The 128,593-nt window shown below is 48.1% G+C and overlaps 3 protein-coding genes and 1 non-coding gene across 7 annotated transcripts; 2 read left to right on the top strand and 2 right to left on the bottom strand.

Annotated features, from left to right (window-relative positions):
• The first annotated feature begins 9,764 nt into the window (after window positions 1–9,764).
• LOC121824594 (small nucleolar RNA SNORA70) lies at window positions 9,765–9,896 on the top strand. The gene has a single exon (XR_006066520.1). It is a non-coding gene; the product is annotated as a small nucleolar RNA SNORA70 (small nucleolar RNA).
• A 3,263-nt stretch (window positions 9,897–13,159) lies between these two features.
• Mcrs1 (microspherule protein 1) lies at window positions 13,160–22,482 on the top strand. Of its 4 annotated transcripts, none has more exons than XM_006974399.4 (15): window positions 13,160–13,267; window positions 14,833–14,952; window positions 15,416–15,554; window positions 15,893–16,031; window positions 16,571–16,729; window positions 16,886–16,995; window positions 18,218–18,326; window positions 18,585–18,723; window positions 20,532–20,607; window positions 20,884–20,912; window positions 21,015–21,107; window positions 21,274–21,356; window positions 21,493–21,580; window positions 21,838–21,965; window positions 22,074–22,482. In XM_006974399.4, the coding sequence occupies exons 2-15, from the start codon at window positions 14,943–14,945 to the stop codon at window positions 22,158–22,160; spliced, it is 1,389 nt and encodes a 462-aa protein (XP_006974461.1). In that variant the 5' UTR covers window positions 13,160–13,267; window positions 14,833–14,942; the 3' UTR covers window positions 22,161–22,482. The 4 variants fall into 4 exon arrangements, with proteins under 4 accessions (XP_006974461.1, XP_042120462.1, XP_076412855.1 ...); XM_042264528.2 differs by lacking the exon at window positions 13,160–13,267 and adding an exon at window positions 13,454–13,673; XM_076556740.1 differs by lacking the exon at window positions 13,160–13,267 and adding an exon at window positions 13,549–13,595.
• Kcnh3 (potassium voltage-gated channel subfamily H member 3) lies at window positions 22,473–39,438 on the bottom strand. The gene is made up of 15 exons (XM_015993131.2): window positions 39,309–39,438; window positions 37,780–38,013; window positions 37,305–37,439; window positions 36,337–36,470; window positions 35,667–35,910; window positions 35,141–35,298; window positions 34,844–35,051; window positions 31,656–31,952; window positions 31,244–31,443; window positions 30,584–30,833; window positions 27,112–27,329; window positions 25,105–25,436; window positions 24,330–24,436; window positions 23,489–23,565; window positions 22,473–23,403 (listed from the first exon to the last, which is right to left on the bottom strand). Exons 1-15 carry the CDS (start codon window positions 39,382–39,384, stop codon window positions 22,801–22,803), a joined length of 3,273 nt encoding a protein of 1,090 aa, XP_015848617.2. The 5' UTR covers window positions 39,385–39,438; the 3' UTR covers window positions 22,473–22,800.
• A 10,199-nt stretch (window positions 39,439–49,637) lies between these two features.
• Window positions 49,638–122,906, bottom strand: Spats2 (spermatogenesis associated serine rich 2). The gene is made up of 13 exons (XM_006974398.4): window positions 122,714–122,906; window positions 99,061–99,325; window positions 93,262–93,341; window positions 88,737–88,845; window positions 87,721–87,770; window positions 83,384–83,642; window positions 81,687–81,866; window positions 78,485–78,620; window positions 62,897–62,955; window positions 57,295–57,404; window positions 54,681–54,783; window positions 52,380–52,594; window positions 49,638–50,812 (listed from the first exon to the last, which is right to left on the bottom strand). The coding sequence occupies exons 2-13, from the start codon at window positions 99,083–99,085 to the stop codon at window positions 50,504–50,506; spliced, it is 1,635 nt and encodes a 544-aa protein (XP_006974460.1). The 5' UTR covers window positions 99,086–99,325; window positions 122,714–122,906; the 3' UTR covers window positions 49,638–50,503.
• Window positions 122,907–128,593: the final 5,687 nt, after the last annotated feature.

Genomic DNA, 128,593 nt, shown 5'->3' with positions numbered 1-128,593 from the left:
TAAATTTGTACATAGTTTATTTTCCATGTGTGCAGGTATACTGGATCAAAAATCATATGGTGCTGTAATTCCAACAAGCAATGATAAATTTGCACTTCAACCCATCATCAAATCTTTGAAATCGTTGCCAATTTATAGGTGAAAAATTATATTTAAATGTAATTTAAATTTTCTTGTGAGGGACTTTAGTGGTTTTTTTTTTTTTTAACTACGTCTAAGGATCATTTATCTTTTCTGTCAACAACCCATTTTCTTATACGTTTTCTGCTCTTTTTCATATTGACTTGAAAAGATTTTGTATACACAAAGCGAATTATCTCCTTTGTCTGTGGTATGGGCTGCAAACCTCCCCCTGGTTTTCCATTTGTCTTTGTTTATGGTGTGCTTTTGCTCTGCACAAATTATGGATTTTTCTGTTGACAGAATTTGTCTTTCTTATGCTTCGAGAAATCTTGTACCATCTTGAAAAATCCTCCCTCCACGATGATATTGTGAATTTGTAATTTTGCTCTTTTACATTTATTTAAACACAATTGATTCATATGGGTGTAATTTAGTGTGAGAGCTGAAGCAGGGAACCACATTATTTTTTTCCAGGTGGCTACACAGTTGTCTCAATAGTGTGCTAACTGTGTAATCTACCCAGTCCCTGCTGACAGACAATGCTGTCTTTATAACATACTAAATTCCTTTAATGTCTCAGATCTATTTCTGGTCCATTTGTTCTCTTGACGGAAACACTTAGCATGCACTGGCGTTCTCTGGAGTTCACTGTACTATTTGGGAGGGCTGCCTCCCTCTCATTAACCTTCCTTTTCAAAATGCTCATGGCTAGCTGGTTGTGGCTGCCGCCACCGTTTCGGTCGGTATAAATTTCCACGGGAACTTTATATTCAGGTTCCGTAGTCTATTGGTATTTTTATTAGACCATATTAAATTTATAGATTAGTTTATGGGGCGCTGACATCTTTATGACACTGGGCCTTTCTACTTGAAGATATACTGTGCCTTTCCATTTATCCAAGCTTCTTTCGGTGTCTCTTGCCAGCATTTTAAGTACCTACATCTAGCACGGTTATGATTCGATTGCTGTTTCATTTACTTTGTTGTTTCAATTGAATAGCACATATTTTATTTCCTTATGCTTCCTAATCAATCCATTTTAAAATGTCCATCCACTTATGCCTGTTTTGCTTAAAGCATCAAGCCTGGTGATCTGCGTTGGATTCCATGTGCATGCACAAGCACACACACACACACACACACACACACACACACACACACCACAAATAAATGTAAACCATGTCTTACTTGTATTTGCTCTTCAGTTGGTGTCCTTGGACTTTCCGAATAAGCCATGTCTTAGTTTGCTTTCTGTTGCTAGGATAAGGGTCATGATCAAAAACACATGGGGGAGGGTGTATTTGGACTACAGGTCCATCTTCAGGGGAAGTCGGGGCAGGAGCTCAAAGAAGAAACGTGGAGGCAGAAACGGAAGCAGGGGCCATGGAGGAACGCTGCTTACTGGCTTGCTTCTGGGGCTTGCTGAACCTGCTTTCTTTTTTTTTTTTTTTTTTTTTTTTTTTTTTTTTTTTTTTGATTTTTCGAGACAGGGTTTCTCTGTGTGGCTTTGCGCCTTTCCTGGAACTCACTTGGTAGCCCAGGCTGGCCTCGAACTCACAGAGATCCGCCTGGCTCTGCCTCCCGAGTGCTGGGATTAAAGGCGTGCGCCACCACCGCCCGGCCTAAACAGAGCTTTTTTTAAGCCACTATGGTGTGAGTCTGGAAGAGCAGAACAGTAATGACAGGCAGATAGTGAATGCCATGCCTCTGGGGTGTTTATCAGGGGCTGGCAGCACCATTCTTGCTACATTCTGGCAAATAACCTGCCTGCACTCTGCTCATGCCCTGAGAACATGAGTGAGACTGATGTAAAAAGTAACGGACTAATTTGAGGGTATAGGAAATGTCATGACAACATAGTGTTCAGGCTATATTCACAGTTACTACTCACTAATCTTATCCAACTTTACAGTAACAGAACCAGGCAAAAGGAAAGGTGCCCTGCAGGCAATACCCCACCCACTGAGACACCAACCTGTGAAAATTCATATTTGAGAGAGTCTAAATTAAGAATACCACTGGAAATATTCACTGTTTGAAAACAGCAGCTAGCGAGACACTGTTTTCCCAGGTGTTCCAGGTTTGGTCACTAGTGTGTAAAAAGCCACTATAACTGTGACAGAAAGGGGACAGACTCCATCTTGAAGCAACAGTAGACCTTGGTGACACCCACATGGTGTTAGTTCTATAAGCATTGCAGGACATTTCATCACACTCTGAACCCTGAGATTTTGTTATTTACTGAAAAAATATGTTTCTAGTTGTGGTGTGGCTTAGCCCTAGCACACACCTTTAATCTAAGAGCTTTCTGCTTATTGCAAACAGGATTAAATAAAGTCAAACATAGGCCAAGAGGTGGAGCAAGCAACCAGTTGACAGGAAAAAAATCATAGAGAGGAAGAGGGATAGAGTAAGGAGGACAGACAGAAAGACACACAGGCAGTAGAAGGGAGGGACATTCAGTTGGAGGAGTTTGTTTGAGCTGGCACAGGAGAAAGATCTCTTTCTGGGACGTCAGTAGAGGAAGAAGTTCAGCTGGGTGCTTTCTCTGCCTCTCTGAGCTAGCAGGTTTTCACCCCAGCACCTGGCTCCTGAGTCTTTCTTGGTAAAATCTGAACGATTGAGATTTAGTCAAAAACATTTGGTGGTCCAACATGTGGCACAACCACATGGACAGAGAAATCAAGCCATCTGTGGACAAACTGAGAAGACATCAGATTTGGTAAGACACCTGGGAAGTCCTCAAGGAGAGAGAGTTAAGTCATTTTAAAAGGAAAAATCTTTCCCACGTTAAGAATGGGAAATATCATAGCACAGGGTGTTAGGATCCTGTGTAATGCTACTTCAGATGGCTTGAAAATAGAAGCAGAAAATTAAAAGATAAATGACTTAACTGAGATTGATATAATACCAATTATAATTACTATCCATCTGGTAATTCATATTTTATCTTTAATAGTCATAGTGGTTTTTTTGTGACAAACACGAAAAGTGGATTGATAAGATACAAGCCTTAGAAAGACTTATACATAAAAAAAATACTCTGACACAGATAGAGGAATTTAGATAAGAACCTACCACACCACACATTGAAACTGAAGAGGAGCCGCCAAAGGTTATTAGAAAACCAACCTTAGTTTATCCAGTTACTAGACAAGAATGACCAGCAGATGATAGGCACTCCAAAAGTTATGTAGAAGTTAAGTGGAATCCTCTAGAAATATTAGATTTGAGGAGATTTAAGGAAGCAGTCATTTTATATGGTATGCATTCACCCTATGTGGAGCAAATATTAAATTCATGGGCAACTCAGAACAGAGGTATCCCCCAAGACTAGAAAGATTTGGCAACAGCAATGTTGGAAGCTGGTCCTCAGTAACAATGGTGAACATGGTGGAAAGAGGAAGCTAGGGCCACAGAACAACAAAATAAGGCTGGAGGTATTAATATTTCCCAAGATCAGTTTCAAAGGCAGCTTGAATTTAATGATCACATCTTGGTGCTATGTTGATTAGCAGCTTTAAATGCTTGGACCATGTTGAAGAATCAGGAAAGAGGTCTGAGTTATTTACTAAAATTATACAAGGCTCCAAAGAAGCCTTCACTGATTTTTTTTTTGCAAAGATTGACTTCAGCTGTAAGTAGATTAGTTTCATATCCAGAAGTCAGACAAATATTAATTGAATATATGGCTTTTGAAAATGCTAATTCAGAATGCAAAAGGGTGATTAGGCCTTTACAGGCAAGATCAGCATCAATAACTGAATGGATTAGAAATATGGCTGATATGGATCTCACACTTGTGATGATACTCTGATAAAAGTAAAAGTTTGAAGAAAACTTTTAATTTTCTAAAAGTTTTAAGAAAAATCAAAATGTCAGATGTCTTAATTGTGGTAATCAAGGTCATTTGAAAAGAGACTGTAAGCAAGACATTTCTAGAATCAATGTTTTTTCCAGAGATAATTCAGAAAGAAAGCCCTAGCCTTTTGGAGTATGTAGAAGGTGTAGCAAAGGCTGGAATTAGACTAATGAATGCAATTCAACAAGGAACAGGCAAGGTAACCCTTTGCCATAGGGAAATGCCCTGAGGTGCCTCCCACAGGCCCAATATCAAATTTGAATCAGTCATTCCTTGTTAGCATCAGAGAAAATCATCCACAGAGAAATTAAAAGACTTAATACCTGTTTTAAAAACAACACTGCTCTGAATGTAATCAAGGACAGAACAGCTAGCTTCAGTAGATAAAACAAAAAAAACTCAGGAGAGACAAGAAAACAAGTATTTTGTCCAACTGCTATAAATAATCAGAGACTAAAGCTAAAAATACAAATAAATGGCATTGCAATGGAAGGTTTAGTAGACACAGGAGAAGATGTTACAATATTTTCACCAAAATCTTGGCATCCAGATTGGCTATTTAGGAGGTAAATATTTAGCTTCTAGGGATTGGAACTTTATCTCAGGTAAAACAAAGTGCAAGATGGGTCAAGTATATAGGGCCAGAGGACAAATAGGAAAATTAAAGCCTTTTGTAGCTAATATAGCCATGAATTTATGGGGATGTGATTTGTTGCAGCAATGGAAAACACAGATTAACATTCCTTCAATCTCAGAAACAAACCATAATAAAGAATGCTTCTGAGAAAAAATATTAAAAGTTATTATCAAGAACAGTCACAGACCACTCAGGTTGTACATAAGCAGGACACAACAGCTGTTGGTCTTTCAAAGGTACCAAATGCCCTACCTTTAAAATGGTTAACTGGGGCTGGAGAGATGGCTCAGTGGTTAAGAGCATTGGCTGCTCTTCCAGAGGACCTGAGTTCAACTCCTAGCACCCACATGGTGGCTCACAGCCATCTGTAATGAGATCTAGTGCCCTCTTCTGGCCTCAGGCATGTATGCAGAGCACTTATACATAAAATATAAATAAATAAAATAAAATGGTTAACTGACAAACCTGTATGGGGGAAAATGACCTATGATATCAGAAGAATTACAGACACTGGGACAGCTGGTCCAGGAGCAGCTAAATGCTAAACATATTGAAGAACCAACCAGTCCTTGGAATTCTTGTCATTTAAAAGAAATCTGGAAGTGGAGAATGTTAACAGATTTAAGAGCCATAAGTAGGGCTGGAGAGATGGCTCAGAGGTTAAGAGCACTGACTGCTCTTCCAGAAGTCCTGAGTTCAATTCCCAGCAACCACATGGTGCCTCACAACCACCTGTAATGAGATCTGGTGCCCTCTTCTGGCCTGCAAGGACACATGCAGACAAATCACTGTATGTATAATAAATAAACAAATCTTTAGAAAAAAAAGAGCCATAAATAAGGAGATTCAGCCAATATGCTCTTTACAGTCTGGAATTCCTTTGTTGCCTTTATTACCTAAGGGATGGTCCATTATAGTGATTGATCTAAAAGACTGCTTTTTTTTTTTTAATGGGTTGTGGTCTGATTGTTCTTTATATCTAGAATCCACTTATGAGTGAGTACATACCATGACTGTCTTTCTGGGTTTGGGTTACCTCACTCAGGATGATTTTTTCTAGTTCCATCCATTTGCCTGCAAATTTCATGCTTTCATTGTTTTTCTCTGCTGAGTAGTACTCCATTGTGTATATGTACCACATTTTTTTCATCCATTCTTCCATTGATGGGCATCTAGGTTGTTTCCAGGTTCTGGCTATTACAAATAGTGCTGCCATGAACATAGCTGAGCATGTATCTTTATGGTATGAATCAGCGTTCCTTGGGTATATGCCTAAGAGTAGGATGGCTGGGTCTTGAGGTAGTTGGATTCCTAATTTTCTAAGAAACCGCCATACTGATTTCCACAGTGGTTGTACAAGTTTACATTCCCACCAACAGTGGAGGAGTGTTCCCTTTGAAAAGACTGCTTTTTTATTTTGTCTTTATAAGAACAGGATGAAGAAAAATTTGCCGTCCCAGTGCCTACTTGTAGTAGTGCTCAGCCTGTTAAAAGGTATCAGTGGAAAATTCTTCCACAAGGAATGTTAAACAGCCTTACCTTATGTCAGTATTTTGTACAACAGCCATTAAAAATAATTCATAAACAGTTTCCCCAATCTAAAATTTATCACTATATGGATGATATCTTACTGGCTGATTCAGACACAGATACCTCAGAAGAAAATGTTTGCCTTGTTGGGGATTATAAATTGCTCCTGAAAAACTGCAAAGAGGAGCTTCTATCAATTATCTAGTATATAAGATAGGCTTACAGAAGTTTTGACTATAGAAAGTACAAATTAAAGGAGATCAATTACAAACTCTTAATGATTTTCAAAAATTGCTAGAAGATATTAACTGGTTACAGCCCACAATTGGATTAATTACTCAAGAGTTAAGTATTTTATTTCAAACCCTACAGGTGATAAGGACTTAAATAGTCCAAGAAAATGTCCTACTTGTTCTCTGTATTATCAAACTCCACTACCTGCAGGAAGTAACCCAAAGGTACTCAAAAGAATGAAATTTGGCAAATGGATGTGTTTTATTTTGCAGAGTTTGGAAAATTAAAGTATATGTACCATATTACTGATACATATTCGGGATTTCAATGGGCAACTGAATTAAATTCTGAAAAGGCTGATTCTGTAATTACAAATTTATTACGTTATGGCCATTATGGTAGCGCCTGTACAAATTAAGCTTGACAATGCTCCAGCATGTCTCTAGTAAAATGAAACATTTTTTTTTTTTTGCATATTACAGGTATACCACAGAATCCTACAGGACAAGCAGTTATAGAAAGATCTAATCGCACTTTAAAAGATATGCTGTCTCAAAAAAAAAAAGATATGCTTAATAAATAGAAAGGGGGCTGGACAGTGGTGGCACACGCCTTTAATCCCAGCACTGGGAGGCAGAGGCAGGCAGATCTCTGTGAGTTCGAGGACAGGCTCCAAAGCTACACAAGAAAACCCTGTCTCAAAAAAAAAGAACCCTAAATAAATTAATATGAACAGAAAGGGGTAATAAAGACCACTAGAGATAGATTACACAGTGCTTTATTAACTTTAAATTTTTAAATGCTAATGAGAAAGGAACAACAGCTGCAGAAAGACATTGGATAATAGAAAAAAACTGTTGAATTAAATCATCCTGTATATTGTAAAGATGTGTTGACCTCTGAATGAATAGATGTTACATTGGGGAAGAGGTCTTGTCTTTGTTTTCACAGGAGAAGAAAAGCTGTGGATACCAACAAGACTGAAAAAGATTAGGTTCAAACAGGAAAGATCTTCTGAATAATGAGAAGCGATAGTTCATCAGACAGCTTGGTCATTCCGTCCAAACTAGCTTATAAAGACTAACAAATGCCTTTCATTTAATCAGGCATGAAAAAAAACAAAAATAAAAAATAATATTTCAAATGATAATTTACCAAAGACACACTTATCTTACTGGCATGAAATGAAAAATGAGTTTTCTTAAACCACATGTCTTAGTTCCATGTTAGAATGTAGATTGCCATATGGCCTGTGCCATCTTGGATGTAGAAGCTTTTGAGTTTTCTTCTTTTTTTTTTTGTTTTTCGAGACAGGGTTTCTCTGTGTAGTTTTGCGCCTTTCCTGGATCTCACTCTGTAGACCAGGCTGGCCTTGAACTCACAAAGATCCGCCTGCCTCTGCCTCGCAAGTGCTGGGATTAAAGTCGTGTGCCACCACCGCCTGGTGAGTTTTCTTCTTAAATAAAATAAATAAAATTAAAAAATAAAAATAAATAAAAAGGATATTTTTGCTGTTTGGTATTAAAATCACAGCTAAGAGATTTAAAATGTCTTAAATTCAAAGGGACACTATAGTTCAAACTTGTTTTCTATATCTCTAAGAGCTGGAGTGTTGTGGAACTAAGATAAAATATTTGAGCAGAAGCTAGGCGGTAGTGGTGCACACCTTTAATCCCAGCACTCTGAGGCAGCGACAGGTGGATCTCTGTGAGTTCGAGGCCAGCCTGGGCTACAGAGTGATTTCCAGGAAAGGCTCCAAAGCTATAGAGAAACCCTGTCTTCAAAAAAAAAAAAAAAAAAAAAATTTGAGCAGGGCAGTGGTAGTCCATGCCTTTATTCCCAGCAGAGACAGGGGAATCTCTATAAATTAGTTGGGTTCTAGAGTTATCGTGAACAAGGAGGTGGTGGTGGTGGCGGCGGCAGCTGCGAGCACCTTCATTCCCACCATCCAGGGACGAAACTCAGCTACAGCTCCTAACTGGTATGTTTGATCACACTGTGAACCCAGAGATTGCATTATTTACTGGGAAAACCTGTTTCTAGTTATGGTGTGGCTCAGCCCTAGCACACACCTTTAATCCAAGAGCTTTCTACTTACTGTAAACAGGATTAAAGTCAACCACAGGTCAAGAGTTGGAGCAAGCAGTAAGCAACCAGTTGACAGGAAAAAACAGAGAGATGCACAGGAAGTAGAGGGGAGGGACATTCAGTTTGAGGAGTTTTGTTTGAGCTGGCACAGGAGAAAGATCTCTTTCTGGGAGGAGGAAGATCAGCCGGGTGCTTTCTCTTCCTCTCTGAACTAGCAAGTTTTCACCCCAGCACCTGGCTCCAAGTCTTTATTGGTGAACTTGAACGACTGAGATTTAGTCAAAAACAATATATGAGCATGCATAATGCAAGAGTTATGGAGCCATGGGAGCTTATAGCAAGGAAGTCTTTAAGGCCAGGCAAGGTAAGGCAGGGTCAGGTTCCATAGAGAAAGGTCCTGAGAATCCACTTGATGATGATGTAAAAGGAATACTTAAATTGCAGTGGATGTTGGGAGGCCTAGGGCTGTGTGTGGGACATCTGTTGAGGAAAGCTGCAGGCAGAGAATGGATCAGGCCCAAGAGAAAAGCTGCACATGCTTCTGGTGGCAAAGCTGGAGGGCCAGGGCTGCTTAAGAGTTGGAACCCAGATCGTTCCATCTTGAATCCAGATTCCAGACATGGAGCTGTGAGAGTGTTTGCCTTGCTGGGTTTCGGTCTTGCTTTGGCCTCATCTTTCGCAGCAAGCACTTTACAGACTGAGTCACCTTTCCAGCCATCAGCCCGATCTTCCCTATATCCATAGCACTCTCTTTTGGAACGGAAATACTTACTCTGTGCCTTTGTATATTGTGGGTAACTTGTATTTTATTTTACCTAGGCTCACAGTTAAGAGACTGCCTGAGTCTCATAAAGACTCTGAGGCTTTATACTTTTTTCTTTTCTTTTTTTTTTGAGACAGGGTTTCTCTATGTAGCTTTGGCTGTCCTGGAACTCACTCTGTGTACCAGGCTGGCTTTGAACTCACAGAGATCTGCCTGAGACTTTATACTTTTGAATAATTTTGAAAGTGTTAAGATTTTGGGGGTCTTTTAAAAATGAACTGACTTCATTTTTGCATTAAGAAATGAACATGAAGCCAGGCATGGTGGCACATGCTTTTAATCCCAGCACATCAGAGACAAAGATAGGCAGATATCTGTGAGTTTGATACCAGCCTTGTCTACCAAGTAAGTTATAGAACAGCCACGGCTATGTAGAGAGACCGTCTCAAAAAACAACAACAAACAAAAAAATAAAATAAAAGAAACTTAAAGAAAAGAAAGGAAGAAAGACAAAGAAATGAACATAACTGCAGCTAGTTGAGCTGCCCAGGTCCCTTTCTTCACGGAGGCCTGTGTGCAATGGCTGCAAACAGCAGCCTCCTGGGTAACACTTTTAGCCTGCTGCCTATGTGGGCTGCACTAGGACACAGTGGCCAGGGTTCACACTGGCCAGGTCATCATGTCCATCTGCACTAGGTTTCAGAATAAGGAACATGTGATCAAGGCTCTGCATAGAGCCAAGTTCCCGGCCTCTAGAAGATCCACATCTTAATAATGCGGGGGTGGGGTGAATGGGGGTGGGTGGGGTGGTGCACGCTTTTGATCCCAGCACTTGGGGAGGCAGAGCCAGGCAGATCTCTGAGTTCAAGGCCAGCCTGGTCTACAGAGTGAGTTCCAGGAGAGGCATCAAAACTACACAGAGAAACCCTGTCTTGAAAAACAAAACAAAAAGTAAATAATGTGGGGCTTCACCAAGTCTAATGCAGATGAATTTGAAGACATGGTAGTTGAGAACCAGCTCATTCCCAATGGCTAGGGGGTCAAATGAATCCCCAATTGCGATCCCCTGGACAAGTGGCAGACCCTGTAGTCCTGATGGCTTTCACTGTGCTCTCCCATACCCCAAAACATGTTCCCTAATAAATCTCACATCCAATCAAAAAAAAAAAAAAAAAAAAAAAAAAGTGAACACGAGACTTTAGGGTATGTTATAGTTTATTTATTTATTTTTATGAGTGTTTGGGGGTTCAAGACAGGGTTTCTCTGTACAACAGATCAGGCTGTCCTGAACTCACTCTGTAGCCCAGGCTGGCCTCAAACACACAGAGATGCCCCTGCCTCTGCCTCCTGAGTGCTAGGATTAAAGACATGAGCCACCACCAGCAGCCTGGTCTACATAGTGAGTTCTAGAACAGCCAGGGCTACATAGAGAAACAGTGCCTCAAAACAAACAATAACAGCAACAGCAAAAACAAACCAAGAAAGAAAAGTGATGTGTTTGACAGAGCTCCAGTGGCACCACCGGCTAATAGACATTTCCTACACAAAGGTGATAAGCTGGGGTGTCAGGAGCGGGTTTGTGATAGCTACACTTGTCATTTTAGCCTCATTTAGAGACACCTAGAAGACAACAGTCTGGGTGTGTCTGTGAGGCTGTTTCTAGAGGTTTAACTGAGATGGGAAGACCTTCCCTAAATGCAGATGATACCATCCCCTGGTCTAGGGCATCAATCCTTCATCTCTCTGCACTATGGACACAACATTGTGGTGGTATTGTGTTCACCAAAATATTGTGCATGCTAATAAACTTATCTGGGGTCAGAGACAGAACAGACACAATATTAAACATAGAGGATAGGCAGTGGTAGCACACGCCTTTAATCCTAGTATTCCAGAGGCAGAAATCCATGTGTTCAAGAATACAGCCAACCGTGGTGACTCATCACACCTTTAATCCCAGAAAGCAAGCCTTTAATCCCAGGGAGTGATGGTAAAAAGCAGAAAGGTATATAAGGCGTGAGGACCAGAAACTAGAAGCATTTGGCTGGTTAAGCTTTTAGGCTCTGAGCAACAGTTCAGCTGAGACCCATTATGGATGAGGACTCAGAGGCTTCCAGTCTGAGGAAACAAGACCAGCTGAGGATCTGGTGAGGTGAGGTAGCTGTGGCTTGTTCTGGTTCTCTGATCTTCCAGCTTCACCCCAATACCTGGCTCCAGGTTTGATTTTATTAATAAGACCTTTAAGATTCATGCTACACAACATGAGCAGTCGCCCCACGCCACCATGCCTTCCCTGCCATGTTTTGCATCCCCCCCCCCCCCCGCCCCCGCCTCTCCCCTCACAAACGGCAAGGTAAAACAACCCCTCCCTTCCTTAAGCTGCTTTTAACAGGTATCTTATCTTAGCAAGAAGAAAGACAACTCATAAACACTGGACCATACCAATCCAGTTCTTCACCAGACCAATCCCTTATTAGGGCTGGTGATGTGGCTTGGTGATACACTGCTTGCCTGGCATGCCCCAGGTCTTCCATTCTTAGTTTAAAAAACTATAACCCATTAGAGAAGAGCACCCAACTAATTCTCGTCTAGGATAGATACTAAACTATACCATATTTAGCACGGTCCACCAGACTGTGTGTCCTATTTTGCTTCCTGTTGCCGAGACCAAAACACTACTACTAAAAGTAACTTGGGAAGATACGGGCTTATTTCATTTTCCAACTTTCAATTACCGAGGAAAGCCGGGGCAGGAATCTCAAGGCAGGCACTGAAGCAGACGCCATGGAGCAAACTCTGACAGGCTCTCCACAGCTTGCTCACCCTGCTTTCAGTTACAAAACAGGACCGCCTGCCCAGGCAGGGCCAGTACCTCCCATCGCAGGCTGAGCCCTCCTACCTCTTTCCAATCAAGATGCCCCACAGACCTGGCCAATCTGAGGGGGCCATTTTTCTCAACTGAGGGTCCCTCTCAGCAGATGACTCTGGCTAATGTCAAGTTGACAAAATCTAACCAGCACACTGTGTACCAGAAAACTTAGTGTTTCGGGGGAGATAAAACAGGTACACACTCATTAAATAAGCTAGTCCCAGTAAATTAAATGGAGACTTGAACCTGAGAGGTGGTCATAAACTGTCATGGGCAAGTCATCCACTTGACACTTGAATTCAGGACGACACACACGTTAGGCAAATGCTCTTCCGACGAGCTACGCCTGCATGTCGAAGCGGGCATGAAACAAATTATTATTATTATTATTAAAGTCCGGTTTCCCTCGCTTTCCTAGGCATCTCTCAGGGTCCCGAACTCCCGACGTTTCCCGGTCTCTGGAAACCAGTTCTTCCCAGTAGTTCTCTGAGGGAACACTGTCCTCTGAAAGTGACTCGGTTGGTGCCCTGGCACCCACGCCTGCCCTCACAGTCTAGGTGGAGCCCACGGACGTAACCGATCCTTCTCCCGGGGTGTTTCCTTGGGACCGCGGCCACCATCCTGCATCTCCCCCTTAGGCATGAACCCTCCTCATCTCCTGGACGCCACATCTCCCCTGCGACGGCAAGTCTCGTGCTTCCCGGAGGGCCTGGCAGAATACTTCTTCATCTGCAAACACCGGCCGACAAAACTACCAAGTCTCCCGGCCCTGGGAGACGCTGCAAGCTTGGAGCCAGTTAGGAAGCTCAGGCTCACCCTGCGGCCCCGGCCCTCCCCGCGTCGCCTGGGCTGGGTCTCCCCACCAGCCCCGTCCTCCCCGCGGCTCTTGCGAACCGGGAGGCGTCTCAGGTTCTTACGGTAAAATCCACTAACGCCTAATGCACGCCTCCCTAGGTGCCTTTTCCACTCGGGACAGTTCCACTTCCGGCTTCCGGCAGCGCCCCGCCCCCCTCTCACGCCCGTTTCCAGGGCGAACCGGAAAAGATCGCGCGGCCCCGCCCCCGCAACCCGGAAGTAGCTGGTTCTCACGGAAGCCGGCTTTGGCCCTGCGGCTGCTGCCGTCGCCGCGGAGACATTGTTGGAGCTGGCAGCCTAGGAATGGTGAGACCTCGCGGTTCGTCCCCTGGTGGTCCGAGTCGAGCTGGGGTGGGGTGGAGCTTCACAGTGTGCCGCGGGGCGCGACGCCCCCCCCCCGAACAAGATTTGGGGCCCCGCCCCGGGATCGCCCGGAACGATCTGCGCATGCGTGAGTCTGACCGGGCTAGCCGCTGGCCTGCGGCGGTGCGCATGCGCAAAGGTGACATGCTGGAAGTGGTGGCGGGGGGGGGGGAAGCATTGGCCGGGAGTTGGTCCCGGCTCGCTCCCTACAGCCGCTGCGGCTCAGAGCCGGAGCGCGAGCGCGTGGTGGCTGGCGTGTCGGTGCAGTACTGTGAGCTGCAGCGCTGACTTAAATGCCCACTCCTCCCCAGAGTCCCCGAAGCAGACCTGGGCCGCTCCCTCACCTCGGGTGGGCTCTCGCGGGCGGAGGAGGGGCGGAGGGGCGGGAAGGAGGGCAGAGACACGGCCCCAGTGGCTGGTGGGACTGGGCACCTTCGCCCTCCCCGGGGGGGGGCGGTGCCCGCGGCCCCCCCCAGCCGTCCGGTTTCACTCCGGAGCGGGGCGAGCAGCGATCGTCCTCACGGGCAGAGCCGGAACTTTGCGCTGCGAGCCCCCCCCCCCCCGTCCGGCCGTCCCCCCCGCCCCGCGTCCGAAGGGGCGGGGCCTGCAGACAGCCCACCAGGAAGTCTGCACCTGAGTTTGTTTCCCTTGGGTTGGAAGCGGCTCTTCCAAGGCGGTGGGGATGCATTCACACAGTTCCCACACCACTTTTTAATCTTTTGAAGGTACCACCCACTTAAGCAAATCTGCAAGTGGAAGTGGGGGGAGGGGTGCAGTGAGGCACGGGCTGCGGCCTGGGACCTGGCAGAGGGGTTGTGCTGCTGATGTGAGCGGGCAGCTGAAGGAAAAACGTGAGCCGAGAGTCCCTTGGCCCTTTCTACTTGACGGTCAGGATGTTTCCTTTGGGACCCGCTGGTGAAATGACAGGGGTCTAGACCTGAACCTAGAATGTCTTCTGTCTGCAGCCTTTATCATACTCTCCAAGGTCTCACTGACGTCCACACAGCTACTTTTATTTTTGTTTTTATTATTTGAATCAGGGTCTCACTTTGTAGCCCTGGCTTGCTGGGTAGGCCAGGTTGGCCTCAAACTCGAGAGAGATCCACCCGCCTCTGCCTCCCGGTCCTGGGATTAAAGGTGGGAGTCATCAGGCCAGGTAATAGCTGCTGCTGAAGCGTAACTGAAGGTGGCGCTTTACGCCCCTTTCCACCACAGCCGCCCTCCCTACCTTAGGAGCTAGGGAACAGGAGCAAGTCTAAGGAAGCGGAGAGTAGGTTTGGCCCTTAGAAACCTCAGCCTGGGCCGGGCGGTGGTGGCGCACGCCTTTAATCCCAGCACTCGGGAGGCAGAGCCAGGCGGATCTCCGTGAGTTCGAGGCCAGCCTGGGCTACCAAGTGAGCTCCAGGAAAGGCGCAAAGCTACGCAGAGAAACCCTGTCTCGAAAAACCAAAAAAAAAAAAAAAAAAAAAGAAACCTCAGCCTGAGAGAGCCTTATTTCCCCTTTGCAGACTCTCTTCTCGGCGTCTCAGCTCACTTGGTCAGAATCCTTGGATGAGCCTGTGGGACCTGTCCTCCTAGCCCTGTGGTTTGGAGCCAGCGGCTTTGGGACAGCGAGAGGATGGACAAAGGTAGTACGAGGCCAGGCCAGTCCCCAGATGCTCGGGCACCAAGCACCAAGGACCCCAGCCCGGGCCTTTCGCAAGTGTCTTTCGGTCCTGGCTGGGCATTGCCCCTCCCCCCGGGCCAGCACCACCCATGCAGCTCTTGGCAGAGCCACAGCTGACTGACTTTGTGCCGAGCTGCTGCACGGTGCAGTTTGATGGCAGAGGGAGCAGTTAGGGCCAGAGCCTGGTGTGTCGGCGTCACCAGTCTGGCCTGAGCACCACGTGCTCCACGACAGGACGCTTTGCAGCCCTGGGGGAGCTGCCCAGCATGGGAGGCCTGCGCCGGATACATCTGGATGGCCTGTGCCAGATACATCTGGATGGCCAAGGAACTCTCACCTTAAAACCTCAAGCCTCAAGGAGGCGGAAGGGACTGGCAAGGAGGAGGGCACTTGGGAAGTTTGAGTTCACACTTTCTTTTTTCTAGATTCCCAGGGGCTGCTAGATTCATCCCTGATGGCATCAGGCACCGCCAGCCGTTCAGAGGATGAAGAGTCCCTGGCGGGGCAGAAGCGAGCCTCCTCCCAGGCCCTGGGCACTATCCCTAAACGGAGAAGCTCTTCCAGGTAGTCTGGGTTCAGAGGGGCTGGGAAGGGGAAGGCATGTGGGATTAGGTACCACGTGCCTTCACCTTTGTTGGGAATGGCCATCTGAGCCTGACCTTTTCCTCTCCTTTCCCTGCTGGTCCCTCCACGTGGTACTGAGGACAGGGAGAGAGGTGACCAGCCTCTGTCAGGGCTACAGTCTCTAGTCTGTCATCTCAGGACTCGGGTTTGGTTATTCCCTGTCCACTGTGCCAGGCACTGGTGGGAAGTGGAGGCAGCTGGACAGCAGCTCCCACTGGGAAGCTGCTCTCTGGAGGTTGGGTGGGGACCGGCGGCTGACAGTGCAGGACCTCCGACAGGTTCATCAAAAGGAAAAAATTTGATGATGAGCTGGTAGAGAGCAGCCTGGCCAAATCCTCTACCCGGGTGAAGGGAGCCAGTGGAGTGGAATCAGGCCGCTGTTCGGGGAGCGAGCCCTCCTCTAGTGAGAAGAAGAAGGTAAGGAACTGGGTACGGCATGGGGCCGGGGAGTGCTGGAGTGTGTGCTTCCCCAGACAGATGAGGCTGGGGGGGGACCCAGCCGTCCCAGCCCCACTCTGGATCCCTCCCTCCTGTCTTGCCTGCTCCCTTTCCTGCAGCTCTCCCTCTGCCAGTGCATCCTGTATCACATTCGGTGTGGGAGGCAGGGAGCGTGTATCTATTCTGGGAGCAGACAGCTTGTTCCCAGCTTTGCAGGGTGTAAAAATAACCCCCAGGTGGCAATGCTCTGGCCCCAGACAGTGCACCAGCCAGAGTAGTTCCCTGGTATCCTCCCCACCCACCTCCATTCTCAGCCCGAGGGTACCACAGCAGAGAGAAGACCCCATCTGGTCAAGAGTTATGGAGAAGTGATCTGCTGGGGGTGGGGATTGGAGAGCTGAGCTCTCGGCGTGGCTGCTGCTCTGTCTCTGAAGCGGCTGTCGCGGTGTGTGCGCAGTCGGTCTGAGGCCGGCTTTCTGACCCCAGCTCTGAGTTCACTGTGGTCGTCCTGCACCCAGGTGTCCAAGGCCCCCAGCACCCCTGTGCCGCCCAGCCCCGCCCCAGCCCCTGGACTCGCCAAGCGTGTGAAGAAAAGCAAACAGCCGCTTCAGGTGACGAAGGACCTGGGCCGGTGGAAGCCCGCAGATGACCTCCTACTCATCAATGCCGTGCTGCAGGTAGTTCACCCACCGACCCCACCGTGGGCCTGGGGCTCCCTTCTCCCCTGCCCCCCGAATCCCAACCCCCATACTAGCTTAGGAGGATCCTGTGGCTTCCGAGGGAAGGACTCTTCCCAGTGCTGAGGCTGGGGCAAACCAGTCTCGGTCTTGCAGACCAATGACCTGACGTCCGTCCACCTGGGTGTGAAGTTCAGCTGCCGCTTCACCCTCCGCGAAGTTCAAGAGCGTTGGTACGCCCTGCTCTACGACCCTGTCATCTCCAAGTGAGTGGGCGGCTCCGGCAGAGGGAGGGGCTGGGGGCCACCCAAACTTGGAACTGGGTACAGGTCGGCCAGATTCTACCAGGGCTCAAAGGAGGGGCTTGGGAGGCAGGGCTGGGGGCCTTGTGTCCTCTGGGATAATTGGGGACCTGCCAGGTTTTACAGAGACGCTCCTTCCTTTGGTTCCTTCTAGAGAAACAGCAGAGTCTGAAGGTAGAGAAAGTGGCGTAGGAAACAATTGCCCACAAATGGCCAGGAGCCCCAAGTCCACCATTGTGTCACCCCTGGACTTTGCCACAATGGCCTCTCACAGTTCCTTATATGAAGAGGAACTGAGCCCCTAGTACTCAGGAGGCAGAGGCAGGTGGATCTCCGAGTTCCAGGACAGCCAGGGCTCCACAGAGAAACCCTGCCTTGGAAAACAAACAGACAGAGAGACAGACAGAGAGAGAAAGAGAGAACTGGAACAAGAGCCCCAAGACCCTTCTAGTGTCAGCAGAGTTTCAGATAAGCTCACACACATAAGCAGCAAACTCCTCCTCGGTCACTAATTCAGGGTCCTCAGTGCTGGGTTTGGTGCTGAACGCCCAGCTCTCCTCCTCCACAGCCCTGCCACCCGCCCACGTAAGCCGTAGCCATAGCCCAGAGACACCAGGAAACAGGTTGGCCTCGGCATGAGGAAGGGAGCGGTGGGCAGTGCTTAATGAGTGGCAGGCAGCTTAGCCGTGGGCCGAGGAGGGGCTGGAAGAGGCCTGCAGCTGATCCCAGGAGACCTCTCGGACCCAGGCCTCTTTCCTGTTGGCTTGTTTGGAGCCCAGGTCTTCCTGTGTATACCTGGCTGATTTGGAGCTTATCTGTAGCCCAGACTGGCCTTGAACTTTGAGCAATCCTCCTGCCTCCATCTCCTGCAGGCTGGAATTACAGGCATGTGCCACCACACTTGAGTCTTTAGAGACTATGACTTCCATTTAGTGAATTGCCTCTTCATTCATTGGGATATAGATGAAATCTTATTAAATAAGAAACACAGAGCCAATGCAGAGATGAAAGCCCAAGAGGTCAGAATAATAGCCCTGGTGCTGTGCTAAGCCTCAGGATATTTCTACCAAGGACCTCTAGGCTTAGGAGCTCTAAGTCCCAAAGGCTTCTTGGTTTGGGGAGCAGGAAACCCAGATTATTTGACTCCCTCCTTCCAGCTCTGCCCTTCATTTCTTTCCATGCGCAGGCTGGCTTGCCAGGCCATGAGGCAACTGCACCCAGAAGCCATTGCAGCCATTCAGAGCAAGGCCCTGTTCAGCAAGGCTGAGGAGCAGCTGCTGAGCAAAGTAGGATCGGTAAGGTTGAGGACTTGGACAGGGTACAAGCTGGACCACTTGGAAAACCACCAGCAGGGAGTCTTGCCTGCCCCGTCTGTGGTCTGCACACACATGCAGATGAACACATCTGTAGGGCCTTTGTGATGGGTCTTGGGAGAAACCATGCCTGGCCCCCTGGGTGACCCTTGCTTCTTCCAGTTCCTTTGGAGGGTTTGGGGACAGCAGTGGGGTGGGATGAGAAAACCCTGGCATGAAGAGCCTATTTCTCGTCTCCAGACCAGCCAGCCCACCTTGGAGACCTTCCAGGACTTGTTGCACAGACACCCTGATGCCTTCTACCTGGCGCGTACGGCCAAGTCTCTGCAGGCCCACTGGCAGCTCATGAAGCAGTATTACCTACTCGAGGATCAGACAGGTAACACCCCAGGAGCTGCAGCGTGAGCAGCCAGCTGCTGAGGTGTGAGAGCGTGTGTGAGGTGCTGAGGGCACAGTGTCCTCCTGTGTTAGAGCCACCGGTGCCTGCCAGTGTCCTCTTCACCTCAGCTTGCAGAAAAACAGCAGCACTGAACCTGCTCCTTAGAGAGCTGCAGGGCCTTTGGCATCATGGGAAGGAAGCCAGCTTGCTTGGCCTCCTGGGCCACAAGTCTAAACAGCAGCTATTACTACTTCTTGTTCTAGGGTCTTCTGTCTTTTCTTGACATCTTTTGCCATCACATAAACAAGATGTTAGCGTGTTATTTATAGGTAGCATTAAAACTGGAGCAAGCCGGGCATTGGTGGCGCACGCCTTTAATCCCAGCACTCAGGAGGCAGAGCCAGGCGGATCTCTGTGAGTTCGAGGCCAGCCTGGGCTACCAAGTGAGTTCCAGGAAAGGCGGAAAGCTACACAGAGAAACTCTGTCTCGAAAAACCAAAAAAAAAAAAAAAAAACTGGAGCACACCAGGAGTGTCGTCTCTGCTCACTCTTCCCCGTGTTGGGACCGACAAAAGGACTCCTTTAAAGTTGCCCTGTCAGCATCTGCACCCCGCTCCAGCGCCTTGCACCAGGGAGTCTGTGTTGTCGGGGGGCTTAGGCCGAGGACTCCCCAGGGACTTCATAGCTGGGCCCTCATCTTTCTTCTTCCCCAAGGACTGGAGTGTCTGCTGCCACCCCCTCATCCTCTAACTCCCTTCTCTGGGGTCAAGTGTAGGACAGCCGTCTGGGCAGGCTGCGGGAGGCTGCAGGAGGCTGGTGACCCAGGGGCTGGCAGAGGCACACTCTTCTTGCCCGAATCCACCGCCTGCGGCAGCGTGCACCGCTCCGCCATAGCTCCTCACATGGGAAAGTCAGTCCTTCACTGCATTGGTGCTCCTGCAGCTCTGGTTCCAAACCACAGCCTCCTGCAGGAGGATTGTAGACGGTCCGTCCGTCCGTCCGTCCACTGGCTTTCGTGGGCCCGGGGCCTTGCTGCCTGCCTTGCCCGTCACCGAATCCTCACGGAGAACATTTGCTACGTGACATTCACTTTTATTGTTTTAAACCCAGCTTGTCTTTTGTTTGTCAAGACAGGGTTTCTCTGTGTAGCTCTGGCTGTCCTGGAACTCACTCTGTAGACCAGGCTGGCCTTGAACTCAGAGATCCGCCTACCTCTGCCTCCTGAGTGCTGGGATTAAAGGCGTGCGCCACCACCGCCTGGCAAGATTTTTTTTTTTTTTTTTTGAGTCATGGTTTTCCACAGCCCAGGCTGACCTCCTGCCTCCATCTCCCAAGAACTGGGATTCTGGGTTTGTGCCACCAGACCCTGCTTCTTCTGTTGTCGTTTTGGAAATGGTTCTATTCACTGAAAGCTTATCTTAAGGTTATATAATTTTTTCCTCCAAGAGACTCTGTGTGGGAACTTGTTTCTCGTTGCTTAGAGCCGGGTGTCCCTAGGATCAGCCGCTTTCCTTAGCCGCAGGTTAGTCACACGTCTCGTCATGGGTTTCAGACTTCATGAGTGAGCCTGCCATGTCCCACAAGCCCATGCAGGTCAGCTATGGTTCCCTCGTCTTGAACCACCTCTGTCCCAAGTTAGGTGGCAGGGTGCCTGTGTCAAGTCAGAGCCCCCGACCTGGGACCGTTCCCTCTGGCTCTGGCTCCAGAAGGCTCTGTCTGTCCTGGCCCCTGGCTCTCAGCTCCCCCGGCTGTCGTGGGCCGCCGGGGGACCAGGAGTCCACATTCACACTCCTCTGTTGTTCGTTCAGTGCAGCCGCTGCCTAAGGGGGACCAAGTGCTAAACTTCTCTGACGCAGAGGACCTGATTGACGACAGTAAGCTCAAGTGAGTGCCTGGAGAGGGGTGGCTCCACTTTGACGGGCACACCGGGCTGCCCAGCAGACACAGCTTCAGTTGCAGCTGCTGGGCCCAGCCACCCTGCTGCACCCTCTCCTCTGGGGGCCGCTTCAGCTCACTGCCTTCCCCTTTCCCTACCCCAGTCCCAGGGCTAGGCCAGTGCGTAAACAACTCCTGAGCCCCTTGGCTGAAGGGCCTGGGGAGCCCTAGTGGGCCGGGCCCAGGGCCTGATAGTGGGCCTGATTCATCCTTTTCACCACTCAGGGACATGCGAGATGAAGTCCTGGAGCATGGTAAGTCTGCCCTGCTGGGGACAGTGGGATTGGGCGCTCTTGTGAACTGGAGGGACCAGTTGAAGGGGCTGGTGACGTCACTGTCTCTTCACCTCCCCTCAGAGCTGACGGTGGCTGACCGGCGCCAGAAACGGGAGATCCGGCAGCTGGAGCAGGAGCTGCATAAGTGGCAGGTGCTAGTGGACAGCATCACAGGTGAGGAGCCTGGGCCCCGGGAGGTGGCTCCTCCTTGGCATCCTCTGTCCCGGTGAGCCCTCTTCTTGCCTATCTGGGCATGCCGTTTGCTAAGCCCATTCCCTGTCTCCCCCGCCCCAGCTCAGGGCTGGGATTTTCTGCTTTGCTGACCCTGCTCTCCTCTCAGGCATGAGCTCTCCAGACTTCGACAGCCAGACTCTGGCAGTGTTGCGGGGCCGCATGGTGCGCTACCTGATGCGCTCTCGTGAGGTAAGACACCCTGCTGCCTAGGCTCCCTCCTCGGTTGTCCCTTCTCTGCCCAGTCCTTGTTTTCTCATCTCCCTGGCCTGTGTGGGGCTCCTGCCCTCCTTCCCTATGCCAGCCCTCACCTCCACCATTTTCCCAGATCACGCTGGGCAGAGCAACCAAGGACAACCAGATCGACGTGGACCTGTCTCTAGAAGGTCCAGCCTGGAAGATCTCCCGAAAGCAAGGTATACACCCTCCTGCCACTCCAGCAGAGAACAGTGGGGGACATCCAGCCTCTCACTGGCCTTTCCAGCCCTGGGCCGTGTGGTGTGCCTAGAGCACCCTCATGGACTAGTGAGGCAGGCTCACGGAGTTGGTGCTTTGAGAGCTCTACCCAGGGGTCTCAAACGCCTTGAGTCCTCATCCCAGGAGGCGGAGGGGCACTTAGCCCTCTCTTCGGTTGTCTCCATCTTGTCGTTCCTTTCCCTTTCTGTCTCTATAGGTGTCATCAAGCTGAAAAACAATGGTGACTTCTTCATTGCCAATGAGGGCCGGCGGCCCATCTATATTGATGGCCGGCCTGTGCTGTGTGGCTCCAAGTGGCGGCTTAGCAACAACTCTGTGGTGGAGGTGAGTTGGGGATGGAGAACGCCAGGGTGTGTCGCCTGGTGCGTGATAAACTAGTCCATGGATGTCCTTTGCCACCTCTGCACTGAGCTGTCCTTCTCTCCTGCCCAGATCGCCAGCCTGCGATTCGTCTTCCTCATCAACCAGGACCTCATCGCCCTCATCCGGGCTGAGGCTGCCAAAATCACACCACAGTGATTTTGCCCGGGTAGCAGAAACCAGGGCATTCTCTGGCCTCAGTTTCCCCTGTCATTCCAGCTCCCTTGAGCTGGGAACTCAGGCTCCTGGAGAACCCTTCCACCCAGAGGGGGTGGTGGAGGCCCAACTGCTGGCCCATTGATTTGAGCCTTTGAGGCAAGGTGGGATCACCATGGGGAGCCAGGAGAGGCTGGGACCCCTGTGCCTCCCCAGAGCCAGAGCCCCACCATTGCCACATCACTCCTGTGTCTCCTTGGATCAGCTTTAGACTCCTCCTTTTTGGTTTTCTTTTTGTAAATAAAAAGCACCACGTTCCAAAGTAGTTTCTTTTATTTTTTATGTTTTTTAATATAAAAAACATGAGGACAGGTGGAGACAGGCACATGCAAGGAATGGCAGACCCCTCCTTGTCCTCAGGCCTCTGCCCCCATCTGGTGGAGGGGAACAAGCAGGTCAGTGGAGCAGAACCTGTGGACCCCTCCCTCGTCTGGGGCCTGCCTGAGGCTCCAGCTCACCCTCAGGCTGGGCTAAGCTTCCCCACTTCTCGGGCTCCCTGCCCTGAGCCAGCGGGCAGTGTGCAGCTGTGAGGCGAGGCGGAGCCCAGGTTGGGGGGTGAGTGCAGTCTCGATCTCCACAGCACTCAGACCCCTGTGCCTTCTTCCTGGCTCCACTGGACTGTGCCGGGACCGTGGCAGCCAATGAGCACCATCTCTAGGCTGTGGGGATCCCAGGGCAGGGCCCGGCTTCCTGACCCCGGAGGGGGCTCTCCAGTACTGGTAGCCTCAGCCTGGCTCACAGGTGCTGGGGTCCCAGTCCTAGCCGCTTCCTCAGAAGGAGGGGGTGATGCTGGGGTGCTCGGCTCAGAGCAGAGGTCTCCAGAGCCAGGGGGCTCCGAGTCTGAGGTGGAGGTCCATAAAGCTGTGGCGCGAGGCCAAGGGGAGCTCTGAGATGCAGGGGGGCCCCATGGCCAGGGTGCCATGAGGGGAGGAGGGTGCCCTGGGCGAGGGTGCGGCCAGGTCCCACTCAAGACAGAACCTGCGGGGGGCTGCAGGCAGTAGGAGGGTGCCCCGGTGTCCACACGCAGGGGCTGGAGGAGCCCAGAGGCAGTGGCCGGGCACGGCCCCTCTCCTGATGCCCCGGGACACTGGCCTTCCCCTTGGGGCGCCAAGATGAGGTGCACGGCCTGGCGGAGTGACTGCAGCCCCTCCCGCATCTGCAGCACCTGTTCAGACAGCTCCACCACCTTCGGGGGAGAGGTCACAAGGTCAGTTGGGCAGCCATCTCAGCGGGGCCTGCCCTTCCCTCCCGGCTCCCATCTCCCCACCCACCGCCTGCCGCAGCTTGTCCAGCGTGTCCGCGCTCCTTGTCTCACTGGGCCCCGAGGGGACGGTGAGCAGGCCACTCTCTGTGGAGAGGATGGGGTTATCAGCCAGAGCTGCTAAAAGATGGACGGACGGTGTAGGATCCAGGCCTGGCCTCTGAGAACACTGACCTGGCTCACCCAGCTCCCTTCTGGCCTTGGTCGAGTTGTCCAGTTTTGCCTAAATTTTCAGCAGCATGAAAACCCTCCCAGCAGCCCTGCATAACACTGCCCAGCGCTCACCTCCCTGCCGGAAACTGTCCCTGTGTGGGACAGGGTGAAATAGAGTCTCGGAGCTCTCAGATCTACGAAGCCAAGGCTGGTCCTGAGCTCCGTCTGCCTCTACCTCCCTAGTGCTGGCATTATGGGCATACACCACTATGTCTAGCTGGAAGTTGTTCTTTGCATCTGTCTCTCATTCTGTCAGAGGATGTGCTGTCCCTCTGTCCACTTCCCAGGCTGCCTGTCTTACCCAGCCAGCTTCAACCCTGTCTTTTCCAGCCCTCTCTCCTCCCAATCAGGCAGACACGTGCTAAGGGCGTCGGGAACATTCTCTAATTAACATGCACGACAACCCATTTTACAGACAGGAAGCAGGACCCAGACGCCGGCCGAGTTTATACTGTTAGAAGGCTGGCAGGGCAGGCATCCAAGTCATGCATCACAGTCACCACCAGCCCAGCCCGTGAGGGCATCCAGGCAGGCTGCCCCTGCCAGTTCCTCTAACACCAGGCTCAGACACCACAGTGCTTGACATCTGTGAGGAAAACGGGGTGTCCACCAACACTCTCTGTCCCCCAGCCCAGTACCTTGTCCCGGAGAGGGGCTGCTGCTACATTCTGGGCCAGACTGACCCACTCGGAAAGAGAACTTGTGCTGGTCAGAGCCACAGCCATCCTCAATGCCATCTACGACCCTATGGACCCAACAAACCAACAAATCAGACGATGGGCAGCCACCGTGGTGTCAGGATGGGATGTTCAGTGTTCACCAGCTGCAGAAGCTCGGGACTAGCTGGGGGACCTGGACACCCTGAGAAGCTAGCACACGGTCCCCTTTCCTAGGAGCTTGCATTTTAGCTGAAGAGTAAACTGGAATAACAAAACAGCAAGAGTTCAGGGTAAGCCACCCCCTAGTGGGTAGTGGCTCGGCAGAAATCAGGGAAGGCTTCTCGGAGGAGATGGGCTTGGCCCCTGAAGGCTGGGTGGATGAAGATGGAAGGATGGGCGCTGGAGGGATGCCCCTGAAGTTAAAAGCCTGTTCTGTTCATGCAGAGAACTCACATACAACAGCTCACAGGACCACCTGGGGCCCAATGCCCTCTGCTGGCCTCTGTGGGTACCTGCACTCAAGTGCACAGTCCCCTGCCTCCCCCCATTAAAAATAAAATCTTTTTTTAATATGAAAATATGAAGCCAGGCATGGTGGACATATGTAGTCCCAGCACTCAGGAGACAGAGGCAGGAGGGTCTCACAGTGGAGGACAACCTGGGTTACGCAGTCTCAAAATTAAAAATGGCCGACACCCAGGACGGGGTGCCTAGCTGTGCCTCTGTCCTGCCGTGAAGTTCAGGGCCCGCTCACCTGGGGCTCAGGTCTGGGGGTACATTCCATGGCATGGGGGGCAGCCGCAGCCCATCGAGGGTCCGTGGGTGAGCAGAGGGGCCAGCCTCGGGCTTCAGAACCCCTGCCCTGCTTGGCCGCCCTCTGCCACCTAGACGTGGTCTGGGTGCAGTTCGACGTGGGGACAGTAGTTTGGCAGCTGAGGAGGAGGAGGTGCAGCCAGGGGACAGCAGGGGACTGGAGGGCTCATCCGCTGGGGCTGGTGAGACTGTGTGTCCCTGCTCCCCATCCGTCTCCTTCTCCTCCAGGGTGGACATCAGAGTGTTGTCACCGCTCAAGGAGCTGGTATCCACCTGGGGACAGAGGGGACAGGGATTCAACATGGATGGCCCAGTGTCTCACCACCTACCGAGGCCCAGGAAAGAACCCAGGCAGAGGAAAATGGCCAGGCGGAAGTAACCAGCTGCACTGTGCCATGACGAAATCACCAAGCCATGGAGAGAATCACCCCCAAACTCCACCCATATGTGGATATAATGCCTGTCTACGTGGTCCTTCCGACTAACAGGACTCTACAGTGCGTGCTAGTGATAATCTGAGGCCTCTGTGGTGGTTCAAGCGAGAGATGCCCCAACAGTCTCAGGCATCTGAACAGCTGGTCTCCCTCTGGCTGATGGCACTTTGGGTGAGGTTTAGGAGGTGTGGCTTTGATGGGTGAAAGTAGGTGGGCTTTGAGAGGAAAAAGGAAAGTCTCGACACCTTCCACTTCACTCTCTCCACTTCCTGTCTGGAGTGAAGATGTGAGCTTCCTGCTCCTCCGCCACGCTTGCTGCGTGGTCCCTCTGGAACCGTGAGCCCAGACAAGCCCTCCTTCCTTCTGTAAGTTGCCCTGGTCATGTTTTGTCAACAGGAAAGTAACTAATACACCCTTGGGACATGCTATTTAAGGAGAAGGGGCAAGGGCCTCCACAGGGCCCTATCCAGCAGTGGGCTCCAGGGCCGATGCCAGTCTCTGACCACCCTCCATCTGCAGCTTACAGGGTTCTGCAGCGTAGTGGCCACACGTGGTTCCCCTCACAGTGGGCTTTGTTCTGGTCAGAGCCCAGTATGTCAGGTAGGACAAAGCTGGACTGGCTTGTTTTTGTTTTGTTTTGTTTGTTTTGTTTTTTGAGACAGGGTCTCTTTGTTATGTAGCCCTGGCTGCCCTGGAACTCATTACATAGACTGGGTTGGCCTTGATCTTACAGAGATTCACCTGTCTCTGCCTTCTAAGTGCTGGAATTAAGGAAATGTGCCTGGGCTCGAGAGATGGCTCAGAGGTTAAGAGCACAGGCTGCTCTTCCAGAGGTCCTGAGTTCAATTCCCAGCAACCACATGGTGGCTCACAACCATCTGTAATGGGATCTGATTCCCTCTTCTGGTGTACATGAAGACAGAGTACTCATGTACTTTAAATAAAAAATAAATCTTTAGCTGGGCGGCAGTGGCGCACGCCTTTAATCCCAGCACTCAGAAAGCAGAGCCAGGCGGATCTCTGTGAGTTCAAGGCCAGCCTGGTCTACAGAGCAAGATCCAGGACAGGCACCAAAGCTACACAGAGAAACCCTGTCTTGAAAATCAATCAATCAATCAATCAATCAATCAATCAATCAATCTTTGAGAGAGAGGTGTGCCACTAAGCTGTGGCTTGGACTGACACAGTGATGTGAAAGGGCTGAGTGTGGATTCCTGCCCTGAGGCGGTGTGTGTGTGTATGTGTGTGTGTATGTGTGAGTGTGAGAGTGTGTGTGTATGTGTGTGTGTGTATGTGTGTGTATGTGTGTGAGTGTGTGTGTGAGTGTGAGAGTGTGTGTGAGTGTGTGTGAGAGTGTGTGTATGTGTGTGTATGTGTGTGTGAGTGTGTGTGTGAGTGTGTGTGTGTGTGTCTTTCACACAAGCCCACACTTCCCTCTTTATTCCCCCAACTTTGTTCACTTCCTCTGCTCCCTGACACCCCAGCCCCTCCACGCACACACCCGGCACCCTCACCTCTGCAGAGACTCCCCCAGCCCCCAGGTTGTAGCTGAGCTCCCCTCGGAGGCCACGGCTAAAGCGTGGGGCAAACTCCGGGTACAGGGCAAGGCTCTCGTGCAGCCCGGCCAGCTGCAGACACTGGAGGACGCAGTACGTCAGCCCCTTCACGTCGGCGTTGGCCTTCACCACCTGCTCCCGCTGGGGCAGCTCACAGCCGATCAGATCACCCTTCCCTGAGGAGAAGCAGCCAAGGTTAGCAAGTCACTAGGGGAGGGGAGACGGGCTGTGGACTGAGCTGATAGAGAGAAGCATGAAAGCCTGGCTGTGGCGTGATCCCCAGTCACTCACACACACACACACACACACACACACACACACACACACACACACACTTGGGTCCAGGCCCTCAAACACTTGAAAGGGCTGAAACCTCTGCATCTAAGTAGGATGTCATCAACTCCTGTGGTTTGCAGACAGGTTGTTAATTAGACTCCCCTGGGGAAATTATAGCAGACTGTCCAGGCCCTGGCCTGACTTGATTTTCACAATCTGGTTTTCTTAACGGCCCACGGGTGGTTTGGATGCGGCTGGTCCATGAACCAGTACCCGTTTAGCGCCCTGCGCGGCATGGTGAAACCGTCAGGTGGCTGGGCTGCCATTGTCCTGGTCTGATCTGCCTGCTTCGCCCCGTGGGGTGGGCAGGGGAGCGCCTTCATCTCACAGGGAAGGGTTTTCCGGTGCTAGGCTCAGAACTACCTGGCTGACAGCAACTATAAAATGACTCTGACTCGTGTCCTGCAGGATGCTGGGTCGGGGAGGGTCTTAGATTCACACCCCAGGTCTGTGGCCCTGGTGGAGAGGGTCGAGTGAGTCGATGTTGGGGAAGCACCGGACAGGACCGACCAGAGGACTCACTTCCTTGATTTCCTCTCTCTTGGTCCCACATGCTCATCCCCCGGGAAAAGGCAGCTCGGCCCCTGTCAGAGCAGCCAGGTGACTAGAAAGAGAGGAAGGGACCAAGAGAGGTGGCTGCCAGTCAGCACCCAGAGAGCCCAGAGGCCTCTAAATGTCCGTGGGGATTTGCTCATACGGGAGTGCAGAATGCACCTCACTTAAGTTTTCTGTTCTTGGCTCAAGGGCCCCTGGATCCTTTGAGAGCCGTGTGGATTACAAAGAGATATTTTAAGGAGGGAGCTGTGTTTTGTGTCACCTGAAATAAGATAGGTGTCATTTTGTCCTCATCAAAGAAGCGACAGAAAATGAGAACAGGACTAAGGACAAAGCCAATGGCAACCAGAGACCTGCCGCTGGCACCTGGGCCACAGCCTCCAGGCTCAGCCCATCCAATTGCCATCCTCTACCAGAGGTCTCGGAGCACTTGGCTGCATCCCAAACAGGTTGGGGCCAGAACCACTGCTGTTGACTCCGGGGCCAGACTCATCTCGCCAGGAGCCAGCTGGATGCACCTGAATACCCAGCTGAAGAGGCAGGTGGGAGGCTGGGGCAAAAGCTGAGCAGAAACCAGGTCACAGCTGGGCACATGTACTCCCAGCTCTCAGAGGCTAAAATAGGAGCCGGCAAGTTCAGGGCCAGACTGGACGGCACAGCCCACACAGAACAAGACGCGAAGTGCTCCAGCAGGATCGGAGCCAGGCACTCATGCGGTCATTCGGAGCGTCCCAGGGACCACCTCGACAATTCTGCTCTCACTAGTCTGTGGCTGTCACACTTCGTCTTTCCACCTTCCTAATTTATCCAGCTCGGTTCCTCAAGGGTTCCCAGCCACACCTGCCCCTCGGTTCCTCAAGGGTTCCCAGCCACACTCGTGTGGTACAACTCTATTTTCCTTATTTATGTATTCTTTTGTTTCCCTTCTGCTTTTTGAAACAGGGTTTCATTTATCCCAGGCAGAGTTCACTATGTAGCTTAGGGTGATCCTCCTGCCTCTACCTCCCAAGCGCTGGGATTACAAGCATGTGTCTCCACACCTGGCCTTAGGTCATGCTGGGGGTTTGAACCCAGGGTCTGTGCTGGCTGGACCAACCCTGCACTCACTAAGCTGCATCACAGGGCTTGCCTGTCTGCCTTCTTCCCCCCCCCCCCCCCCCCCCCCCCCCCCCCCCCCCGCTTCGATTCCCCTCTCTCCCACACTGCACTTCTCTTTCGGACGGTCTGGCTATGTTGCCTAGGCTGGCTTACAACTCCTGGGCTCAAGTGATTCTCCTGCCTCAGTGTTCCACCTGGCTTGGACTCCAAGCATGTGCCATGCTACCTGGCCATGACTCCCTTTTCTCAGTTCCAGTACGAACTGCGTCTAGGCTCAGAAGCTGCATCACGATGGAAAGAGCTAAGGCTTTCACAGTCTGCCATCTTGTTCCGGCTCTGAGGCCCCTGGTGGTATTTCTCTCTTCCACCCTCCTCCTCAAGGAGGTGGCAATGAGCACCAGGAGCTGCTGGGATGTCCAGTGTCACACCACTACCTTCTGTGTTCTTCTGCGTCCCACCCCAGAGTTCCGGCTGTCCCCAGAGCAAGGACTTGATCGTGACCTGGTCATCTCCTCCCTTCCACCTGGGATGTGAACCCGCCCGGATTATCCAGGCTGGTCTGGGTTCCTTGCCCTCCAGGGTTGCCCCCGAGAGCCTCCCACACCTGCCCAGCTCAGCTCCTTTACTGGCTTTTCCTTAGCGCAGGCCTGTGCTTCCCAGAGCTCTTGGATGTGCTTTCCTGGTACCCCGGGCCCTCCTGAAACACTTCCCTTTTGTGGCCCTCGCTCTCCCAGGGCACCTGGCAGACCACGTAAGAGATTTAGTCAGGCAGCCGGGTCCCAGCGCCACCGGCCGACACCTGGCTGCCTCGCGGTCCTGTGCTCCGTTCCCTTCTGTGTGAAATGGGAACGATAATGTCTCTGTAACGCTTTCTGTGGGTTTCCAGAGTCTTGGCGTGGAAGGGCTGGGCAGACCGTCCTCTGTGAGACTCTTGTGCTTAGCACTGTCCCCTCTACAGAGGTGACCCCACGCCCTCATTTGGGACACTGACGTCTCACGTCCCCTCTTTCTTCAGCCACAGGAAGAAGGGTGTGCTCTGCATCTGAGTGAGTCTGCCTGGCATGCAGAGGCTGGGCTCCGCTGTCACACATCTGGGCTTCGGGCCTGCTGTGTCCTGCCCTCTTTCTACCCCCCTAGAGTGCTGTCCTTTGCACTTTTCTCCACTGCTCCTCCATCCCATCATGCACTGGCTCTCCTTCAAAGCCAGACTCCTCACTGGCCTCATCCTAGGAAGAGCCTCCCTCCGGGTTGCCGTCTCCCCGGACCTTGTGGTCACTGACTCATCTTTGCGCTTCGTCTGGGACTCTGGTTGCTTCTGACTCCAACCTGCCTGTTTCTCCCCTCAGTGGCTCTGTGTGCACCCCGTCTCTGTTTCCCGCCCCCCTGCAGAATTCCCTCGACACAGACGCCCCCAAGCACCCTTCCCCCCCCTCACACAAACCTAGAATGGCAAGCACGGTGCCACCTTTGAGGACCTCCATGGAACCCGAGCAGACAAAGTAGAGGGCCTGGAGAGCATCGCCTTGGTGAATGAGGTACTCGCCGGGTGTGCAGAAGGCAGGCCTCAGCGCCAGGGACAGCGCCCGCAGGCAGCCGCGGCTCGCCGCCTCGAACAGGGGCAGCTGCAGGACCTCCTTGTGCAGATGCATGGCGATGTCCGCCCGAAGCTCATCCGGGAGACTCTGCAGCAGCTGGAGGCAGGCGGTAGGGGAGAGTTAGGGGAGCAGAGGAGGAGGCCCCTTCCAACCAGCTCCTCTCCACCACTTCCAACCTCAGGAGCAAGGAGGGAAACGGAAGGAGGCCTGAGCCTCCTGGACAGCACTAGGGCGCGCAGGATGCAGTCCATGGGAGAAAGCTCTTGGCAGCCCTCTCCTCCCTGCCCCTGGCCTCAGACTCCGACGTCCGTGAGCACAGAACCCACAGACCCAACTAGGGTTCTGCTCTGTCTCGTGTGTGGGCGCTGTCCCTGCAAGAGAACCGGGAAAAACCACACTCCTGCGTTTCCTACCCACCCACGCCTCCGCTCCTAATCGTTGAGACCAGGCACAAACCCCTTGAGGAAGCAAAAGTCTAGAAGGAGGCGCCCCGGAGGCCACCACACCTCAGTGGTGTCGATGCCGTTGTTCACAGCCCAGGTGGCTTGGAAGTACTCAAGCATGCGCTGCTTGAGGGGCTTGGGGATGCGGTGGATGCGGATGTAGTCTCGCAGGTCCCGGGTGCGGCTGTGGTACAGAAAGCGGCGAGCATACATGCGCTGGATGATGGCCGTCACGTTCCCAAACACCACGGCATGCATCAGGGCTGGGGAAGAGTGGAGAGTTAGGGTCACCTCCAGGCCTGGCTAGCAAACCTGGCCTCTGCTCCCTGCCCGTCCCCATGTTCCTAGGTGGGGTGTGTGGGTGGGCATCTCTCCCAGCCCTGGACTGGTGGACCGCCCAAAGAACCTCGAGTTCTGGGGACCCTGAGAGGGGTCGGCACACAGGGGTCCAGAAAAAGCCACAGCCCAGCCTCACCTCCAATAAGCATGGTGCAGATGGAGAAGATCTTCTCGGTGTCTGTGTTAGCGGACACATTGCCGAAGCCCACACTGGTAAGACTGCTGAGCGCGAAGTAAAGGGAGGTGATGTAGGCGCTGCGCAGGGACGGGCCACCCAGAAGCTCCAGCCCGGTCCCGTTGGCTTCGCCGCCGCCGCCGCTGCCGCTCCTGCTGCTGCAGTTTTCACTCTGGCCCGAGGTGTTCCCTCCATCTGAACTCTGGCTCACCAGGTAGTAGGGGGTCTCCAGCCTGCGCGCCAGCTCCTGCAGCCAGCCTGGGGAGGGGAGGGGGGGCTGAGAGAGCAGGACCGGACCGGTCTGCTGCTCTGAGGATACAGGTGTGCTAGCCGGCACCCTGAAAGCGGGGAACACGCAGATGCAGGCCCACCCCTGTGGCTTCGGCCACCTTTTCTCCTCTTTGCTAACACAGCACATCCTTATCCATCCCTTCGACTCTCAGCGGGACGGCACGGGAGACAGGCTGCCAGGCTCCACAGCTGGATCCTGTTGGTGCCCTGGGGAGAGGAAGGAGAACCACACCCATTTCTCCAAGGCTGCTGTCGATCTCGCATCCAGCAGGAGGAGAGGGGTGGCCCAGAGGCTGGGGGTAGGAGTGAAATCTCACTGCATTTAGCCTCAGCCTGGTCCCCAAGTTTGGATGGCTGAGGCTGCCTCCTCTGTCCTGTCCCGCTCACACTATTTTTTCTCTGTCCAAGCCACCGCGTACTGAAAACCCTGCCCCTGTCCATCCAGCCATGCCCTGACCCTCAACCTCTCAAACCACTCAGTCTCACATGTGCTGTCACCAACATGGATGTGTGCACATAGGCCACTGAGGTGCCGCACATGCCCCACACCAGGCAAGGGCACACATGCAAACACTACAGATGCCCAGTCACCACCGTGCCCACTTGCACTGAAAAGGCCTATGTGTGCTTGAAAGACTAATGACCACAGGTGACTGGGCACTGGCACATGGGCAGGGCTGGGGACACACTTGTACACAGATGAATCATATACACCTGCGTGCTCACACAGGCATGTACGCTCACACCCAGAAACCCTCCCAAAGAGACTTCCTCGCACACACAAGGCCGGGATGGCTAAACTTATCCAGTCTTCTCTGGACACGGGAGAAGAGCAAGTGCAAGTTCACAAGGTCAGCACACAGACCCTGTGCCACACTCCCCCAGCCTGTTTCTGCACGTGGCCCCTCCTCCCATCCACACCCATCCCCCAGTGGCTGAGTGCACACAGCGGCAGGGCCCCAGCAGAGGGGCAGAGGTGTCCTGGAGGACAGGAGCTACACCAGACAAGAGCCACAGGACGGGGTTAAGCCACAGGGCCGCTGGGCAGGGGCTCAGCAGCTCCCTGGAAGAGGAGATCCGTGATACGTGTGCTTAACCTTAAAAGATAGGGAGGGCATTTTTTAAAAAGCCTGCCTGCTCTCTCTCTCTCTCTCTCTCTCTCTCTCTCTCTCTCTCTCTCTCTCTCTCTCCCTTCCTTCTTTCCTTCCTTCCTCCCTCCCTCCCTTCCTTCCTTCCTTCCGTATGAGCACATGTCATGGTGTGCACGTGGAAATCAGAGGCTAACTCCTCCTACCACTTTGGCCCTGGGGAGCGAACTCCGGGTTGCCAGGCTTGGAAGCAAGCGCCTGTACTCACTGAGCCATCTAGTGTGGACTCAAGACCAAGGGGGACTGGATCAGTGGCCGAGAATGGGGTTCACCTGGGAATTTAACGCTTCAGGGCCGCTTGGAGGTGAGCTGGAGACAGGGTTGGGGTGGTTGCTGACCCCAGAGCTGCCTGTACTACAGACTCCCCCTGGGAAAGGCAGGTGCCAACGAGCTGGAGTGTCCCTGTTTCCACATGCTCAGCAACTAGCGGGCTCAGGGGAGCCGCCAGGTGGGTCCTCTGGGCACACACCGTCTCCATGCGCCTGGCGAGGAGAAGGTTCACAGGAGCCTCAGCATCTCTCGGGGAACCGATCAGAGCAAGCTCTAAGACTGACGGGTGACCCCACTGAGGTCACTGGAAACGAGAGGTCACCCAAGCAGCTGGAAACTCAACAACTGTGGGTTGCTGAGAAGCTGACGGGGGGGGGGGGGGGCTGGAAGTGTGGAAGAAAGGTGTGCTCAGGCTGGGGTGCGCCCGACGTTAGAACTGGCTGGAACAGGACGGTTAAATGAGGAGGGTGAGAGCTGTGCCTTCCTCATGGCGGCAACATCATGGGCTGGCGGAGGGGGGAGGCAGATAAAGCCTGTCTGGAGTATCTGGGACCTGGAGGGGCCCAGCCCAGGGCCACACCTCACACAGCAGGAGTGTGTGTGGCTGGCTGTGAGGGGCTATGGCCTTGCTGGGTTCCGGCCCGAGACAATCACCACAACCTTGTGGGTGCCGTGGGAGGTGAGGGTGGCAACGCACAGCAAGAGTTGAGATCGAAGCCGGGCGTTGGTGGCGCACGCCTTTAATCCCAGCACTCGGGAGGCAGAGCCAGGCGGATCTCTGTGAGTTCGAGGCCAGCCTGGGCTACCAAGTGAGCTCCAGGAAAGGCGCAAAGCTACACAGAGAAACCTTGTCTCGAAAAATCAAAAAAAAAAAAAAAAAAAAAAAAAAAAAAAAAAGAGTTGAGATCGAGTGGGCGGTGAGTGGAAGGAGGAGCCGGAGCAGTGGAGGTGAAGGGAGGAGGGGATGCTGGGAAAAAAAAAAGCTGCTTTTTAGGCTCAGGGAAAACGCGGATTCAGATACACATGAAAGTGGAGGTGACAAAGGGGGCAATGGCCTGGAGAACCCATGGGGACAAGCTTCGACGAAGGTGGCATCATAGGAAGCCGTGAGGCCAGCAGGTCTTTGCCTTCCACAGAGAGCAGGCAGGCAGGCTTTTAAAAAAAAAAAGCCCTCCCTATCTTTTAAGGTTAAGCGCACGTATCTTCCTAAAGCCCTCCACAGCTGGGTAAGAGCTTGAGAAATGTGATCTAGGTCTGGCCATCGGGAGGGCCCTGTGGGTGACTGGGACTCCCCAGACAGTCACTGGGCTGTCCCCCCATGGCGGTGGCCATCACACACATGTACACCCTTCCTCTGACATTCCCACGTGCCGACGGTCACATCCTGGCCCCTGCCATCCTTTCTCTGGCAATGCAACCCTCCTCCTCAGCCCGCTGTACCGATCTCAGGCAGCTCGGATTCGCTGCTCTCGATCTCCTGTTGGCCGATGTAGAACCAGACGCAGGCCACCCAGTGGGCCAGGAGCGCGAACACAGCCATGAGCAAGGTGAGCACCACGGCGCTGTACTGGGAGTACCGGTCCAGTCTGGGCAGCAGGCGCAGGAGGCGCAGCAGCCTCACGGTCTTCAGCAGGTGAGCCCCGACGTACTAAGATGGGGGAAGGGAGGTCATCCCAGGCCAACGCTGGCCCTGCCTGTCTCAGCCCAAAGCTCACCACCCATCCCAGCCACACTGACCACGTTGACCTTGAAGGCGTGTAGTAGGTCAAAGGGCAGCGCGGCTATGACATCCAGCAGGAACCAGGTGGTGACGTAGTGGAGGCAGATGGACTTCGGGGCAAATACCACCTGGCCTGACTTGGACACGAATGTGGTACGAAAATTCAGCACAATATCTGTTGGGAAATAGGCGGGCATCAGTAGGATACAGCTCTTTCCCACTGGGCACCTACCTGTCCAGTGCTTGGTCCTGCCCCAGGACCTTCATATCAGTGGCCTCACTAAGCGTTGTGTAACTCTAGCAGGCGCACATGGTTTATACCCATTTCACAGAGGGAGAAACCAAGGCTTGCCAAGGCTATTCTCCGCTCAGGGCTCTAGAGCACTGCATGGCCAGAGATACCTTTGGAATATAGGATTGGCAAACAAGGGAGGCACTTGTGGGGCACTGGAAACCAAGCAAAGAATGGTCCCTCCAAAACCCCCCGGGGGGGGGGGGCGGCCCTGAGTGGAGCATCAGGCACACGTTACACATTACACATACCGAGGATGAAGAGAACCTCCACAGCCAGGTCACAGACACTAGGGGGACCACGGGCCGCACTGGGCTCCCGTGCGGTGCTCACACACACGCTGTACGGCACGGTGACAGCCACGTAGAGTGTGGCCAGCAGGATGAAGCCATCCCAGGTAGCTCTCAGGGCCCCACAGTGCAGCAGGATGAAGGGCGACTTCCGGACGGCAGCGACTTTATATTCAGGCAAATTTGGCTTTTCTCCAAACACTCCCTGAGCGAGGAGGGGCAGGTCCAGGTAGAGAAGAAAGGGTATGGGCAGAAGCTACGTCAGGAGAGTGTCGAGGCGAGCATTCATCTCCTTCCTCTCCCTGTACTCTCCAAGTGGCCCTGACATGGGCCTTATTTACAGGCCAGAAGGCTGAGGACAGGGAAGAGCCAACAACTTAGCAGAGGCCAAACAATTGCTTAGGAGTAGAGCCAGGATTGAACCCAGGACCGCACAACTCCAAAGCCAAGGAGGTCTTTTAGACCTCTGATGGGTCTAAAAGACATGACATATTCCCTCTCTCGGTTCCACCCGCAAAGGGCTGGCGGGACCTGAGTAGTTTCTGGGCATTCTCTCCAAGATGGCTTAGTTCCCCTCAGCCTGTCCTACCCTGTCCCCAACCCAAACACTGCACCCAGGTGCTCAGCCTACCTTATTGAGCTTGTGTTTGCCCTTCGGCTGCTTCTGCAGATGGCCAGAGAGGTGATAGAGAACAGCTCGGCTCCGCCGCCGATTGGCGTTAAAGCCTTTGCTTCCCGCCCGGCCATATCGGCGCCGGCCGCCACCTGCAGAAAAAGAGGGTCCCTGTGACGGTCAACTACAGGATGCTGGGTATAGGACACTAGCTGCTAGTCTGTGGACTGAGCCGGCTCGTTGACCCTTTTTTGTCTATTCAGAATGAGGGGTCAGGCATGCCTCACTTCACTGGGTCACTTGTCAATCAGAGCTGTGCAGTCCTAAGGATACTCAGGACACCAGTTCCAGGATCAGCTGCCGGTCGCGATCCAGCAAGACAAGAAAAGGAGTCAATGGAGAAAGTCCAGGAGAGGGAGTTTCTAAGAGGGTCTCAAAATGCAGAGCCAGTGGGACGCTGCCCGCAGAGGTGAGTTCTGAGAAGCCCAAACTGAAGATTGACACTTGAGAAGAGGCAGACCCCGGGGGTGAGTGAGGATAGAGCTGTGGGAGTGGACTGAACTCCCAGCATTCCCAGAGGGCAATGAGACCTCGGACCAGGGTCGAATGCCAGCTCTGTGGCCTGGAAAGCCTGGCCCAGCCCTTGGAGGGGGGTTTGCCCGGGGCTCGCCATCAGGCATGCTGTGGGGAAAGGGGCCAGGTGAGCCTGTGCGCAGCACCATTAGTTAACGAGGAAGGGGGGCTCCCTAGACACAGAGTTTGTTGGCTCAGTAACACTGATTCGACAACCTCAACTTGGTTTCAACTAGCCTGTTTGGACAAGATTCCCATCCCAGGATGTCAAACACAGCGCAGCACAGGCCACTCTGTCAGACAGAGTGGGACTCGGTGGACGCAGGAGGGGTTGGGGGTGTCGCAGCCCCGCCAGGGCCAGAGGTACCCAGTGTCCAAGCCTTGGCGTCTAAATCCACACATATAGCACCCACCTCTCTCCTTCCAGTTGTCAGGGCCTCCTCGGTTCTTGGTGTCGCTGATGTCCTTGTGAGAGACCAGGAAGAGGGCCACCTCCCCCTTCTCGTTTTTTATAGGTATCACATCCAGGAGACACCAGAATGGAAGCCCTAGGCGGCGAGAGAGAGACTTGACCACCTTCCATTCTCAACCCTCCTAAGGTGACAACAGAGCGTCCTGGGGAGGGAGCAGCTGTGTGGCTTCATTGAGGACAAGGCTTGGGAGAGGGGGCAACCGAGAGCAGACAGGACCGCCAGACACGCTGAGATGGGGGTGCTTCCCCCCCACTTCTGAATATGAGAAACTTAAGTAAGTGGATGCTGAGAGCAGACCAAGGATGATGATGGGGAGGAGGCAGGAGGACAAGGAAAAGCAGAGAGGCCGTGGAGTGGGTGCCCGGCCCACCGAGGTGACACTGACGGTGAGGCAAATTGGTACCATGGTGCTTACCGCTCTTCCGGTACAGGATCAGTTCAGCCTTGAATTCTTTGTGTTCATCCAGGGCCTTGCGGATCTGTTGGCGGACCAGCTCACTGGTGTCTGGTCCATAGAGGAAGGAGCAGGCACAGCCCCGCTGCATGACCTCAGCCCTGGAGAAGCCCGTGAGGTCACAGAAGCCATCAGAGCAGTAGACCACGGGGAAAAGCCCTGCCACCTGGGCGTTGCCCAGCACGAAGTTACTGTCTGCAAGAGAAACACCTCTCAGAGGAAAGCGTGAACTGAAGGGCACCTTCACCTACCAGCCTCGCTTTTCAAAATACCCGCAAAAACCACCAAAGGGTGGGTTTTATCATACCCCAGGGGTGCTGTGCGTACTGACTGGCCAAGACCTGTTTATGAATGAGACTTAAGCATCATCTGCGCGTCAGTATCCTCAAGGGTCAACTCCCGGCTGGATGTGTATGTGTGTTTGAAGATGGGCACGTGTCGATGCAGATTGTTAAATGCAGTCCTGCATGGGCCTTGTACCCTGGGGAGTGTGTCCTGAGCAGTCTGAATCAGGGGCGGGGTTAGGGAGTTCCCAAAGACTGCACCTGCTCTAGGCATCACCTCTCTTCCTGCCAGGCTCACCCACCCATTGGATAAGCAGGTTGGCTGTATGGCTCCTCCCCATGGAGACCCACTCGATCTAGGAATCTGTCCAGGCCACTGTCCAGCCTCGGCTGTATTTGCACCCTCCCTGCATGCCCTGGCTCAGGAACTAGTGAATGCAATCAAGAATGGGGGTGTATGCATAGTGATTGAACAGAGCCTGGAGCCAAGCATGTATTGGGGGAATCAGAGGTGCTGAATCAGCAGGCTTCAAGCCCAAAACAGATGGAGACGTCTGGGGTGGGGGGAGGGAGAGCTCAGTGATGAGTTCCTACCGGCTGTCTACAGCGGGGAACGAGGATGCTAGTTAGGACTGGGAAGCCCCACGGGCAGTGAGAGCGGGGAGGGACCCTGTTTTTGTTTCCCTGTGTTCAGAGCCCAGGAACCCAGAATCTGGGAGCTCAAGTTGCCTTTTCCAAACTTCCCTAGTCCTGATGGGAGTCCCCAAGCTCGTCTTTGGGGCTGGTGGGCATTCCAAGCGATGTGTTTAGGCTGTGCGTTGGGCTTGCACACACAGTATCTGCTGAATCCCGCCTACTCTATCTTGCTTTGCAAATCTTATTTCTAAATCTGGGTTTTGAGTCCTCTGCGCTGTCCACCGGCCCTGGTTCTGCACTTCACCCGACTAGGCCCTTGCAACAGCGCCAGGTCTGAGGAGGAGTTGGGCTATCGACTCATCCCGAGCCCCGCACCTAGGAACATCTATCTGCTAGCAGTGTTGACCCTGAAAACCTCCGGGAAACCTTTAGTGACTGGAAGGAAGGAGAGGATGGCCCCCAGCTTCAAGAGGGGCGAGGGAGAGGGGAGACCGGTGGGCGCCGAGCAGCAGGTGGCAGTTCGGACAGCGGACTACTCCCCGGAAGCTAGGGGGCTAGGGCCTGACTCACGCGTCCCGTCGAAGCGCGTGGCGATGGTGTCCAGGAAGGTGTTCTGCGGCGCCAGGAGCCCCCGCATGGCCGGCATCTTAGGCGGCGGTGGCCGCCCGCCCCATCCCTCCGGGGCGCGGGGACTCAGCGCCGGGGGAGGGCGCCTGGCTCGGCCGCCCCCCGCCGGGCCCCGCGCCCCCTAGAGTAGCCGTCGGGGGGCAATGCCCGGCCCAGGCTCGCAGGCCCCACCAGCGGCTGGCGCGCGAGGGGGCGTCCGCGCCGTCGGGGCTGGGCGCATGGCGCGCGACCCCCTCGCCGCCGCCGCCCACGGATTCCGGGCTGCAGGCCCCGCGGCCACCGCGCACTGGGCACCTTCCGTCCGCCCGCGGCTCCCGTTTCGGCTGGCGGGGTGGCTCCCGCTCGGGCTCGGCTCGGCGCCGGGTCCCCGCAGCTCCCTCCGTCTGTCGGGGAGAAGCGGCAGCCTACCTCCCGCACCGCCGCCTGCACCGGGGTAACCATGGAGACGGGGCACACCCAGTCAGGGCCGCCTCCTTAAAGAGACAGGCCTCCCGCGGAGGGATCCCCCTCCCCTAGGGACCTCGGTGGGGGCAGGGAAGGCTGCCGCCCCCTAGCGCTGCCTCGCTCCCCGAGGCGAGAGCCACCGCCGGGTGGGCTCAGACTGACAGCCTCGGGCGCAGCCTGGGGCTGCTCTTCTCCTCCAGAGGGACCAGAGGAGAACTTGGGGGCGTGTGCGTGTGCGTGTGCATGTGTGTGTTGTAGATGTGCTTCGGAACGAGAAAAAAAATGTCACGAGGAAGGGAACTGGCGACCCGGCGGTGGGGCAGGTCCAGAGGTTGGAGGTTTGGACCCCTGAGGAGCAGAGTACTCCGAAAGGAGGTGCTTCTGAACCCGGCTTCCAGCAGTCAAGCTTCCCCCACCCTGCCCCGACTCAGCTTGGCCCCTGAAAAGTGCAGGCAGGTGCTGAGGAACCCCGAGGGTGGGGAGCCCCAGGAGTGAAGTCCAGACGCCTTGGGCGAGACCCCGGGGCGCAGGGGGCGCACTGGACAGGAGAACCTCAAGCCCTCCCGCTCGCCCCTCGCCTTCTCGCAAGTTTCTGTCGCCGGTCCCCAGGCTGCTCGAGGGTCGGAGACGGCTCGAGGTCGGACCCTAGCGGAAACTTCCCCCCCACCCCACCCCTGTGTGTGCTCGCCTTGGCCCCCCACCCCCACCCCCTTCAGTCGCAGAGCTCGGTTGTCCCGGGAGTCCGCACCTCCAGCGAGGGGGCGGAGAGCAGGGGCGGACGGCCGTCTCCTGTCCCCGCGCGCCGCGACCGTCCCCGTGGCCTCTCCTGCCAGCGCCGCTCCTCCTCCCTCCTACGATTTGCCAGTGAGCGCGGCTGCCGCCCGCGCCCAGAGGAGCCGCCGGGGCCGAAACGGCAATTTGCTCTCCAATGGGTGAAGCCAGAGCTCAGCGCTGCTCCCCTGGAGGGGACACACCCACTGTCACCAGCGTCGGAAAGAGGAGTGTACCCTGTTCCAACGACCCGTCAGCAGCCCGCAAAGGCTGAGCTCAAGGCACCTGTATTTAAATGAGCAGGCGCTTTGGGAAGAAAGGGAGGAAACGGTCCCCTCCCCCAGCCCGCTGCACCCTGGAATCCGGCTCCCCGGAGCGGGGGCGAGCCTAAAAAGTCCGTAGACCATGTCCCCCGCTCCTGATGGGCCCGGGGCTAAAGAATAACCAGGGGCTAGTCAACGGTCTGCTAACCATTTTTAGAGGGACATTTTTTAGCTCACTTTAATCCACGGCGAGGCTGTTGATGAACGCACCCCCTATCTGGGGAACTAGGCTAGCCAGCTTCAAGTAGAGCCCTGCTGCTCGCTGTCCGCCAGATTTTCTAAAGGCAGCTTTACTAGCCTTGCTGTGGTTCAGTTCTCTTTTCAATCTGTGAAATGGGAACGACAATAACTACCCCCGGGGTTCCGAGGAAGAAATAAGGGGACATGTATAAAAGACCCAGGACAGTGTGACACTGCTTCATGCACATGTTTATTGTCTGATGTGGAGTCTCAGAGGACCCCTGAGCACAGTCAGTTCCCAAAGGGAGAGGAAGGAAGGAAGGAAGGAAGGAAGGAAGGAAGGAAGGAAGGAAGGAAGGAAGGAAGGAAGGAAGGAAGGAAGGAAGGAAGGAAGGAAGGAAGGAAGGAAGGAAGGAAGGAAGGAAGGAGGACAAGGTCAAGGTTCCATCCCTGACCATCTCTCCCCAGCCCCAAGTCCAGATCCTGTCTCCAGAATAGCTGAGGCTGTGTGTACACACAGCACGGGTCATCTGGGGTGGTCAGGGCCAAGTCATTCCTGTGAGGTCAAAAGCTGTTCAGACTCTCAGGCTTCCAGCCCCTACCCCCACTGGGCTGACCTGGGCTGGCTTGGGGCGGTCAGTGAAGCCAGAGACATTGGATTGGAATGGGCAAGGTAGATGGGATGGGAATTGTAGAGGGTCCCATTTCCTGAGGCAAGCACTGCTAAATCCGTTACTTGGATCCCCTTGTTAATCCTAATGCTTAGATGCAGATAAACACACTGAAGCCCTGGGGTTGCAGACCTCGTCTAAGACACACTGCCTACATGAGCACCATGCCTGGGTCACTGTTTTGGTCAGCCTGGTCCCATTTCCAGGAGATATGTACCGGATGTTACAAACACTTTTTTTTTTTTTTGCTTGTTTGTTTTGTTTTGTTTTTTGAGATAGGGCTTCTCTGTGCAACAGCCCTGGCTGTCCTGGAACCTCACTCTGTAGACCAGGCTGGCCTCGATCTCCCTGCCTCTGCCTCCCGAGTGAGTGCTGGGATTAAAGGTGTGAGCCACCACCACCCTGCTGACCACTCTTATCCCAGAATGAAACTGCAGTCCGGTGTGCCTTTCATTCCTTCAAGCCCTCGACATGTCTATGCACACGTAAGGGGTGGGTGGGTCTTTCCCTGGCCTTTCTGTTTAAAGGATGCCCTGGGACAGGGCGTATGCTCTTCTTTCCACCTCTACTGGCCTCTCCGATGGGCGCGGGTCTGGCATTTATTTGTTTATATAGGTTTCCTCCGCTCTTAGTGATTAATTCCCTACCCCCTCCTTCCACCATCCCTAAGACACACTTACTCACACATGAAGGGACGGGGACCTGTGGTTAGGAGCCAGTGAGGAGGAGGCTGCGGTGTTGAAAATGGAAGAGCGTCAGGTCACAGCACAGTTTTCCTCACTGAGCTCTTCCTCCTCCTCTCCCCCACCCTGGACTCATTCTGGGCTCTGCTGGGAAGGTTTGGGGAGGGGACCTAGGCTGAGGGGGAGCCCTACTCAGAGACAGCTCAAAACCTTTGTCAACAAGAAGAAACTCCGGAGCGGCCGTGGGAGGCCCGTGGGAGTATTATCTACAAAAAGGAACAAGGAGAGAGAGAGCAGAGAGGAGCCGAGTAAGGGAAAACTGTTCAAGACACAAAAGACGGAGAAAGCCCTCCTCCCAGCCCCAGAGCGCAGGCGGAGTCAGACACTGTGCAGGGGGCGGGAACAGGTGGCTGTCGAGGAACAGGGCCCCAGGACTCCTCCCGTCTTCCCACTCCTTTCAGGAGGTCCCCCGACCTGCCGCATCCTGGCTCCCGGCCATTGCATCCAGGCATTGCTCCAGCTCTGAGGTTACTCAGTGGGAAGGTCTGGGTTCAAACTCTAACTGTGCCATGAACCAGCAGGACCTGGGGTGGGAGGGGGGGAGGGGGGTCCTTGTAAGATGATCCTTATAAGGAACGTTGTAAGGGCAGGGGAGGTAATTAAGTTGGTAGAGTACCTGCTTTGCACGCATGAAGCCCTGCATTCCATCCCCAGTACCGCACAGACTGGCTATGGCGGCACATGCCTATAATCCCAGCACTTGTGGAGGCAGGAGCATCATAAGCTCAAGGTCACCCCTTCCATATATAGAGAAGTTGAGGCCAACCTGGGCTACATGAGACCCCGTCTCAACAAAGGAAGTCTAGTTATATAGATCCTTTGCACGTGGTGCTAAGACCATGGACATGAACTCAGGCTAAGGGCCTGGTGGATCCTTATTCACACAGACACTGAAGTCCTTGAGACCACTGGATCTTGGCCACCCTTCAGTTGCTTTTAGAGCGAGCGTTCCTTCTCTTAGATGGAGGATCTAGCTAGAGTACAGTAAGTTGTCAACAAGGAATCCTAGAAGGTCCATGATTTAGAGAACTAATATAGATCACAGGCTACTATGTAGAGCCGGACAGTGGTTTGGCCCCGAGCCATGGTCCCAGAGTGTCTTTCAGGAAACAGCCTATGGGAGCGGGGTGGGGGTGATGTGTTCGTTCTGATGGGTAGTCTGCTGGTGACCTATAGAGTGCCCCAGGAAGACAGCCCTTGACTGCAGCTCCCCAGGGGGATACCCGGTCTCGGAGAAACCCTCATTTCCCAAACTGTGTTCTGGAAGCAACAGCCGCAAGGTCTGTTTAAAACCTGGTTAGAGAGAAAGCCTAAGCCGAGGAGACATAGAAGGAGACCTGACGTTTGTTTGAGGAGTCGGGAGTGGGTGGCATTTGTTCCCGCTGTTTTGACGGCAGCCAAGGGGCGGGTGGGCAGAGCCGGTGTGCTGACGATGGTGGGTGAGTTTCCCCATCCAGAAACGTCTTCGGATAGGCTTTCCTCATTATCATAAAATTCCCTCATCACCCGTATGGAAATAACATCCCTTGGGGAGTTCTGACCTGAGAGTCATTCCTGCAGGCTGCAGTGACGGTCTCCTGAGCTCAGCTCTGCATCCGACCTGTCCCACCCACACAACCCGGAAGCTGGGCCAGGGTGCTGCCCTGGCAGAGGCAAACGGAGGGCAGAGCCTACACCCATCTGGAAGGATGGCCCTCGAGGAGACAATGGACAGTGGTGTTCCTGATTCCCTACTTTGGAACGGGAAGAGGCAGGGAAGCCCCTTTCCCAGGCTTTAGTAGAGTGGGGGAGATCAGCTCATCACAAGCCAGCCGAGACACCCAGGGCGCTGTTCGGCAGCACCCTGGCTCAATGTGCCTAAAGTACTCACAACTCTGTCCGCATCACAACTTCAGGACGGGTTTGGAGATGCTTTATTATGGTGTCCAAAGGGCAGCCTCCAAGTTATGAAAAGGTAAAAAAACAAGTCCAGGTTCTCTCTACTTGCTCCTACTGGCTGCCAGGCAGGGTTTTGCTGGTTGGGGGAAAAGGTGAAGCCATTTTCTTTGCCTTCAGAACTCAGTGGGGTGCCTAGGACACGGCAGGTATCCAGTGTGCCCAAGTGGCTTCATCAGAACCTTGGTATTTCACAGCTCACTCTTCTGGCTACCAACATCATTTGCTCCCTGAACTTAACTGGAAACAGTGGCCTCCCAACAGGGCCCGCTTTAGACACCTGTTCCTTCCAGGAAGCACGCTGCCACATTGACAGTCCTCACCAAGAGGCTGCCCCCTGCAAACCAGACAAACCAAGCCCTTGCTTTTGGTAGGCCAGGCGAGTTTCCGCAGATCACTGCTCTACCAGCCTTTCCCAAGAACTCACAGGCTAACTGGCAGGCTGGTGGCTGTGCATCTCAGACATGCTAGGTCACATCCAAGCTCAAAATGGTTTCCACTACTCCCCTTCCATATTTACAAGACTGTGTCCTCACCGGAGAACATCCACAGATCTAGTTCTAGCCCGGGTGGCACCCAGAGGTCCTGGCAGCACTTCCTGTCACCGTGTGCACAGCGATGTCATGACCTTTACCCCTGCCTTGCTCTGCATTGCATCTGTGTGCCTCAGCTGCCTCCCAGCCCCCAGCCAACCAGTTTATCGGCTTCTAGGGAGACTGGGACTACGGCTGTGTGTTGTTGTGCACACGGTGTGCACATACACGTGGAAGTCAGCCTTAGGCGTTGTCCCTCAGGTTCCTTGGCTTGAGACAAGGTCTCTCACTGACCTGGAACTTGACAAGTAGGCCTGGCTGGTTGGCCAGTGAGCCCCAGGGGTCTGTCTGTCTGTCTGTCTGCCTCCTCCACGCGATCACACCTGGCACTTTGACACAGGTTCTGGGGATTAAACTCCGGCAAACCTTTCACTGACTGAGCTGCGGCCTCAACACGGCAAGCATTTGTTTTGTTTGAAGAAAAGCCTGCACAATTCAGAAATGTGACGGAAAGTGGGCTACCCAAGAAACAGTTGGCCCTTTCCAAGGAGGCATTCTGAGGCTTCTAGTAAACTCGTGTACAGATCTTCTCCGCTAAAACGAGGGGATGGTACAAACGCAAGCCGGGGACCTCACTCCACACTTATGAGCCCACCTGAACATCCCGTTCCTCCCCCGGCCACATAGTGTTCCACTGCATGAACCCGCGTAATGAGCTTAACCGGTTCCTGGTGATGGTTCTCAGGGGTTGTGTAGGTTGTTTTCTATGCATGAGCGTTGCTCCAGTGACCACTTGATGACACAGGAATCAGTTCTCACTTGTGAGGTCACATCCGAAGGACAGATGACTAAAAAGTGGCAGGTCACATAGTTCTTGACAGACTTCTCCTGAGACAACTCCCTGTTCCGCAGCCCAAGCTGACATCAAACCTGCCACGCTCCCGCTTTCCCAGCGATGGGACAATGGGCGTGTGCCACTGTGCCCAGCTGGCGCCTCTCCTGGTGACAGTGGTCCAGATGCACACCCTCACCACTAACATGCGTGCGTGCGTGCGTGCATGCATGCATGCATGCTCGCACAGGGGCTGAGCTGTAAGCTAAGGAGACAGACAACTAGGAGTCTGGGTGGAGGCACACGCTTGTACTCCCAACACTCGGGAGACAGAGGCAGGCAGAGCTCTAGGAATTCAAAGCCAGCAGCGTCTACACAGTGAGCTCCATTGAGGTCTTGTCTCAAAAAACCAAGGTGAATGCCACCTGAGGAACACCCACGGCTGACCTCTGACCTCTACATTATGTGTACACATGAGCACACACACAAATCTACACCCCCCAAAAAAACCCCAAACACCTACATGTTTTAATTCTTTTAAATTTTGTTTGTTGTTTTTGAGACAGGTCTCATTGTAAAACCCAGGCTGGTCTTGAGGTGGTCTTTTTTTGGGGGTGGAGGGGGTGAACTGTAAGGTCTTCTGTGGCCTTAGAGCCAGTGCCTCACTATGTAGCGGAGGACAACCTTGAACTTCTGACCTTCCTTCCTGCACCTCCTAAGTACTGGCATTACAGTGGGATGCTATCAGGCTTGACTTTAATGCTCTCTCTCTCTCTCTCTCTCTCTCTCTCTCTCTCTCTCTCTCTCTCTCTCGATTTGCTTTTTTCAGACAGGCTGAAAAAAATAGATGATCTGGCTGTAAGTAGATCTCACTAAGTAGATCTGGCCGTCCTGGAACTCATTGTGGCCTTGAACTCAAGAGATCTACCTGCCTTCCACTCCCAGTGGTGGGATTAAAGGTGTCTAAGTGTCCATCAACATGCCAAGCTTTTGTGCTTTTTCTTAAAAACAAAATAGTTAAAAAGCAAAGGCAATAAAAACAAGTTGTGTAAATGCATATGATCACCAGTTACACAAAAAAGAAGAAAAACAGTTATTGCCATGTTTTTTCTTTTAAAAGTTCCAAAATGGGCAGGCGGTGATGGTGCACAATTTTAATCTTGGCACTCAGGAGGCAGAGGCAGGAGGATCTCTATGAGCTCAAGGCCAGCCTGGTCTACAAAGAGTTCCAGGACAGCCAGGGCTTCAGAGAGAAACTGTCTCGGAAACAAAGTTCCAGCATGGCTCGGGAGAGAGCTCTGTCATTAAGCAGAAGGACTTGAGTTCGATCCCCAGAACTCAAGTGAAAAATCCAGGTATGGTGGCTTACACTGGGAAGGTAAGAATCGGATGGCTCCCTGGGCCTCACTAGGTTATCTTTGCCTAATAGCTCCAGGCCAGTGAGAGACTCTTTCAAAACATTAAGGTGGGGTGTGTGGTGGGGGGTTGCAGAGATGGCTCAGAGCTTAAGAGTGCTTGCTGATCTTACAGAGGTCAAGAGTGGGTTTCTACCACTCACCCTGGGCAATGTGCAACTCCAGGAACTCCAGCTCCAGGTGAGGGTGAAGCAAGATGCCCTCTGCAATACCTGCGAGTGCATGTGCACGCGTACGAACATCTTTTAAAAAAGCATTAAAATTTTTAAAAACAAAAAAGGCTTTTGGTCAGTGTATGAGAATCAACACCTGAGGCTGACCCCTGACCTCACACACAAAACACATGCATATACATACATACACACCAGTCTTTGGAGACTACGTAAGAAACTCATCAATGATCTCGTCTCAGATTAGGATAAGGTGGAAGTGGACTTTTTTCCCCCTTTTTATCATGTATCTTTTTGGTTTGCTGCTAGGGTCTGAACCCAGGGTCTTGCTTGTGACAGGCCAGCATTCTTCCATGGAGCTACACTGCTTATCACTAAAGCACTGCCCCGGGAAAGTTCTTTGAGAAGGGTCTTAGTCCTCAACTACTTAGTCCTGGCTGGCCCAGCACTTCCTATGTAAACCAGGCTGGCTTTGAGTCTTTGGTGACCAGACTCCCAAGTGCGAGGATTGTAGGCATTCACCGCCATGTCCACACCACTTGTGTGTGTGTGTGTGTGTGTATGTGTACATACATGCTGTGTGTGTGGAATATGCAGGTGCACAGAGGTCGAAGGATGATGTCAGAAGTTATCTTCTATCAGTTCACATCTTTTTTTTTCAAATTAGATTTATACATTTTATGTGTTTTGTCTGCATGTATGTGTGTGTACCACATGTGGAACTGGAGTCACAGATGGTTGTGAAACATGTGAGTTCCGGGACTTGAACCCGAGTCCTCTAAGCAAAAAGTGCTCTTAACTGTTAAGCCAACTCTCCAGTCCCTTGTTTTTTAAGATTATATTTTTATTATGTGTGCTGGTGGCTATGGAGCCAGAAGAGAATGTTGGCTCCTCTGGAGCTGGAGTGACAGGTGGTTGTGAACCACCCAACATGGGAATCCAACCCAGGTCCTCTGAAGAACAGCAATCTCTGCCCCCTCACTGAACCTGGCCTGCTGACTGGCTGGAATCCCTGGGATCCACCTGTCATTGCTCCCCAGCTCTGGGGTTCCAGGCATGCATTGCAGTGTCTGGCTGGGGATCCGAACTCAGGTCCACATGTTTGCAGGATGATCACTGTACCAACTGACCCATTTCTCCAGAGCCCCATATTTGTTCAAGAGCTAAAATTACTGCTCGGCACAGCGGCACCTGTCTGTAGTCTCAGCTGCTCGCGGGCCAAGGCACGCACAGCACAAGGCCTGCTGGGGCAGCTTAGGAAACTCCCCAAGACTTCAAAGGGAGCCGAAGGTACATACTTCAGTGGTGAACACTTGCCTAGTGTGAGGCCTTGGGTTAATCCCTAAGTTAAAAAACTAACCAAACAAGGGGAGATGGCTGGAGAGGTGGCTCAGAGGTTAAGAGCACTGGCTGATTTTCCAGAGGTCCTGAGTTCAATTCCCAGCAACCACAGGGTGGCTCACAACCATCGGTAATGAGATCTGGTGACCTTTTCAGGCCTGCAGGCATACATGCGGGCAGAACACTGTATACATGAAAAAGAAAACAAAATCAGGGAGGGATTCTCTCTCAGTCCTTCGGGTCATTTTAGTCTCTGGGTTCCTGTAGTATAAAGCAGATCATCAGGAAAGGAGGGTTCTCCTGAGCCCGGGAGGTGCAGCGGTCAGTCCTTGGAAAAGGACGTCTACGGGACCTATGACTGCCATTTTCTTGACTACAAGTCAGTCTCATTCTCAGCACCTCCCTCTCCCTCCTCCTCTCCCTCCCTGCCATCCTGAACTCAGCCCCTGAGAGCCAGGGAGGCCCTGAGGCAGCAGAACCCAGGCTTGAGGGACACAGGCTGGAGGAAGGACGCTGCTCTCACCAGACAGGGGTGAGGTAGTGGACGCATCTGGCACCAGCGCCACCTGCTCCTGCAGGAGCTCAATCACACCGTTATTCACTGCTCCCGTCAAGGGGCGGGGTTGGCGAGGGGCACCACCGTAACCTTCAGCTGCCCGGCAGAGTGGCTGGCAGCTGGGGGGTCTCTGCTCTCAAAGTCAGTACTCCCTCGCCAAGGAGCCTTTCCTACAGGGAACAGCTGCACTTGCTCATCCTGGCTTCCATGGTTCAATTTGGTTCTAAAACTAGGCACCAAGGGACAACTGACTTGGGAATCATCGTCATTTAAGCCCAGAACAAACTGTCCGAGTGACTTCTCCCCGAGAGGCTCAGAGAGAGATGCTGAAGTCACTTGCCGCTGTGAAACACAGGAAGATGGATGAGGTTGCTTTTATTTATTCTCCTATAAAGATGGCCGCACCCACTGTGCTGGGTAACCTCAGGTGAACACTAATTATGACCAGAGACTGGTCCTAGCCGGATTCGGGGAAGGGGGAACAACAAAAACCTCCAAACACTCAAACAAAGGAAAAACATTTTTTTCTTTTAAGAACTTCAAATGCTACTTTCCCATCGACTTCCTTAGACTGGGCTGCAGCCCGAGGGGGAGGAGCCAAGGCTTTGGGCATGTTGAAGACACTGCAGTTTAGGGTACAGTGCCAAGCACGGGACTGAAACCGGTTTGCGTCGGATCTCAGGCACATTCCAAACAGAGGCAGCTTCTCAAGCGTCCCTAGTGCTCTCCCCTCTTCACAAACTCACGTCGATTTCCCTTTTCTGGCTGATGCAGTATAAAGTCCCCTCCTCGCTGCCCCTGCTCAGGTGACATTGCGGGGGAGCCTGGCAGCACCTGTGGCATCTGCTTCGCATGGAGAGGTGACAGACTAGTGCTGACATCCTCCTAAGACAGCCTCTGGGGTGGGCGTGCGGAGTAAGGCTCTTCAGGCAGCTGGAAGACAGGCGCACTGGAGAAAGACCGCTTACCCCTGGGAAACCGACAGCAGTTCTCCTGGGTCCTGGTGAAATGGCCGAACGAGTCAGTCCACATCACCAGGAAAGACCAAGGAAAAACAGCTTTCCCTCAAAAAACAGTGAGAGAAGAAGCCACACCTAGTTAGGATGGCCCGAAGTGATACGCATACATTTCTTTTTGTTATTATGTCTAAGTGTACATCTCCTAAAGTCCAGTTACTAGGTTGAACTGAATGGGACAGAAGAGAGAGGCCAACTGGAATTTCCCTCACGAGTTCACGGCTTCGGCCTGAGAGGTCCTCGGTTTGCGCTGGGGGAGCCCCTTTTTGAACGAAGGCTTGGGTGGACTAGGCACGGCGCTGGCTCCAATCCCATTGGTCCCTGCAGAGTAAGCGGGGCTCCATTCGGAGTTTCCTGGGGCCTGAGGTGGAGTACTCTGATACCGGGACCCCGATGAATACCACGAGCTGTTTCTGTAACGACCCACACTGTCATGCCGCCCTTGGTTTGTGGGGTCAGTGGTCTTTTGGTTTTGTGGCTTGTAGCCTTGTCCTCCTCGCCTGTTGCCTGGAAATACCTACAGATAAAAAAGTACAATGTTCACGGTGCCCTGTTGTCATCATGTCTGATCTCCCTGCCCACACCTTCCCTGCTGAGGAGGGAGGCCTGCCTCTTTAAACGCGTACAGGAAGGACGCGAACACAGAAGAGTCACGGGCTCTGAGTCCGACAAGTGTTTGATCACATAGATCCCAAGCCACCTATAATGACATGAGCACGTGTGTGGTGTTTGAATGTAACTGTCCCCGTAACCTCATAGGGAAGTGGCACTTTTAGGAGGTGTGGCTTTGTTGGAGGAAGTGTGTCACTGTGGAGGCAGGCTCATATATGCTCAAGCCACACCCAGTGCCTCAAACTACTTCCTGTTGCCTTTGTGGCGAGATGTAGGACTCTCAGCTCCTTCTCCAGTGCCATGTCTGCCTGCAGGCCACCATTCTACCATGATAATGGATGAAACCCCTGAAACTGTAAGTGAGCCACCCCAATTAAATGTTTTTCCATTATACGAGTTGCTATGTGGCTCACAACCATATATAATAGGATCTGATGCCCCCTGCCAGCAAGCAAAGTGCTCATACATAAAATATAGATGAAATTAAAAAAAAAAAAAGTTGCCATGGTCATGGTGTCTCTTCACAGCAACAGAAACCCCAACTAAGACAGAAGTTGGTACCAGGGACGGCGTATTTCTGTGATGGACCTGACCATGTTTTGGTTTGAAGGAATATGGATCTTGGGACCGTGGATTAGGAAAACAGTTGAATGCTGTAAGTGCTGCTGAATGGGCCTCCTAGTCGGAGCACGGAGGATCTGCCTGTGGGGGCTGGCTCAAGACGTTTCGTATGTTACCTAGAGCGCATTCTTATGATATTTTGGTGAGGAAGGTGGCTGCTTTTTGCCCTTGTCTGAAGAGTCTGGTTTTGGATTAATTCCGTTGCCAGAGGAAGCCCTGAAACACACCTGGCCTAACAGGTGTGAGCAGATGGCCGTCTGCTTCGCTGTGTATTACAAGCTGCAGATCACACCACGCGGCTGTGAGTTAGCACACCTTTCACACTACAGTCCAGGAAGCTCAGAGGATTGGCTTTTTTTAACGTTCCAACTCCAGTGTTCTATCCGTTGTGCAGAACTGGTGACAGACTGCTCGTGTTTGGCTTTCAAACCAAGGGAACCAGACTCTGGATCACTCTCCCGCTTTCTAGAGTCTGCTCACCCCACCAGGCTCACTTCTTCTTTCCCCGACATGCTCACACTGGGTTTCTTGAGTCTTGCAGCTTTCAGATGCATGGTGGGGAACTTGACACTTGAACTGCTTGTCCATCTGGAGATGGGTGTACAACTCCCAGTGTGACCAACTACCAGACGGTACGACCCACAACAAACTGCCAACAAACCAAAGGCAGCTCTCTGAGGCAACAGGCCGTCTCAACTGGCTGGTGGTTTGGATACCATCTCAAATGCTTTCTTGGGAACTAATGGAGCCGAGATGGAACGGGACTAGAGAGGAAGGCAATGCAATGAGCTATCAGCACTTAAACACAACAACCAGGTGTCCCCTGACATGGTCGGTATGAAAGACATTACCTCCCGATGAGCCTGGCAGGGCCTGTCACTGGGGTTTGTCACGGCTGCTGAAGTCTCTCCTGGGGCACAGTTTCTCTTGTTAGCACCTGGAAGGCTGGGGACAGAGGCACACGGCGAAGAGGAAGCAGCAGGACCATCACCCGGGCCACTCAAGGACATGGACACCACTGAGCTGCATCGAGATCTGCTTGAATAGCTGTTCTTTGGATGGGACACTGAAACAGACACATGAGGACTATGTTGTGGTCACATGATGCATTTCACAGTGAGCAGTTTCAGGAAGAGAAGCTGGCGTATCGACTCACTGGGTAAAAGCACTTGCTGCAGTTTGAAGCCCAGAACCCATGTCGAGAAGAGAGAGAATCTACTTCACAAAGTTCTCCTGACTTTCACACTTGCATTGTGGCAAGCCACACCTTCCCACTAATAACAAATGTTTTAAAATGGTCCACCTGGCCGGGTGGCGGTGGCGGTGGTGGCGGCGGCGGCGGCGGCGGCGGCGCATGCCTTTAATTCCAGCACTCGGGAGGCAGAGGCAGGTGGATCTCTGTGAGTTCAAGGCCAGCCTGGTCTACATAGTGAGTTCCAGGACAGCTAGGGCTACACAGAGAAACCCTGTCTCAAAAAAGAAAAAAAGGAAAAACAAAAACAAAAACAGTCCATGTAATGGCCATAAGGAAAACCTATAAAATGGCTACCAAGAAGGAAAGAAAGGAAGCCTCCTCCTCCCAAACCCAAGGCTCGTGCAGAATTTTGAGACAAGAGGACAGGCTCAGATCAAACCACACCCACCCTCCACTGATGTTTCTCAGCATCCTCTCAACTCCTGGCTGTAGTGCCAGCAGAGTAAACCTGGGGACCACAGGCCAGGCTCTATGTCCTACAGGGCAGATTTTACAAAGAAAGAGAGATGTAAACAAGCAAATCTCTGCTAAAGCCTTTTTTTAAAAATGAATGATGTAAGGGAAAGATAATCAAGGTCAGTTAATTATAGACAGAACCCGTCTTTACAACAAACACTTATCTCAACAAATTTCTTTCTGCAAAATAACCCCAAATTCAATATTCCAATATAACTGAAAAATATTATTATTCAGTTCAAATGTCCTCAGATATCATAGTTTGAAGCACTCCGATTTCTTCTTGGGCTAGGACAGGTTAACAGTCATTGCTCTCTTTTTTGTTTTGTTCTGTAGTGCTGGGGAGCAAACCCAGGCTAGGCAAGTGCTCCCCACTCCCCACCCCCAGTCTCAACACTGATTTCATCCTGAGAGGAAGAAGAAGGTAGTAAGTTCAGAGCCTGATCTGTTATTAATGTATGCCTCCATACTCTCTTTGAGGCACTGTATCCCCTCCCACTTAAAAAACATTTTTATTTTGGGTGTGTGTTTAGCTTGAATGTATGTATGTGAACCATATACATGCCTGGTGCCCATGAAGGTCAAAAGAAAACACTGAATCCCTTGGAACAGGAGTTAAGGATGGTTGTGTACTACCCTGTAGGTATCAGGAACTGAACTCAGGTCCTTTGTAAGAGCAATAAGTGATCTTAAGCACCGAGTCATCTCTCCAGCCCCAGAGAGACTTATTTTTATTTATGTTTGTGTATTATGTGTCTGTGTGTGTACAAGTGCCCACAGAGGCCAGAGGAGGGACCACTGGGGCTAGAGTTATGAGTGGCCATGAGGCATCCCATGTGGGTTGTGGGAACTGAACTCTGGTCCTCTGGAGCAGTCCTTTCAACCCCTGAGCTATCTTTCCAGCCCCAGCTCTTTCCCACTTTTAATGCTATTACTTAAGGCCTATTATGTGCCCAGCAAGGCAGGAATTACGGTCTGTTTGAAGAAGAGTAAAATGATGTCCAGAATATCAATGCTGAAGCCAAGAGTCACCTCCGTCTGACTCCTGAGACCCCTGCTCTTCACACTACCACACACCTCTCAACTCAGTAGAAAATAAGGACAAAGTACTCTGCTGGGTGTTGGAGAACAGGTCTATATTCCCAGCACCTGAAAGTTGGAGGCATGAGATTGGAAGTTTAAGGCCAGCCTTGGAGACTCAACAAGGCTGTAGCTAGTCTGGGCTCCAAAAAAACCCAACAAGGGTTACTTCAGGACTGTCAAATACTAACTAGTCTTTAGAGTTCCAAGTCCTTGCAGCCCCAGACTCCTAAGTGTCCCAGTGACTTTTCACACAAGTCAAGAGGAACTTCGAGCTCACAGAGGAGGCAGTCAGCACGCCTGCCCACCACCAGGACAGTCTCCTCGGCATTCTAGTGTCCAGAATTTCTCACCCTCTCACCTTGTCCAAATGAATCGATACTCTGTTTCAGAGTCTCCACATCACAGGTGAACCGGGCTACCCTTCCAAGATCTTCATCATATTTCCGCTCACTAACAAAGTGCTGGAGAAAAGACAGAAAAGCTTCCAGGTAAGAGACGTACTCAGAACCAAAACCACACACAAGTGAAGAGTATTATCTTTAATTGTCTCATTTCTACTGCTTCAAAGTTTGCTAAAGGACCACTCTATTACCAGTGCTGGGTAATCAGACAAATACATTCATTTTTAAGAGTCCTAAGATAAGCCTGATAGTTTTATGAAATGTTATTAATGGCCAACACCCAATGGTATAACCCCAAGGAATAGTAAGGAAGGAGAGAAAAAAGAATTTATAGCAAAGGATCATCTTCCCCCTGGGCTAGTCTCCACAATTCCATTCTGCACTGAAGCAGAGGCGGCCAGAGTGACCATAAGCTCCGACACTGATCCCGTTTAGTAGACGGTTTGTTATCCTCTAGCAGGATCCACTGAGAACAGACGCTTGGTCTCCTGATCAAACAGGATTTCAGAGTCTCTGAAATAGGAGCATTTTCTTGAGATGGAAAACCACTCATGTGGAAAGGCAACTCTGGAAATGAGACATTTATGCTGCAAGTGATTTAATCCTTTTCTTCTAAAGGCAGACTGAGGTGAGAAGTAACCAGCCCCTTGGGTCAAAAGCTGACTACATACACTATGGAAACTATGGGATGAGAAACATGTCCAGAATGAAGCACTTCTAGGATCTATTAAGTCAACCATGTCTAGGTGGCCGGGATCACTCCCCCCCACCCCCACACACCAGATAAGTAGACGAGAAAGGAAAGTTAAGAGCTCAGAGACAATGTGCAACTGAACTCCTCCTCAGACCTCCTAACCGGGGTAGTCTACTCCCACTTCAAATGCATCAGAATTCTTGGAATGCATCCAGAAATACCAACAGGGAAAGAAGAGAGAAGAATTACCCTGAGACTTGACATCTAAAAATTGTGAATACACTGCAGCTCAGGAAGGCGTGCAGGCCTCCTGTAATGGCGCTTTCCGATACGGAGGAGCTGTCTGGTATTAATTCCGAAACAAACTCTAGGTTTGTTGAGCCAGAGCCGTAACAGCAATGACAGATGTACAATGATCTGGAACTGAGACATTCAAACTGCACAGCATCCACCTCAGTACGTTACCAGCGTGGAGAGAAGCAGGTCCTTAGTCAGCCTGCAGACATATTTCTAGAAACCTTTCAGCCTCGTAGGAAGGAGAACAGATGAAGCCTATGGGCGCCAGAATTCCCATCTAATTACAAAGGGATTTCTGGTTTCTCCAGACAGCTGAATGAGACTGACTGGCATCATGAGGGAAATGTTCTATAAAATTCTGTAATGTGCTGTTAGTTAACAGGAAATAGTGACTTTAAACCTCCTTCTTTGGCTTTTATCCCAATCGTTTCTCAGGGGAAGTGAGGGACAAGGTTTGTATGAGTGCTGTAAAAAACGGTGCCTGATGCCCGATGCCTGGAAGGCTCAGGGTTACCTCACACCTGTGTCTGGGCTTTCTTCGGGCCCTTGTGAGCCTCACGGGAAGCATTCCTCTCAAATATGTCAATGAAGTTCACGTGTTCATAAGAGCAGAGGTGAAAGCTTAGGAACGGAAAAGGTCATCTCCCACTCCTTGCTCAAAAAGCTTTCTGTTTATAAACAATGATTTAGAACACACTGTCTATGGGTACCTACAAATAATCCAGCTTCTCTTAGGGTCACACGCTTAGTCTTAGAAATACACTTTTTTTTTGTTTGTTTTGTTTTTTTTTGGTTTTTTGAGACAAGGTTTCTCTGTGTAGCTTTGGAGCCTTTCCTGGAACTCACTCCTGTAGCCCAGGCTGGCCTCGAACTCACAGAGATCCGCCTGCCTCTGCCTCCCAAGTGCTGGGATTAAAGGCGTGTGTCACCAACGCCTGGCTGAAATACATTTTTAAAATTATTTATTTTTATTTTATGTGCAATAAATTTTTGCTTGCCCATATGCATGTGTGCCTGTTGCCCAGGGAGGCCAGAAGAAAACACTGGAGCCCCTGGAACTGGAGTTACAGACAGTTCTGAACCACCACATGAGTGCTGGGAACTGAACCTGGGTCCTCTGGGGAAGCAGTGTTAAGGATTCTAGTATTCATCCTAAAAGTTTGATACGATGTGAAGCAGGCTGCTGAAGTATGGGAATCAGACATGGGGTGGCAAGAACAGGACCGAGGAGAACACAGAGACTCAAGTAAGCCTACTTCTGAAGGCTAAGCAACAGAGGGCGGCCGCTCGGGCTTTGCGGAAAATGGACCTGAAAAACAAGTCAATCTGAGATCCAGCAGTAGGTCCAAGGACGTCAGGGTCCCCTGACAGATGTACTCTGAGGAATGGAGACGTTTCCTAAGACTCCCTACCTAGACAGCTGAGGGAGGACAGAACCATTTAAAGAAACCCAAGTCTGGAAAGGGCCACGCTGGGAAGGGAAGCTCGTGGTTTAGCGGCTGCGGTGCAGCCGTGACTTCTGGAGAGCTGCTGCTCCTGGGAGTCTGCGAAAGGCAGAGAGGAGGAGAAGGGAGTCTCACCTTGATGTCAGCCCTGAGTTCCACCAACTGCTCCTCTGACATGCGGACGGCCACATCTGTCATCTTCTTCAGAACCTCCGCTTTCTTCTGCCGGCCGAGCAGGATCTCCACTGCGGAGGAACAAGGAGCAAGACGCTTATGTATGCTGAGTTAAAGAGATACAGAAGGGCCTACCTGCACACTCGTCCAGAAAACAGAAACACCAAAGAGCTAGTTTCCACCTCAGGGGTCCCTGACGGCAGTCAAGACAAACATTTATGAATAACAAAGATTTCTAAAACCACTTGCCATTTCTCTCGCCTCTTCCTACCCCAATTTTTTTTCCTGAAAAGCATATAAATTAAGACAGAAACATATACATAACATTTGACACAAACTTCATTTTCTCCAGCAAACAGGTACAGCAGCTCAGAGAGCACTGACAGCTTCCTGTGGGAACTCCAATTCTGCCCACGCATGCACAGCACAGACCTCTCTACGTAAGTGGAGTCTACAGAACACACCATCTTCTCTTTATCTCAGCACTGCCAGTCTGCTGTTCAGGTCTCCCTCGGTCATCTACTCTACAGATACACCCCAATGATTTAGCACATCTACTAACGATAGTCCTTACGCTTTAAAGCACCTGTTCCTATGGCTATGGTAAATAACAGACCAAAAAAAAAACAAGGCTCCTCCTCCCATGGACAGTGGGCAGAGAAACCTTAGGAGGCAGAGCTGGGGCTGTCAGATGAATGCCTCAAGCAACATCAGCACCAGGCCAGGGGCTGCTGCTCCTCTCTAGCAAGGCTGTTCTGTGACAGCATTTCACTCTGTAGCCCAGGCTTGTCTGGAACTCACTATGTAGACCAAAGATGGCATGGTAATCCTTTGCCTCAGCCTTCCAAGTACATAAGCCTTGGAACTCTACACATAAGCCATTATGCCCAGCTCTGTCCTGCAAGGTTTGATCTTTTTTTTTAATGTATTTTTATTTTATGTGTACTGGTGTTTTCCCTCATGTCTGTGTGAGCAAGTTGGGTTCCCTGGAACTGGAGTTACAGACAGTTGTGAGCTGCCATGTGGGTGCTGGGAATTGAACCTGGGTCCTCTGGAAGAGAGCAGACAGTGCTCTTAACCACTGAGCCATCTCTCCAGCCCCTGATCATTGTTTTTCTAAGTGAGAATTTTTACTGTAATTATCCTCTTCTCCTCCTCCTCCTCATTCTCCTTCCTCTTCTTCTTCTTCTATCAATGTAACACAGAGGAAGGGACATTTTCTCTTGTTTTAGTTTATGGACCCAATCCACAACACACTGTATCAGGGCCTGATGAGAGCTTTAGGTATTCAGAGGATGTGGCCTTTCAGACAAAAGGACTAACCATTAGGTTTCGGAGGCTTTGCCATGGAGAGAAAACTGGGGATATATTTATCCCACTTACTTAATAAATAATTTTTAGCTTTTTACTTTATAAACATAAACACATATGTCTGTGCACTATGCTCATGCTCTCAGAGGCCCCAAGAGTCACTGCATTCCTTGGAACTGGAATTAACAGACAGTTGTGAGCCACATGTGGGTGCTGGGAATTAGAGCCATGTCCTTTGCAAGAGTAGCCAGTGCTATTAACTGCTGAGCCACCTCTCCAGCCCCAAAAGATGTGTTTATTTTGAAATAAAGAGGGTCACTGGCAGCTGAAGCAGAGAACTGTGGCAAAGTCTGTTAGTCAAGTGAACATACATGCCCCTTCTCCTTGTCTTCCTCTCAAAAGGGCAATGGTAAGCTAGGTACGCTGACTCATGCCTGCAATCTGAACATTTGGGCAACCGAGGAAGGATTGTGATTTCAAGGCTAACCTGGGCCACATACTGAGTTCCAGGCTGGCCTCGCTACACAGCAAGATCCTGTCTTAAGAAGTCAAACCAAATTAACCAAACCAAAATAAAAATGTTGAATACCAATGTTCTTAGGTAAAAACCAATGTATTCAATAGTTCAGTGTTCAGCCACAGGTACGAGCAGAGACCCCAGGGTGGGGCACACCGGGAGGCTCGAGTTTAAAGCAGTGGAAAGAATCCTGTAATGTTTACTCCTCCCTTCCTGAATCCTTATGCGTTATCTTCGGAGAAGAACACACTGTAAGGATGGTGAAGTGAGAGGACAGAGGAGCCGGGTCCCCAGTGTCACGTTAGAGACGCCCTGCTAAGGGTGACTGACTCTCTCTGGACGTCTTCACAGGAGAAGAGTAACACGTTTACTTAGGTCACCACCGTATGCAGTCACTCCACACCTAACCGACACCACACACAAGAGCTCAGCCAATGAAGCGCTTGCCCGGTAAGCATGAAGATCTGGTTAAATCCCGAGACCTGAAGAAAGCCAGGCGCAATGCCCGTGCACAGGGAGGCCAGATGAGAACCTTGGGTGTCGTTCCAGACACCAACCACTTCTTTTCTCTTCTTTTTCCTTTTTTAGTTCTTTTCCAGACAGGGTTTTTCTGTGTAGCCCTGGCTATCCTGGAACTCATTCTGTAGCCCAGGCTGGCCTTGAACTCAGATCTGCCTGCCTCTGCCTCCCCAGTGCTGGGATTACAGGTGTGCGCCACCACTGAGAGGCCAACCACTTTTTTCCTCAAGGTCCCTCATTGGCCTAGAAGTCAATGGGTAGGTGACATGGGCTGCCAGCGGGTGACAGGGTGTCATAGCATGTGCCACTACAGCAGTGAGTAATGTGGTTCTGGAGCCCAAACCTGAGCCGTCTCCCACTGGTGACTGAGCCGTCTCCCCTTGATGACTGAGCGGTCTCCCCTTGATGACTGAGCCGTCTCCCCTTGATGACTGAGCCGTCTCCCCTTGATGACTGAGCCATCTCCCGCTGGTGACCGAGCCGTCTTCCAAGCCAACACTTCCTCTCACTCCTTCTTTCTGTCTGGGTTTGTTTGTACGCATATGAGGGTTTGCCCACATGTATGCCTGTGGAAAACGTGTGCCTAGTGCCTCCGGAGACCAGAAGATGGAGCTCATATTGCCCTGGAACTGGAGCTCCAGTCAGCTGTGAGCCGTCCTGTGGGTGCTGGGAATGAGCTCTGGTCTTTGTCAAGATCAAGCACTCTTAGGCGCCGAGCCAGCTCACCAGCCCAACACTGACCTTCTCACAGCTACAAAAGATCTGTTGGTCTGGCTCCCAAGATGAACGCTCACCTGTCATTCACATCAACCTCAGTTCTCAACCTCCAGCATTCTGGGGTTTTAATGCAAAATTATAGATTTCAAGATGGAGAAAATACATTTAGTAAGGATTTCAATTTTTTAAATTTAGTTTTATACGTGGGAGTGTTTAGCTTGCATACATGCCTGTGTACCATGTGCATGCAGTGCCTCAAGAGGTCAGAAGGGGGCCTGGGAACCCTGGAACTGAAGTTACTGGGAGACAAGGTGCATGTCAGTGCTAGGAATTGAACCCGGGTCCTCTGGAAGAGCAACCAGTGCTCTTAACCATTGAGCTCTCTCTCCAGTCCCTCAATAAACACTTCCATACACATCATTTGACTTGGAAAACCAAATTAGGGCTGAAAAAATGGCTCAGCAGTTAAGAACACTGGCTGGTTGCAGAAGACCCAGGTTTTAGTCCCAGCACCCACATCATGGCTTACTCTGTAATTCCAGTTCCAGATTTCTGAGGCCTTCTTCTGGCCTCCCTGGGCACAAGGCACCCATGTGATGGAGCATAAATATATACATATATTTATGGAGCTCATGTTTTAGCTAGACTGGCTGGGACAGTGCGCCCTTGAGATCTACTTGACTCTGGCCCAGTCCTGGGTTCCAGACCCAGGCCCCACACTCAGCTTTCAGGTGGGTACCGGGGTCTGAACTCAGTGCCTCCTGCTTGTGCAGCAAGCCCTTCCTCACCCCACAGCTCACCTCTCCAGCCACCTTCCACCTCACTGTTTGACACAGGGTCTCTCACTGGGATCCAGGCCGCACCAACTGGCTGCATTGCCTGGCCACTAAGTTCCAGGCATCTGTTTCCTCTTCTCCAGAGCTGGGGTTACAGATGTGTGCCATCATGCCCAGCTTTTAATGAGGCTACTGGTGCTTCTAACGCATGTTCATGCTAGAACAACAAGAACCTTACAGACTAAGCCATCTTCCTAACTCCCTAAAAGACACACACACTTGTTTGTAGGTATATATATTTATGTATGTAGTATCCCTATTCTTACTAGTTTGAGGTTAGGTTAAAAGAAACAACCTTCTGGGCTGGAGAGATGGCTCAGAGGTTAAGAGCACCAACTGCTCTTCCAGAGGTCCTGAGTTCAATTCCCAGCAACCACATGGTGGCTCATAGCCATCTGTAATGAGATCTGGCATCCTCTTTCCTGTACATAATAAATAAATCTTAAAAAAAAGAAAAAAACCTTTCTAAGTAAGTGTGGTGTTCAATGCATAAAGATCAATCCACCACGGCCCAGTGGAATGGCTCAGAGGGTGAAGTACCAGCCATGCAAACCCGACAACCTGAGGCCGATCCCTGAATCCCATGGCGGAAGAAAGAACCAATTCCTTAAAGCTTTTTTTTTTTTTTTTTTTTGTTTTGTTTTTTTTTCAAGACAGGGTTTCTTTGTGTAGCTTTGCGCCTTTCCTGGCCTTAAAGCTTTCTCATGACCTCCACACTGTGCTGCACACCTGCACTCAAAAAACCACAACCACACAAATGACCCAAGTTAGACTTCATTCCTCCAGAGTCTATTTTAATAAGCATTCATGGCATCTTGAATGCCCCTCCCCTACTCGCTGATTACAGACACTGAATGAGAATTATCCTAAAATGGAAAAAAGAAAGAAATTCCCTGACAGCAGATGACAAGAACACACTCAACTGTAGGAGGTGTGGTGATGTATCCTCTGAATATCCTAATGTTTTAGCTTTATCAAAAACAAAAGAACAAAACAAAACCCAGAGAACCATCTACTCACTAGAAAGAAAAGGTAAACAAAAGGAAGCCCAGGCACCTGCAGGCGCTTTATTTTCCTAAGGTCGATGCTATGGCAGCAACACCATGACACAGTATTTGTAGATTAAATTCTACATTGAGGGGCTGGAGAGATGGCTCAGAGGTTAAGAGCCCTGGCTGCTCTTCCAGAGGTCCTGAGTTCAATTCCCAGCAACCACATGGTGGCTCACAGCCATCTGTAATGAGATCTGGTGCCCTCTTCTGGCATGCAAGACAGAACACTGTATATATATAATAAAGAAATAAATCTTAAAAAAAAAAAATTCTACATTGAGAATGCTAAAAATCTGGGGGAAAAATGTAAAAGATTCTTACCAAGAAGTAATATGTCAGCACAATACAACTGCTAAAAACTGACTAATTAAATTTATAAACTCATTTTTTGTAGTACTTAATACATAAACTATAAATGTTCATTCTAAACTCTGACAGAGAGGCAGCAACATATTGTCTGTATTGATAATAGTTTTTTTCAAGTCACTATGTAAACCAGGCTGTCCTTAAACACCGAGATTGGCCCGTCTCTGCCTTCCAAGTGCTAGCATTAAGGGCATGTGCCACCATGCCCCTGGCTCAGTAATAGCTTTAAATATCAATCGTCTTACTTGCTTCAGCTTTCACTTTGTCCATTTCAGCAAGCAATGCCACTTCTCGATCCATTAAACTAGGGGGAAAAAATGATAAAGAAAAAAGGGTTAGATGAGAAACTCAAATACCAAAATAGTATATAATTAATAAGGGGGAAAGACTAGCACATTTGTTCATAAAGCATACTGCTAAGAAACAATGTATGGACCACATGAAAGTCCAACCTTGTATTCACAACAAAGAATATTTAAAGATTCTCAAGAAAATAAATGGATCCCACTCCAGTTGTTCCATGGAATACAGCGAGCAAGGCATTAGAAATCCAGGTTAGATCCAGCAGATGGCAGTATCAAGTCACACAAAATTTCTCAGTTATGCTAGTGCAAGTACTTATGGAAATTATTTCCATAACTCTTATACTTTGGTTTATCTTTTAAAAATATATGGTCTCACTGTGTATCCTTAACTGGTCTGGAATTCTATGTAGACCAGGCTGGCCTCAGCCTCTCAAATACTGGGATTAAGATGTGCACTTGGTTTATACAATTTGAAAATTTTGCTTCTAATTTTACCAGGCCATAGAAAGTTGTTCAAGATTAGGATCTATATATTTCACATGTGAACACTGTACTGTTGCATCCAGTTCAACGGCACTATAATCCTTAGCATACAGATTAGTCCAAGCTGGTTTCTGATACAAAATTTAGTGATAATCAGAAAAGGTGGAATTAGAAGTTTCTTATAGATTTTTCCCTTCCTCCGTGTTGCAGACCAAGGGCCTTGTGTAAGTGGGGCAAGCACTCTATTTCTGACTTCCTGTTCGTTTCCTGTAGAGCTAAGGGGGGCATGGGGCCTTGTGTGTGCTGGGCTAACACACTCCCAGATCTTGTTTTTGTAAGGCAAAGAAAGTCTTGATGTTATTTAGGCTGACCTTGAACTCATTATTCTTTGGTTTCAGCATCCCAAGTGCTGGGATTACAGGTGTGTGGTATTGTATTCCTCCAAATATTGTGCATGCTAATAAACTTATCTGGGGTCAGAGACAGAGCAGCCACAATATTAAACACAAAGGATAGGCAGTGGTAGCACATGCCTTTAATCCTAGCATTCCAGAGGCAGAAATCCATGTGTTCAAGGATACAGACAGGCATGGTCACTCATCATGCCATTAATCCCAGAAAGCAAGCCTTTAATCCCAGGGAGTGATGGTAGAAAGCAGAAAGGTATATAAGGCGTGAGGACCAGAAACTAGAAGCATTTTGGCTTGGTTAAGCATTTGGCTGGTTAAGCTTTCAGGCTTCTAGCAGCACAGTTCAGATGAGACCCATTCTGGATGAGGACTCAGAGGCCTCCAGTCTGAAAAAACAAGACCAGCTGAGGATCCGGCAAGGTGAGGAAGCTGGGGCTTGTTCTGTCTCTCTGATCTACCAGCACTGACCCCAATAACTGGCCTCGGGTTTGATTTTTATTAATAAGAACTTTTAAGATTCATGCTACACAGGTGTGTGTTATTAATCCTCAGTTTAGTTATTCATAGTTATTGATTTACATGTGTATGTGTATATAGACCGCCAGAATCAGCGGACAGTTCACTCTCTTCTGTCACCGTGTGGGTCCTAGCTCAGGCTGTCAGGTGTGGTGACCCTTCACTATCTGAGTCATTCCATCAACTGGAGATTTCTCCTTCTCAATAAAGTGTGGCAACACACGCCTTTATTCTCAGCATTCTGGAGGCAGAAGCAGGAGGATCTCTGAGTTCAAGGCCAGCCTGGCCTGCAGACTGAATTCCAGGATAGCTAGAGCTACACAGAGAAACCCTGTCTTAAAAAACCAACCAAGCTGGGCAGTGGTGGCGCATACCTTTAATCCCAGCACTTGGGAGGCAGAGCCAGTCGGATCTCTGTGAGTTTGAGGCCAGCCTGGGCTACAGAGTGAGTTCCAGGAAAGTCACAAAGCTACACAGAGAAACCCTGTCTTGAAAAAACAAAAAAAAAAAAAAAACAAAAAAAAAACAAAAAGAAAAAAAGAAAAACCAACTAACCAACCAACCAGTGTATGGCTCTAATGTTAACAGAAATTCTACTCTTCTTTCCGATTGTAAAGGCGATTACACACACACACACACACACACACACACACACACACACACACACACACACATTCAATTTACCTCACTATGTAATTATGTTAGTAAAAAGTTGTTAATACCAAGACTACAGCTGTGAGAAAGACGTCGTATGTGCAGAGCAGGGTCGTTCCTCAAGGAACAAATCCTTCACAGAAAAGTGCCAGAGAACGCCGGTCTGATGATTAAGCACACTAATAAACACACTTGTAACTAAACAAATTTTGGAGGCAAATTAATCCAACAGCACCAGACTGAAGAGAAAAAATGGCGATCCTGAGGTGGCCACACTCTGCTGTGAAACACTTCCCACCGTGGCGGTGTGCTTGAGAACCCCAGAAGCCTTTGGAATACCCCAAAGCCATAACCGGGACAGAAAACTGCCAGGCCTCCAGCTTGACGCTGCCACCGTCCCATTACCAGTTCATCTTAAGACACTCCATGCCTGGAGATGACAAAGTCTTTGCCTTTCAAAAAGCTTAGAAAATATTCATTAAAGATTTCAGAAAATGAGTGTTTCACATCTCATGGTCGTCACTGTGTAAAGAAGAGTTGTGCAGGATGTTTTTCAGCAAATCCAGTTCTATAATGACACTATCAACCCTTCTTGTGGAAATATGAGGGAGTAAATTGTGATGACATTCTTTCCACTGTAACAATGAATGCCATTCACTGGTTTCTTGACTGATTCACTGGTAAGCACAAGAAATAGTACATTGACTAGCAATTCAGTATCAAGAAAATCTCTTACATTCTAAGAGACTTGAACTTTTGCTGGACTTCACAGCCAGATTAATAATACACCTCCAGGTCACTTAAGACTTTAGACTGAGAGCTTGCTGTCTACCCAGTCTGTTTGTTTTGTAACCTGCCTTTAGGAGAAGAATGTGACACCCAACTTTACTAGCCCTGGGCTTCCCAGTAGTCAGCTTTACAACCTAAGTTAATGCATCACTGTAATCTTAAACTATTCTTTCACTCACCTGACCTGGAGTAATGCATGTGTATCATTTGCTGAGAGCAGCAAATGCAGAGGCTGAAAGCAATCTTATAAAATAGATATCCAAGCCGGGCGGTGGTGGCGCACGCCTTTAATCCCAGCACTCGGGAGGCAGAGGCAGGCGGATCTCTGTGAGTTCGAGGCCAGCCTGGTCTCCAAAGCGAGTTCCAGGAAAGGCGCAAAGCTACACAGAGAAACCTTGTCTCGAAAAACAAAAACAAAAAAAAAAATAGATATCCACCATAAATGTTGAACATATTCATGGATAATGTTGAACACATTTGGTTACTGTTTGATTACACACAATGACATTTGTAATACTGTCTGTCATCTGGGTGAGCTGGTGTCAATGACTCAATCCCTTGTAAAACTCTTTTAAAAAAAAAAGATTTCTGTAAAGTATCCTTTATTTCTTCTGCATGTGATGCTTTCTGTACTGTTCAACAGAAGAGAGCAAAGCGCTCTTAGGGACAGACACACATACACACACCTCTTTTTATATATATACTTTTATTATATGAATGTTTTGCCTTGTATGTATGTCTGTTTGTCACATGTGTGCCTGATGACTGTGGAGGTCAGAAGATGACATCAGATCCTGGAACAGGAGTTACAGGCAGAAGTGAGCCACTATGAGGGGGCTGGAAATCAAACCTGGGTCCCCTGAAGGAACCCTGGATTCATCTCTCCAGCTCCCTTGGGCTCACTCTTGATTAAGTGACACCAAGGGCAAGTGCTTTGGTTTCTTTCCTTAATGAGACACCAATCCATTATTAATCACGAATGTGTTTAATCCATGCAACTGACAACATTAAAAAGTTCTTTTACAGCCAGGCGGCGGTGGTGCATGCCTTTAAATCCCAGCACTTGGGAGGCAGCGCCAGGTGGATCTCTGTGAGTTCGAGGTCAGCCTGGTCTACAGAGCAAGATCCAGGACAGGCTCCAAAACTACACAGAGAAACCCTGTCTCGAAAAGAAAACAAAAACAAAAACAAAAAACTTTTACATTTTCTATCAAAGACCAATAAAAATTTAGTAAAGGCTTGTCATCCAAGTCTGAGGACCTGTATTCACCCCACAGAATCCAGGTCCAAGTGCTGGTAACACACACTTCTAACTCCAGGCTGGGGAGACAAGCATTAGTAGATGCCTGGGGCTTGTTGGTCAGTCAATCTAGCTTAATTAGTGAGCTCTATGAGAGCCAGTGAGAGACCCTCCTCAAAAAGAGGTGGATAAAGCTGAGTGTGGCGGTACACACCTTTAGTTCTAGTGCTCTGGAGGCAGAGGCAAGCGGACTTCTATGAGCTCAAGGCCAGCATGGTCTACACAGCAAGTACCAGGCTAGCAAAGGCTACATATTGAGACCATGTCTCAAAAACAAAACAACCCTCCCCCAATCAAAAACATACATACATACATACATACATACATACATACATACATACAAAAGAAGGTGGATGGGGGCTGGAGAGACGACTCGGAGAATAAGAGCACTGGCTGCTTTTGCAGAGGACCCAGGTTCAATTCCCCGAACCCACATGATGGTTCATAACTATGCCAGGAGATCCAATGCCCTCTTCTGATCTCCACAGGCACCAGACGTACATGCAGGCAAAATATTCATACACATAAAATAAATCTAAAACATTTTTTAAAAAGATGGATGGGATTCCTGAGGATGAATCTTGAGGTTGCTTCCTGGCTTCCACATGTATGTGCACACATACACTCTCCCACACACAAACACATAAATGCATTTCAAAGACCAATGAAAAGGAGCAATTACTTCTTTTTGTTTGTCATGTTGCCACGGCAACATCTACTGAACTATCTTGGCGTTGGCTCAGAGTAAACGGGAATGGAAAACAGAGCTTGATCAGTATTTGTAACTTCTCATTAAAGATTCTGCAACTCTTTTAGGTTATGAAAATAAACATTAAAGTTAGTAACACCTCTCACTAAAAGCTCCTGACACAATCGATGGCTTTATGGCTGTAAAGAATGCGCTCTTCTTAGACCATTCATTTTAAGCAAAGAACTCAGGGCAGACTGTTAGGACCTCTGTGATTTCCAAATAGTCCTACCAACAAATACACATAGCCAATATAGACCACTGTTTTATCTTGGTAAATTTTCTGTTTTTTTTTTTTTTTAAAGTTTTCATCATAGAAAGTTGGAGAACTATGTTTAACACAACATAAACAGAGAGTAGAAAGTTAAAATCAGAACCTCAGAAAGGCTAGGTATCGGATAATAGAAGAGGCTTTTTTTTTTTAACAATTAAAGACAATAATGTACTGTAATTCAACTTTCTAAAACAGAAATTTAACTAGAGTTTCCTATCTGTTGCTGAGCTAAACATGGTCCCAGTATGTAAATGTGGCGAGATCCATTGCCCATGGTGTGAATAGTTCTCAGATATCATAAATGCATTAGATATCAGAATGAGCTCTCAGAGAATGATAAAAGGCTCCTTCAGGCTGTCAGACTTTCCATGACCTTGCTCACCCCAACACCTCAGGCACTAAGCTTTCCTCAGGCTCTCCTCAAAGGCAGTCTGCCACACAGCATTGGGGAGGCTGTGAAACGGTTAATGCAATTTGCTCAACACTGCTGGCACCCTGCTTGGAAAGACTTGGTCTTATGAAGCTTGAGCCCTTACACAGTGCACAATTTTTCTTTTTCTTTCTTTCTTTCTTTTTTTTTTGGAGACAGTGTTTCTCTCTGTAGCTCTGGCTGTCCCGGAACTCGCTCTAGAGACCTTGAACTTAGAAATCTGACTGCTTATGCCTTTGCCTCCCAAGTGTGGGATTAAAGGCATGCACAACCACCCAGCCTGGTGTAGATCATTTCTGCATCTTTTCTTTAGTCAAGAAATACGCTTCGCAAGACTGGTCGCTCTTACCAGGGAACACCGACGGCTGGTGGTCTCCGCCCCCCACGCCCCCCACGCCCCCCAGGACTCTTGTAACACTGCAACTGCTTACCTTACTCTAAAGCTTTCACGTAAGTTATTGCTGAGCAGCTGCTACTGCAGCATCACCACTGGCCTCTCTGAGATACATTCTGTGCCTGTCATTTCAAGCAAGGTCTTTGATTGACATCCCTAACATGAAACTATTCATTTTGAGTCTAGCCTTGCCTTCAGTAGTTCCTCAGTACCAAAAATAATTATCACTTGTTTATGGTTATTGCATTAGAAAAACAGTATTTTAAATACAACTGTGGTAATTCTACAGCTAATTATGTAACAGGATAACACTGTTTATTATAAAACGATAATAATAAACCACTTAGTAATATTCTCAGGTAATATTTTTACTTGATTTTATTTGCTCAAAACTTAAAAACACATTTACTCTAATACTTTTGCGAATCAAAGCAGAAATTGAAACAAAGCCAATTAAAAACAATCTTTTTTTCCTTTTAAGACTTTAATTCTTCCCATTTTAAAGCAAATGGGAATTAAAAGAGAAATATCAATAGTGGTTTTTTTTTTTTTTTTTTGGTTTTTCGAGACAGGGTTTCTCTGTGTAGCTTTGCGCCTTTCCTGGGACTCACTTGGTAGTCCAGGCTGGCCTCGAACTCACAGAGATCCACCTGGCTCTGCCTCCCGAGTGCTGGGATTAAAGGCGTGCGCCACCACCGCCCGGCTCAATAGTGGTTTTTATTATTTATTTATTTATTGAAACAGGGTCTCTCTACATACATCTGGCTGTCCTAGAACTTACTATGTAGACCAGGCTGACCTCAAACTGACAAGATCCTCCTGCCTCTGCTAGGACCAAAGGTGTATGCCACCGTGCCCAGCAGCAGTTAAGTTCATGGGTGTTTTGCCTCCATATGTGTCTGCGGACCACTTGAGTGACTGGTGCCCTTAGAGGGCACAAGAGAGCTTAAGATCCCCTAGGACTGGAATTACAGACGATTCACAGATGAATCCAGTATGGAATCATCTGTACGGGTGCTGGGAATTGACCCTGGATCCGCTGGGAAAGCAACCAATGCTCTTAGTTGCTGAGCCATCTTTCTAGCCCCTAGTAGTTTTATTAGCGGAGAATGAATGGCGTTTCCAAGCCTCCACATCCCTAGCACTGACTTTACTGGAGAACATTCATTCTCCTGTGCTCAGAACAAAATGGACCATCTAGGGAGTGAGAGCCGCTGAGCAGACCAACTGCAGCAAAACCAAACTCTGGAACTAACGTTCAGTAAACCTCACAATTGTGAAATTCTAATGGTTCTTTTCCTATGGAGGCTTTTACAGAGCATGTGGACAGGACTTCCATGTTTCTTTACTTTCTTGCTTTCTTTTCATTAGCTAAAATTTCTTATTCTTGTGTGTGTGTGGGGGGGGGGGAGACAGAGAGAGAGACAGAGAGAGACAGTGGGGGCCAGAAGAGAGCATCCAGTACCCTGGAGCTGGAGGTACGGGCAGTTGTGAGCACCTCACTGCAGGTGGAGGCACTGAACTCTAGTCCTCGACAAGGCCAGGAAACACTTTTAACCACTGAGCCATCTCTCCACCCCTTTTATTTTTCCAGATAAGAGTTTGGCTATGCATCCCTGGTTAGCCTTGAATTCACAGCAACCCTTCGGTTTCAGCCTCCTGACTTCTGGGTTTACAAACATGTGCCACCATGGCCAGCTGATTTTATATTTCAATTCTCAGAAACAGCTTTTAAAAAGTTTCAGCTTTCAGCTGGGCGATGGTGGTGCACGCCTTTAATCCCAGCACTCGGGAGGCAGAGGCAGGCGGATTTCTATGAGTTCGAGGCCAGCCTGGGCTACCAAGTGAGTTCCAGGAAAGGCACAAAGTTACACAGAGAAATCCTGCCTCAAAAAACCAAAAAAAAAAAAAAAAAGTTTCAACTTTCCTTTCCACTCTTTCTCAATGGGTTCAAAACCAGCCAAAGTTGTTCACACCTGTAATCAATTACAGTACTCAAGCTCTGAGGAGGACCAGTTTGAGGCCAGCCTGGGCTACACAGCAAGACCACATGACTGAATGGTTGTATTTTTATTTTATAATCTGCCAGGGGAAATAAGCAGCTGTAGTCTATACTACCAGGAAGTCTGCGGCTAGGTCTCTAGCTAAGGGAAATGGCTGGAGCGTCAACAGGCTGGAGGGACTGCCTGGATTTTCATCTGAGATCACCATTTGTATTTTGTGCAACTTCTTTATGGAACAATGACGTCCACGTCGAAGGCTCCAGAACAGAGAATGTGTGAACTAGTAAGGGGAAGGAAACAGGGACCCTTGTGAAGACACAGAAAATCAAAGTGTTTTACATGTACTTTGCAGTGGGTAAGTATTAATACCAGGAATAACTTTTGGATTTCATAGAAAATACAAATTATCTGTTAAGACAGAAAAATTATGACTTCTATTCTAAAAAAATTATAATTTATGGGCAATGCAGTAAAAAAAAGAGGGAATAATGTAATCTTTAAAATTTTATTGTATTTATTTAGTTTGTGTATGTGTGCGGCCGTGGCACACATGAAATCAGAGGTTGACTGATGGGCCTTAGTTCTCTGCTCACACTATTTGGGTCCTGGGGAGTGAGCTTAGACTTGGCAACAAGTGGTTTTACTTTCTGGGTCAGCCCACCAAGCCCACAAATGTTTTTAATTTATTTATTTTATTCTTTGTGTATGATTGTTTGATGGCAAGTGTGTCTGTGTACCATGTGCATGCCCGGTGCCTGCAGAGGTCAGAAGAGGGCACCGGGTCCCCTGTAACTAGAGTTATGGTGGTTGTGAACTGAACCCTGGTCCTCTGCAGGAGCAACAAGTGCAACTTCTGAGCCATCTCTCCAGCTCTTCCAACCCAACTTGAGGGTCCCATATGACCCAGGCTGGTTTTCAAGTTGCTATGTATCCAATGACGATCTTCCTGCCTCCATCCACCAAGTGCCAGGATTACAGACATGCACCACTATGCCTGTTTTATATATACATAAAACAGTGTTGGGGATTAAACTCTTGGTCTCTGCATTTTAGCCAAGCACTCTAGACCTGAGTTGCATCCTTTTTTTTTTTTTTTTTTTTTTTTTTGGTCTTTTGAGAAGGGTTTCTCTGTGTAGCTCTGGCTCCACTGGAACTCGCTCTGTAGACCAGGCTGGCTTTGAACTCACAGAGATCGGCCTGGCTCTGCCTCCTGAATGCTGGGATTAAAGGAGTGTGCCACCACCTCACAGTCCGTTCTGTTTTCTTAAGGGAGAGACTAGACACAGATCCTCGGGCAAATGCTCTTGTTCATTTAGTCCTGACTTTGCTCTTCTCTTCGGTCCTCTCCTCTAGCTCTTCCTCGCCTTTCTGCAGGCCTCGGGTCTTTCCTCAATGCAGTGCCCCACGTCTACCTTCTACCAACAGAAACTGTCCTGCTTCCTCCCCAGTTCTGATAATGAGTCACTCCTTCCAAAAGTATTTATTAATTAGCGCCACCCACCTTACTCTTATTCATTTAGTTTGAAATGAGGTCTTGCTTTGTTGCCCAGGCTGGTCTTCAACTCCTAGAGTCAAATGATCCTCCTGTCTCAGCCTCTGAATGCTGGTATTACAGGTACATACCACCAACCTCCGCTCCTTAATCTGAATACTGTCCACCCCCACCCCAGATATGACCAAAAGAATACCTCAATCACAAGACTCCAAGCTGTGACTTAATGACAGTGGCCTCAGCTGGGCATGGTGGCACATGTTTTTAATCCCAGTACTCGAGAGGCAGAGGCATAAGGATCTATATGAGTTCTACCTTCCAAATCAGGCAGGGCTATATAGTGAGACCCTGTCTTAAACTGCATTCCCCCCTCCCCCCCCCCCCGCAAGAAAACCCAGGAGTGATTTAAGACCTTCTGACTTAGAAAAACCAAAAGAACGCTGACTATTTTGATGGGGTGTTTCCCCTTGTGCATTTATTGTTTTTTATGCATTATGCATGTGGAGGTCAGAGGACAACTCTCACGTTGGTTGGCTTCTTACACCGTGTAGGACCCAGGGACTGAATTCAAACTGTCAAGCTTGGTGGCAAGTGTCTTTACTCACGGAACCATCTTGCTGGCCTTAAACTTTATTTTTTTAAACTTAAAACCCCTCATTCCAACCCTGTTGTACAATGACAGAGGTGTAAATCCTATTCCTAGTTTATATGCTACAGCCGTTCCGGCTGAGGATGGAAAAATATATGTGATGTATATCAAATATGTCTAGCCTTTCAAAGCTTAAATACGGGAAATAAGTCATCAAGAGTGTATGAAATGAAGATTACTGGGTCAGAATATACCGAGATTCAAATACTGGATCTGCATCTTGTGGTATCATATATTTATTTGTGCTAGTTAGTTTTGTCAATGAGATCCCTGGAAAAAAGATCTCACCTGAGGAGCAGCCTCCATCAGACTGGCCTCTGGATGTCTGAAGGCATTTTCTTGACTGCCAACTGATGGAGGGGGCCCAGCCCACTGTGGGCCTTACTGCCCCTGGGCAGGTGGCCCAGGGCTGTATAAGAAGGGTGGCTAAATGTGAACCGTGAGCCCGTCTGTAATCAGTGACTCTGCACAGTGCCTACTTCCGTTCTGCACTGGCTTCTCCCAGAGAAGAACTGTGAACTGGGGCAATTAAAGCAAATAATCTTTCTCCCCCGGCTTGGTTTTGGCCAGTGTTGTCACAGAGATAGAAGGAGACAAGGACAGCCAGTATTCCTAATAGTAATTTTCACAGATGGTTAAGAGACCTTTTGAATGTTGGGGTTTCATAAAACTAAAACGTTATTTTTATTCAAAAAGGAACCCTAGCATATCTTCTGTTGGCTTTTTGTAGCCAACACACTGAATGACAATCTTCCACCACACACCACACCTTCCAGGATGCATTTACTCTACATCCTGCTTCCTTAATAGTCTTAAACTTAAGCCAAGTAACTACTCTCACAATGTCAATTTTATTGATTAAAAGAAAAGTAAATCTGGGTCTAAAAATGATTATCACTGAAGCCATCTTAAGGAAGGACAGACTTTAAATTTAGAAACCAGGATTCTGATTTTACTTTCCTTCAGGTATGGGTCAGCTTTACAATCTTATTGTTGCCAATCTGTTAGAATCGTTGATCTTTGACACTGTAACAGACACAAACGTGACTTTCTAACTGGCATTTACTCCAAGCTGTCTGGTGCCAAATGCCGTTGGCTGGCCTGCCCATCACTCCCTGGACTAACAACCATTACAACCTGGACTACAGGTGCACAGGAGAAGGCAGCTTTTAACGCTTCCTGAGCCTAAGGGCCCAGCAGGAAAGGGCAGGAATCTCTGTCCTCAAGCTCAACTGGCCTGGTTGTTGGCCTGTTGATCAATACTAAACACAGTTCCAGGGAGGAAACCATTTCACCTGTGTTTATTGAAGGAGCGCTCTCCTGGCTGCGTTCCAAGACAGCAGGAACTCACAAATCCCTCTCAGAGGTGTGTTTCCTGGCTTAGGCTTGCTGACTGGAATTAGGTCCTGTGGCTGGGTAAGCAGTAAACTGGATGATCTTAAGAGACTAGAGACCTATCAAAACAAAGTTGTGATAAACTATCCTTAGCTCTGTTTTTCCAAATGTGCCACCAAAGTGGTAATAATCTATACAAGAAACACGGCATTTCATCCTTGCAGATGTTCAGAACAGGCTACATCGGTTCCCTAGAAGTCACAGCAAAAACAGTGTGGGGACCTGGCTGGACTCAGCTAGAGTCACAGACGACGCATCAAGCGGGAACAGTGGCACCAATTCACACGGAAAGAGGAGTCTGAGTTTGGAGACAGCGAGCGATTGGCAGGAGCAAGATGTACATCAAGAAAGAGGACACGACCCAAAACCGAGGCAGAAACCGGGGCTCCAGGGAAGGTTAGACTAGGAGGTGAACCAGCTGTCTTACTTTCCTGGAGCTGGGCAAGTGACACAGGCTTTAAAAGCACTTAGAAGGCTGAGCACGAGGACCACAGGTTTGAGACCAGCCTGGACTACGTAGGAAAACCCTCTCCTCAAACACAAGCACACGAGTACGTTTTGGTTATAAGGACAATGTTTTGGAAGAGTTGTTTCATTTTTATTACCTCACTATTTTTTCAATCCCAGAGACAAGGAGGACTGAGGGAACCCACAATCCCAATCCTCTCTGCCCAGGCCCTCCCTCCATCTACTGTGGCACACAGGGAACAAAGAGATGTGGTCATTGACAACTGTGGAAAGCAAAGGCTCTTCTCATCCCTCACTATGAACGAGAGCGGTTCCTACATAAGGAGATGGACAGGCCTAAACCCTAAGTCCCCCTAATGGCCTGACTCCCTGATGTTTTCTTTTTTAAAATTATATTTATTTGTGTGTCTGTGGGGTAGGGGAGGTGGGAGGTACATGCCATGGCATACTTGTAGAGTCAGAGAACAGCTTTAGGGAGATAATTCTCTCCTTCCACCATGTAAGTCCTAGAGCTCCGGCTCAGGTAGTCAGGCTCAGAGGTAAGCACCTGCTGAGCCGTCCTGCCAGCCCTTTCTTGGCGTTTTTGAAAATTTGGTCCAAACCATTCTTTAAAAAGCATCCCTTGAAAATACAACTCCTAGCTGGGTGGTGGTGGTGGTGGTGGTGGTGGTGCACGTCTTTAATCCCAGTACACAGGAGACAGAAAGAAGCAAGACAATCTCTAAATTCAAGGTCAGCCTGGTCTACAGAGCAAGTTCCAGGACAGCCTGGTCTACACAGAGAAACCCTGTCTCAAAACACCAAACAAACAGAGAAACAAAATAACCGAATAAATACAATTACCCAGAAAAGAGCTATGTTTAAACACATACCACCTTAATATCTAATTAAAACAGCTTTAATATACCAGCATAAATTTCAACAATCAAACACATTTGATGAAAAAAATATAAGTTCCCTATGGTGATATTTTATTTGTACTGAAATGTGATTTTAATTTTATGTTAATAAATAAAGTTGCCCTGGGGTCAGAGCTATTAGAGCCATAGCAAGAGCGTGGTGGTTAGAAGAGCTAGGTAGATCTCTGTGTGTTCAGGGATACAGCCAGTATTGGAGACACACGCCTTTAAGACCTGGAGGGCGGTACTTACAGGCAGTGACGAGGCAGTCATGTGTTTGGGTTTACAACCAATGAGAAGGCAGAACAGAAAGACTATTTAAAGACAGACACACAGGAAGTACCTCTCTTTCGGGGAAGCTAGGAGCACTGCAGGAGGTAAGATTTTAGCTCTGAGCTCTGACCTCTCGGCTTTCTCTTTTACATTGGTTCTGTGTTTCTTATTTTAATAAGACGATTGGTTACATCTACAGTTCCCCCTTTAGTTCATAATGCAAATTAGAATCGGAAAGCACTGAGGTTCAGTGTTAAACGTTTTTTTAAAAAGTGTTTTCTGGGCTGGAGAGATGGCTTAGGGGTTAAGAGCACTGCCTGCTCTTCCAGAGATCCTAAGTTCAATTCCCAGCAACCACATGGTGGCTCACAACCATCTAAAAATGAGATCCAGTGCCCTCTTCTGACCTGCAAGCATATATGCAGGCAGAACACTGTATACATAATAAATAAATGAATAAATCTTTTTTTTTAAGTGTTTTTCTTAGTGAGGAAGTAGTTTTAATCCCAGCACTGGGGAGGCAGAGGCAGGCGGATCTCTCAGAGTTCAAGGCCAGCCTGATCTACAGAGTAAGTTCCAGGACAGCTAGGACTACACAGAGAAACCCTGTCTTGAAAAACCAAATAAATAAAAGAATGAATGAAGGGAGGGAGGAAGTATTTTCTGGGGCCTGGGGAGGCAGCTCAGTGGGTAAGAGTGCTCTCTCTGCAACATCAGGGCCTGGGTTTGAGTCCCCAGCACCACACAAGAGACTAAGCACGGCTGCACATGTGTGTAAGCCCGCATTGAGGGGTAGGGGTGAAGAAGGTGGATTCTGAGAGCTAGCTGGCCAGCCACCTAGTATAAAAGGAAGTTGGGGGCTGGAGAGATGGCTCAGAGGTTAAGAGCACTGGCTGCTCTTCCAGAGGTCCTGAGTTCAATTCCCAGCACCCACATGGTGGCTCACAACCATCTGTAATGAGATCTGGTGCCCACTTCTGGTGTGCAGACACACATGCAGTACAGAACACTGTATACATAATAAATAAATCTTAAAAAAAAAAAAAAAAAAAAAAGGCAGCAAACTAGTGACCAGCCAGAGCTCCTGTCCTAAGGCAATGTTTCGGTGACACCATTACACATACTGCCCTGTTCTAGCCTCCACATGCACCCTCACTCACACGCACACACCACACTCCCCTCCACACACACACAAAGTCTTTTCAAGGGAGCTGGCTCAGGGAGCAAAGCACTCACAACACAAGTGTGAGCACCTCTGTCTGACTCTCCAGAACCCAGACAGTCAGACATGGGCAGCACCTGTCATAAGCCCACGGTTCCCATGGTAACATGGGAGGCAGAGACAAGAGAACTCTGAAAGTTCTTGGACCAGCCAGCCTGGTGTACTGCAGGGACAAACAGGAGACAGGTTTCACCAAGGTGGAAGAAGAGGACCACTGCACCAACGCCTGAAGTCGTCCTCTGATCTCCACACATGCTCCAAGTACACACACACACACACACACACACACACACACACACACACACACACACAGTATTTCCAAATCTCTGTACCAAACCTGCTTTTCCCCAACAGAATACAAACTAGTGCATTTTAAGAAATGAGTCCAAGCCAGATGGCAGTGGCACACTCCTTTAATCCCAGCACTCAGGAGGCAGAGGCAGGCAGATCTCTGTGAGTTCGAGGCCAGCCTGGGCTACAGAGTGAGTTCCAGGACAGGCTCCAAAACACACAGAGAAACCCTGTCTCGAAAGAAAAAAACAAAAACAAAACAAAACAAAAATAAATAAGTCCAGGAAAAAAAAAGAATCCAGACCACAACTGAAAAACCACAAGATCAAAAGTAAATGAATGATTAACAGGGCACAGACGAGATTATTAGGGTGAGATAAGATGAAAAACATAAAAACAGGCATTTTCTACTTGACATGTTTCAGTTTTTTAGTTTTTGTTTTAAAATGAGATCTTGAGTGTGGCCAGGCTGGCCTGGAAACTGTGGTGATCCTCCTGCCAGCCTCCCGAGTGCTGCGACTACAGGGTGACCCAGCGTACTGGTTTCTACTTCCGTTTTCGTCTAGCAGTGTGTCAGTCATTACACTGCTGGCTCAATGGATGGACCCTCGTCTGTAATTAATTGTCCTTTTCCAGAACATATTACCATTCAGCCCATTTCTAGAGCACTGTGAGGAGTTTGCCGCTCAATCCCACCCTGCGGCAGAACGTCAAACACACCACGGATGTGTAAGTTCCCCACTGTGTAGTCACAGGGGGTTGAAGAAGCTGGTGGATGGCTGACCGTATTTATAAACGAACGCCGCACTCACCACAGGTCAAATGCAACTTCTCTTACCAGCTCTGCAGTTCAGCAAAGGCTTGTTTCATCTTCTTAATGGATGCATCCATCTCTTCTTTAACTACAACTCGATATCGCGCAAGAGATACTGTGCAGCGCTGGAGGTCTTTCACAGACTTCTCAATGTTAGAACCTTGGAGCGAGAAAAACATTATTTTAAAAAGGACCGGGTAAATTAAAAGTTGGATCTGAACGTTTTAAGTAAACATCATATGTACTAAGACTATAAGCCAAATGATCACCCTTTCCAAGAAAAGAAACTGTTTTTCAAATTTTGTTTTTTTTGGGTTTTTTTTTTGTTTGTTTTTCGAGACAGAGTTTCTCTGTGTAGCTTTGCACCTTTCCTGGAACTCCCTCTGTAGCCCAAGCTGGCCTCGAACTCAGAGAGATCCACCTGCCTCTGCCTCCCGAGTGCTGGGATTAAAAGCGTGCGCCACCACCGCCCGGCCAAATTTTGTTATTTTTTAAATTAAGTATCCTAATGAAAATGAAGTAACAAGAAGTGGGTTTACCCTCCCACATTAAACAACTGACACATAACACAGATGAAGTGTATGGAATAACGGCTCCATAGCAACGGACAGCAGACAGACAGTCCTTCCCCCAGAAACGCCGAGACAAGTGAAGCGAGGCCTCAGCCTGCCCCACCTTACCGTCCGCAGTTTCTAAACTGCAACACAGGGAGAGGAAACCCCATGCCTGGCAGGCTCCTCAACTAAACAGACAGGGAGGCCAAGGCTAGAGTTCTCAAGATGGAGCACACAGAAACCTACACGATGAAGCAGTAACAGGCAGACAGATCCTACAAGTCTCGGCACCAGCCAGTGCGCACATACACACACACACACACACACACACACACACACACACACACACACACACACAGAGGACATCCCCAAGTCAGCAGAGGAGTGGACGACGGCCAGGCCTCACCCAGGCCAGCTTGCACACACTAGGGACACAGAAAAACCTCACGGCACACACAGCAGGCTGCCTGGACGGAGCCTGCCCCAAGAGTGAAGCAAAATGAGCTCTAGTCTCAAGGTTGCTCTCATCCAATCTCACAAGACTCAGAAGCTTCACAAGGCTTTCACATAACTGAGTCACAGAACAGACACAGAATATTGAAAGAAATTCAAATATCTAGAAATCAACAAAGAAAAATGTACAATATTTGGATTCCATTAAAAATAATCATCAGGCATATAAAAATAGAAAATATATATTTAAAAATAAAACATGATCGCCTATGAATAGAAGATCACCAGAAACAGATGCAGAAATGACATGTGCTAGAAGCAAGCGTGAAAGACATCCATCCAAAGCTGAGGATTGGGCTGGAAGACGGCTCAGTGGTTAGAGCACTGCCTGCTCTTCCAGAGGACCCAGGTTTGACTCCCAGCACCCACATGGCAGCTTGTCTGTAACTCCAGTTCCAGAGGATCGTGAGCTCTCCTCTGGCCACCAGGGGTACTAAGCATACAAATGGGGCACAGACATATATGCAGGCAAACTAACCACACACATAAAATAAATTAAAAGCAATTTTAAGCTGGGGACTTCAGGTCAGTGGTAGTGTTTGCCTGGCATGCCCTGGGCTTAATCCCTAGTACCATAAAAGAATACGTGTTTGAGGGGAGATATCAAACAACTATCAGACAAATACAGACACATGTTAAACAGAGATAGAGAAGACATTTCAAAACTCAACTGAACTTTCAGAAATGATCCAGGCCCACCCGAGTTGTCCTGTGTTTTCTGTTTCTCTCCCCTCTATTTCTAACTGAGTCTCTCATCCCTTACTCCTCAAGAGTCTCTGGGGTAAAAAAATGTGGGAGCTGCTCTCCCACACCCTCTGAATGAATGAATGAATGAATGAATGAATAAGTAAGTAAGTAAGTAAGTAAATAAATGCTGGCCGGGCGGTGGTGGCACACGCCTTTAATCCCAGCAATCAGAAGGCAGAGCCAGGTTGATCTCTGTGAGCTGAAGGCCAGCCTGGTCTACAGAGCAAGTTCCAGACTAGCCAGGACTGTTACACAGAGAAACCCTGTCTTGAAAACAAACAAAATAAGTAAATAAAAGTTTTAAAGCGTAGCTCATATGGAATAAATAAGTTAATAAATAAATAGCTCAACTTACGATGGTCCTCTATACTTCTCCCTGTTCACTTGAGTGGACCACCAAGCTTAGATGTATGAAGTACAGATGGGCTCTTTAATAACTAACTGTTCATTTAAAGAATTAATATAACATATAAGAAAACACGAGTTGTTGGGTGTGATGGTGCACACCTTGAATCCCAGCTCTGCGGAGGCAGAGGCAGGTGGATTTCTGTGAATTTGAGGCCAGCCTGGTCTACAAAGAGAATTCCAGGTCAGACAGAGCTACACAGTGAGACTCTACCTCAAAACAAACAAAATACACACACACATAAAATTATTCCTAGTTGGTGCTAAGAACTATCTGCTGTTGTTGAGATAAGGCCAACTGCTTTAGTCTAGAAGCTGTGGTCTTCCTTCCTCAGGCTCCTGAGTTCTAAGCACTACAACTCCCTGCCAAAATGATTATAATAGTCATATTTTAAAAGCTAAGAGCTGGGGCTGGAGAGAAGGCTCAGTAGTTAAGAACACTGGCTGCTCTTCCAGGGGACCTGGGTTCAATTCCCAGCACCCACATGGCAGCTCACAACTATCTGTAACTCCAGTTCCGGGGGACCTGACACCCTCACACAGACATACATGCAGGTGAAACATCCTTGCACATAAAATAAAAATAAACTATAAAAAAATGTTGGGCTGGAGAGATGGCTCAGCTGTTAAAGGCTAGGCTCACAACCAAAACAAAAATGTCCAGAGCTACCACGCATCAATACATGTACTTCAGAGGACACGCTCTGCTGGACTTGAGGAGGAGCACGGAGCTGGGGAGAGCAGTGAACGTGCCCTGTCAGACACAGGAGAACAAACAGGAAGGAAGCAGCAGCAGCAGCTGCAGTGGTGAGCAGGGGAACAGGTCAGTGCTCGCACCTGGCGGGAGGATTTGCCTGCGACTCACACAAAGGTCCCTGTTGCTGTGTCAAGACACAGGCAGGGACCACAGCACAGATGGAAGATCACCTGAGGCCTTCTGGGACTCCAGCTACAGGAGTGACAGTCAAAAGTTGTTTTTTTCTCTCCCAAGTGGGTCTTGGACTTACCTAGCTTTTTATTGGTAGAAGACAGTGGAACATTCTCCACTCCCAGACTTGAAACCTGGGCTCCTGTGGTGGTCCGAGAGTGAGATTTGGCAGCATTCCGGGATTGCTGGGCATTCGGAATAGTGTGCGCAGTCAAAGATTTGGGCTCAAAGTCAGAGACACCATTCTCCAGCACAGATCCTGTCCAAGACAGAGGACAGGGGTTTGGAGCACAGTGTGGGGTGAGTTACCTAAGCCACATTCAGTACAGAAAGAAAGCAGATAAAAACACGTTAGACGAAGCCATGCCCATTAAAAAGGCTGTTAGCTTCCATGAGCTGCAGTGAAGAAAAAAGTTTCATAATGTCTCGGGGAAAGATAATTTAAAAGCTTTAGCGAACAGAGAGGGACGCACTGGAAAATGAAGAGAGTCTGTGCACAATGAGCCGGAATGTCCTGGTTATCTGTGGTTTGTTTTGTTTGCAGTCACGTATAATATTTCTTTTCTCTGTATCTATTTTTAAAAAAAAGTGTGAATTAACCAATAAAAGAACAGCTAAAAAGCAGAATAAAATTCTCACATTAGTGTTCCCTTTATGAAACCTGATATACTAAAGCAAAGGGAACAAGATTAATAAACAAGTAATTTTATAAAATGTAAGCAAGTTATATATTTAATCGTTTTATTATTTTGTGTGTAAGGGTTTTTGCCTGCATGTGTATCTGTATAGCACATGCAAGCAGTGCCTCCCGAGGCCAGAAGAGGGCCTCTGCCTCTCAAGTGCTGGGATTAAAGGCGTGAGCCACTGTGCCTGGCTTCCAAACAAGTTATTTTTAAAAAAGAAACAGTCTCCTCAGCCCTTATCAAAACTGTTAACAAACAAATGTACAAAATATATGATTTCTAACTATTAGCTAACCTTAATTCTTAACCAGAAAACAAATGTAGGGAGGCTGCAGAGATGGCTCCACAGTTAAGAACACTGCTGCTCTAGAAGAAAACCTAGATTCAGTTCCCAGCACTTTACATGGCAGCTCACAACCATTTGTAATTCCAGTCTAGGGGATTCAACACCCTCCTCTGGCCTCCACGGGCACCAGGCACACATGTGGTGCACAGATATACATGCAGGCAAAACACTCATACATGCAAAATAAATCAATCTAAAAAACAACTTTAAAAAAGAAAACAAATACAGGACTGTAAAGAAATCTTTTAAAAGATCACAAAAATCTAGTTGTTAAGAAAGCTATTATTGCAATTAATATTACATATTCCTACAATATTTTTACCTATGTTCTTTCTGAACTCAAGACTGCTCAACTAATTCACCCCACACTGTGCTCTAAACACTGTATCCTTTCTTGGACAGGATCTGTGCTGGAGAATAGTCTTTGAGTAACATTCCTTAGACATCCTGAGAACAGCGTCATACTATCAGCATTTTAAAAGATCTTTAAAAAAGGCACCCACCCCTCTGTTAGTCAATGTCAGAAGTATTAGTACTGTATATTTTAGAGAAAATTTTGAGACAAGGGAACAAGAATTCTACTTTTTAAGGTCTTTAGTAAGTTATTAATACTATAAAGTAAAAGACCAATTATACTTAATGTAATGATAAGTGTCTCAACTAGGAGACCCCTCCCACCCATTTTTTGAGTGAATTAACTTCCTAAAACCTGTCTTAAACAAACAAACAAAAACCCAAAAAACTCACCGGTTCTGTCCAGTGTATCTGGTGTGGCAAACTCAGGATCTTCCAACTCTCTGGCATCTATTGAAAGTGTCTCCAAACCTTCACTGAGTGAGTCCACAGACTCGGCATCATTGATGGCACCGTTAACATGGTAGCCGTTAACGCCCCCTTTCTCTGAAGATACAGGCTGATCCTCCTGAGTGGGCACCGACTTACTGGAGTCTGGGGCACTGCTATTTGCTTCTGATGCAGGTTTTGGTTTGCTTTTCTTCTTTTTGTTCTAAGGTTATCAAAGATTTGAAAAAAGAAAAGAAAAAGCAGACCCTCCAACACAACTCAAGAGGTTACTAACCCCAGCTACAAAACAAGTCACTGTCACCAATTTTGTACACCTTCTTCTAGAAATTGAAGATAATTTTGTTTATGCTGAACTAATGACAAAAATACTTTACTATGTAAAACTACATTTTGAATGAACTCAAAAGATTTTTCATAGCAAAATCTATCTTTTTATTTATTTTTATTTTATGTGCTTTGCTATTTTGCCTATATGTATGTCTGTGAGACAGTGTCAGATCTTGGAGTTACAGTTGTGAGCTGCCATGCAGGTGCTGGGAATTGAACCCAGGTCCTCTGGAAGAGCAGTAAGTGCTCTTAACCACTGAGCCATCTCTCCAGTCCTGCAAAACCTATCTTAAGCAAAATAAAAAGTTACAAAAAGTAAAAAAAAAAAAAGTGTAACATTTTGAAAGTGAAATATAAACAGAGCTCTAAATAGCCACAATAACCCAATAGAGAAAAATATAATCTATAAATAAGTTAATGAAGTATAACCTCAGTCCAATAATCGACAAATAATGTAACCCGCACTGCAGAACGGTTTTTCAGCTACTAGACTAGCAAAGGCCAAAGAGTTTAATGACATGAAGTTTAATGTTCTACTCAACAGACAGCTTTGACTGCTCTGGAAATAAACAGACATTTTCATAAACATTAGTGTGAGTGAAAATCTAGTAATGCTTTTGAAAGTTACAGATGCACACACCTTTCAACCAGCAATTCTAATACTAGCAATTTATCCTGGCCAGGACTGACAAGTGTAGACAAGATGATTCATCACAGGACTGTTACATTAATATTAATAAGGATGGAGAAGCCATGCAAATATAGGTCAGTGGGGGACTTACACATTCCAGGCTCTGTTACACGGAACATGCAAAGAAGAAAGTATGTATTTGTAATTGTTATGTGAGTAAAGCATCTTGGAAGCTCTATGAGAAATTAATAAGAGCTTGGGGCTGTAGCTCAGTGGTAGAGCACTTGCCTAGCATGCATAAGGCCCTAGGTTTGATCCCCAGTGCCAAAAACCAAACCTAAATAAATAAATGAACAAACAAACAAACTGATAACACTGACTGGGGAAAAGAGGCGAGGCGAGGCTGTTCCAGGTATTATATTTATACCTTGGAAACCTGAGCCGTGGGAATAAAAAGGTCTTCGTCTCTGTTGCGCGGCAACACTCAGCTCTACTCTTAAGGCTGACGGGTAAACCAGGTAGCTCCCCCGCCAGGCCTTTGGAGGGCCCTGTCCAGCAGGACAGCTCCTGAAGGTGGCCTTCAGTTTTCTCCCACGTCATTTCACACATGTGCGTAGCAGCAGCGCACAATCACGTCTCACTAGGCTAGTCCGAGACTTGGGTGTAACGGAGACAAGCACCGGGAAGCAGCAGACCGCATCTCCTCTCTTCCACCAGAGCAGGCCACACTCACACCTTTGCAACCACGCGCTTGTCTTGTGTTGTTAATCATTTATTCTGAGGTCAATGAATTACGACACTGGTGTCTTCTTGAACACTCAAAGTATGTATGCTGGGTGAAATCAGCGAAACAAATATGAACAGCAGCAGGCACAGGAAGCTTCATGAGAACCTCAACAGTGTACGTGCCTCTGGAAAAATTCTCGAAGGTTAATAAAGCCAAAGCTGGCTTGGTCAAGAAATCATTTCAGGGCTGGCAAGACCCCTCAGTGGGTAAAGGCTCTTCCACACAGCCTGGCAGCCTGAATTCAGTCCCCGGAGTTGTACTCTGTACTGTGGCACTTACACACCTACACTTACACACATGTACAGCACAATAATGAAATGTAAAAGCATTTCAGAACACAACACTAACTTAAATGAAGAATACTCCTAACAGAGTTGGTACTTAATTAAAATCCACACCTCAGCATCCTTAAAGGAGCTAGCCCTGGGGCACAGAGCTGTGGCAAGAATTCTGAACCCAACTAGTATTCCGTGAAGGAAGCGATTTGATTTTCAATGGATATAAGTAAGGGATTAAGAACGACTATGTCAGGCGTTATAATGAGATGTGTATGTATTAGGATTACAGTAGTATTTTACTTTTGTTGTTTTTTTTCCCCCCAGACAAGGTTGTGTAGACCACATGGCCTTGAACTCCTGACCCTCCTGTCTCAGCCTTCTAAGTGCTAGGATCACAGGTATGTGCCACCATATCTACATTTTCCTACTTTATAGATGAGCAAACTAAAGTTAAATAATACCCTCAGCTCACAAGACCAGATGAAGCAGAGCAGGACAGAAATCCAGTTCTGACTGGCTCTGACTGGCTCTGAAGCCCAGTGCCTTCCGCTCTTTAACCTGTAACATCGGATGTCTCAGGAGGCAAATAGCCCGAGAAGCAAAATGTGGGCTGGTAAGACAGCGGCCGCGGCGTCAGGACACGTGACAGTCGAGTCCGGCAACCTGAACTCCTGCCCGGAGAGCACGTGAAGGTGAAAGGAGAGAACTGACCCCACAAAGCTACCCTGACTCTGGGAGCATGCACAGGCAAACATCCAAACAATAATTAATATCGATAGAAGGATGAAGTGTTTATGGAAGCAAAAGCTGCCATCTGGCTTTAAGTCAAAACTCTACTACTCGGGACTGTAACACAGTTGTCTGACCTGAAAATCTCAACTGTTTCAGCTAATCGAGGAAGCAAATCCTGCTGGCAGCCAGTCACCTCCCCCAGAGGCGATCTCTCTGTCTCTCTCTGTCTCTGTCTCTTTCTCTCTCACACACACACAAATACAGCAGGGTCTCATTGTCAAAAACGGCATTTTTGAGACAGTAAACAGAAGACATATGTAAACTTCTTCTTTCAAATATTATGGACTATATGGATGAGCTGGCTGTGACATCTTATTCAGAGATCACCAGAGTAGATTTGGCTGATCTGGCCAGCTAGGCAGGTGTCGTCCCCCCTCCAGCCACAATGCTCCTCTGCTGGAACCTCCAAAGAAGCTCTTTTTTTTTTTTTTTTTTTTTTTTTTTTAAGATTTATTATGTATACAGTATTCTGCTTGAATGTGTCCCTGCAGGCCAGAAGAGGGCACCAGATCTCATTACAGGTGATTGTGAGCCACCATGTGGTTGCTGGGAATTGAACTCAGGACCTCTGGAAGAGCAGTCCGTGCTCTTAACCACTGAGCCATCTCTCCAGCCCAAACATTTCTTTTTTTTTTTTTTTTTTTGGTTTTTTTTTTTTTTTTTTTTTTTTTTTTTGGTTTTTTGAGACAGGGTTTCTCTGTGTAGCTTTGCGCCTTTCCTGGAGCTCACTTGGTAGCCCAGGCTGGCCTCGAACTCACAGAGATCCGCCTAGCTCTGCCTCCCGAGTGCTGGGATTAAAGGCGTGCGCCACCAACGCCCTCCAAAGAAGCTCTTAAATATTACCTAATATTCTTTAAAACCTTTTTTTTAAAGATTTGTTTATCATGTATACAGTGTTCTGCTTGCATGTACGCCTGTACCCCAGAAGGAGGCACCAGATCTCATTACAGATGGCTGTGAGCCACCATGTGGGTGCTGGGAATTGAACTCAGAACCTCTGGGAGAGCAGCCAGTGCTCTTAACCTCTGAGCCATCTCTCCAGCCCCTACACGGTTTTTTGTTTGTTTTTCAAGACAGGGTTTCTCTGTGTAGTTTTGGTGCCTGTCCTGGATTTCACTCTGTAGACCAGGCTGGCCTCAAACTCACAGAGATACGCCTGGCTCTGCCTCCCGAGTGTCTTAAAGGCATATGCCACCACTGCCCGGCTCTTTAAAACCTTTTTAAAATTTATGTGGAGTGCTTTGCCATCTTATACTTATGTGCACCTAATGCTTGTGGAGGTCAAAAGAGGTCCAGATCCCCTGGACCTGGTGAGCTGCCATGTGGAGCCAGGAACTGCACCCAGGTCCTCTAGAGGCAAGAGCAGTATGCTACTCTTACCTGCTAAGCCATCTTGCCAGCCCCTAAAGCCTCATTTGAAAAAAACAACACCAATATCATGATCTCACATGTAATTCATGTTTACCTTTTTCTTGCCTGTTACTATCCATTCTTTGAGTACTTCACTGGCACTACCTGAAAAAGAAATCAAACAGAGATTTCCTCTTGTGCCACACACAAAGTCAAGGAGGAATCAGTGCATTTCCTAACTGCTGGTTACTGTGGTGAGACAACCCTGTCTTGTTTCAGCTACACTGAGGTCTCCTGCTCATTTAAGATTCTTTATCGAAACATCTTGGTCTGAACACAAAGACTAGTCTTCACCTAAGTGTGTTGTCTTCTCCCCTCCATGTTACATACCGTCTTGACTGTGGTGTTTGGGAAGGGCTACACCCGACAAGAGACTCAAACCCTAACATTCTAAAGAAAACGTGACGATAGGGAAATGCTCTGTAGGCTTGGACCTGTTTTTCCTATCCTTGCAAATCCATGAAAACGCAGCAGAGAGCCTTGATCTGACACCACTCTGCTCACAGGCAAGACAGCTTAAGAAGTTTGAAACACTATTAACTCGACAGATCTAAGGAGCGGAACAAGGCTTTCGCTTTCTATGGAACATAGAGAAAACATAGGAAACTGCACTCGTACACTCGAGTCACCTGCCAGAAGCAAACTGAATCACAGTGAGTTTGTCCTGGAGTTGGTCATCTGTTCCTGGGCCACTGAGTTACCCCTTTGCAATAGCCACTTAAATTACTTTGTCCAATTCCATCAAATCCCTTATGCCATCAGCTGCACAGTTTGTTTGGGGGGGGGGGGGGTCCCTCACTATATAGTAAGAGACTGGCCTGTAACCCACTATATACGCAAAGCTGGCCCCAAGTCACAGTCCTCTTGCCTCCCCGCTCCAATTCTGGGGTTACAGAATGCGTCACCACACTTGGTCTGATTTCTTAAACACTAGTAGAGAACACTTTTAATAACAAAGGAGTTTTCTGAGTTTCCTCTTACTGGCCCTCACAGTAACACAAGATGACAGTACTGTCATCAGACTGTACACTACGGCTCAGGTTCCAAAGTCTAAACTCGAGACAGAATTACCTTCCATGAATGCTTGTACTGTTTTGTCCACACAATTATCGAAGTGCTGCAGAACCAGGATGATTTCATTGTTGCTCTTATTAGGAACTATTGCACGCACTGCGTTTATCTGCAAAAGATGACAGGGTCATTTAATTCTAACATGAGTAGGTCACTGGCCAGCTGAAGGGTGTCAGGGAGAATAACAGTGTCGTTTTCCTCTCAGCAATATTATCACTCTGTAATGTCAGTAAGAACACACACAACCATCGCACTGGGAATAATAAACAGAAAAATGATAACACCACATGAAAACTTAATTTCAAAATTTAAAAAGGCAGAAACTTTTTAGAAATAGAAGGGCACCATTCAGATGGTCAGTGAATAAAAGCATTTACAGTGCTGAGCAGTGGTGGTGCACACTTGGTAGGTGGAAGCAGGCTGATCTCTGTGAGTTCAAGGCCAGCCTGGTCTATCAAGCAAGTTCCAGACAGCCAGGACTGTTAAACAGAGAAATCTTGTCTCAAACAACAAAAAGATGTGGTATTACTTAACTGTAGTTTCATTTACGCGCCAGCTATTAGTTTACCATCAGTAGGGGCTAGAGATGTGGCTCAGTGGTTAAGAGCACTGCCTCCTTTTCCAGAGGACCTGGGTTCAATTCCCAGCACCCACATGGCAGCTCTTAACTGTCTGCAAATCCTGTTCCAGGGGATTCAACACCCTCCCACAGATATACATACAGGCAAAACACCAATGTACATAAAACAAATAATTTAAAAAATAAAATAAAAATTTCCATCAATGGTTCTTCACTGTAAGCATACTATATTAGGAAATTGAATGAACCACTCACCCTAACAGCTTAGGTTTGGTTTTTTTTTTTATGTCTGTGTTATGTCTGTGTGAGTGTGGTGTGTATGAACAGATGTACCTGGGTACAAGGTCCCATGCACCGTGTAGAAGCCAGAGGCCATTGGCGGTTCTACTCTAGAACTCTCCACTCTTTCCCTTGAGACAGTCTCTCACTGAAGCTGGGGTGAGGCTGGCAGCAGAGGCACCAACGATGCTCCTGTCTCTGCCTCCCAGTGCTGGGGCCACAGGTCTATGCAGTGTGTGTGGGTTTTGTGGACCTGAATTCAAGTCCTCAGGCCCGCACAGCAGGGGCTCTCACCTCGGAGCAACTCAGATGTTTATATAGCACTATTCAAACACTCTTACTTTGTGTCAATTAGCTGTATAAAGTCTACAGAGATAACGTACAGAGATACTGAGTTATTATAAGCTATTTTGGGCGTATAAAACATAACGAACAACTGGTAATAACCCAGCTTAATAAAACAAAACAAATGCAAAGAAAGCCCAATGGACATCTACTAAATCCTAGTTCTCCTGAAATTCCTACTCCAGAATATGATTTCATTTCAGTATATTTGCATTTTCATGATGTGTGTATATCTCCATAGGTAATATAAGCTATTTTATATTATATAACTGTCAGTTTTTTGTTACTCACTGCAGCTCCAAACCTAGACCACAGTCTGACGTCTGCTGCTGCTGAGTCCTTAGTGCCTAGAACAACACTGGGAGCGACGAAGGCCATGTCTTCTGTCTACTAGAATTCTGGTGGCATGGGACCTGAAATCAGTACTTCTCTGATAATGCCACCCTGCTCTGTCAAATGGATGTAGCCAATTGTTTGTGTTGGTTTGTTTGAGACAGGATCTCACTATGTAGCCTTGGCTGGCCTAGAACTCACTCCGCAAACTCATAGCTCTGCCTCTGCCTCCCGAGTGCTGGGACTAAAGGCGTGTGTCCCACGCCCGGCAGATATTACAATTTCGTCACTTTTTCCATAGGTGTTTTAACTAAAAACAAAATATTCATATACACATGTGCATGCAAGAACATGTGCATGACATGTGTGCAGAGGTCAGAGGACAAGCTCAGGTGTCCAGTGTTTTTCTTTTTCTTTTTTTCTGGTTTTTTGAGACAGGGTTTCTCTGTGTAACAGTTTTGGCTGGAACTCCCTCTGTAGACCAGGCTGGCCTCGAACTCACAGAGATCCACCTCCCTCTGCCTCCCGAGTGCTGGGACTAAAGGCGCATGGGCCACCTCCTGGCCCACTGTTTTTCTTTTGAGACAGGCTCCCTTACTGCCCTGGGCTGGGCTGGCTGGCCAGCAAACTCCAGGGGTCTACTTCACCCAGCTTTCTCTTTATGTGACACTCTCCTCTGACCTCCTCGGGTATCAGGTACACACACGGAACGCATGTATACATGGAGGCAAAACACACATACACATAAAAAAACTCGGCCCCAAATATTTTATTATCATGTATCTATTTTACATCTAGCAATTACAATGATCTCTTTTTTGTTTTTGTTGTTTTGCTGAACCAGGGTCTTTTACTACGAAGCACAGGCTGCCCTCAAACTCAGCTTACCCCACTTCAGCCTTCCAATGCTGAGATTACAGACAGGCAGCACCATGCCTAGCTTCACTGAGAAACTCGTCTGTCCTGTTCTTTTGTTTTCATGGATTTTTCTGTGTAGATAATTGTCTTTTCTTCCTTTTCAATTTTATTTGTCTTACTGTACAATATATAACTAATTATTTCTTAAGGAAGTGCTAAGGGTGTTTTTGATAGAAAACAGTAGAAATCAAGATCTAGGAGTTATATGAGCTTATTGCTACTAGGAAGTCACTGTACATCCTTTCAGTGGATACAATAAGAGATGTTTTTTGTCAAATCACAAGTACACACTGACATCCTCAAATCAAAGACAACATTGTCATCAAATTTTAGATATGGATTTGTTTTGACCTTTATACCCTAGCCAATTACCATGTATAATTAATATCTGTTAATTAAAAAAAAAAACATGCAGGGTGGTGGCAGTGGCGCACGCCTTTAATCCCAGCACTCGGGAGGCAGAGCCAGGCAGATCTCTGTGAGTTCGAGGCCAGCCTGGGCTACAGAGCGAGATCTAGGATAGGTACCAAAACTACATGAAGAAACCCTGCCTCAAAAAACAAAACAAAAAAAAAAAACCCACTAAAAATTCTGTCTCTGAGACAGATGTGGGGGCACACACCTTTAATCCCAGCACTCGGGAGGTATACAGTCAGTACTTCTATGAGTTCAATGCCAGCCTGGTCTACATACCAAGTTCTAGGCCAACCAGGGCTACAATAGAGAGAGGGGCCTGGAGAGATGGCTCAGAGGTTAAGAGCACTGGCTGCTCTTCTAGAGGTTCTGAGTTCAATTCCCAGCAACCACATGGTGGCTCACAACCATCTGTAATGAGATTTGATGCCTTCTTCCTATGTTTCAAAAAAATAAACAAAAAAATAGATGCTTTCTCAATCATATAAATATTAGTAAAAGCATTAAAACTGAATGTCTTCAAAGAATTCAGAACCAATACATATGGAAATATCCAAATAAAATCATCTTTGAGGGGATGGAGAGATGGCTCAGAGGTTAAGGGCACTGGCTGTTCTTCCAGAGGTCCTGAGTTCAATTCCCAGCAACCAAATGGTGGCTCACAACCATTTATAATGAGATCTGGTGCCCTCTTCTGGCCTGCAGGCATACATGCAGACAGAACACTGTAGCTGTATACATAATAAATAAATAAATCTTAAAAAAAAAAATCATCTTTGAATTGGACGGTGGTGGCGCTCGCCTTTAATCCCAGCACTCAGGAGCAGAGGCAGGTGGATCTCTGTGAGGTAGAGGCCAGCCTGGGGTATAGAGTGAGTTCCAGGACAGCCAGGGCTGTTATACAGAGAAACTCTGTCTTGGAAAAAAAAAAAAATCACCTTTGCACATTTTAATAAACTGGTTCCGGGGCTGGAGTGATGGCTCAGTGGTTAAGAGCACCAACTGCTCTACCAAAAGACCCAGGTTCAATTCCCAGCATCCACATGGCAGCTAACAACTGTTCGTAACTCCAAGATCTGACACCCTCACATGGACATACACGTAGGTAAAACACCAATGCACATAAAATAGATAAATTTAAATAAAAAATAAAATAAAATAAATAAACTGGTTCCTCAGAACCATGGTGGCAGTCACCCTTGATTGTATAGTGGCATTCTGTTTTGTTACAGGATCTCATTTTCTCTTTGTTTTTGTTGTTTTTTTTGTTTTTTCAAGACAAGGTTTCTCTGTGTAGCTTTTGCGCCTTTCCTGGATCTCGCTCTGTAGTCCAGGCCGGCCTCGAACTCACAGAGATCCGCCTGGCTCTGCCTCCCCAGTGCTGGGATTAAAGGTGTGCGCCACCACAGCCCAGCTCATTTTCTCTTTTTTTTGAGACAGGCATCACTATCCCTGGTTAGCTTTGAACTTACTATGTAGACCAGATTTCTAGCTTCACAGAAATCCACCTGACTCTGCCTCCTGAGTGCTGGAATTAAAGGTATATGCCACTACGCCTGGCAGATTTCATTTTCATAATGCATTTGTGAGTCACTGCTTATATTAATAAATTTTCCTATGGTATTCAAATTTAATATCCAGGGTAATTAATCTTACCTTCTCCTTCATGTTCTCAAAAGTTCCTCCCTGGGCCAGTACAGTATTGGACTGCAAATCAAAAATGAATCCTGATGAATCTGAAAGAATACAAAGAAAAATATATTCAACCTGATACAATCTATGTTATTTTATTCATTCAAGACAAAAAGATCAAAAATAGCTACTTTTTCCCCATGTAATTATTAATAATTTAGTTACTACTTAGAAAATTCAATTACATAGATAGCTCATATGTAACTATATTTTGAGTTGGTCATAAAATGAAATTTTTTTAATTTATTTATTTTTTCGAGGCATGGTAACACACACCTTTAATCCCAGAACTCAGGAGACAGAGGCAGGTGGATCTGGGTGAGTTCAAGGACAGCCTGGTCTATAGGGTAAGTTCCAGCATAACCAGAGATACATAGTGAGACCTTGTCTCAAAAAAGAAGAAGAATTTATGGGTATGAGTGCTTGCCTGCATGTATATATGTATATGTACCACATATGCCTGGTACCTGCCGAGTCCAGAGGGGCTCTGAATGTCCTAGAAACGGAGTCTTAGACAGTCGTAAGCTGCCAGGCAGTGCCAGGCAGGTACTGGAACCAAACCGAGGTCCTTTGCAAGAGCAGCAAGTGCTCTTAACTGTTTGTTTTTTTAAAGTAGGTTTTGAGGAAACTAGTAATATGCCAACTGTATTAAGAGTATCCTATAGTCCTTAATCTCTTTCTTAATTATCCTCCCTTAATTTATAAGCTACCCCTAAAAATGTTATGTAAGCAAGTAGCTCCCTATGATATTGTGAGTGGAGACTGAAGCATCTGTAACTAGTAACAAACGTAATTTCTGTCTTCTAGACCGCCATGCACATATTCTTAGACTGTGAGCTTCATGACTACATTCACTGATTGATGTCCCAGATTTAACATGTGATGAAGCCATGTATCCAAGTTTTACTAACACTATATCCAAGCCTTGTGTTCAGCAAATGAAACCATACTCAATAAGCAGGGTAAACAAAACCAAACCTGGAAGGAGTGACTTAATGTGAATGATTAAAAATAAAGTCTAGCTTCTTGGCACAAATTTAATAAAGGCTATTAAATTTAATAAGTTTAATCAGGTGTTGTTGTTGTTTTTACTAAACTGTGACTACATAATCAGCAAATTACCGAAGCACCGTGAATTACCACAGTACTGTGTGTGTGTGTGTGTGTGTGTGTGTGTGTGTGTGTGTGTGTGTGTGTGAGAGAGAGAGAGAGAGAGAGAGAGAGAGAGAGAGAGAGAGAGAGGGAGAGAGGGAGAGGGAGAGAGAGGGAGAGGGAGAGAGGGAGAGAGAGGGAGAGGGAGAGGTGCAGGGAGAGGGAGAGAGGGAGAGAGAGGGAGAGGGAGAGGTGCAGGGAGAGGGAGAGAGAGAGGGAGAGGGAGAGGACATCAATCATCTACTTATGGTTAGGACTCAAACCACCAATCTTTTAGGGGAGGGGCAGTTGGATCAAAACAGCAATTTATAGTTTCTACTAGAGGAGGATTACGAGCCTTTCAGCTGTTCCCTTCACAACACACCAGCAAACACAAACTTCGGAGAAACAAATGCACTCAGCTCCATATTATTTGAGTTTATCCAGTATGCCAATTAACATAAAACTAACATGTACAAAGCAAACTGGGTGTGGTAAAGTATGTCTGTAATCCCACCACTAGATGGGTGAATGCAGGAAAGGGGGAAGTGGGAGGGAATGAAAGGGAACAAATCCTAATTGATAAAATTGGAATAGTTTAAATACAGGGTCTATTTTTGAAGGTCCTAGTACACTGGGGAGACAGCTCAACGCTGCAAGTCAGAAGAGTGTGCTGGTCCCTGCAACTAGAGTCACACAGCTGTGAGCTGCCGTGTGGATGCTGGAATTGAACCCGGGTCCTCTGGAAAAGCAGCCAGTGCTCTTAACCACTGAGCCAGCTCTCTAATTCCCAACTCATTTTTAAAAAGCAGGCATGTTTGTGTTTGTAATTCTAGCCCAGGGGAGGCAGAGACAGGCAGATCCCTGGAGCCTCATCAGTGAGCTCCAGGCCAATGGAAGATCCTGTCTCTGATCTGGGTCTGATAGTGCAGGCCTTTGATTCCAGCGCTTGGAAGGCAGAAGCAGGCAGATTTTTATGAGTTCCGGGCCAGCCTGGTCTACAAAGCAAGTTCGGGGCCAGACAGGGCTACACAGTGAGACACTGTCTTTAAAAAAAAAAAAAAAAAAGACAAAAACTGTCTTAATATGAGAGTAACTAAGAATTAGCTTATCGGGCTGGAGAGATGGCTGGGAGGTTAAGAGCCCTGGCTGCTCTTCCAGAGGTCCTGAGTTCAATTCCCAGCAACCACATGGTGGCTCACAACCATCTGTAATGAGATCTGGTGCCCTCTTCCAGCCTGTAGGCAGAACATTGTATACATAATAAATAAATAAATATTTTTTTTTAAAAAAAAGGATTAGCTTATCAAACTGCATAGAACTAAAAACACACAATAGCCAGGCTTGATAGTGCACATCTTTAATGCCAGCATTCGAGAGGTAGAGGTAAGTGAATCTCTCTGAGTTTGAAGCCAGCTGGTCCACACTGTGAGTCCCAGGCCAGCCAGGGTTACACAGTGAGAGCCTGTCTCAAAATAAATAAATAAAAATAATAATAATAATAAACTATGCAATAGACCCCCACAACACAACTTATGGAGTAGAGATTACTAAAAGTCCCACCACCTTGGACCCAATCCTAAGAAGTTTACCAAAGCTAACATTATAAGTATACAGAGGCTCTCTGAAGTACTGAAGGGAATTTTATTAACAGATTTCTCTTCACTGCAAGGCCTGCCCACCCTCAATTCTAGACTGCTTATAGCAAACTTAAGTATACAGAAGATCTGGCTCAGATGTGGACTAAGTTTAGAGATTCTCAGGAAGCTATTAAATTTGTATCTTTAATTTAGACTGCTTACATCATTTCCCATGAATGCAAACAATGTCAAATTATTTCCTTTGACAAAGTGAGGTGAAGAATGGGATTATCGTCTCTGAGAATCCTTCCCCGTACTCTGTAATGCGGGGCATCAAACTCATGGCTTCCTGCATGCTGAGCAAAAGCTCTACCACTGAGCTACACTCTCAACCTGAGGCTTGCTTAATTTTTCATTCATGAAAAAATGAGGAAGTCAGTTACGGTACTATCCCTTGTCCAAAGAGACAAGGGTCCTACTGCGGAACACGGGAGTCCAGAGTTTCAGGTTAGACAACATTGCTGCTGTACTGGACACTTCACTCTCAGGGTTCCATCATTCTAACAGTACCTCGGCACACCACAGCTTCTTGCTACTCACGGGTATCATTACACAGATATTCAGCAAGATGGAGAACAATATGATTAACATTTTACCATGGCCAAGATAGGAAAGAAAGGGTAAGCTGCAATGAAATAGGTAAAGTTAGAGATAAGGAGTCTGGAAGCCCGTCCACATGACCTGGAAGGGCGGCCATCACTCATCATCTTCATTCTTTTATTCTACTCCCTTCTGAAAAGTAAAAAGGGAACTCAAGAGCCCACAAGATGACTACGTAGGTGAAGGCCTTGCTGCCAAGCCTGATGACCTGAGCTGGGTCCCTGGGACTCAAACAGTAAGAAGGAGAAAATCGACTCCTGCCAAGTTTTCCTCTGCGCTCCACGTGGAAGCTGTATCATGCACATGTCCCCCCCCCCCACACACACACACATACTCACACACAGAATAAATATGCAAACAAATACAAATTTTTTAAAACTGAAAATAAATGTCTGAACAGATAGGAACTCCTGCAGAAGTGGCTACTGCGTGAACTGCACACACCTGGCTTGTGACAGCCAACGCCTCTCCGTTCAACAGTCTCACTGGTCTGAGGCTCCAACTACACTAGGCCGGCTGGACAGTGAGCGCCAGAAAGCCACTTGCCTCTGTCTCCCTAGCACTGGATGACAAGATGGAGGGAAGGGAAAGAGGGGGGCTGAAGGAAGACAGCAAAGGGGGAAGGGACAGACAGAAGGAAGGAAGAAAGGGGGAAAGAAGGAGGAGGTAGAAGGGAGGGAGGGGTAGAGAGGAAAGGAAGGAGGGTAGAAGGACAGATGTATGGCCGAGGGGACACAGCAGAGGTAAGCTCCATGGTGTACACATGGTCAGGAAGGTGCCAGAAGTAAGCAGTGGCAAGTGCGGTTATAACTTGGCTCTCCCTTCTCAAGGCGCCTTAGACCCCTCCTTCTCCTGCCCCTGCCATTTGGAGAACAAGCACGAAACTGTGAGCGGAGCTGTCTCTTCTCCCCAACTACTGGAAAAGCAGGAGCTGGGGCTCTACTGTGCAAGCATACGTGCACATAAGAAAGCTCCTGTCTGCAGGGGGTGTGCTGCACAGCTTTAATCCCACTAGTGCGGCAGATTTCTGAGTTCAAGGCCAGCCTGGTCTACAGAGAGCGTTCTAGTATAGCCTGGGCTACATAGACTCTGTCTCAAAAAGGGGAGGGGGGCAGGAAGGAAAAAAGGAAGGAAAAAAGGAAAGCAAGCGGGCTGGAGAGATGGCTCAGCGGTTAAGTGCACTGACTGCTCTTCCAGAGGACCTGGGTTCAATTCCCAGGAACCACATAGTGGCTCATAACCATCTGTAATGAGATCTGGTGCCCTCTTCTGGCCTGCAGGCATACATGCAGGCAGAACACTGTATACACAACAAATAAATCTTTAAAAATAAATAAATAAATAAAATACAATAAAGAAGGAAACCACTGTCACAGAACTGCTAGTTGATGCCAGAACTTTAGTATGTGAGTGATGATCTTCTCTTCTGCTACCACTATTGACTACCACAATGAAATTACGGCTTTCAAAACTACACGTAGCTCTGGGACATTCTTTTCTTTTGAGGTTTCTGAACTTTCAAATCAGCATTAAAAGCATTTCCACCATATTTAATCTGTGAAGATTAAGATTGAGGAATCGATGGAATTCTGTTTTGAATTAAAGAACATATGGAAGATTAGGATGAACAAGACACCTATGGTCACACTTGCATGAACACACGGGGTCACGTGCCGAGGTCAGGCGCTGTGACGCTCCTGCAGCTCCTCAGGCACACTTGAAAAGGGTTCCACACACTCTGTTTTGCTTTCCTCATTATAACCTCTCTTGATACTTCATGTCTCTATCTTCCATTTTGCCAGGGTAGCAAACCCGGAAAGAAAGCTAAAAAAGGAAACAAAACCTGGAAGCGTTCACTCTTCCTCCATTTCCTGTCCCTAGGAACATGAAGCATCGTGCAGGAAGCCAGCTCCTACCGCGCCTCCCTAACATATGCTCACTCTACAAAATGCACTATCAAGTTACATCTCGCTCTCTAACAAATTATAATCGGATAAATCTAGGTAGAAAAACAATTTCTAATGAGATCAATTCCCAGACTTACTTAAACACAAAACTAAAACCTAATACAATACTTGCAAAATCATTCGAACACTTACTAAAGGAACAGCCTCAAAACATACAGACATAAGTAAGTATTACTGCTCTACAACTATGTTTGGCGTTAACTCTCTGCAGTTCCCGGGGATCACTGCAGGCTGGCCTCACGCACGCCAGCACACACTTGACCTTTGTTTACTACCTCAACTTGATTCCCCACCCCTGTGCTTTGGTTTGCTTTACTTTCACAGGGGCCCGTGCGTGCTGGGCAAGCGCTCTAGCACTGAGCTCCACACATTCCCCAGTGGCAACAACTACCCTTCTAACAATCTGTGCACACAGGTGATCTTACCCTTCTGGCTTTGTTTCCTAGACATTGCAGTTTTCCCAGTGTCAAAAAAATAATAACAATACAGAAGAAAATATCTTTGTCCAAGTTCTAGGAATCCTGCTAATTTAAAAGTGGGCAATAGACGTCTGTAGTTAGAAGTAACAAATGCAAAATCCTGGTTGTTTAAAGTTCTCTTCACTAGTTGTTAATTTCTCTTCCTTCTCTGGCATCAACTTCTTGTCAGGATGTATCATTGCAGACAGTCATGTCTTTTTCCAGGGAGATTCTAGAAAAAAAAATACAAACATATTTACTATTGCAGTAATGAGTATCAGTAAAAACTGTAAGTGACATTTGTGGGTTTTGAATTTCTGTGAAAGCACCATTTTCTGAAGAAAACTTCACCATCATGCTTTCTTCCTGGTCCCTTTTCCTCTTTGGGACTCACCAGATCGCTGACACGTTAGCCTGCCCACGGGGCACAGAGACAGAAGCATAGCTCTAATCCTTCACGAAAGCATCTTTTTGCATGGAGGTTATTATAGAAAGCCACATGATCCCAACGCAGAGAACTACTCTCCAGGGGTGCCCAGCCCAAACCGATACATCTACAACACAACCCCTATACGTAAGGCTTGGGGGACATAGTGGAAGATGGGGTGGAAAGATTGTAAGAGACAGGAAATCTGCTGCAAGACTGTCTAGATATGACAGGGAAGCTATACCCATGACACTCAACTGTATATATAGTTGCCCAAACAAGACCTGAACAATGACGACACTAGTTGACAGGCCGTGGATGACGGAAATCTCCCCAGACCCCATCCTTAGATGAAAAAACATAGGCAATTAATAACTGCTGAGAGAAGAATTAGTCTTCCCCAGGGATGAGCTCCCTAAATGACTATCCAATCCCAAGTGGTCACTCCTAAAACCATAATACATAAAAGCAACACTAAATGTACTCAGCAAACTGCATTTATGTATTTTTGCATACATACATATAAGAATAATAACTAAAGGGACCTGAATTTGAAATAGGGAAGCAGAACATGGGAGAATTTGGAGAGGAAGGAAGAAATATTTTTGTTTGTTTGGTGACAAGGTTCCTCTGTGTAGCCCTGGCTGTCCTGGAACTCACTCTGTAGACCATGCTGGCCTGGGGCTCACAGAGATCCGCCTGCCTCTGCCTCCTGAGTGTTGGGATTAAAGGCATGCACCACCACTGTTCAGCTGATATAATTATATTTTAATTAAACACATTTTAAAAGAATACTTTCTTTTTTATTTTGAGATATTTTTATCTCTTCAAATTTGTTACTGATCAGGAGTAACTCTATTAAAAAATACAACTGAGGCCGGGTGGTAGCTGTGCATGCCTTTAATCCCAGCACTTGGGAGGCAGAGCCAGGCGGGTATCTGCGAGTTGGAGGCCAGCCTGGTCTACAGAGCAAGATCCAGGACAGAGAAACCCTGTCTCGAAAAACCAAAAAAAAAAAAAAAAAAAAAGACCTGAGTCCCATCATTACCGTCACCATGGCAGTGACTTGAAAAGAAAAACTGCACACATGAATATTTTGTTCCCCACTTTCAATCAGTAAGTAGTTGCCATTGATAATCAGATAGTCCTGGTCCGTTAAGAATGCTCAGGGTAACTGCTGCCCATGTTACAACCAAAGCCCACTGAGATATCTGTGCTCTGAGCTGCTGCCTGAAGCCACCTTAGTGTCTGTGGTTTCAGGAGCGTGGGCCCCACCCCTTTCCTGTCTGTACGTATAAAATTTTAGGGTGGTGCACACCTTTAATCCCAGCACTCTGGAGGTAGAGGCAGGTGGCTCTCTGTGAGTTCCAGGACAGCCAGAGCTACACACAGAGAAACACTGTCTCGGAAAACAAACAAACAAACAAACAAAAAAAAAAACACAACAAAAATTTAAAAACTCTTCAATGCACAGATCGTAATTATAAGTAAGCCTGACTTGTGCAGGAAAACTACAACAGCTTCCGACAGAAACTAAGAGCCCCAGCAGAGCGGACGGCAGCAGGCACAGTGGTCGGGCCCCTCACACCACAGAAAAGGAGCTGCTTCCTGCACTGTGTGAGCACCTCCAAGCAGACCTTCTGAAAAGGGGGTGGCTTTCATCTGCTGAGTCACTAAAACACACTGAATTATTTAGCAGCAGTTTAATTAAGCTTTCTTTACTTTTTCCTAGACAGTCAAATGTTGGTTTTAGCAACACCAAGAAAAAAATCATAATTAATTTAGTAGGAATAAAATATTATCCTGTTTTGTGATGATTCTTTAAATAGTGAATAATACAGATACTGAAGGCTGTTTTTAGGATTTATTTTTATGTTCTGTGTGGTGTAAGTGTTCCACATGCATGCAGAGATGAGAAGAGAGCACCAGATCCCCTGGACTGGGTTCTGGAGGGTTGCAGGGTGCCAGATCCTCCTCAAGAGCAGCAAATGCTTAGTCTCTAAGCCATCTCTCCAGTCCCAATCCAAGACTACTCCATCCGCTCAACTACTTAAAGAGACTTTCTGTTACTCTAATGCCTGGTTTATAAAAGCAGAGGAGAGGCTGGCGGGCATGCCATAATCCCAGCGCCTGCAGGCTGAAGCAGGAAGACTGCCGGGCGTCCAAGGCCAGCCTGGGATACATAGCAAAACCCTGCTTCCAAAAAACCAAACCATCCATCTAACCCATAACGTGGCTGGGGTCGGTTTGCTTTGCTTTTCTTGTGGTTGTTGTTATTTGAGGCAGGTTGTCACCGTGTGGCTCTGGGTGACCTGGAGCTCACAGACTGGCCCGTTTCTGTCTCTTCAGGGTTAAGACTAAAGACATACACCACTAAGTCCTACCCACGGGGCTGATTTAAATATTAGTCTTCTAATTCAAAGAGAGGTGGAATCTCTTGCTCACAGGGGAAATATTTAAGTCCTACTTTTAAGAAAAGTTTTGTTTGGTTTTTGTTGTCCATGACGATCTGCCTCCTTGAATGTAATGCTGGCATTACAAGGCTGTCCAGCCATGCTAGCCTGGTCTACACAAATGTCCAACTCAGTAAGCACTGTTTTCACAATGAGCCCCCACAACTACCTAGTCCCCTTTGCTTTGTTTGAAAGTTGTAATGTTTCAATAAAATTAACTTCAGACCTGTCAGAACTGCTGAGCATGGCAATACACATCTGTAACCTGAGTACCTAGAGGCCAACCTGAGCGACAGGGTGAGTTCTTGTCTCAAAAGTAAGGTCCTGGGTTGGAGGGACCGATGGTGCTGAGCGCCCAGGTTTGGATCTCGGCACTCAGCCACATGATGGCTCATAATCAACTTTAACTCCAGATCCAGGGGTCCCACACCCTTTTCTGATCTCCCTGGGCACCAGGCATGCAGAAGGCATATACACATTCATGCAGGCAAAACAATCATACATAATAAAATGTAAAAGGCTGGGCTGTAGCTCAATAGTAGAGTGCTTATCCAGAATGCAAATGAGCCTGGATTGATCCCAGCACTGAAGGAAAAAAATACCAGAAACAGCAGAGGCCCATGGTGGTGCCAGCCTAGAAGCCCAACACTCAGGAGGCGAAGGCAGAAGACCTGGAAGGTCAATATTAGCCTCAGCTACATTAGACTCTTTTCAAAACATTTAAAAACTGCCAGGTAGTGGTGGCAGCGCACGCCTTTAGTCCCAGCACTCGGGAGGCAGGCAGTTCTGAGACAGAGGCCAGCCTGGTCTACAGAGTGAGTTTCAGACAGCCAGGGCTACACAGAGAAACCCTGTCTCAAAAACAAAACATGGACCTAATATACCTTTACATCCCAGTGAGTATTTTCCCTTGCCAGCTGGGTTAAATAGATCTATACTTAGTTGTTATTTGTTTCTGCTTTTCTAAAATTCATTTTTTAATTATTTTATATACATTTGTGTTTTGCCTGCATGTATCTTCATGAGGGTGTCAGATTCCTTGGAACTGGAGTTACAGACAGCTGTGAGGAACCTTATGGGTGCTGGGAATTGAACCCAGGTCCTCTGGAAAAGCAGCTAGTGCTCTTAATCACCAAGCCATCTCTCCAGTCCCTGTTTTTGCTTTTGAGACAGGGTCTTAGGCTGTTCCTCAACTTGCTATGTTGCCAAGGATGACTTTAAATTCCATATTCTCCTGCCTCCACCTCCCAAGAAAAGGGCTTACAGACATAAAGGTAATTTTCTTTTCTTTCTGAGATGAGGCAGGGCTATGCTGCCCAGGCCAGCCTCATGTTCTTGGACTCAAGCAATTCTTCTGCCTCAGCCTCCCCTGTAGCAGGGACTACAGGCATCTTCCACCATGCCTACCTGTAATTAATTTAAAATGCTCCCATGCTTTAATATTAATATTAACTGGGTGTAGCTGCTCACGTCTGTAATGTTAGTATTCAGGAAGGTGAGGCAGGAGGATTAAGATTTGGGACGGCAGCCTGGACAACACAGTGAGACCCAGTCAAGAGAAAGGAGGCGGGGAGAGAGGGAGGGTGGATGGGAGTGAGCCATGGTCTGAGCTTGCCTCTTAAGTATTGTACTTATTTCTATGTGTGTATGCATGCATGTGGGTTGGGAACAGAAGCGGGCACTGAATCCCTTGGAACTGGAGTTAGAGGCAGTGTGGGAGCTTCCTGCTGTGGGTACTAGGAACTGAACTCAGGTCCTTTGCAAAAGCAGCAAGTGCTCTTAACTACTGGGCCATCTCTTCAGTCCCCAAGGCTCTTTTTGAAAGATGAAAATAGAAATATTTACACTACGGTGTGATCAATAGGAATGAACAGACTTTGAATTCAGACCTCTAGGTTTGAATTTTGACACTAATACGTAAATGTCTAACATTAGGCATGTTATTAACAATTATGTAGTGGCTGGGGAGTGTTGTGGAATATTATTTTAAGGTGTGTTACTTTTGTTTGTTGCATTTAACTCTGTGAAGCTGTATTACTGTGCCTGTCTAAAACCTGATAGTCTAATAAAGAGCTGAGTGGCAAATAGTGAGGTAGGAGAGAGAAATGGGTGGGGCTGGCAGGCAGAGAAGATAAATAGGAGAAATTTGGGAGGAGAAAAAGGAGGAGGAACCAGAGAGGAAGGAGGAGGACATAAGGGGCCAGCCACCCAGCTACATAGCAAGCCACGGAGTAAGAAATTAAGAAAGGTATACAGGGGCTGGAGAGATGGCTCAGAGGTTAAGAGCACTGGCTGCTCTTCCAGAGGTCCTGAGTTCAATTCCCAGCAACCACATGGTGCCTCACAACCATCTGTAATGAGATCTGGTGCCCTCTTCTGCCATGCAGGCAGAACACTGTATACATAATAAATAAATCTTAAAAAAAAAAAAAAAAGAGAGAGAAAGAAAGAAAAAGAAAGGTATACAGAAATAGAGAAAGGTAAAAGCCCAGAGGCAAAAGAGAGACAGGATAATTTAAAGTTAAGAAAAGCTGGCAAGAAACAAGCCAAGCTAAGGCCAGGCATGCACAATTAAGAACAAGCCTGGCTGAGCAGTGGTGGCGCACGCCTTTAATCCCAGCACTCAGGAGGCAGAGGCAGGTGGATCTCTGTGCGTTCAAGGCCAGCCTGGTCTACAGAGCGAGATCCAAGAAAGTCGCAAAGCTACACTGAGAAACCCTGTCTCGAAAAAAAAAAAAAAAAAAAACAAGCCCAGCTGGGAAGTGTGTGATTTATTGGGAACTGGGTGGCGGCCCCCCAAAAGAGCCAAACCAAATAACAACAGGGGAGACAGCTCAGCTGGTGAAGTATTTGCTATGCAATCATGGGGCCTGAACTGGATACCTAGAGCCCATGTGAAAAGGCCTGTGCTTATATTCCCAACACTGGGGAAGCAGAGACAAGCAGATCCCTGGACAACCAACCTAGTTGGTTCCATTTAGAGCCCTTGTCTCAGAAGGCATGACACCAGAAACTAACCTCCACACGTGGATGCACACATATGTACAGAGAGAGAGAGACTATATAAATTAAATAAGTGTACGTGTGTAAATGTGGAAAGCATCAAGCATGATAGATTGCTGGCAGTTATCTTCATTTTAATATAATCCTCATCTTAATACATGTATACTATGAAACCATTATGATGAACTAGACTAGACTAGAGGCCAGCCTACTTTTCTATAAATAACGAGACGGCAATTGTGTTAGCATCCTAAGTCATAACCACATGCTGCTGCACTGTAAAAGCGGCCACAGTGGCAACACAGAAAGGAAAAGGATGCTGGAGAAACGGCCCGGTCAGAAGGGTCTGCCTCGCAAACCTGAGGACTAAGTTCCATCTGTCAGAACCCATGTGGGGAACAAAACAAAACAGGGCATGGAAGCTCACACCGTAATGCTGTGGGATGGTCTGTATGGCAAATGTGTTGCTCTGATTGGTCAATAAATAAAACACTGATTGGCCAGTGGCTAGGCAGGAAGTATAGGCGGGACTAACAGAGAGGAGAAAAGAAAGAACAGGAAGGCAGAGGGAGACACTGCCAGCCACCGCCAGGACAAGCAGCATGTAAAGATGCCAGTAACCCACGAGCCATGTGGCAAGGTATAGATTTATGGAAATGGATTAATTTAAGCTATAAGAACAGTTAGCAAGAAGCCTGCCACGGCCATACAGTTTGTAAGCAATATAAGTCTCTGTGTTTACTTGGTTGGGTCTGAGCGGCTGTGGGACTGGCGGGTGACAAAGATTTGTCCTGACTGTGGGCCAGGCAGGAAAACTCTAGCTACACCGTAATCTCCGCGCTGGGAGAGGTGGTGACTAGAAATCCCAGGGCTTATTAGCCAGCCAGTCTTAACCAAATTGGCAAGCACCAGGTCCACTGAAAATCCATGAGAGCTGGCTCCTCAGTGAAAGCATTTGCAGCTCCTGCAGAGGGCCAGCATTCAGTCATCTGGACTCCACGGTCACTAGGCACACATGCAGAAAGATATATGCGGGCAAAACACCCAGACACATAAAAAATGTTTAAAATAAAATTTAAGCTTAAGAGATAAGATGAAAAGCAGCTGAGGAAGCTACCCAACATGCACACACATGTGCACAGGCACAAGAACACATACATACATATATATACACACAAAAAATTTATTTAGTAATGCTGGTGTTTAAATTTAGTATAATTTTCATGTTGTCACAAAATACTTTTGACCACTAATGTATATGAGTTTTTTGCTCAAATGTTCATTTATACACCATGTGTCCAAGGAGGTCAAAAGAAAGCATCTCATCCCCTGGAACTGGGATTATAGACAGTTGTGAGTTGCCATGTGGGTGCTGGGAATTGAACACAGGTATTCTGCAAGAGCAGCCAGTCAGTGCTCTTAACCACTGAGCCATCTCTCCAGGCCTTTTTTTTTTTTTTTTTTTTTTAAGTTTTTCGAGACAGGTTTTTCTCTGTAGTTTTGGTAACTGTCCTGGAACTCACTCTGTAGACCAGGCTGGCCTCAAACTCACAGAGATCTGCCTGCCTCTGCCTCCTGAGTGCTGAGATTAAAGGCGTGAGCCACCACTGCTGCCGGGCTCCAGGCCCTATTTTTATGTATTTGTGTGTGGTGTGCATGTAGGCCAGAAGAGAGCATTTCTGGAATTCCCAGGAGCTGAAGTTCCAGGTGGTTGTGAGCTGACTGATTTGAGTGCTAGGAACCAAACTCACATCCCCTGAAAGAGAACATAAGTGCTCTTAACCTCTAAGCCATCTTTCCAGCCCCCTTTTTAATAGCTTAACATCTCTTGAAAATCACACACAGCTCACAATGTATTATTGCTATGTATGTGATCCAAGTTCCTGGGACACTACTAATCCAGAAAAAGAAAATTTAAACAGAAAAAAAGATACACAAAATATATTACATGTGGGCTAGAAGGTCAGATGGCTCAGCTCAGAGGTTAAGAGCACTGGCTGCTCTTCCAGAGGACCTGAGTTCAATTCCCAGCACCCTCATGGTGGCTCACAACCATCTGTAATGAGATCTGGTGCCCTCTTCTGGCATGCAAGGATACACACAGAACACTGTATACATAATAAATAATTTTTTTTAATTAAATGCCTAAGAATGGGGGTACTAGACTCTTAAAACAATTTTTGTCTAAAGACAGGCTATCATGTATTCTAGACTTGCCTTGAACTCGATACATAGCCAAGGATACTCAGCTCCAGTCTCCACCCTGAAAAGGCTCAACAGGTGTGCCGTTACTCCAGATGTCTGCTTCGTTTTGGGTCAAATCCAGAGCCTCATGAAAGCTGACAAGCAGTCTACCAGCTGAGCTGCATCCCTAACCCTGAAACAGCTCGCTATTTTTTTTTAATGTGTAGAGGTGCTTTGCCTGCTTGTGTACCTGGGTACCACTGTGCGCCTGGTACCCACAATGGCCAGAGGAGGTATGGGATCTGTGGTGGTTTGAATGAGAATGCACCCCCATGGGCTTATATATTTGAATGGTTGGTTCCTAGTTGGTGAAACTATTTGGGCAAGGATTGCGAAGTGTGGCCTTACTGGAGGAGGTGTGTCACTAGTGGAAGGCTTTGAGGTTTCAAAACCCCGCACCAGGATGGTGATGGTGGCGCGTGCCTTTAATTCCAGCACTCAGGGGCAGAGGCAGGTGGATCTCTGAGTTCCAGGCCAGCCTGGACTACAGAGTGAGTTCCAAGGCAGCCAGGGCTACACAGAGACGGCTCAGAAAAAACAAACCCACACCAGGCCCAGCGGGTCTGTCCCTGTCTCCCTTGTGCCTGTGGATCAGATGTACGCTCTCAGCTACTGCTCCAGTGCCAAGCCTGCCGCCTGCCGCCTGCTGCCGTGGTCCTCTCCATGACAGTCACGGACTCACCCCCTGAAACTGTAAGCAAGCCCCCAGACAAATGCCTGCTTTTATAAGCTGCCTTGGCATGGTGTTTCTTCACAGTAACAGAAAAGTAACTAAGACAGGATTCCTGAAATGGGAGTGATGGCTGTTTCCGAGTGGCCGGCCATGTGGTTCTGAGATCTGAACCAGTGTTCTCCGGAAGAGCAGCCAGGGCTCTTAATTGTTAAAGCACCTCTTCAGCCCCACTGAAACAACTTCTAATGTAAAGTCTCCAGTTGAGATTTTGATAGCCTGCAGTGTGTGTCAATTCAAACTGAAAACTAGTTCATATTCCCCCCAAAAGGTTTTCCTTTCCGTGGCTTTCACAAGCCACAGCTAAAACACTGGTCACCTCTGTGCATTCCTGATTAGCAGGTTTACTACTGGCTTCTCTTTTGGTCTGCTTCTTTTTTTTGGAGTCAGGATCTTGCTATGGAGTCTATACTGGCCTGGAATTCACAATCTTGTTGCCTCCACCTGCTGAATGCTAGGACTACAGACATGTACCAGCATGCCTGGCTTGATTCACCTTTTTACTTTTCCAGCTATATTAGGGGTCCTCAACAGACTATTCATTTAAGCCTGATTCCATTTTCCAGTAGTACATAAATAGCGCATCTCATTACAGATAACAGAGATGACAAGATGTATTGTTGGTTACAATATGTACAGATACAACAGTGTGGTGGCGTCACCTGCAGTCCCGGCAATAGGGAACAGCACTGCCTCAGGTTCGAGTCCAGCCTGGCAGACCAGAGCAAGTACCACGCCAGCCAGGGCTGAACAACAAGACTCTGCCTCAAAAACACAGGGGTGGGTTGTAAGACAGCTCAAGGGGATACTTGCTACCAAACCCCGAAAACCTAAGTTTGATCCCTGGACTCCACACGGTGGAAAGAGAACTCACTCTTGAAAGTTACCCTGTGACATCCCCACGCCACCATACACATACACAATTATTAATTAATTAATATGTAATGATTTCAAAAGAGAGTATACAACCTGCAGTCAAATAAACAGATTAAAATACCTACATACATAAAATAAAACCCCATTCAGTCCCGTGGCAGGCACAGATCACAGGAGGCGATCGGTCTGGAGGCTGGTGGAGGCGAGTTCAGGACACAGCTGGGAAACACAGGGAGGAAGAGCATCAAAGGAGGTCAGAAGAGGCGCTAGTTGCTGAATGGATACAACTTCATCATTTTTCCAAGACAATGGCCACCAGATTTAGACTTGTGGTGCTTTCTGTATACGCTGCTCCACGTCATGGCACAACGAAATGGGCATATCTACCTATAATCCTGTCAGAAAACGGTCATCAGTCCACAGTGGCTCAGTTCTGTGCCGGCACAGTGATACACTCCCACAATCCCTGCACTCGGCAGGTGAGGCAGGAGGATTAGGTTTGAGGCTGCGATGGACTACATACATAAGAACTATTTTTGTTGAACAAACCAAAGATCCTACCTGCAGAGTAAAAGTCTAAGTTAATACTTCCTCTGACCCCCTTTCTTCTGTCTTCTGACCAGCTAACAGAGCCGTCCTAACAGCAGAAAGATGGTGGTACCCCAGGGCTGGCAGCTGGTACAGTGCTTCCTACCATGTTCTCCAGCACCAAGTAGGGGTGGGGAGATTACTGCATCTTTAATGACCAGCACCACTCCATATAAAAAGTGGACTTCCCCCGAAGACTTTACAAAAATGAAGGAAAAACTGTCTATCAGTATAACTTGATGATGACCAGATGATCTTCCTGAGATATTTGGGCAAGAGCTAAACACTGTTAGAGCATTGTTAAATACTACAAGTTCACTGTAATGCTGTCTCTGTGACTAACTGCTGTTAGACCCTTCCCTTGTCCCCCACCAGACTTCAGGGAAGACAACCAACCAAGCAGCCACAGAGGCTGCCCTCACGCCAGCACTGGCTGCTCTGACCTCTCTGTGGCTGCCCTGACAGGCACTATCACCTGACAAGCCGGTTGCTGCTTAAACAGGCACTACCCCACCCACACGTGCTTCACAAAGCTAGTCGAGATATCCGCTTGCCATCACGGTCTCAGCGGACTCTAAATGACCCCGCAGCTACTTTCACCCAGGCTGGAAGAGAAGCGACGCCCCTGAAGCAAGTCCCTCGTGAAGGATGGCAGTGTGATGGACACGAGGGTCTACCCTGATTGGTGCAGACGCCTTTGTCACCTGACACGCCCTTCCTGGCGCTAACGCTGACCTTCCAGCCAGCACAGAGCCAGTTCCCTGGGGTGCCTCCTACTGTTAGGACCTTTGGCCCAATAAAAGGCTCTTCTCAGCTGGGCTGGTGCACATCTGTAATCACAGCACTCCAAAGGCTGAGGCAGAAAGATTGACTCAAAAGAACTGGAAAATGGAGAGAGACGCCATCAACAGAAGGAAGCTTGTGAGATTCTTGATGAAGCTGAGACATGAACCTATAATCACTGGACTGAAGAATGGAACACAGAGCCGTGGAACAATCACCATTCATGGATGTCTGTCAGCATGGACACATGCCTTAAAGCCGGGGAAGAACCTGCATGCCAAGAACAATCGAGTCTTCGAGGACACAGCACTTGATTAATGCATTTGACCGACAGCCTACCGATGGATACCCTACCTGTGGATGTTGACTCCAAGACAAGGGAAGCTTTTGCGGGAGTGGATGAGGCAGAGGTAGAGGAAAAGGATGTGGCTGTGGCAGCAGAAGAGGGAATCTTAATCAATAAGGTCTCTCACGATTACTATTTCAAAGGATTTTTTTTAACTGTTTTTATTTTTTTTTTTTTATTTATTTATTTATTTATTTATTTATTTATTTATTTATTTATTTATTTATTTATTTATTTATTTTGTTGGAGCTGAGGACTGAACCCAGGGCCTTGCGTTTGCTAGGCAAGCGCTCTACCACTGAGCTAAATCCCCAACCCGTCTTTTATTTTTGTATGTATGTGTGTGTGATTGTGTGAGCTCATGTGGCCCGACATGCATGCAGGATCCTGTGGAACAGAAGGCGGCACTGAGTCCCCTGGAGTCACCATGTGGGTGTGGAGATTCGAACTCAGATCCTCTAGAAAAGTAGTCAATGTTCTTAACCTCTGAGCTATCAATCAAGCCCATTTGGAATATTTTTTTAAAGATTTTTTTTTCTTTTTCTTTGTGTGTATGGAGGCCCACAGGGGCCAGAAGAGGGCAACAGACTGTGAGCTACTCCACATGGGTGCTGGGAACCAAACTGAGTCCTTTGGGAGAACAAACAAGTGTTCTTAACTGCTGAGCCATCTCTCCAGCCCCAGTCTGGTATGTTTTTATACAGACTGTCAGTTTCTAATAAACATAAACGTGGAGGAGAGAAAAAAACAACTCAAGTGATCTTCCACTGCCCTCTTTCTTGGCTGTTGTTACTGGGGACAGAACCCAGACCCTCATGCACAGCAGGCGAGTGCTTGACCCCCGAGTTACATCTATATCACCATGCCCTCTTGTGCCCCCCATAAAAAAAAAGTGAGCTAGGGTCTCATACAGTTCAGCCTGGCCTTAGATTCACTATGTAGCCCAGGCTGGCCTTGAATGTCCTCTAGCCACTGAGCTCTGGAATGGAAGGCATTCGTCACAGTGCCCAGCCCTGTCTAACCTACTTTTGTCCTTTATCATCAGCTGGGCTGGGGACAAGAAGGGACAGCAGAAGCAGCATCAAGTGGTAGCAGACTGAAGACGCAACAGTGACCCTGTCAGAGGCAGCTAAAGACAACGTCAGGGACCGGAGGCCTCGGGGACACCAGGGACGAAGGAAAAGGGAAAGTACAGGGCCTGGTCGCTGGAAGACTTGCAAAGAACCAACTCTAAAGAGCCAAGGAGCTCAGACACCCCAAGGCTGAGGGTTCAGATATCCTGGGCCTGAGTCACAACACGTCACTGTAGGGCCAAGGGCTCCGCACCTAAGGCCTATACAAGAGCTACCGCACTGGGCAGCACCATCCTTTGCCCCCCGCTGCTGTCAGCTGCCCGTCACACTGCTGCTGGAAGCTGAGGTTTGTGACTAGCTACCAAGTGACCACACTAATGGTTGTTAAAGCCCAGAGCGGGCTGGAGAGATGGCTCAGAGGTTAAGAGCACCAACTGCTCTTCCAGAGACCCTGCGTTCAATTCCCAGCACACACATGGTGGCTCACAACCACCTGTAATGAGATCGGGTGCCCTCTTCTATATACATAATAAATAAATAAATCTTTAAAAAAAAAAAAAAAAGCCCAGAGCAATAAGCTTCAAGCAGACTGCCTAAAACTGTCTGTTGATAACATCTAACACTTAGAGCAGCAGACCCTAAGCTTTCAGGGCTTAGAGCTACAAGTCTTGGGATCCCAGTCCAACCTCAAACCTGGCGTTCTGTGGCTTGAGGATGTCAAACAGAAAGCTTTTCTTTGCTTACCCACAATTCCTACCTGGGTAGAGCATTAGGACCCCCCAGACAGCTGACTGATAATATGGCATTGGGGATGACTTAGACACTGACGATTTAAGGCATTAAAAGCAAAGCAAAGTATCAACACTGACAGTTAAAACTTTAATTGACAATAAATATAGATTTTGTGGCTTTACCTCCTACTTTGGAAAAAGTAAGCACTGTTTCCTGCCAGTGCAGGTAACAGATAGCAAATGTAATTATAACTGTAGTATCAGCTAATATTTACTGAGTGCAAGCCATGTACACTAACGGTGCTAACTGTTCCTAGCCACTGAGGTTCAATAGTCATAGGGAACCTGAAACAGGAAGACTAGGAGTCTAACCCTAGCACCAGGCCAGCCTTGGTAACAGAGACCTGTCTCAAAATTAATCAATTAATTCTAAAAATGGGCAAAAGACTTCAATATACATTCCTCTAAAGAAAATACAAAAAGAGGAAGACATATGATAAGATACTCAACTATGGGCTGGAAAATTAGATATCACGGTGGTAAAGAGTACTTATGCAGAAGACCCTGGTTCAGTTCCCAGCACCCACATGGCAATTCACACCTGTGGGTAACTCAGTTCCAGGGATCCGGTGCCCTCTTCTGCCTTCCATGGACTGCTGCAAACACATGACACACATAAACTCACACAGGCACATACACTTTTTTTTTTTTTTTTATAAAGATGCTCAACATTAGTCACTAAAGAAATGCAAATCAGGACCACAACTAGGAGGGCCGGAGATGCTCAGTGGTTAGGAGCTCTGGCTGCTCTTGCAGAGGACCCAGGTTTGGTTCGAAGCACCTACATGGCAGCTCACAACCATTCATAATTTGAGTCCTAGGGGATGCAATGTCCTCCTTCTGGCCTCTGTGGGCACCAGGGACATACATGGTGCACATGCGTACATGTAGGCAAAACATTCATACATAAAACAAGAAAGAAAAAACTCTGAGGAATGTGAGGGAACCCGTCTCCACTTCTTCCCCAGGGTACTCTTGAGGAGAGAGGGATAAGAGATATTAGGTAGAAGGATAGAGTGGAGAGAAACAAATTCCTGTATCTTCTAAAGGGCTATTTATAGGAATGCCAAGGGGTGGAGCAAAAGACCTCCCCCTAGCACAGCCAAGTGCAGACCCTTTCCAATCAGATGGTAACCACACACATGTTCAAGCAATCCTCTAATGCAGCCCTGCTGGGTAAAGCAAGCTCAGATCTCACTAGGAAACCTTTGTGGCCTCCACAGAGGAAAAGAAAACTCACCTAGGGCTGGAGGCAGAGTTTGGGAGAGTGCTAGTCTAACATACATGAGGCTGCGAGTTCAATACCAAACACGGCATAAACCAGAGGTGGCACACACCTGGATCCCAGCACCTGGGTGGAGTCTGGAAGATCAGAAAGTCAGTCATCTCTAACTAGATCCAAAAAATAAAATAACGAGTTTGAACCCAGACAGAGCTACAGGAGACCCTGTCTCAAAAGACAAAACAAAACAAAACCCAACAAAATCCCACAAAACCCACCCAACTATATACCACGTCACACCTAAGATGTCTACAATAACAAGCAGGAGGTGGGACAGAAGGAGGGCTGGGGAAGATATGGAGAAATTAAAACCACCACACATGCTAGTGCAACATAAAATGGTACGTCTGTGGGAAACTACACAGCAGCTCCTCAAAATCTCAGAATTCCTACTCAACCCGTCAATTCCACTCAGGTACAGATAGCCCAAGGGGACTGAAAACAGGTGCTCAAATATCACAAGTCAGGAGTGCAGAAAGCAGCATTTTCTTTTTTAAACAGGGTTTCTCTGTGTAGCCCTGGCTGTCCTAGAACTCACTCTGTAGCCCAGGCTGGTCTGGAACTCACAGAGATCCACCTGCCTCTGCCTTCTGAATGCTGGGATTAAAGGCGTGCGCCACCACCTTAAAAAAAAAAAAAAAAAAAGACAATATCTCACTATATATCCCTGGCCTGGCAGGCTTGCTAGGTAAATTAGGCTGGTCTCAAAAACCACAGAGATCTGCCTGCCTCTGTCTCTGAGTGCTGGGATTAAAGGAATGAACCACCATGCCCAGAACATCAGCACTTTTCATAATAGCACATTTCAAAGGTAAAAATGACCAACAGTCAAAAGAGAGATAAAATGTCATCCATATCAAATAAATAGCATTTGGCCATAAAAATGAGTAAGAGCCGGACAGAAATACTGTGAACTGTGCCATCAGCATTGGCCTGATCATATCACCATTCAACAGATCTTCACTCTAGGTGTCAACCTCCTGTCACCTTCAGCTGAGGCAGGAGGGTCAGAAGTTTGAATGCAGCCCTGATTACATAAGGAGAGCACTGGCTGCTCCTGCACAGGACCCAGGTTTGGTTCCCAGCACCTACATGGCAGCTCACAGCCTTCTGTAACACCAGTCCCAGGAGCTCAATACCCTCTTCTGGCCTCCAAGGACACTGTGTACAGATTGTATGCAGACAAAATATCCATACACATTAAATAAAAAGAAAAAAAATTTAAGGCCAGGTATAGTCCTCAGACCTATAACCCCAGTATTGGCTAGAGCAGGAAAAAAAAACTGTTCAAGCTGTTCAAGGCCAGCCTGGTCTACAAAGTGAGCTCCAGGACGCCAGGGCTATGGGAAGATCCTGTCTAAAAACAAAAAACTTCAGCTATCAAGAAAATTAATAATAAAAAATAATAATATACTTTGGCTATTTCACAGTGGCCAGTAGAATATGTAAGAATTCTATGTTCTCAGTTTCATTGTCCAATCAAAAATGTAGGGCTGGAGGGAGAGCTCTGCAGTTAAGAGCACTTGCTGTTCTTACAGAGGACCCAGATTAGGTTCCCAGCACCCCATGGAGGCTCACAACCATCTCCAGGTCCAGGATCTGACGGCTTCTTCTGCCCTCCAAGAGCACCAGGTGTCCTCATGGTACAGACACACATGCAGTGCACAGACACACATGCAGTGCACACACACATGCAGTGCACAGACACACATGCAGGCCAACACCTACACACAGCCAATAAGAGCAAGACTTCAAGGGGCTGGAGAGTCAGCTCAGCAGTCAAGAGCTCTTGTTGCTCTTAGAAAGGACCAGGTTCAGTTCCCAGCACACACATGGCAGCTCACAACCCTCTGGAACTCCAGTCCCGGGGTCTGAATCTGTCTGACCTCCACAGGCAGTGTGTGCACATGATGCACACACACACACACACACACACACACACACACACACAGGTATAACACCTACATACATCCAATAAAAATAAATAAAACTATTTTTTTTTAAAAGAAAGAAAACAAAATATTATACAACTGAACCTTATTGCAAGCACTGTCAACAAGAAATTAGGCAAACTCTCTGAAAAATGTTTGGATCTAACCTACCATCAAGTCTGGGTCTGAGCTAATGCTGACTTAGTCCTATGGTGGCTCTGCATCACCAATCCTTCAGCACAGAACCACATCAGCTCCTTGTCCTTCCATATCAGCTGTAAACAAATTTCATTACTTTCATTAAGTACCACAGACCCAATGCATGTGGTAATGCACACCTTTAGTCCCAGAACTCAGGAGGCAGAGGCAGCAGATCTCTCTGAGTTCAAGGCCAATCTGGTCTACATAGCAAGTTCCAGGCCATTTAGGACTGAACAGTGAGATCCTGTCACAAAAGTAAATTTAACTCATTAATTAAAATATAATAGAGCCCCTCATGCTGAAATCCTTAAAGGTTTTGTTCAGAATATGCAGGTAGGCTTACAAAGGCAATTGATTAGAACGGTATAACCAAACAAAATAAGCAGAAAAAACACTTCTGCCACACACTAATGCATATTTAGAATCTGAGTAACAGTTGGTCACCAAGAGCCAGCTGTGTGCTAACCACATCAACAAGCTATAATCACAGACCAAGAGGGTAATTGAAGGGAAAGAAGTGCTGTATGGTTAAGAGTCGGCTTACAACAGTAGCAAGCAATTACCACCGGACAGACCCATGTATTCAACACAGAAGACAGAGCAGGTTTACAAACCCATGTTTTCACTGCTACCCAGACTCACAAGAACTCATATCAGCAGGATTTGCAAGTTTAAAATGTTCTTTCATTAATATATATCCTCACTCAAATACATTATATAACGGTCTTACCTCGTCCTCACTGTCAACACTCTTTAGCCTACCTAAAGAATGCACACATATATACACTCCACTGCCAATAATCATGTCATTCTGCTGACTGAGTAATGTCAGAAAACTCCACTTTAGCAGCAATCCAATGTTAAGACTAGTAAAAAAGCCTCATGCAACTTGTGAAAAGCCCCAAAACTTCTAATGAACTTGTACCTAACCACAAATTTGTCATAGGACATTGGCTAGAGAAAAATAACTTGAAGCTAAGCTACATCTTCACCCTGAAGAATGTCTTAAAGGCTGGGGCTTTCCACAGAAGTGTGCAGCCATGAAGCACACTTCACGACCCACTCCCACGAGCGGCCATACTGTACATGATCACTGACAGTAATGCTGGCCTCTGGTGAATCCTCACGATTCAGCAATCTAAGGACAAAGGGTTTATAAACCTCAAATATGTAAAATAGCTCAGGACCTATTCAGCTATCAAGAAGTTGGCCTGAGCTTCAGACAGACCCCTCCACAGTGAGTGTGGCCTCATAAGTTTCCACAAAGCTCCAGGCAAACAGCATATGAACCTAAAGCCACTTTGAGGCCCAATAATCATAGGCAAGATGTAGAGATAATTAACCTCCAAAGGACATTTAGAAAAAAATAAAATGGGAGGTGAGGCCATCCTAGGAGACATTTTGTTATCGCTATTCAACCTTTATATTTGGTGTTATGTGACAACTCGTACCCATGAGAAGAAAGATAATGGAATCAAACTACTTCAACCCAACTTCCTGCTCGGCTCAAACATTCCAGCTATTACAAATATTTGAAGTAGCTGGGTATGGCAGCATACATCTGTAATCTCAGGATACTGAGGCAGAAGGATTGCCTCAAGTTTCCAAGCCAGTCTTGATAGATCAGCCTAGACTACACAGCAAGACCTTATCTAAAAACAAAAAGAAAACTAAACAAAAAATTTCAAGCATATGCCAGGCAGTCAGATCATTTTCAATGATGAACTAGATATAAAAGATCATCAACAGTAGTCTGAGAGATCTTTGATCCCAGCACTCAGGAGACAGAGGCAGGTGGATTGGTGAGTTTGAGGACACCTGGTCTACAGAGCAAGTTCCAGAACCAGAGATACAAAGAGAAACCCTGTCTCAAAACAAGCAAACAAAACAAACATGTAAACAAAAGAGATCAACAGTAACCAGCAACTGATACATGTAAAACCTCTTTAAATAAAGAAAATACATGTACCCAAGCAAGTGTACTGGAAATTTTCTACACTACCGACACTTTTTTATACAGATACAACACTCTGAAGATGGTATCATATTTGCGTATGTGGATAAAAAGATCCGTATAGCATAAATGGTTCCTTCTACATTAGAAACATGAAAACTGAGCAAAACATTTTCTTTGAAATCATTCTGCCAGTATAGACAAAGTAACTATATAAGTAAGCAGCACCCTTATACATAAGGTGGAATGCTATCTTCAGGTGAGCAGGTAATGAAATTCCCATTCAGAAGTAACTAAGCCTCCTCAAAACATGAAATTCAGAGAGCCAAGCACATGGCACATGTCTGCACAAGGGAAAGATAAGAGGGCAATATTGAGTTCAAGACCAACCAGGAAGACTGCCATGGTAGTTCCCACCTTTAATCCCAGTGCTAATGAGGACAGAGGCAGGCAGATCTCTGTGAGTTCGAGGCCAGTCTGATCTACACACTGAGCTCCAGGGCAGCCAGGGCTCCACAAGGAGACCCTGTCTCAGAACAAACAAATGAACACAAAGCCAACCTAGATTACATATCGAACTCCATGCCAGTTTGGGCTACACAGTGAGATCTTGTCTCACAAAACAAACAGACAAAAAGCCAGGTAGAGTGGCACATGCTTATACCCAGTACTTGGGTAGTAGACAGGAGGATCAAGAATTCAAAGTCATTCTAAGCTGCATATTAAATTTGAGACCTGGTCTCAAAGGAAAAAAAAAATTGGCTGGATCATATGGTCATTCTTTGTTGTTGTAGTTGTGTTTTGTGAGACAGTCTAGTGCTACAGCCCAAGCTGACCTTGAGGAACTCGGTCTCCAGATCTGGACTGAAGGTACAGGCACCATACCTGGCTTGATTCTGCAATATCACTGAAAGAACCTGAGTAGATGTTACTCACAATGGCCCAAAGACATACCGAACCCAGGATTTCAATGGTATAATGCATATGGCCCCAAATTCAATCCCCAGTGCACATGAGCATGCACACACACACACACACACACACACACACACACACACACACGCATGGGAGCACTATACAGGATTTCATTATCTATGAAATACACAGAATAGTCAAACTCATGGAGGAAGATGGAGAATGGTGGTTGACAGAGGCTCAGAGGGAATGAGGAGTTGCTGTTTGTTTGATACACAATGAGTTCCCCTTTCAGAAGAAAATTCACAAGATGGTATCCAGTCATGTGAAAGTGCCTAACGCTGTGGTCTGTACACTCAAAATGGTTATAATGTCCTCTAATCTGATTCCGGTTTAATCAATAAAATAGTAAAATTTTGTTTGCAGTATGTTTGTTTGTTTGAGATGAGGTCTCTTTGTGCAGACCTGACTGACCTAGAAGCATATTTTACCACAGTAATAAAAAAATAAAACCACCAGGAAAGAATAAACCCTTTGTGGCAAAACACATCAAGGAATGTGGTAAGGTGACCAGGCATGTTTCCCTGTCTAGAGTCCAGATGATTTACCAAAAAATCAGGACCTCGGTACAAAGGGGATGGACAGGCCATCCTCATAACACTGAGCACACACACTAAGCAGCTAAGGCCGAGAGCTCTTCTACAAGGTCTTTCAGTCACATAAGGAAGAACCCCTCCTTCCCTGAAACAGAACACATACACGCTTTTCCTTCCAGTCCCAAGTGAATGCAGACATAAGAGACTGACATAAGCAGATGTACTTCTAAAAGAGAAGAAAAGCGGCCCAAACGAATGCTGTCTCTTTCATTCCCAGCTTTAATGTGGTGGTTCTGCAACGGGAAACTACGAGCAGCAATTTAAAAAGTAGTTAATATGAATTTCTTTTGATACCAATATTGAGTGACTATATAGTACAGCACCTGGAATACATAAAATCTCAGCAAAAGAGGATACCTTTCTCCCCCCTCCCTCCCCCCTCCCCTCCCCTCCTGTTACTAACTAGCCTCTGTACCCTGATCAGCCTCCCCATGGACTGTGCTGATGTTTTGGACGGTAACCTCCAGCTCCTCCCTCAGGCCCCAGCTGTTCCTCTGTTCTATGCACTCTGGGTCTCTAACAGTATCCTGACTATATTTAGAAGTAATGCAGCATCAACTGTGGGATCAACAGGTGCGTGGAGAGCACTTGGGCACTGAGCAGGTTTCAATTGTTTTCCCAAGATGATTAGCTCTGGCTCTGCAGCTGGCCGTCTTGACTTCTGTAGGTGTGAGTGCCGTGCACTGCACACTACCTCAGCTAGACTAGACAGCAAAAGTAAGTGTGATCACAGGATGAATCTTAGTGACATGTTTTTAGCACTAAAACCAGAACCTAGAAACTTTAAAACCAAAGAAGCAATAAACGTCAAAAATTCTACAGATGGAATTATTCTACAAACCAGTCCTAAGCAAAAGCGTCGCTTGCCGTCAGACATGGTGGTACATGCCTGTAATCGCAACATCTGGGAGGTTAAGGCAAAGAGATTAAGGAGAACCTGGGCTATATTACAAGACCATCTCCAAAAACCAGAGGATGACAGAGGATGGCGGGAGACAGAAGACAAGAAGTAAACAAATCACTATTGTCATACCTGACTCAAGTTTCCACCAGTTCATACTGCTTCACAACAACCAAGACAGGAAGAGAGGAGCCTGAGAGATGGCTTAGCAGTTAGGAGATCTTCCACAGGAAGAGTTTGGCTCCCATAATCAGGAAGCTCACTGTCTGCCTGTAACTCCAGCTCCAGAAGATCTGACACCCTCTTCTGGCGCGCGCGCGCGCGCACACACACACACACACACACACACACTTTTTTTTTTTCCCCCAAAAGGATAAGGGTGGATACACCAGTTCATTCCCGGGATTCTAACAATTGGGAGGCTGAGGTAAGAGGATCAGAGTTCCCAGTGAGTCTGGGCTTTAGAAAAAGCCTATAAAAGCCAGGCATGATTGCTTCATTTGTGTGTAAACCTGGAACTTTGGAGCCTGAGACAGACTCAATTACTATGAATTACAGACCAGATATAGAGTGCTATCATCTCAAAATATAGACATATTTTTTAATTTAAGAACGATTTAGAGGCCTGACAAATAGCTCTGGTGGTGAAGAGCATGTACTGTTCTTGCAGAAGATCCGAGTTCAGTTCCCAGTACCCACTTCAGGAGGCTCAAAACTGACTGTATCTCCACAGTTTCAGGGAACCCGGCCCCTCTTCTGGCCTCTGCAGCACTGCACTCACGCACAAACACTGACACACACAGAACTTTTTTTTCCGAGACATGGTTTCTTGGTGTAACTGTCCTGGAACTCACTCTGTAGACCAGGCTGGCCTAGAACTCACAGAGACCTGCCTGTCTCTGCTTTCCGAGTGCTGGGATTATAGGCATGCACCACCACCCCACCCCCCAGAAGGGATTTTTAAAAGTATAATTTAGATCATGATCTTTGGACATTCATAAGGTAGCCTAGCACTACCTGCTATCAGAAACATAGCTGGAAAATGTAAACTGATAAATGCCCAGAAATGTTTAGTTCAGATGAGTCAGCAAAACATAACATCTCACAAATGAAGAGCTTAACAGAGACACCTATGAATATGTAGTAATAATGACAGCTTTGAAACCAAGGGTCTTTTCTAGTCAGTGCTAGATCAGATTCGGTCTTGAAATCCAAGTATCAAGAAAACACAAATCCGGCATAGTGGCTCACACCTGTAATTTCAGTACTTGGGAGTCTGAGGCAAGAGTACCACTTCAAGAGCAACTGGGTTATACAGTTGGTTCCAAGCCAGCCTGGGCTACAGAGTAAGACCCTCCAAAGTGTGTGTGTGTGTGTGTGGGGTGCTACAAATTCCACACCTCAAAAAGACGTTTTCACAGCATTCCCAAGTCACCTTAACTGGAACTGGAAGGTACTGAGGCAGCTTGATCATTAGGAATTCGCATCACTGAACAATTTCTCAAAACAAAAACCCCAATTCTCTTCCCCAAGCACAAAACCAGAATTAGATGGTTTATGAACATTTCTCAGTGGGAAACTGAAGTTCTAACAAAGGATAAACAACTTAGATTTTTAAATCACAGCTATTCAATACTTTCCAGTCCGAACACCTTGATCTCTGCAGTATCACTGACCTTACTCCTAGCAAGGTATTTCTGGTAACGTGTCCTCTCCTGCTTCAATAAATACTGAGACATTATGTACAGCAGTCTGCTGAGCTGATCGGGAATAAATATCACAGCTTTCCCTTACAATAGACCACAAATAATCAAAAAATTATTGAAAGACTGGCTTGCATGCCTTAGCAAGGGGCCAAGTCTGAGACTAACCCACTTTCTAAAAAAAAAATTCGATCATCTTGGATGAACTGAGAGACGACTACCTCTCTAGTGCACCTATCCTATACTGAGCTTTAATTCAAGACCAAACTCGTATGGCTCTGCCTTTTCTGGTCCGTTTTCTTCTCAAATTCCGAAACTGTCCTTCTATCCTTCGAGTCCCATGCTGGCACCACTTGCGTCCTAAGGACCGCCGACACCCAGGCGGAAGACTTTACACATGCCCGATTCGCTGCACTTCACATTTCCAATGATCCATCATTTCATCCTTTTCGATCCCGCACGTAGTTCCCTAAATCCAGTCCCGCACACACGCTCACGCCCGAGTCCCCCTCGCTCCATTGTTTCTCCGGCCTATCCTTTGGAAACTCCCCAACTCGGGACCCCGATGCTCCGCTCGCCCCATTCACCCCCGCAAACCCTCGGCCCTCCGAACACCGCAGGTCCCACAGGGCTCACGGTCCCCCTCCTCTCGGTACCCCAACCCCCAACAACTGCCCCTTCCTTCCTTCTTTTCCTCACCTCGAGCCCCCTCCCTCCACCCCCGGCCCCCGCCACCCACTTCACCCAACACCCTCAGCCTCACCTAGCCCGGGCTCCCCGCAGTCGCCGCGTCCCCCCAGTTCCGGGCTCTGCGTCCCGGACGCTCCTGGGTCTGGGGTGAGGAAAGAAGAGCCTCCTCCTCCTCCTCCTCCTCCTGGTCCTCGTCCCCGGGAGCCGCCGCCGTCGCTGCCGCGCTCCTCCTCCCCGCCGAGCTCGCCCAAGGCCCGACGCCGCCCCGCCCCCACCGCCGCCTTTCCCCGCTTCCCTCGTCCGCCGGGCGGCGGGCAGAGACTCGCAGGCGCGGCTGGGGCCGGAGTGCCCGCGGATCCACAGCGACCCTCGCCCGCTCGCCCGCCCGCCCGCTCGCCCGCCCGCACTCGCGCCGCTCGCTCGCTCGCTTGCTCGCCCGCCCGCCCGCTCGCCCCGCCTCGGAGCCCGCGCGTGCGCGTGCGCCCCAGCCAGCCAGCCAGCCAGCGACCCAGCGCGCAGGGCGCGTGCCCGCGCCGGCGCGACGCCGATGCGCCGCGTGCGCGCGCGATTAGGCTGCGGCCGATGGGGCGCGCGACGGGGGCCTGAGCCCCGGGCCCCTCCGCGGGAGGGCGCGCGCGCGCGGGGCGGACGCGGGGGGGGGGGGGGGACCGTTCCCCGCGGGCGCTCCTCCTTCCCGCCACGTTCGCGCCCCCCCAGTTGCGGGAGACCGGGAGTTCTTGAGGGGTTGAAGGAGCGGGCCAGGGGCCAAACGGAGAAGGAACGGCGACAGGGGTGGGGCGCGGACTTCTGTCCGCGTGCGGGACCGCCGAAAGGCCGGAGGAAGCGGCCGGGGTAAGTGAAGAGCCAGCCGAGCGAGCGGGAACTGGCGGAAAGAGCCGAAACTCTCCGGAGGTGGCCGAAGGTTCCCAAAGGGGAGCCTAGCGCTTTTTGCTCCGGGTCCGCAGGGAGGTCAGTCCTCTCTTGGCCGCGGACAATTCAACCGCTCACGACGACGCCCTTTAACTCTGGACCCCTGCCGGGCCCACCTTCTGCTCCTAAAGGTCATTCCAGAGCCACGGGGCCACCCAGCCTGGAGGGAGAGGGTCAGGAAACAGGATGGATGTGCGCGCCAACAACCTCACAGCCCTCTACGTGGCAGTGCTTAGGAACGCCTGTCGTCCGAACCTTTCTGTTAAAAACCTATCTTCGTAATCAGTACTCCAAATCTCCAACCTCTCCAGGGCCAGAATCATCCCTAGCATTTGATGATGTGTCTTTTGAGTTAGCGTCTTACGGGGTTGGCTGGTCAAGAGAGAGAGGTTAGAAGGGGCTCCCTCGTACGCATGTCCATCTCACATGCATGCCGAGAACTTACTTTAAACTTGAGTTCTGTTTTGGCCATTATTTTTAAAACCTGGATTGTGAACTTTGTAGAAGACAATCATGTCCCAATATCAAAAGGTTGGACACCCCTGGTAGAAGCCGAGATTTAGACTAAATCACTGAAAATATTAACTGCAGTCTGTCCTTCTTTCCTGACATCCTTTAAAGCCAAGCAGATCGTTGAACAGGCAGAACCACCTCAAGCTTGTGCCCGCGCCTTTAGATGGGCACTACAGGCAGGACACAGTCTCGGCTTCCACACGTTTATCGCTCCAGTCCCCGGTCATATAATTGACTGTACTACAGTATGTGCCGGCCAAGTCATGCATCTTCATCTGATCCTTGTTCTTTTTGCTTTGCACGGTTTTATTTTTATTGAGACAAGATCTGGCTATGAAGCTTTCTGCTGGCCTCCAACTCTGGACCCTCCTGCCTCAGCCTCCTGAGTACTAAGGCCTACACCAAGCTGAATGGGTGCTGGTGCCCTCCACCTGCTGGCCTTAAAGATGCTAGGCAATGTTCTTTTTCAATGTAATTTTAATGTTTTAGATTGATGTGTGTGTGTGTGTGTGTGTGTGTGTGTGTGTGTGTGTGTGTGTCTTGTCTGCATGTATATGCACTTGTATGCATGCCTGGTGCCAGCAGAAGTCAGAAGAGGACATCGGATCCTCAAGTACTGGGAGTTTGTGAATGGTTGTAAGCCACCATGTGGGTGCTAGAAACCAAGCTCAGGCCCTCTGCAAGAGCAAGTGCTCCAAACTGCCCCTGGGCACTCTTCTTTATATAGAAATATAAAAGAGGGCTGGAGAGATGGCTCAGAGCTTAAGAGCACTGGCTGCTCTTCCAAAGGTCCTGAGTTCAATTCCCAGCAACCACATGGTGGCTCACAGCTCTGGTGTCCTGTTCTGGCACTCGGGCAGAACACTGTATACCTAATAAATAAATCTTTTTTAAGAAAAAAAAAAGAATATAAAAGACATTGAACAATGTTTAGTGGCACACGCTGTAACTCCAGCCCTCAGGAGGACTGGGGGTTCTAACCTCTCCTGGGATGCACACCAAGACACTGTCTTTTTAAAAAGAAACAAGTTGCTAGATGTAGTAGCACACTCCTTTAATCCCAGCACTTAAGAGCTAGATGGGTCTTCATTAGTTTCAGTCCAACCTGGTCTCCAGAGTAAGTTCCAGGTGCCCAGTTTTATGTTCCTTAACTTTGCATGGGTAGGGGCTAAAAACAGTCTGGAGCCTAACTAGTTGTGGTGATGCACATCTGGAATTCCAATACTCAAGAGGCTGAGGGTGGGTAGAGGAAGCCCAAGTTTCCGAACAGCCTTGGACTACATGGTGGGTTCTAAACCAGCCTGAGCTGAAGCACAGGCTGCAGAGATGGCTCAGTGGTGATGTACACGATGTTCTTCCGGAGGACCTGAGTTGCTCATGACCACCTGTAACTCCAGCTCTCGGGGTATCCTCCGCCCTGGCCTCCGTGGAGCCCTGCAGCACTCCTGTGCTTACACACGGACACATGCATAGATTTTAAAACTAAAAATAAATTTAGCTGTGGTGCTGCACGCCTTTAGTCCCAGCACTTGGGAGGCAGAGGCAGGGGGGAGTCTATGTGACTTCGAGGCCAGTCTGGTCTACCAAGGGAGTTCAGGACAGCCAGGTCTACACCGAGAAAGCCTGTCTCACATAGATAGATAGATAGATAGATAGATAGATAGATAGATAGATAGATAGATAGATAGATAGATAGATGAAAACAAAACAAAGAACTCAGAAGCGCAATGAGCCCTGGTTAACACACGCCCAATCTACTCCAAACATTAATTTTACAGATTTAAGAGGCAAACGGGCTCAGTTGATAAAGTGCTTGCCGTATAAGCAAGAGGGTCAGAATTGTTCAATTCCTGGAGCCCTTATAAAAACACACAACAAAACAAAAAACAAACACACACAAAACAAGAGTGGTGGCTTGGACTTGTTACCTCGGCCTTAGGTGAACACTGGGGGGTGGAGATGGGAGAATTCCTGAGGCCTACTTGCAAGCCAGCCTAGCCTACTTGGAACATTCCAAAAAAACAAAAGATAGGTTAGGTGTAGCAGCCCACGCCTTTAATCTCAGCACTCAAGAGGACCAAGCAGGTAGATCTCTGTGATTTGGAGACCACTTCCTGAGCTACATCGTGAGTGCCAGGTCTGCCAAGGCTACTTAGTGAGACCCTGTCTCAAATAAATATTTTTCACACACACACACACACACACACACACACACACACACACACACACACAGCAAAAGACTAGGTCATCTGCCTACTTGAGACACTAAGTCAGACATCAGCTGACTAGGGAATCTATATACAAATGCAGCCAATAGAAGCAAAGCATTCAGATACCTGCTTTCTTTCCTTTTGCTCAGTAGACGTAAGAACCTAATAAATGAGGGAAGAGAGGGGGATCTGTGGTCATTATGTAAAATGAATAGAAAATCTCTTAATAATAAAAAAAAGAAGAAGAATAAAAAGAACCGAACAAATGGTGAATGTCATGTAGGCATCGATCAGGCCACTTAGAAAACAAAGACACCACCACCTCTAATAAGAGTATCCAGTTATAAAGGAAGCTTGTAATTCGAATGTAAAATGGTCTTTCAATAAAAAACCGGGCACCAGATATTGGGGTAAATGCTGAAAGATCGGAGAGACAAAGCAACAGCTACGTCTTACCTCTAGGACTCCTCAGCCTGAAAAAGCTTCAGCAGATAGGCCTCTAGCCGAATGAGCTTCCTCAGCCTAAAAGGCTCCAGCCCGGAAAAAGTCTCTAGCTGAAAGGCATGCCTCTGCTGAAAAGCCTTTAGTTCCTGTCACCTCAGGACTTTTATACCTTTCTCCACCCAGCCATCACTTCCTGGGATTAAAGGTATGTGTGCTTCCCAAGTACTGGGATTAAAGGCAAGTGCCACCAATGCCTGGATCTGTTTTTCTCCTAGACTGAGTCAATCTCATGTAGCCCAGTGTGGCCTTGAACTCACAGAGATCCAGACAGATCTCTGCCTCCCAAGTGTGTGTGCCACCACTGCCTGGCCTCTATGTTTAATCTAGTGGCTTGTTCTGTTCTCTGGTCTTCAGGCAAATTTTGTCAGGGTACACAATATATCACCACAGAAGCTAGTGCAATTCAGTGATTAATTATAATGATATGATAAGTGTTTAATTAGAGATGTGCAGAATGATAGAGGAACAAAAGAATAGTGGCTAACTTTTCCCCAGTTTCCATTGCTACTCAAATGGAGTTAGAACAGGATGCTACAGCCCTTGTTAGTAAGGATACTATTCCTTGCTGAAGACTTCACCACCTAAGGTCATTCAGGAAATGCATAAAACCTTGCTGCTGCAAAACAAATACGAGTTCATTAGGTGCCATAGAGTCCCCATTTATCTCTTTCTTTCTTCCTTCCTTCCTTCCTTTCTTTGTTTTGTTGTGCTTTGGTTCTTTCGAGACAGGGTTTCTCCGTGTAGCCCTGGCTGTCCTGTAACTCACTCTGAAGACCAGGCTGGCCTCGAACTCACAGAGATCCACCTCCCTCTGTCTCCCAAATGCTGGGATTAAAGGCGTGTGCCACTGCTGCCCAGTGGAGTCTACATTCTTTAAAACTCATCTGTGAAGATGGCTCCCTGGGTAAGAGTGCTTGCTTTGCGAGCCTGAAGGCCTGAGTTCAAATCCCAGCACCCACATAAATAGCCAGGAATAACTGCACAAGCCCATCGCTCCAACACTGAGAGGCGGCAGAGACGGGTAGATCTTGAGAGCTCTGCTGGCTGGCCAGCAAACTGAGCTGAAACAGCCAGCTTACCCTTCAGTGAGAAACCTTGTCTCACAGTAATACAGCAGCCACAGAGGAAGACACCGCATGTCGTGTGTGTGTGTGTGTGTGTGTGTGTGTGTGTGTGTGTGTGTGTGTGCAGGAACACAAGTACCTGCCTGCTCACACACATGCAGCTCATGCATGCCCACACGGAAAGTGCTTCTCCTACAAATATTATGTAACAGGGAAATTTAGTGGCTCATTTCTCTGATTCTGTGTGGGCATGTGTGCACTGCCACATGCACCACATCACATGCTAGTGTGGGAGTCAGAGGACAGCTTATGGAAGTGAGTTCCTCCTTCCACCACGTGGGGCCTGGGGCTGGAACTCAGGTCACCAGACTTGTCCATGAGCTCCCAGACGCCTTGTGCCACCTCACTAGTCCTAACAAAAAACTTATTATATGTGTGCAGCTCATTCAAGAAAAGGGAGGTCTTGTTAAAAAGAAAGAAGAATACCAGGTGGTGGTGGCACACACCTTTAATCCCAAGCAGAGGCAGATGGATCTCCAAATTCGAGGCCAGCCTGGTCTACAGAGTGAGTTCCAGGACAGCCAGGGCTACATAGTGAGACCCTGTCTCAATAATATTAATATAAATATATTTAAATTTTTTTATTTTATTTTGGGTGTTTTTTTTTTTTTTGTTTTTTTTTTTTTTGCTCTCTGTGGGTACCAGGTACACACACAGTACACAGACATGCAT

Source organism: Peromyscus maniculatus, chromosome 20 (assembly GCF_049852395.1).
Source record: "Peromyscus maniculatus bairdii isolate BWxNUB_F1_BW_parent chromosome 20, HU_Pman_BW_mat_3.1, whole genome shotgun sequence".
NCBI lineage: Eukaryota > Metazoa > Chordata > Mammalia > Rodentia > Cricetidae > Peromyscus > Peromyscus maniculatus.
The sequence above is the reverse complement of the archived record's forward strand: the minus strand, read 5'-3'. Positions and strand labels throughout refer to the sequence as shown.

Excerpts from the sequence above, each read along its gene's own strand:
- Spats2 (XM_006974398.4), bottom strand. The coding sequence starts at position 99,085 with ATGTCTAGGAAACAAAGCCAGAAGG. Across the intron at positions 57,405-62,896 it reads CAAAGTGAAAGCTGAAGCAA|TGGAGATCCTGCTCGGCCGG; the intron begins GTAAGACGATTG and ends GTTCCTCCGCAG. Across the intron at positions 50,813-52,379 it reads CCTGCCAGGCTCATCGGGAG|GTATTTCCAGGCAACAGGCG; the intron begins GTAATGTCTTTC and ends TTTTATCTGTAG.
- Kcnh3 (XM_015993131.2), bottom strand. The coding sequence starts at position 39,384 with ATGCCGGCCATGCGGGGGCTCCTGGCGCCGCAGAACACCTTCCTGGAC. Across the intron at positions 36,471-37,304 it reads TGACAACTGGAAGGAGAGAG|GTGGCGGCCGGCGCCGATAT; the intron begins GTGGGTGCTATA and ends CTTTTTCTGCAG. Across the intron at positions 35,299-35,666 it reads GGAGGTTCTCTTCATCCTCG|ATATTGTGCTGAATTTTCGT; the intron begins GTATGTGTAATG and ends ATTTCCCAACAG.
- Mcrs1 (XM_006974399.4), top strand. Across the intron at positions 20,608-20,883 it reads ATTGACGACAGTAAGCTCAA|GGACATGCGAGATGAAGTCC; the intron begins GTGAGTGCCTGG and ends TTCACCACTCAG. Across the intron at positions 21,966-22,073 it reads GCAACAACTCTGTGGTGGAG|ATCGCCAGCCTGCGATTCGT; the intron begins GTGAGTTGGGGA and ends TCTCCTGCCCAG.